The sequence below is a fragment of the Oryzias latipes genome, chromosome 19 (genome assembly GCF_002234675.1).
Source record: "Oryzias latipes chromosome 19, ASM223467v1".
Classification (NCBI taxonomy): domain Eukaryota; kingdom Metazoa; phylum Chordata; class Actinopteri; order Beloniformes; family Adrianichthyidae; genus Oryzias; species Oryzias latipes.
Window position 1 is genome coordinate 7,082,402 of NC_019877.2, and position 144,179 is coordinate 7,226,580.

General features: G+C 40.5%; 5 protein-coding genes, 4 long non-coding RNA genes and 1 pseudogene across 20 annotated transcripts; 4 read left to right on the top strand and 6 right to left on the bottom strand.

Annotated features, from left to right (window-relative positions):
• Positions 1–1,982: 1,982 nt before the first annotated feature.
• LOC105356541 lies at positions 1,983–8,790 on the top strand. The gene is made up of 12 exons (XM_023949788.1): positions 1,983–2,726; positions 2,838–2,952; positions 3,046–3,135; positions 3,450–3,498; positions 4,371–4,492; positions 6,459–6,491; positions 6,633–6,751; positions 7,274–7,385; positions 7,478–7,564; positions 8,311–8,343; positions 8,454–8,578; positions 8,742–8,790. Exons 1-12 carry the CDS (start codon positions 2,686–2,688, stop codon positions 8,788–8,790), a joined length of 975 nt encoding a protein of 324 aa, XP_023805556.1. The 5' UTR covers positions 1,983–2,685.
• LOC111946378 lies at positions 8,556–18,342 on the top strand. 6 transcript variants are annotated; one of them, XM_023949214.1, is made up of 15 exons: positions 8,556–8,912; positions 9,024–9,138; positions 9,232–9,321; positions 9,636–9,684; positions 10,558–10,679; positions 10,765–10,797; positions 14,817–14,987; positions 15,073–15,105; positions 15,247–15,365; positions 15,888–15,999; positions 16,092–16,178; positions 16,925–16,957; positions 17,068–17,175; positions 17,356–17,526; positions 17,638–18,342. In XM_023949214.1, the coding sequence occupies exons 1-15, from the start codon at positions 8,872–8,874 to the stop codon at positions 17,698–17,700; spliced, it is 1,347 nt and encodes a 448-aa protein (XP_023804982.1). In that variant the 5' UTR covers positions 8,556–8,871; the 3' UTR covers positions 17,701–18,342. The 6 variants fall into 6 exon arrangements, 3 of the variants coding, with proteins under 3 accessions (XP_023804982.1, XP_023804983.1, XP_023804984.1); XR_002872061.1 differs by lacking the exons at positions 14,817–14,987; positions 15,073–15,105; positions 15,247–15,365; ... (4 more) ...; positions 17,356–17,526; positions 17,638–18,342 and adding exons at positions 10,939–11,057; positions 11,580–11,691; positions 11,784–11,870; ... (3 more) ...; positions 13,330–13,627; positions 13,942–14,323; XR_002872062.1 differs by lacking the exons at positions 14,817–14,987; positions 15,073–15,105; positions 15,247–15,365; ... (4 more) ...; positions 17,356–17,526; positions 17,638–18,342 and adding exons at positions 10,939–11,057; positions 11,580–11,691; positions 11,784–11,870; ... (3 more) ...; positions 13,330–14,109; positions 14,184–14,322.
• A 4,465-nt stretch (positions 18,343–22,807) lies between these two features.
• Positions 22,808–42,423, bottom strand: LOC101156623 (annotated as a pseudogene).
• A 6,104-nt stretch (positions 42,424–48,527) lies between these two features.
• LOC110013780 lies at positions 48,528–52,841 on the top strand. Its single transcript, XR_002872073.1, has 3 exons — positions 48,528–48,798; positions 48,871–49,362; positions 52,754–52,841. It is a non-coding gene; the product is annotated as an uncharacterized LOC110013780 (long non-coding RNA).
• Positions 49,493–56,514, bottom strand: LOC110013779. Of its 6 annotated transcripts, none has more exons than XR_002872068.1 (10): positions 55,405–56,513; positions 54,025–54,103; positions 53,057–53,804; positions 52,878–52,964; positions 52,125–52,157; positions 51,894–52,014; positions 51,588–51,753; positions 51,470–51,502; positions 51,135–51,181; positions 50,467–50,758 (listed from the first exon to the last, which is right to left on the bottom strand). It is a non-coding gene; the product is annotated as an uncharacterized LOC110013779 (long non-coding RNA). The 6 variants fall into 6 exon arrangements; XR_002872067.1 differs by having other exon boundaries at positions 51,079–51,181; XR_002872066.1 differs by lacking the exons at positions 50,467–50,758; positions 51,135–51,181 and adding an exon at positions 49,493–49,822 and having other exon boundaries at positions 55,405–56,511.
• Positions 56,515–57,033: 519 nt separating this feature from the next.
• On the bottom strand, positions 57,034–59,145 carry LOC101168091 (uromodulin-like). The gene is made up of 5 exons (XM_020700298.2): positions 58,642–59,145; positions 58,010–58,556; positions 57,768–57,927; positions 57,594–57,696; positions 57,034–57,511 (listed from the first exon to the last, which is right to left on the bottom strand). The coding sequence occupies exons 2-5, from the start codon at positions 58,204–58,206 to the stop codon at positions 57,480–57,482; spliced, it is 492 nt and encodes a 163-aa protein (XP_020555957.2). The 5' UTR covers positions 58,207–58,556; positions 58,642–59,145; the 3' UTR covers positions 57,034–57,479.
• Positions 59,146–63,836: 4,691 nt separating this feature from the next.
• On the top strand, positions 63,837–65,555 carry LOC111946380. 2 transcript variants are annotated; one of them, XR_002872070.1, is made up of 3 exons: positions 63,837–64,118; positions 64,215–64,350; positions 64,444–64,753. It is a non-coding gene; the product is annotated as an uncharacterized LOC111946380 (long non-coding RNA). The 2 variants fall into 2 exon arrangements; XR_002872071.1 differs by adding an exon at positions 65,449–65,555 and having other exon boundaries at positions 63,846–64,118; positions 64,215–64,541.
• LOC111946379 lies at positions 63,994–70,215 on the bottom strand. Its single transcript, XR_002872069.1, has 6 exons — positions 70,122–70,215; positions 68,720–68,796; positions 68,470–68,603; positions 68,309–68,395; positions 67,991–68,208; positions 63,994–65,737 (listed from the first exon to the last, which is right to left on the bottom strand). It is a non-coding gene; the product is annotated as an uncharacterized LOC111946379 (long non-coding RNA).
• An 11,024-nt stretch (positions 70,216–81,239) lies between these two features.
• LOC105358267 (alpha-tectorin-like) lies at positions 81,240–84,366 on the bottom strand. Its single transcript, XM_023949213.1, has 9 exons — positions 84,137–84,366; positions 83,780–84,051; positions 83,593–83,712; positions 82,608–82,792; positions 82,365–82,525; positions 81,936–82,187; positions 81,685–81,844; positions 81,511–81,613; positions 81,240–81,443 (listed from the first exon to the last, which is right to left on the bottom strand). Exons 1-9 carry the CDS (start codon positions 84,283–84,285, stop codon positions 81,412–81,414), a joined length of 1,434 nt encoding a protein of 477 aa, XP_023804981.1. The 5' UTR covers positions 84,286–84,366; the 3' UTR covers positions 81,240–81,411.
• A 40,003-nt stretch (positions 84,367–124,369) lies between these two features.
• Positions 124,370–131,766, bottom strand: LOC105358102 (pancreatic secretory granule membrane major glycoprotein GP2-like). The gene is made up of 9 exons (XM_023949217.1): positions 131,360–131,766; positions 129,689–129,955; positions 129,502–129,621; positions 126,346–126,530; positions 126,103–126,263; positions 125,674–125,925; positions 125,422–125,581; positions 125,248–125,350; positions 124,370–125,180 (listed from the first exon to the last, which is right to left on the bottom strand). The coding sequence occupies exons 2-9, from the start codon at positions 129,930–129,932 to the stop codon at positions 125,089–125,091; spliced, it is 1,317 nt and encodes a 438-aa protein (XP_023804985.1). The 5' UTR covers positions 129,933–129,955; positions 131,360–131,766; the 3' UTR covers positions 124,370–125,088.
• Positions 131,767–144,179: the final 12,413 nt, after the last annotated feature.

Below are 144,179 nucleotides of genomic sequence, written 5' to 3' on the forward strand. Positions count from 1 at the left end.
TAAAGTTTAAGTCCCATTAGCCGCCACACACCTAGTTCTCCTAGTTTTCATGGGCTCACCTAAGTTTTTGTGTGTGTGTAATTCTGGTATACACATTTATTTAGCCATTCTACACATGTTTAAAAAAGTGTCTATTTGGAACCAAAAATATGTCACTTTAAATGTTTTCTTTATCGCTACAGATAAGCGTTTGAGAATAGAGACTGTCAGTCTGCGTCATTTATGCGCCCCCCCCCCGCCGCCCTTGTGTCAAACTCATGCAAGTTCCAGTGTGTAGAAAGGGGGATCAAGGGCGTGGCTTATCAGCTCAGCATCCATAACTATGGTCGTTAGAAATAATAGTTTGGGCGATACATCGCAATAGTTCATTTTGCAATATTTGCATTGATTCACAACGCTGTCAGGACGATATTTATGTAATTATGTATGAGCGTCCTTCAGTATCTGACTCGTTATCCAATTTAACCTACAACCGCTAGATGCCAGCATCGCCCACTGAGCCTCTTTGAGCAGCTCTAAACCACACAAGACCACTACAAGGTCTCAGCGAGAACCAGCTTGTTCTGTTGTAATGAGACATGAACTACTCAGTTTTTACTTGGGATTGTACCGAACCAAAACTCTGTGCCATGTTGCTGCCAGTTACATATAAAAACGCGGATTGCGGTGCTTCGCAGATAAAACGAGTGAAGCAGTGCAGCTGCACAGTGTCTAATCCACGTAGCATGCATTAGACACACATGCAAGTCTGCCAAAATGGAGACTTGCATGTAAACAAAACATCTTAGCTAGATTTAAGAAACTCTCCTGCTTCCTCTTATGCTACCTCATCATCACTTTATTGTTTCTGGAAAGAAATGTTTTCTCACCCTTTTTTTTTGAAGCACCATTCAGACTCCTGAACCGCTTAAAAGTACTGGAGAAGTTGGAGAAGTTACATTAAGCAATGTTGAAAATGAACAGCACTTTATTTCCCCAATCATACTTTTAGAACCTTATTGGTTGAGGCACATTCATTCCATTTTTTTCTTGTACTGAAATATATTTTGTTGTGGAAATCAGATAATGTTGACTGTTCCCTTTCTATGTTTTAACTTACCAAAATAAAAGCCCTATAAAATTGCTTGGGTAAAAGCAACTTAGAATGAGATTCTGTCGCATTGCTTAACATTGTGATCATTAAATAAACTGAATTTGACAATGTTATTAAAATTGAAGACATATTGAAATTCAGGTAGAGCTTTTTTCAAGTCATCTTTAAAAAAAGAAAATGAGTTCCGGTACAATATCGGTATACGCATCGTATTGCCAGACTTACCAATACACACCCCTAGTTTTTAATGTTTCTGCGTAAATCTAAAGTTAAAGTTTGGGAAAAGTCTGATCAGGATAAAACCGAGTGAAAAGTAGTATATACAAATAGTATAGTCACTAGGAGGTAGGTGAAGTGCTGCACAGGTTCAGGCCTTGTCATCTCAGATGATAGAGATGTGATTATCTGCACCCATGTTGTCAAGGGGAGCTGCAGAGTGCAGCTGAGTGACAGCAATGTTGTTTACTAAAATGTCAATTCGTCCTGACATGTTTGTCTCTGCTGATCATCTGGCCTTTACTGAGGGAGTGGGCGCTTTATATAAATCAAGGAGAGATCTTCTCTGATGTAGTAGATGGTGACAAGAATCTGCTCAAATCTGCGTCGTCTTCATCGCCATCTTGGTGAGGTCGTTGGCGCCCACATGACAATGATTTCTATAGCCTTTGGTGGCAACCAAGTAGCTTTTATTTTATCTATTTATATTTATACAGAGATATAATTATTAACATAATATATTATATATACATAATTTGTTGTTAAATAAGAGAAACAGTCAGACTTAAAAGCTTAAACTTTAATGAAAAATGCATAGTTGCAGGACTTCTTACAAATAAAGATGTTTTACAAAGAATATTTAAAAATAATGTATAAACATTTAGAAGTTTTAGATCTCTTTGACATGTAATTTAAATGATGTAGAAAAGCCCAACAATAGCTCAATAATAAGTCAATAATATTATTAATCACAAGTAAATCAACAGCAAGTGAACAATAATATATAACAACAAATACATAATATATCAATAATCATACATAATGATAATAATAAATCAATAATAAATAATAAAATCATAGATATTCATCCCCCCCAGTCAAGGTAGCTCCTTCCTCCTTTTTAGAAGTAGTGATATAATAGCACAGGATTCATAATCACGGATGACGGTGATATAATCAATAATGCTCTCATAGATTGTCATCCCCCCCGCCCCGTTAGCCCTTGATATGCTGGAACAAGGATGTTACAGACATTGTGGATGGCATAATGCCAGCAGTGGTGTTTGTACGTGTGTTCCAGAGGTTACTAGAATGTCAATTCGTCCTAACATGTTTGTCTCTGCTGATGTTCTGGCCTTTAATGAGGGAGTGGGAGCTGTAGATGTCAAGCAGAGATCTTCTCTGATGTAGTAGGTGGTGTCAAGAATCTGCTCAAATCTGCATTGTCTTCATCCCCCTCCCACAGATTCCCCTGCCCATCTTCCACTTTGGCAGCTCTGCTGCTGTGCGGCTAGGGGAGACTGTCCTGGCCTTCGGGAACCCTCCACCCTACATATGGACCAGAACAATGTGGATGGTGAGCGGGAGAAGATTGCATGGAAGCATCAGTGTCATCGTGCACAGCGCCTTCACTACCGTGAGCTCCCACTGTGGTTTGGTCAGGATCGTTCAGAACTTGCTCACTGCAGCTTGAAAATGCAGTGAGTAAATTGTTCTTAGGTCTGCTGTCCCGTGTGTCTCTCTTTAGATCTCTATTCTTAAGGAGGAAGGTGCTTTGGACAACAAGGACTGGGTTCATCATAACAGATGACGGTGATATAATCACCAATGCCCAAGTCGTCCAGGGGGGCTGCAGAGTGCAGGTGAGCGACAGCAACGTAGTTTTACTAAAACTTCCATTTGTCATAGTTTGAAGAACAGGAAATAGGTCTGATTGTGTCCTCACTGATTTCCAGGTGGAGCTGAAGAGTGGAGATAGATTTGATGCCACCATCAGACGTGTGGATGAGGAGGTCAACATCGCCCTAATCCACATTAATTCATCGGTGAGAATGTGTGCCCCTCCTGTTTGGAATGCAAGGGGAGGGGTCACGAAGTCCAGTTCTCTTATACAGTCATGGGCTAAGACCACTCTGGGGAAGAAAGCCGTCTCTTTATTCCTGTTTGAAAAGGATCTGTGTCGCCACCTAGAGGGCAGTAGAGGTGATGTCCTAGGTGGAAGTTGTCTCTTGTGATGTTCTGGCCTTTACTGAGGGAGTGGGAGCTGTAGATGTCAGGCAGAGATCTTCTCTGATGTAGTAGGTGGTGTAAAAAAAACTGCTCAAATCTGCACCGTCTTTGTCTTCATCATCTCCCACAGATGAAGCTGCCCATCCTGCGACTCTGCACCTCCACAGCTGTGCGGTCAGGCCAATCGGTCCTAGCTTTCGGCAACTCTCCCTCCATGAATGGGACCGTCACTATGGGGATAGTGAGTGGAAGACGGTCCCTAAGAGGAAACATGATACAGCACAGCGCCGTGATCACTGTGAGCCCCCACTGTGGTGTCCGTGAAGATCGTTCAGAACTTACTGACTGAAGCTTCTGCCTCTTTTCTTTTAGGGAGGATTCTTGGGGGGGCACTTGTTACTATGGTGAGTGATTCTCATCTGAACAGAAGCTGGATTCTGACATTCAGATTATAATAAGATAATATTAACTATAACAAATAAGTGTAGTAATAGATATCCATTTTGAACAACAGGAAAATGGATTTGTGTCCGATGCTCTCATAGATTATCTCACACCCCCCCCCCCAGTCAAGGGAGCTCCTTCCTCCTTTTTAGAAGTGGGAATATAATCCTAGATATCGTGGATGCCACAACACCAGCAGTGGTGTCCATATTTGGTTTCCGGAGGTAAATGCCTGAACAGCAACAGGAAAATGGATTTGTTTCCACTGCTCTCATAGATTGTCATCCCCCCCCCCCCCCCCCCGTCAACCCTTGATATGCTGGAACAGGGATGTTACAGACATTGTGGATGGCATAATGCCAGCAGTGGTGTTTGTACGTGTGATCCAGAGGTTACTGAAAAAAATGTCAATTCGTCATGACATGTTTGTCTCTGCTGATGTTCTGGCCTTTAATGAGGGAGTGGGAGCTGTAGATGTCAAGCAGAGATCTTCTCTGATGTAGTAGGTGGTGTCAAGGATCTGCTCAAATCTGCATTGTCTTCATCGCCCTCCCACAGATTCCCCTGCCCATCCTGCGACTCTGCAGCTCCACAGCTGTGCGGCCAGGCCAGACGTTCATCGCTGTTGGCAATCCTCCAGCATTCAAATACACTGTTACACCGGGCATTGTAAGCCACAGAAGGCTGTATGGGGACTACGATATCATCGTCCACAGCGCCTTCACTACTGTGAGCTCCCACTGTGGTTTGGTCAGTGTGTCTGTGAGGATCGTTCAGAACTTACTGACTGCAGCTTCTCCCTCTTCTCTTCTAGGGAGGATTCTCGGGGGGCGGGGCGGCGCTTGTCAATATGGTTGTCATACATATGCAAAACTGCAGCTGTGAAAAATAACTAATTTTTTTATTTCAATATTTGTTCTTAGGTCTGCTGTCCCGTGTGTCTCTCTTGAGATCTCTATTCTTAAGGAGGAAGGTGCTTTGGACAACAAGGACTGGGTTCATCATAACAGATGATGGTGATATAATCACCAATGCCCAAGTCGTCCAGGGGAGCTGCAGAGTGCAGGTGAGCGACAGCAACGTAGTTTTACTAAAACTTCCATTTGTCATAGTTTGAAGAACAGGAAATAGGTCTGATTGTGTCCTCACTGATTTCCAGGTGGAGCTGAAAAGTGGAGATAGATTTGATGCCACCATCAGACGTGTGGATGAGGAGGTCAACATCGCCCTAATCCACATTAATTCATCGGTGAGAATGTGTGCCCCTCCTGTTTGGAATGCAAGGGGAGGGGTCACGAAGTCCAGTTCTCTTATACAGTCATGGGCTAAGACCACTCTGGGGAAGAAAGCCGTCTCTTTATTCCTGTTTGAAAAGGATCTGTGTCGCCACCTAGAGGGCAGTAGAGGTGATGTCCTAGGTGGAAGTTGTCTCTTGTGATGTTCTGGCCTTTACTGAGGGAGTGGGAGCTGTAGATGTCAGGCAGAGATCTTCTCTGATGTAGTAGGTGGTGTAAAAAAAACTGCTCAAATCTGCACCGTCTTTGTCTTCATCATCTCCCACAGATGAAGCTGCCCATCCTGCGACTCTGCACCTCCACAGCTGTGCGGTCAGGCCAATCGGTCCTAGCTTTCGGCAACTCTCCCTCCATGAATGGGACCGTCACTATGGGGATAGTGAGTGGAAGACGGTCCCTAAGAGGAAACATGATACAGCACAGCGCCGTGATCACTGTGAGCCCCCACTGTGGTGTCCGTGAAGATCGTTCAGAACTTACTGACTGAAGCTTCTGCCTCTTTTCTTTTAGGGAGGATTCTTGGGGGGGCACTTGTTACTATGGTGAGTGATTCTCATCTGAACAGAAGCTGGATTCTGACATTCAGATTATAATAAGATAATATTAACTATAACAAATAAGTGTAGTAATAGATATCCATTTTGAACAACAGGAAAATGGATTTGTGTCCATTGCTCTCATAGATTAACTCACCCCCCCCCCCCCCCCCCCCCAGTCAAGGGAGCTCCTTCCTCCTTTTTAGAAGTGGGAATATAATCCTAGATATCGACGATGCCACAACACCAGCAGTGGTGTCCATATTTGGTTTCCGGAGGTAAATGCCTGAACAGCAACAGGAAAATGGATTTGTTTCCACTGCTCTCATAGATTGTCATCCCCCCCCCCCCCCCGTCAACCCTTGATATGCTGGAACAGGGATGTTACAGACATTGTGGATGGCATAATGCCAGCAGTGGTGTTTGTACGTGTGATCCAGAGGTTACTGAAAAAATGTCAATTCGTCATGACATGTTTGTCTCTGCTGATGTTCTGGCCTTTAATGAGGGAGTGGGAGCTGTAGATGTCAAGCAGAGATCTTCTCTGATGTAGTAGGTGGTGTCAAGGATCTGCTCAAATCTGCATTGTCTTCATCGCCCTCCCACAGATTCCCCTGCCCATCCTGCGACTCTGCAGCTCCACAGCTGTGCGGCCAGGCCAGACGTTCATCGCTGTTGGCAATCCTCCAGCATTCAAATACACTGTTACACTGGGCATTGTAAGCCACAGAAGGCTGTATGGGGACTACGATATCATCGTCCACAGCGCCTTCACTACTGTGAGCTCCCACTGTGGTTTGGTCAGTGTGTCTGTGAGGATCGTTCAGAACTTACTGACTGCAGCTTCTCCCTGTTTTCTTTTAGGAAGAATTCTCGGGGGGACCGCTGATAAATCTGGTGAGTGATGTTTATCTGAGCAGAAGCTGGATTCTGACATTCAGATTATAATAAGATAATATTAACTATAATAAATAAGTTTAATAATAGCTATCCATTATGAACAATAGGAAAATGGATTTGTGTCCTTTGCTCTCATAGATTATCATCCCCCCCACCAGTCAAGGGAGCTCCTTCCTCCTTTTTAGAAGTAGGAATATAATCCCAGATATCGTGGATGCCACAACACCAGCAGTGGTGTCCATATTATGTTTCTGGAAGTAAGTGCCTGAACCTCTGTTCACTGAGCTGAAGGCTGGCTGTAGTGATGGGATGTTGAAGCCTCAGCTGCGTTTACCTGGACAAAAGTAATCGCAATGAAGATCAGAATAAAAATGCGTCATGTAAACATTGATTTTAAATGATTGATCTTTATGCTAAGTCTCTGATGATGTGTTAACAGAAGTATACTAGTACTTTCAGAGACACAGATGAGCTCCTTATGGAGCCTTTATAATTTGAAATCAACTTTGAGTGTAACATCATGTTAATTCCTCTTCAAAAACAGCCCCAAGTCGGTATTTTGATCCATTCAAGCATTTCTGAGTATTCCTCTAAAACCTGTTCTCTGAGCGGATTGACACACATATGCAAAAATGGAGCTGCGGAAATAACTAACTTTTTATTTTCAAAATCGTTCTTTAGTGTAACAAAGGAAATATATTCTCATATATATGCATGTAGGCTTAAGAATTGCATGCTATATGCCCCTTAAATATGTTGTCACCTCTGTCTCTCTTTAGATCTCTATTCTTCAGGAGGGAGGCTTGGCTGACACGGACTGGGTTCATAGTCACGGATGATGGTGATATAATCACCAATGCCCACATTGTCTGGGAGAGCTGCAGAGTGCAGGTGAGCACAGCAACGTAGTTTTACTAGAACTTCAAGTCGTCATATTTTGAAGAACAGGAAATAGGTCTGATTGTGTCCTCACCGTTTTCCAGGTGGAGCTGAGAAGTGGAGATAGATTTGATGCCACCATCAAACCTATGGATGAGGCCGATATCGCCCTAATCCACATTAATTCATCGGTGAGAATGTGCTTCCTCTTTGTCCTCTTCCTCTCCTTCCTCATTCTCCAGTTTTCTTTCTTTTCCTCTTCCTCTCCCTTTTCCCCTTTCCTTCTTTTTAACCCACCACTTTATTTAGAGTCAGTTCACAGCTTTGGTTGTCTGAAGGCACTACCCAAAACACGAGAAAAATCAAATCAACTTTGCTCATTGCAGTTGTCATATTCAAAGTATTTAGTCAGCCCCCAAAAGTTCTCCCACTTCAAAGATGAGAGAGGCATGAGAACAAAATAAGGATCATAAAGAACATTATAGAACAAAAAAGACATCAGAGTAAGAATGGTTAGTTATTCAGACCAATAGAACAACTGAATAACAGCTGTTTATTTCCTTTTAAAAATCTATGGGGTTTTGGCTTGCTGTGACCAACAGGTACTTCCTGTTTGGAATGCAAAGGGAGGGGTCACTAAGTCCAATTCTCTCATACAGTCATGGGCTGAGTAGTGATCAGAAGAAAGTGGGTAAGAGCCAACGTCATTCAGCACAGCGCCTTGCAGCTGCTGCTGCACGGCCAGGGGAGTCGGTCCTGGCCGTTGGGAACCCTACGCGTTTAAAGGGAACTGTAACACATGGCATCGTTAATATTAAGACCGATGTGATACAGCACAGCGCCATCACTACTGTGAGCTCCCACTGTGGTTTGGTCAGCGTGTCTGTGAGGATCGTTCAGAACTTACTGACTGCAGCTTCTCCCTGTTTTCTTTTAGGGAGGATTCTCGGGGGAGCCGCTGATAAATCTGGTGAGTGATGTTCATCTGAGCAGAAGCTGGATTCTGACATTCAGAGTATAATTAGATAATATTAACTATAATAAATAAGTCTAATAATAGCTATCCATTTTGATCAACAGGGAAATGGATTTGTTTCCACTGCTCTCATAGATTGTCAACCCCCACCCCAATGTTGGAACAGGAATGTTACAGACATTGTGGATGTCATAATGCCAGCAGTGGTGTTTGTACGTGTGTTCCAGAGGTTACTAGAATGTCAATTCGTCCTAACATGTTTGTCTCTGCTGATGTTCTGGCCTTTAATGAGGGAGTGGGAGCTGTAGATGTCAAGCAGAGATCTTCTCTGATGTAGTAGGTGGTGTCAAGAATCTGCTCAAATCTGCATTGTCTTCATCCCCCTCCCACAGATTCCCCTGCCCATCTTCCACTTTGGCAGCTCTGCTGCTGTGCGGCTAGGGGAGACTGTCCTGGCCTTCGGGAACCCTCCACCCTACATATGGACCAGAACAATGTGGATGGTGAGCGGGAGAAGATTGCATGGAAGCATCAGTGTCATCGTGCACAGCGCCTTCACTACCGTGAGCTCCCACTGTGGTTTGGTCAGGATCGTTCAGAACTTGCTCACTGCAGCTTGAAAATGCAGTGAGTAAATTGTTCTTAGGTCTGCTGTCCCGTGTGTCTCTCTTTAGATCTCTATTCTTAAGGAGGAAGGTGCTTTGGACAACAAGGACTGGGTTCATCATAACAGATGACGGTGATATAATCACCAATGCCCAAGTCGTCCAGGGGGGCTGCAGAGTGCAGGTGAGCGACAGCAACGTAGTTTTACTAAAACTTCCATTTGTCATAGTTTGAAGAACAGGAAATAGGTCTGATTGTGTCCTCACTGATTTCCAGGTGGAGCTGAAGAGTGGAGATAGATTTGATGCCACCATCAGACGTGTGGATGAGGAGGTCAACATCGCCCTAATCCACATTAATTCATCGGTGAGAATGTGTGCCCCTCCTGTTTGGAATGCAAGGGGAGGGGTCACGAAGTCCAGTTCTCTTATACAGTCATGGGCTAAGACCACTCTGGGGAAGAAAGCCGTCTCTTTATTCCTGTTTGAAAAGGATCTGTGTCGCCACCTAGAGGGCAGTAGAGGTGATGTCCTAGGTGGAAGTTGTCTCTTGTGATGTTCTGGCCTTTACTGAGGGAGTGGGAGCTGTAGATGTCAGGCAGAGATCTTCTCTGATGTAGTAGGTGGTGTAAAAAAAACTGCTCAAATCTGCACCGTCTTTGTCTTCATCATCTCCCACAGATGAAGCTGCCCATCCTGCGACTCTGCACCTCCACAGCTGTGCGGTCAGGCCAATCGGTCCTAGCTTTCGGCAACTCTCCCTCCATGAATGGGACCGTCACTATGGGGATAGTGAGTGGAAGACGGTCCCTAAGAGGAAACATGATACAGCACAGCGCCGTGATCACTGTGAGCCCCCACTGTGGTGTCCGTGAAGATCGTTCAGAACTTACTGACTGAAGCTTCTGCCTCTTTTCTTTTAGGGAGGATTCTTGGGGGGGCACTTGTTACTATGGTGAGTGATTCTCATCTGAACAGAAGCTGGATTCTGACATTCAGATTATAATAAGATAATATTAACTATAACAAATAAGTGTAGTAATAGATATCCATTTTGAACAACAGGAAAATGGATTTGTGTCCATTGCTCTCATAGATTAACTCACCCCCCCCCCCCCCCCCCAGTCAAGGGAGCTCCTTCCTCCTTTTTAGAAGTGGGAATATAATCCTAGATATCGACGATGCCACAACACCAGCAGTGGTGTCCATATTTGGTTTCCGGAGGTAAATGCCTGAACAGCAACAGGAAAATGGATTTGTTTCCACTGCTCTCATAGATTGTCATCCCCCCCCCCCCCCCGTCAACCCTTGATATGCTGGAACAGGGATGTTACAGACATTGTGGATGGCATAATGCCAGCAGTGGTGTTTGTACGTGTGATCCAGAGGTTACTGAAAAAATGTCAATTCGTCATGACATGTTTGTCTCTGCTGATGTTCTGGCCTTTAATGAGGGAGTGGGAGCTGTAGATGTCAAGCAGAGATCTTCTCTGATGTAGTAGGTGGTGTCAAGGATCTGCTCAAATCTGCATTGTCTTCATCGCCCTCCCACAGATTCCCCTGCCCATCCTGCGACTCTGCAGCTCCACAGCTGTGCGGCCAGGCCAGACGTTCATCGCTGTTGGCAATCCTCCAGCATTCAAATACACTGTTACACTGGGCATTGTAAGCCACAGAAGGCTGTATGGGGACTACGATATCATCGTCCACAGCGCCTTCACTACTGTGAGCTCCCACTGTGGTTTGGTCAGTGTGTCTGTGAGGATCGTTCAGAACTTACTGACTGCAGCTTCTCCCTGTTTTCTTTTAGGAAGAATTCTCGGGGGGACCGCTGATAAATCTGGTGAGTGATGTTTATCTGAGCAGAAGCTGGATTCTGACATTCAGATTATAATAAGATAATATTAACTATAATAAATAAGTTTAATAATAGCTATCCATTATGAACAATAGGAAAATGGATTTGTGTCCTTTGCTCTCATAGATTATCATCCCCCCCACCAGTCAAGGGAGCTCCTTCCTCCTTTTTAGAAGTAGGAATATAATCCCAGATATCGTGGATGCCACAACACCAGCAGTGGTGTCCATATTATGTTTCTGGAAGTAAGTGCCTGAACCTCTGTTCACTGAGCTGAAGGCTGGCTGTAGTGATGGGATGTTGAAGCCTCAGCTGCGTTTACCTGGACAAAAGTAATCGCAATGAAGATCAGAATAAAAATGCGTCATGTAAACATTGATTTTAAATGATTGATCTTTATGCTAAGTCTCTGATGATGTGTTAACAGAAGTATACTAGTACTTTCAGAGACACAGATGAGCTCCTTATGGAGCCTTTATAATTTGAAATCAACTTTGAGTGTAACATCATGTTAATTCCTCTTCAAAAACAGCCCCAAGTCGGTATTTTGATCCATTCAAGCATTTCTGAGTATTCCTCTAAAACCTGTTCTCTGAGCGGATTGACACACATATGCAAAAATGGAGCTGCGGAAATAACTAACTTTTTATTTTCAAAATCGTTCTTTAGTGTAACAAAGGAAATATATTCTCATATATATGCATGTAGGCTTAAGAATTGCATGCTATATGCCCCTTAAATATGTTGTCACCTCTGTCTCTCTTTAGATCTCTATTCTTCAGGAGGGAGGCTTGGCTGACACGGACTGGGTTCATAGTCACGGATGATGGTGATATAATCACCAATGCCCACATTGTCTGGGAGAGCTGCAGAGTGCAGGTGAGCACAGCAACGTAGTTTTACTAGAACTTCAAGTCGTCATATTTTGAAGAACAGGAAATAGGTCTGATTGTGTCCTCACCGTTTTCCAGGTGGAGCTGAGAAGTGGAGATAGATTTGATGCCACCATCAAACCTATGGATGAGGCCGATATCGCCCTAATCCACATTAATTCATCGGTGAGAATGTGCTTCCTCTTTGTCCTCTTCCTCTCCTTCCTCATTCTCCAGTTTTCTTTCTTTTCCTCTTCCTCTCCCTTTTCCCCTTTCCTTCTTTTTAACCCACCACTTTATTTAGAGTCAGTTCACAGCTTTGGTTGTCTGAAGGCACTACCCAAAACACGAGAAAAATCAAATCAACTTTGCTCATTGCAGTTGTCATATTCAAAGTATTTAGTCAGCCCCCAAAAGTTCTCCCACTTCAAAGATGAGAGAGGCATGAGAACAAAATAAGGATCATAAAGAACATTATAGAACAAAAAAGACATCAGAGTAAGAATGGTTAGTTATTCAGACCAATAGAACAACTGAATAACAGCTGTTTATTTCCTTTTAAAAATCTATGGGGTTTTGGCTTGCTGTGACCAACAGGTACTTCCTGTTTGGAATGCAAAGGGAGGGGTCACTAAGTCCAATTCTCTCATACAGTCATGGGCTGAGTAGTGATCAGAAGAAAGTGGGTAAGAGCCAACGTCATTCAGCACAGCGCCTTGCAGCTGCTGCTGCACGGCCAGGGGAGTCGGTCCTGGCCGTTGGGAACCCTACGCGTTTAAAGGGAACTGTAACACATGGCATCGTTAATATTAAGACCGATGTGATACAGCACAGCGCCATCACTACTGTGAGCTCCCACTGTGGTTTGGTCAGCGTGTCTGTGAGGATCGTTCAGAACTTACTGACTGCAGCTTCTCCCTGTTTTCTTTTAGGGAGGATTCTCGGGGGAGCCGCTGATAAATCTGGTGAGTGATGTTCATCTGAGCAGAAGCTGGATTCTGACATTCAGAGTATAATTAGATAATATTAACTATAATAAATAAGTCTAATAATAGCTATCCATTTTGATCAACAGGGAAATGGATTTGTTTCCACTGCTCTCATAGATTGTCAACCCCCACCCCAATGTTGGAACAGGAATGTTACAGACATTGTGGATGTCATAATGCCAGCAGTGGTGTTTGTACGTGTGTTCCAGAGGTTACTAGAATGTCAATTCGTCCTAACATGTTTGTCTCTGCTGATGTTCTGGCCTTTAATGAGGGAGTGGGAGCTGTAGATGTCAAGCAGAGATCTTCTCTGATGTAGTAGGTGGTGTCAAGAATCTGCTCAAATCTGCATTGTCTTCATCCCCCTCCCACAGATTCCCCTGCCCATCTTCCACTTTGGCAGCTCTGCTGCTGTGCGGCTAGGGGAGACTGTCCTGGCCTTCGGGAACCCTCCACCCTACATATGGACCAGAACAATGTGGATGGTGAGCGGGAGAAGATTGCATGGAAGCATCAGTGTCATCGTGCACAGCGCCTTCACTACCGTGAGCTCCCACTGTGGTTTGGTCAGGATCGTTCAGAACTTGCTCACTGCAGCTTGAAAATGCAGTGAGTAAATTGTTCTTAGGTCTGCTGTCCCGTGTGTCTCTCTTTAGATCTCTATTCTTAAGGAGGAAGGTGCTTTGGACAACAAGGACTGGGTTCATCATAACAGATGACGGTGATATAATCACCAATGCCCAAGTCGTCCAGGGGGGCTGCAGAGTGCAGGTGAGCGACAGCAACGTAGTTTTACTAAAACTTCCATTTGTCATAGTTTGAAGAACAGGAAATAGGTCTGATTGTGTCCTCACTGATTTCCAGGTGGAGCTGAAGAGTGGAGATAGATTTGATGCCACCATCAGACGTGTGGATGAGGAGGTCAACATCGCCCTAATCCACATTAATTCATCGGTGAGAATGTGTGCCCCTCCTGTTTGGAATGCAAGGGGAGGGGTCACGAAGTCCAGTTCTCTTATACAGTCATGGGCTAAGACCACTCTGGGGAAGAAAGCCGTCTCTTTATTCCTGTTTGAAAAGGATCTGTGTCGCCACCTAGAGGGCAGTAGAGGTGATGTCCTAGGTGGAAGTTGTCTCTTGTGATGTTCTGGCCTTTACTGAGGGAGTGGGAGCTGTAGATGTCAGGCAGAGATCTTCTCTGATGTAGTAGGTGGTGTAAAAAAAACTGCTCAAATCTGCACCGTCTTTGTCTTCATCATCTCCCACAGATGAAGCTGCCCATCCTGCGACTCTGCACCTCCACAGCTGTGCGGTCAGGCCAATCGGTCCTAGCTTTCGGCAACTCTCCCTCCATGAATGGGACCGTCACTATGGGGATAGTGAGTGGAAGACGGTCCCTAAGAGGAAACATGATACAGCACAGCGCCGTGATCACTGTGAGCCCCCACTGTGGTGTCCGTGAAGATCGTTCAGAACTTACTGACTGAAGCTTCTGCCTCTTTTCTTTTAGGGAGGATTCTTGGGGGGGCACTTGTTACTATGGTGAGTGATTCTCATCTGAACAGAAGCTGGATTCTGACATTCAGATTATAATAAGATAATATTAACTATAACAAATAAGTGTAGTAATAGATATCCATTTTGAACAACAGGAAAATGGATTTGTGTCCATTGCTCTCATAGATTAACTCACCCCCCCCCCCCCCCCCCCCAGTCAAGGGAGCTCCTTCCTCCTTTTTAGAAGTGGGAATATAATCCTAGATATCGACGATGCCACAACACCAGCAGTGGTGTCCATATTTGGTTTCCGGAGGTAAATGCCTGAACAGCAACAGGAAAATGGATTTGTTTCCACTGCTCTCATAGATTGTCATCCCCCCCCCCCCCCCGTCAACCCTTGATATGCTGGAACAGGGATGTTACAGACATTGTGGATGGCATAATGCCAGCAGTGGTGTTTGTACGTGTGATCCAGAGGTTACTGAAAAAATGTCAATTCGTCATGACATGTTTGTCTCTGCTGATGTTCTGGCCTTTAATGAGGGAGTGGGAGCTGTAGATGTCAAGCAGAGATCTTCTCTGATGTAGTAGGTGGTGTCAAGGATCTGCTCAAATCTGCATTGTCTTCATCGCCCTCCCACAGATTCCCCTGCCCATCCTGCGACTCTGCAGCTCCACAGCTGTGCGGCCAGGCCAGACGTTCATCGCTGTTGGCAATCCTCCAGCATTCAAATACACTGTTACACTGGGCATTGTAAGCCACAGAAGGCTGTATGGGGACTACGATATCATCGTCCACAGCGCCTTCACTACTGTGAGCTCCCACTGTGGTTTGGTCAGTGTGTCTGTGAGGATCGTTCAGAACTTACTGACTGCAGCTTCTCCCTGTTTTCTTTTAGGAAGAATTCTCGGGGGGACCGCTGATAAATCTGGTGAGTGATGTTTATCTGAGCAGAAGCTGGATTCTGACATTCAGATTATAATAAGATAATATTAACTATAATAAATAAGTTTAATAATAGCTATCCATTATGAACAATAGGAAAATGGATTTGTGTCCTTTGCTCTCATAGATTATCATCCCCCCCACCAGTCAAGGGAGCTCCTTCCTCCTTTTTAGAAGTAGGAATATAATCCCAGATATCGTGGATGCCACAACACCAGCAGTGGTGTCCATATTATGTTTCTGGAAGTAAGTGCCTGAACCTCTGTTCACTGAGCTGAAGGCTGGCTGTAGTGATGGGATGTTGAAGCCTCAGCTGCGTTTACCTGGACAAAAGTAATCGCAATGAAGATCAGAATAAAAATGCGTCATGTAAACATTGATTTTAAATGATTGATCTTTATGCTAAGTCTCTGATGATGTGTTAACAGAAGTATACTAGTACTTTCAGAGACACAGATGAGCTCCTTATGGAGCCTTTATAATTTGAAATCAACTTTGAGTGTAACATCATGTTAATTCCTCTTCAAAAACAGCCCCAAGTCGGTATTTTGATCCATTCAAGCATTTCTGAGTATTCCTCTAAAACCTGTTCTCTGAGCGGATTGACACACATATGCAAAAATGGAGCTGCGGAAATAACTAACTTTTTATTTTCAAAATCGTTCTTTAGTGTAACAAAAGAAATATATTCTCATATATATGCATGTAGGCTTAAGAATTGCATGCTATATGCCCCTTAAATATGTTGTCACCTCTGTCTCTCTTTAGATCTCTATTCTTCAGGAGGGAGGCTTGGCTGACACGGACTGGGTTCATAGTCACGGATGATGGTGATATAATCACCAATGCCCACATTGTCTGGGAGAGCTGCAGAGTGCAGGTGAGCACAGCAACGTAGTTTTACTAGAACTTCAAGTCGTCATATTTTGAAGAACAGGAAATAGGTCTGATTGTGTCCTCACCGTTTTCCAGGTGGAGCTGAGAAGTGGAGATAGATTTGATGCCACCATCAAACCTATGGATGAGGCCGATATCGCCCTAATCCACATTAATTCATCGGTGAGAATGTGCTTCCTCTTTGTCCTCTTCCTCTCCTTCCTCATTCTCCAGTTTTCTTTCTTTTCCTCTTCCTCTCCCTTTTCCCCTTTCCTTCTTTTTAACCCACCACTTTATTTAGAGTCAGTTCACAGCTTTGGTTGTCTGAAGGCACTACCCAAAACACGAGAAAAATCAAATCAACTTTGCTCATTGCAGTTGTCATATTCAAAGTATTTAGTCAGCCCCCAAAAGTTCTCCCACTTCAAAGATGAGAGAGGCATGAGAACAAAATAAGGATCATAAAGAACATTATAGAACAAAAAAGACATCAGAGTAAGAATGGTTAGTTATTCAGACCAATAGAACAACTGAATAACAGCTGTTTATTTCCTTTTAAAAATCTATGGGGTTTTGGCTTGCTGTGACCAACAGGTACTTCCTGTTTGGAATGCAAAGGGAGGGGTCACTAAGTCCAATTCTCTCATACAGTCATGGGCTGAGTAGTGATCAGAAGAAAGTGGGTAAGAGCCAACGTCATTCAGCACAGCGCCTTGCAGCTGCTGCTGCACGGCCAGGGGAGTCGGTCCTGGCCGTTGGGAACCCTACGCGTTTAAAGGGAACTGTAACACATGGCATCGTTAATATTAAGACCGATGTGATACAGCACAGCGCCATCACTACTGTGAGCTCCCACTGTGGTTTGGTCAGCGTGTCTGTGAGGATCGTTCAGAACTTACTGACTGCAGCTTCTCCCTGTTTTCTTTTAGGGAGGATTCTCGGGGGAGCCGCTGATAAATCTGGTGAGTGATGTTCATCTGAGCAGAAGCTGGATTCTGACATTCAGAGTATAATTAGATAATATTAACTATAATAAATAAGTCTAATAATAGCTATCCATTTTGATCAACAGGGAAATGGATTTGTTTCCACTGCTCTCATAGATTGTCAACCCCCACCCCAATGTTGGAACAGGAATGTTACAGACATTGTGGATGTCATAATGCCAGCAGTGGTGTTTGTACGTGTGTTCCAGAGGTTACTAGAATGTCAATTCGTCCTAACATGTTTGTCTCTGCTGATGTTCTGGCCTTTAATGAGGGAGTGGGAGCTGTAGATGTCAAGCAGAGATCTTCTCTGATGTAGTAGGTGGTGTCAAGAATCTGCTCAAATCTGCATTGTCTTCATCCCCCTCCCACAGATTCCCCTGCCCATCTTCCACTTTGGCAGCTCTGCTGCTGTGCGGCTAGGGGAGACTGTCCTGGCCTTCGGGAACCCTCCACCCTACATATGGACCAGAACAATGTGGATGGTGAGCGGGAGAAGATTGCATGGAAGCATCAGTGTCATCGTGCACAGCGCCTTCACTACCGTGAGCTCCCACTGTGGTTTGGTCAGGATCGTTCAGAACTTGCTCACTGCAGCTTGAAAATGCAGTGAGTAAATTGTTCTTAGGTCTGCTGTCCCGTGTGTCTCTCTTTAGATCTCTATTCTTAAGGAGGAAGGTGCTTTGGACAACAAGGACTGGGTTCATCATAACAGATGACGGTGATATAATCACCAATGCCCAAGTCGTCCAGGGGGGCTGCAGAGTGCAGGTGAGCGACAGCAACGTAGTTTTACTAAAACTTCCATTTGTCATAGTTTGAAGAACAGGAAATAGGTCTGATTGTGTCCTCACTGATTTCCAGGTGGAGCTGAAGAGTGGAGATAGATTTGATGCCACCATCAGACGTGTGGATGAGGAGGTCAACATCGCCCTAATCCACATTAATTCATCGGTGAGAATGTGTGCCCCTCCTGTTTGGAATGCAAGGGGAGGGGTCACGAAGTCCAGTTCTCTTATACAGTCATGGGCTAAGACCACTCTGGGGAAGAAAGCCGTCTCTTTATTCCTGTTTGAAAAGGATCTGTGTCGCCACCTAGAGGGCAGTAGAGGTGATGTCCTAGGTGGAAGTTGTCTCTTGTGATGTTCTGGCCTTTACTGAGGGAGTGGGAGCTGTAGATGTCAGGCAGAGATCTTCTCTGATGTAGTAGGTGGTGTAAAAAAAACTGCTCAAATCTGCACCGTCTTTGTCTTCATCATCTCCCACAGATGAAGCTGCCCATCCTGCGACTCTGCACCTCCACAGCTGTGCGGTCAGGCCAATCGGTCCTAGCTTTCGGCAACTCTCCCTCCATGAATGGGACCGTCACTATGGGGATAGTGAGTGGAAGACGGTCCCTAAGAGGAAACATGATACAGCACAGCGCCGTGATCACTGTGAGCCCCCACTGTGGTGTCCGTGAAGATCGTTCAGAACTTACTGACTGAAGCTTCTGCCTCTTTTCTTTTAGGGAGGATTCTTGGGGGGGCACTTGTTACTATGGTGAGTGATTCTCATCTGAACAGAAGCTGGATTCTGACATTCAGATTATAATAAGATAATATTAACTATAATAAATAAGTGTAGTAATAGATATCCATTTTGAACAACAGGAAAATGGATTTGTGTCCATTGCTCTCATAGATTATCTCACACACCCCCCCCCAGTCAAGGGAGCTCCTTCCTCCTTTTTAGAAGTGGGAATATAATCCTAGATGTCGTGGATGCCACAACACCAGCAGTGGTGTCCATATTTGGTTTCCGGAGGTAAATGCCTGAACAGCAACAGGAAAATGGATTTGTTTCCACTGCTCTCATAGATTGTCATCCCCCCCCCCCCCCCCCCCCCCGTCAACCCTTGATATGCTGGAACAGGGATGTTACAGACATTGTGGATGGCATAATGCCAGCAGTGGTGTTTGTACGTGTGATCCAGAGGTTACTGAAAAAATGTCCAATCGTCATGACATGTTTGTCTCTGCTGATGTTCTGGCCTTTAATGAGGAAGTGGGAGCTGTAGATGTCAAGCAGAGATCTTCTCTGATGTAGTAGGTGGTGTCAAGGATCTGCTCAAATCTGCATTGTCTTCATCGCCCTCCCACAGATTCCCCTGCCCATCCTGCGACTCTGCAGCTCCACAGCTGTGCGGCCAGGCCAGACGTTCATCGCTGTTGGCAATCCTCCAGCATTCAAATACACTGTTACACCGGGCATTGTAAGCCACAGAAGGCTGTATGGGGACTACGATATCATCGTCCACAGCGCCTTCACTACTGTGAGCTCCCACTGTGGTTTGGTCAGTGTGTCTGTGAGGATCGTTCAGAACTTACTGACTGCAGCTTCTCCCTCTTCTCTTCTAGGGAGGATTCTCGGGGGGCGGGGCGGCGCTTGTCAATATGGTTGTCATACATATGCAAAACTGCAGCTGTGAAAAATAACTAATTTTTTTATTTCAATATTTGTTCTTAGGTCTGCTGTCCCGTGTGTCTCTCTTGAGATCTCTATTCTTAAGGAGGAAGGTGCTTTGGACAACAAGGACTGGGTTCATCATAACAGATGATGGTGATATAATCACCAATGCCCAAGTCGTCCAGGGGAGCTGCAGAGTGCAGGTGAGCGACAGCAACGTAGTTTTACTAAAACTTCCATTTGTCATAGTTTGAAGAACAGGAAATAGGTCTGATTGTGTCTTCACTGATTTCCAGGTGGAGCTGAAAAGTGGAGATAGATTTGATGCCACCATCAGACGTGTGGATGAGGAGGTCAACATCGCCCTAATCCACATTAATTCATCGGTGAGAATGTGTGCCCCTCCTGTTTGGAATGCAAGGGGAGGGGTCACGAAGTCCAGTTCTCTTATACAGTCATGGGCTAAGACCACTCTGGGGAAGAAAGCCGTCTCTTTATTCCTGTTTGAAAAGGATCTGTGTCGCCACCTAGAGGGCAGTAGAGGTGATGTCCTAGGTGGAAGTTGTCTCTTGTGATGTTCTGGCCTTTACTGAGGGAGTGGGAGCTGTAGATGTCAGGCAGAGATCTTCTCTGCAGTGATGAAAGTCAGGCAAGGAAAAAATCCCTGAACTTTTCTTTGAGCGATATGGCGGGCACAGAGCGAAATTTTGGAAAAATACGTGGTCTTAGATGCATTCTGGTGCATTCTGGCAACTAGTTATTCACTTCTTTATCAAGAAACTAAGACTAATTGGAGCATCATGATTTGTCATTCAAACCCCTAGTTTGACTCTCCATTAAGGACTTGCTGGTACTAAAAAAGAATTTGGAAAATTGCTCAAAGTAACACAATCCTACAATCTACGCTTTTCCTTAAAGCTGCAAAACATACAATTGCTAAAATATAGTAACATCAAAGCCCCAAATGGCAAAAAGAACACCAGTAACTATGATATTCTATGAAAATACCTCAGTTATTTATACATTATTTCTGCTTTAGAAATGACTGATGTACAACATCCACTTGCACTGTTTTCTCAAAATATAATTACATCAAAATATGGGATCTGCTTTAAACTATAATTCTATAACATAATACATCAATTCTTTAACACCAATACTAAGTAATCTGGGAAATATCAAAACAAACATACAAACTAAACTAAACATTGTAAACATTATTTTTTAAGGGAGTGCGGGTCCAAACCATCAAATACTTATAATTAATGTCAACTATACTGAACTAAATCATGGTAATTAGGAAATACAAATAAATTAGATAAAGAAATGTATTCAAAATAAAAACTGAAACTCAAAACTAAAATTGAAATTATTTCAAAATGTGGTTTTGAGATTATTTTAAACAAAAAAGTATTTGACCTACACTACCTTAAAAATCTTTTTTTTCCAGCCAAGACCACTTCAATTTGTTTTTTATCGTCTTCTCACAACTGAGGTCGTGACCACGCTCAATAATGACGATGCCTGCCATTATTTTAACACAAATTTGATCGCAAACTCTTCAGATGTGTTTGTGAAAGTTTAGCGTGGGTCCGCCAGTTTTGGTCTCTAGGGAATCAAGTCACGCTGACCACGTGGTGCAGACAGAGCCAATCAGACCCGTCGACGCATCCGAAAGCAACTAAAACGTCCCGTCATTGGTCAATTAGGCCGGGAAGACGAGAGATGGCCACGACCATAGAGGAAGCGATCTGCGGAGAAATATAGAAAATAAAGCTAAAAGTAGCTGATTTCAGACCATTTTTTAATCCGGAAAGCGATTTGTCCGTAGAGATCAGGTCTTTATTTCCCGGAAAGTACGTTCGGTTTGCTCAAAAACCCGGATTTCCGGGAATTCCCGGAAGACTTTCATCACTGTCTCTGATGTAGTAGGTGGTGTAAAAAAAACTGCTCAAATCTGCACCGTCTTTGTCTTCATCATCTCCCACAGATGAAGCTGCCCATCCTGCGACTCTGCACCTCCACAGCTGTGCGGTCAGGCCAATCGGTCCTAGCTTTCGGCAACTCTCCCTCCATGAATGGGACCGTCACTATGGGGATAGTGAGTGGAAGACGGTCCCTAAGAGGAAACATGATACAGCACAGCGCCGTGATCACTGTGAGCCCCCACTGTGGTGTCCGTGAAGATCGTTCAGAACTTACTGACTGAAGCTTCTGCCTCTTTTCTTTTAGGGAGGATTCTTGGGGGGGCACTTGTTACTATGGTGAGTGATTCTCATCTGAACAGAAGCTGGATTCTGACATTCAGATTATAATAAGATAATATTAACTATAACAAATAAGTGTAGTAATAGATATCCATTTTGAACAACAGGAAAATGGATTTGTGTCCATTGCTCTCATAGATTAACTCACCCCCCCCCCCCCCCCCCCCAGTCAAGGGAGCTCCTTCCTCCTTTTTAGAAGTGGGAATATAATCCTAGATATCGTGGATGCCACAACACCAGCAGTGGTGTCCATATTTGGTTTCCGGAGGTAAATGCCTGAACAGCAACAGGAAAATGGATTTGTTTCCACTGCTCTCATAGATTGTCATCCCCCCCCCCCGTCAACCCTTGATATGCTGGAACAGGGATGTTACAGACATTGTGGATGGCATAATGCCAGCAGTGGTGTTTGTACGTGTGATCCAGAGGTTACTGAAAAAATGTCAATTCGTCATGACATGTTTGTCTCTGCTGATGTTCTGGCCTTTAATGAGGGAGTGGGAGCTGTAGATGTCAAGCAGAGATCTTCTCTGATGTAGTAGGTGGTGTCAAGGATCTGCTCAAATCTGCATTGTCTTCATCGCCCTCCCACAGATTCCCCTGCCCATCCTGCGACTCTGCAGCTCCACAGCTGTGCGGCCAGGCCAGACGTTCATCGCTGTTGGCAATCCTCCAGCATTCAAATACACTGTTACACTGGGCATTGTAAGCCACAGAAGGCTGTATGGGGACTACGATATCATCGTCCACAGCGCCTTCACTACTGTGAGCTCCCACTGTGGTTTGGTCAGTGTGTCTGTGAGGATCGTTCAGAACTTACTGACTGCAGCTTCTCCCTGTTTTCTTTTAGGAAGAATTCTCGGGGGGACCGCTGATAAATCTGGTGAGTGATGTTTATCTGAGCAGAAGCTGGATTCTGACATTCAGATTATAATAAGATAATATTAACTATAATAAATAAGTTTAATAATAGCTATCCATTATGAACAATAGGAAAATGGATTTGTGTCCTTTGCTCTCATAGATTATCATCCCCCCCACCAGTCAAGGGAGCTCCTTCCTCCTTTTTAGAAGTAGGAATATAATCCCAGATATCGTGGATGCCACAACACCAGCAGTGGTGTCCATATTATGTTTCTGGAGGTAAGTGCCTGAACCTCTGTTCACTGAGCTGAAGGCTGGCTGTAGTGATGGGATGTTGATGCCTCAGCTGCGTTTACCTGGACAAAAGTAATCGGAATGAAGATCAGAATAAAAATGCGTCATGTAAACATTCATGTTAAATTATTGATCTCTATGTTAAGTCTCTGATGATGTGTTAACAGAAGTATACTAGTGTTTTCATAGACACAGATGAGCTCCTTGTGGAGCCTTTATCATTTGAAATCAACTTTTTGAGTGTAACATCCTCCTGAGAATCGAGGAAAGAAAGTGTCTGAATTTCTGTTTTTGTGTGATTTTTCTCAATGAGTTCTATCACTATAGGAGACATCACTTGATTCCTCATGGGAGGAGGGCACCGCCATCTTGGTGAGGTCAAGTGACTGCTGCAGTGCATGCATGTGAACACATTTTTTGCAAAATGCCAGTCCATTGTGTGGGTTTCCACTGCCAAAATCAAAGAAATTAGTCCACGAAGGAGGCAGGCATAACATTTGACAAGTAAGTATTATTTTTTTCTTTTAATGCTGCAGGGGCTTCATTCGTTTCTACATGTTCACTTTTTAATAAAGATGATTCAAATCTTTATTGTGTTGAACAACAGTACCTGGCGCGACCGCTAGAGGTCTCTAAAAACATCCATTAACAGAAGATTTAAAACACATTCATAAAACACTATAACTTTCACTCATAACAGAACAGACTGACATGAGCTGAAAAAAAACTTTTTTCATGGGATTGATATGATATTATACATTTTTACAACAGTCTTTGTATTTTATATTCTTTAAGCAAAAATTATCAAAACCAAAGAAAAAAAACCCAATATATTTAAATCTGTGTAAAAATACTAGTTATAAAGATATTTTCAAGTTTTTAATATTTAAAGAGCCTTTTAAATTTCGATCATGAGGCAGTTGATATTAGATGTATAGAAGTACTGACATCTGAGTAGGTTTCGTTGCTGTTGAATATTGGTATCGAAGGACAACTAAATATTGGGGAGGACAACCAAGTTTACTTGCCCGGACAACCGTTTTTGTCTTCCTTATTTCTAACGCTCTATATATATATATATATATATATATATATATATATATATATATATATAATTAATTATATATATATGTATAATTCTTTTAATGGTTTATAAATGTTTTTATGGTCTTGGGCCTTCTTATTTAAATGATATTCTTTTAAAGTATGAGCCCTCGCGGACCTTGAGGTCCTCCGGTGCTGGCCTCTTAGTTGTTCCCAAGGTGAGGACCAAAACTTATGGTGAGGCTTCGTTCTGCCATTACGGTCCTCGCCTGTGGAACGGCCTGCCGGAGAGCCTCAGGGCCGCAGAGACTGTAGAGGTTTTTAAGAAGAGGCTCAAGACCCACCTTTTTAATTTAGCTTTTAGTTGATTTTAAAGTGTGGATGCCATGCTTTGAACAACTTTGTCAAATAAAAAAGCCTTTTAAACGCTGATTCTATTGATACCAATAGTTAGCGTCGAAAAAAATCCAAAGCATATGAATAATAGACATCTTTCGAAGGAATCAGAGATTTGAATTTTCCGCTAAGAGCGCAGGCTGGAAGTGACCTCGATATGAACTGTGACGTCACGAAAGGCATTGACTTACGCAGTTCCACTTCGGACAGCATGTAAACAAAACAGGTAGTCTTCGTTTCTCTCGTGTTTAAATCTGTTAATCATCAACATGCCAAGTCGTTGTGTGGCAGCTGGATGTAGCAATACATCTAGTGAAAGTGTATCTGTGTATAAATTCCCAAAACAAGAAACGCTGCTGAAACAATGGACAAAACAAGTGCAGCGAACCAGGGCGAATTGGGTGCCAACTGCTTCGTCAACTTTATGCAGCAAACATTTTGAGGCAGACTGTTTTGAAGAAACACCACAGCTCATGAAAGATATGGGAATGCATGTCAGATATAAAAAAGTATTGAAACCGAACGCAATCCCCACCATTTTCAAGAGATCGCTAGTGGGAACGTCCGAAACAGAAACGCCCAGTACCAGCACTGGCAGCAGCCAGTACAAAAAGAGAAAATCTGTGACCGAAAAGCTGGCACAAAAGAGAGTGAGTTTAACGTTTATTACAAAATTTATTTATTACAAAAGAGAGTGAGTTTAACATTTAATATATATACGGTATATATATTGATATAAAAATTTCCCTATGCTATATTATACATAGGCCTAGGCCCTAGAGTAACAGATCTTTATACTGAATAATCCTTCATTTTAATTAAATGTTGCCTGTACACATTTCACACAATTAATTATAAGCTGTTCATGCTCTTCATGCTGGCTATCGTCATCGGCATCACTAGACCTACTACTTTCTGCTATATCCTCCTCACTTTCGCAAAAGGGTTCGAATCGATACGGTTGCAAAAGTGACTCATCATCATGATAATCTCCGCAACTTTCCTCTTCATCTTTCTGTTCATCTGATGATAAATCGCTAATAGACGGTAGCATCACTCTGTGCTTCGCTATCGGTGCTAGCCATGTTGTCTGCCTTTCGTTACGTCACAAACATGGCGGCGCGAAGTCGGCGGAATGCGTGAAGCCGGCGGCCGTCCTCGTTGTTTATATCGCGTTTTTCGCTATTTATTCTTTTTCGAAAAATATTAAAAACAATCGCAACATGAAATAGAGACTATTTACTATATTTTGGCTTATTAAAATAGGCCATGTCACCCACACTTTAACTGCTAATTTATTCTATTAGTTTTAGTATAGGCTATTTTATGTATTTATTTTAATTTTATTCTCAATTTTATATATTTTTTTTCTTTTACATCTTATGTTGTTAATTTTAGCATCTTGTGATTTTAGCCCCAGTGTTTCTTGAGGGGATCTTTTCCTCCAGGGATTGCCGGCTTGGTCGGTGGTTCTTGCTGCAGTTGTTGCCCTTGCTGGGGCGGCTGGGGTCTAATTTTACAGCTTCATGGCTGTGAGGGGGAACCCGGTGTTGTCCCGGTCTGGGTGGGCGCTGTGGCGATGTTCCGGTGGCCAGGCTGGCTCCTGGTATGAAAGGATTCCCAGATACTGTTTCCTCACAGCAGAGCCAAGCCATACTTGTTTGTTTATTTATTTATTTTTTACAGTTACATAGTCATAATTCATTGTACGTGGGAGCCATGGGTCATGTGCTTTAATGGAGGGGAGTGGGAAGGGTGAAGGGTGGGTTGGGGTTTTTACTGTAACGTTGTGTGTTTACTGTTTTTATTGTTAAAGCGCTTCGAGCTGCACAAAATGCATGAGAAGCGCTATTTTATAAATAAAGTTTGATTTGATTATATATATATATATATATATATATATATATATATATATATATATATATATATATATATATATATATATATATATATATATATATATATTAGGGGTGTCACGATTCTCCAAATCCTCGATTCGATTGCATTTTCGATTCTAAGGTCGCGGTTCGATTCGATTCTCGATTTTTACATTTATTAATTTTAAAGCACAGATTGTCATTTTTCAAACTAGACTTTTATGCAATGTAATATCTGACCTCTGTAATGTACCACACTACATGGTCAAATTTAAAACTTATTAACAACATAATGTAACAATAACTTATATCTTTAGTCAATTGAAAGCTTAAAATAAACTGCCATCCAGTTTCTCCTTTGTAACTCTTCTTGACAAAAGATGACATTCAAGTTTACAACAAAACAAACAAAAACAATAAAACAGACATGTCCATAGTCTCTGAACAATTAAGTGTCTTAAACTATTTCCGAACAGATGAACATATACCACACTCATAACTACTTTGTATCCCCTTAGAATGATGACTATATTTTTTCATTCTTTCATCTTCTTCCTAAAAATGGATATGTTGTTTAGAGCTTTTCTTTGAGTTGTCAAAAACAGTAACATTATTTATAATAGAACACAAGACAACTGTAACAATTTTGCAGTTTTAAGTTCTTCTTAAAGAGGAATATGGAAGGAGAACTTCAATAACTGCACGGTGGCGCAGTGGTTAGCGCTCTTGCCTCACAGCAAGAAGTCCCGGCTGGGGGACCTGAAAAACGACATCAACGGGGGACCTTTCTGTGAGGAGTTTGCATGTTCTCCCCGTGCATGCGTGGGTTCTCTCCGGGGTCTCCGGATTCTTCCCACCATCCAAAAACATGCTTCATAGGTTAATTAGCAACTAGGTGTCCTTAGGTGTGAGTGTGAATAGGTGTGTGTTTGTGGACATTCTACCCTGCGACAGACTGGCGACCTGTCCAAGTTGTCCGCTACCTCCGCCCACAAGTGGCCGGGATAGGCTACGGCAGCCCCGTGACCCCGAAAGGGAAAAACGGTTAAGAAAATGAAAAAAAAAGATGAACTTCAATAACTTTCTCTTTTACATTATTGCACATGGAGGGAATCACCGTAGGTGTGAGATGCATTATACTTGGGATTTCGTTGCGTGGCTCTAGCACGCTAATTAAGTTTTCCACCACCGAATAAGGTCGCATGTCTGCGGCTATGAATACTCCTACACGCATAATTGCATTTGCACGAGTTGTGTTGCTTGGAAGTTTAATTCCAAATGAAGACGGAAGAGTGGTTTGTGTAGTTGTTGGTTTAACGCAGTGCTTCTCAATTATTTTTTGCAAGGCCCCCCCCTAGAAAAAGAAAAGGTTTCTCGCCCCCCTTACCTTACCCCCACCACCACACACGCACAAACACTCGCCGCGGAGACAATGTATTAGGTTAGAATCTATAAAAATTGTGTAAGTATAACTAAAATTGTATCTTTCAACAATAAAAAAAGAAAAAAATACTTTCAACAAATATTACATTTATTTTGCCACACAGAAAAGCTGTTCCAGTCTAAAACAGAAGAAAAGCTTAAAATTAAAAAATCTGTCAGTCCTTATTTAAACTAGAAACATTTTGACCAACTGAACCATTTGAAGCCGATTCAATCAATAAATAATATCAAATTTATCTGAAACATGAGTACAGCAGCACCAATATATTTAACGTTTTTCGTCTGAAGAAACAGATAAAAACATTGTGCTGAAGGCTTCCAGTGCGCAGCCGCAAAGATGGCAGCTTTGAGTCTTCTCTCCTCCGACAAGCGATATCCAAAGGGATTCTAAGAGATGGAAAAGGGCAAGATGTGGACGCAAGACAAGCAGGCTAAACTTAAGCCAGTGTTTTTCAACCTTTTTTGAGCCACGGCACACTTTAACCTTGAAAGAAATCCCGCGGCACACCAGCATCCAAAAAAAAAAAAAGGAAAAAGGAAAAGCTCATAGTCTGTATTGATATACAGTCCCTCCGCAATCTCACATGCATTTTTGTGATAATTGTGGCAGAAAAAGCTGCAAGCTGCAGCTGTTTTTTTTCTCTAAAAGATGTATAAAAGTTAAGTTAAAAGATTTAAAAACCGTTTGATTTGTGTTCGTTGAGCTTTCAAGACGTTAAGAGGAGAGACTCGTTGTGCGTCGATACGTTCACGCTGTCACTTTTAACCCAATGCATCATGGGAGATGTAGTTCATTAATCCGCCGAACGCAGACAGACTAGCGTCTCTGATCTTCATTGTTTTGTTCACTTGCTCCACGGTCTGACACCGGATTCTGTGGAAAGCTACACCACTAAAGACGAGCTTTAGCTGGTATTTTTGTTAGAACTGAACGACTTTATCAGCAGAATTCAGAACAAGGAAGTGAAGACTTTAACCACTTCTGGTTGGTCAGACTGATGACATGTGATTAAGAATCCAAGAATGATTGGTGGAGACAGTTAAAGGGGCGGGATTTTTCAGAAAGCGGTACAGTCATTCTTGTCAAAATGTCTTTAATAGAATCAAATAAACACAAAGAAAAAAGTATTTTACGATCTTTTTATATTCGTTACTACTCAGTGTTTCATCAGGGCCTATTTGGATGAACAAAGAGCTGAAATCCTTGAGATGGAAAATGTTTTTAGATCAGTTACTGAGGGCAATTTCTCACGGCACACTAGTGGCACACTGGTTGAAAAACACTGACTTAAGCCAAAGAAAACCACACAAACTGCTGATTTCCATGGAATCAACAGCCCGGAGTGCCCACGTACTGGTGTTAGCAGCGCATCACCGGCTAATGCTAAAGAAGACGAGCCAGATGAAGAAATCAACCCAACAACAATACTGACAGATATAAAAAGTTTCCGCCAAGACAACAAACAACAATTGAGAGAAATTAAGGAAGAGATTAGCAAGGCAAAGATAAGGCTCGACGAGGCGGAAGAGCGGATTGTGAACGCTGAGGAGAGGCTGCAATCAATGGAAGAAGTCATGGAGGAGCTGGTGAAACTTCAGTCACAGCTAGAAACTCAATCTGACCAGGAAGGAAGGGCCAGACGAAACAACATCAGGATCTACTCTGTGGCAGAGGGCTCCGAAAATAAATCCCCATCAATGATACAATTTGTGAAGAGCTGAATAAACAAAATCTGTCATTAGCGGAAGACAGAAACCTCCAAATCGAACGAGCACACCAAGACCTGGGTCCAGCACCGCGAGAAGGGGGGCAGCCGAGATCCATTGTAGTAACGTTCCAAAGTTACAGAATAAAAGAAGAGATTCTACGAACGGTGTGCCAGAAGAAAGGATTCATCTGGAAGGGCGGACAAGTAAATTTTGACGACTATGCACCGAGCGTGCTTAACAAAAGAATATGCAGAAGCAAAGAAGGTTCTGATAGAAAAAGGGATCCAATTTCAGACCCCCTTCCCTGGCAAACTTCGAGTTTTCTTCCCGGACGGAACTCGTGTATACAACTCAGCTGAAGAAGCGACGAGAGAGATGGTAGAAAAAGGATTACCCGTGACCGTGCTGACACCAGCAGAGACGCTGTTGGAGCAGATCAGGAGGCTGATCCGGACTGTCAGCGGAGGACGAGGACAGAGACGGCGACAAGGAGGATCATCATACAAGGACAAGCTTGAAAAGTTCAGACGGGTCCCGCCGCAGGAAGACATGAATAAAGACTAAAAAACAGCGACAACAGCAGCCCAGATTAGTGCACATATTTATTTATTTAATTTTTCTCTCTGGGCAAATGCCTCCTTTCTTGAATTCTATTTACTAAAAGTGAGACAGAAACTCTTTGGTTTACTTCTGAGTAATGATTTTTATTTGAATGTTTATTTTCATTATTATAAAAAGCCGTAATGAAGGTAACGATTAGTCGGAGGGCTGAACTTTGAGCTGTATACACACCATCAAAGACAAATAACTTTGTCAGAGGGCCCTGTCTTAAAAGAGAGATTTTTCCCTCGGGATGGCTGCTTTACAACAACAGGGTTCTCAGAGGAACCCCACCTATGGAAAATCTGAGGAAAATTGGTGTTACTTGAATAAGAGCATTTTTGTTAATAGTTATCTTGTTTATCGTTTGTTGGCTGCAGTTCAGAGCAGCCTGAAAGCCGTCTTTCGCTCATCCACTAAAATCCAGACACATCACAAAAATGATGGTGGATAAAACTATAAGAATAATTTCCTATAATGTAAATAGTATGCTGAATCCTATTAAGAGAAGTAAAATATTTTCAAAGCTAAAAAGGGAACAAGTTTCCTACAGGAAACCCACCTAACAGAGGCTGAACATGAAAAACTGAGGAGAGGGGGCTTTAAACACATTTTTTACACATCCTATAAGTCAGGACACAGAAGAGGATCAGCTATTCTAATATCAAATCAGGTCCAATATGAACACATTTCAGAGACCAAAGATAAAAAGGGTCGATATGTAATGATCATAGGAAGGATTGAAGGGTCTTTGGTAACATTACTTGGTATATATGCCCCCCCAGGAAGTGATTGGCAATTTTATAAAAAAGTATTCAATATTATGTCCACAGAATCTCGCGGGATACTTATAAGTGGAGGAGATATGAACATAAGATTAACAAAGATGGACTCATCTGGTTCTAGTTTATGCCACAAAAAACCTTTAGTTAACAAAATAAACTCAGTCATCAAAGAAATTGGTATAATAGATGTTTGGAGGGAACTGAACTCAACTAGCCGGGACTACACTTATTACTCAGCACCACAATCAACTTACTCCAGAATAGACTATTTCTTTATGTTCGGAAAAGATTGATATTGAATCCAGTCATGCGACATGGGAACAATAGATATATCTGACCACGCACCAGTAAAAATGGAAATAAATATCAATGACAAGCCCATATCTACAACGTGGAACTTGAACCTAAGTGTACTAAATAATGCAAAAATAAAAGAAGAATTGGGTAAAGACAGAAATGTATTTTGAAGATAATGATAATGGGGAAGTTTCCCCAACTACAGTGTGGGATGCGTATACAGTGATCCCTTGCTATAACGCAGTTTACTTTTCACGGTTTCGCTACTTCACGGATTTGCATGGTGCATTGTGTTCTGCATTCTGATTGGCTAAAAAGTCACTCCGCTTCTTCTCTACCTGCGCGTCAATAATGTTGCAGTTTAATATGTACACGTACGTAAAACAGCTCGCCAAATTTACAACACGTACGTGCAAATTCTCTTGCAATTTCGAGTTTCTCTAAAATCCATAGAAAAAAGAGCGACAACAACTGTCAATCACTATGTTCTTCTCCCGAACAAACACACCTGCGCCGCGGGCTTCAAAAGGAGAAAACACTGCAGAGCGAAGTCAGGATGCAGCGACTCAGTCTGTAGAGCAGTGAAATACACCTGAGTCACTATTTGTCCCACTGTACTTTGTATTTTTTCATAATCATTTTACATTTTCTCCTGTTTAATCCAATTACTCGGGTCGCGGTGGGCGGGGCTAATCTCCGTGATTTGAAGCCTTCTGTTCACATCGATGATTAAAATTATTTTTATTTGACAGTACAGTACAGAATCTATTTGTTAAAAAACGTTTCTAAAGTACTTTTATTTGTGAAACAAATGCTTAAGCCTGTAAAACGCTTTGTTCTTTCTGTTCAATGTATAATAATGTATTTAATTGTATATTAATTGTAAGAAAAAACAAAGGTTTCTTCTTCACGGATTTTGCCTATCACGGGTTCTTTTTGGAACGTAACCCTCGCGAAAAACAAGGGTTTACTGTAAAGCGGTTCTAAGAGGAAAAATAATTTCGCTCTCCTCATCGTTAAAGAAGCGTAAACAAGAGAAGCTTAATCAATTAACATGTCAACTTAAAGATTTGCAAAAACAACATAAAGGTGGAGCGAAACACGACAACGGAACAAAGATAAAAAAAACTACAAAATGAGATAGATGAGATATACTCAGAAGAAGTTAAAAAGAAATTGGCTTTTCTAAAACAGGGATATTACAAAGCAGGAAGTAAAGCAATGAAACTATTAGCATACAAATTGAGAAAACAACAAAAAGATAACACGATCACTAAAATAAGACACTCCCGAACAGAGGAAATACAATATAAACCAGATAATATCCAAAATTGTTTTGAAGAATACTACAAAAATTTATGCGCACAGCAAAAACTGGATAACATAAATGAAATAGGAACTTTTCTTGAATCCCTAGATTTACCTAAGGTCACACAGGAACAAAATAAAACCTTGGTGGCAGAAATAACGGAAAACGAGGTGAAGGCTGCAATATCCAGGCTTAAACCACAGAAGACTCCAGGTCTAGATGGCTTCCCAGCAGAGTGGTACAAATGTTTTAGGGCTCAACTAACTCCTAAACTTTGCAAAATATGTAACTGGGTACTACAAAAGGGAACAATCCCCTCCTCATGGAGGGACACTATAATTTCAGTGATACCAAAAGAAGGAAAAGATAAATTAGATTGCAAACAATACAGGCCAATATCAGTGTTAAACGGAGACTATCAAATATTCATGTCAATATTGGCCAGAAGAATTGAGAAGATCTTACCTTCACTTATTCACCTTGACCAGACAGGATTTAACCCCAGCAAGAATTAAAATTAATGGTAGTCTAACGAAACCCTTCACACTGGAGTCTTCCTGCAGACAGGCCTGCCCATGCTCACCACTTTTATTTGCTTTATTTATTGAACCCCTCAGTCAATTAATTTGACAAGCCAAAGAGATAACAGGAGTGAAAATACAGTGATGAAAGTCAGGCAAGGAAAAAATCCCTGAACTTTTCTTTGAGCGATATGGCGGGCACAGAGCGAAATTTTGGAAAAATACGTGGTCTTAGATGCATTCTGGTGCATTCTGGCAGCTAGTTATTCACTTCTTTATCAAGAAACTAAGACTAATTGGAGCATCATGATTTGTCATTCAAACCCCTAGTTTGACTCTCCATTAAGGACTTGCTGGTCCTAAAAAAGAATTTGGAAAATTGCTCAAAGTAACACAATCCTACAATCTACGCTTTTCCTTAAAGCTGCAAAACATACAATTGCTAAAATATAGTAACATCAAAGCCCCAAATGGCAAAAAGAACACCAGTAACTATATTCTATGAAAATACCTCAGTTATTTATACATTATTTCTGCTTTAGAAATGACTGATGTACAACATCCACTTGCACTGTTTTCTCAAACTATAACTACATCAAAATATGGGATCTGCTTTAAACTATAATTCTATAACATAATACATCAATTCTTTAACACCAATACTAAGTAATCTGGGAAATATCAAAACAAACATACAAACTAAACTAAACATTGTAAACATTATTTTTTAAGGGAGTGCGGGTCCAAACCATCAAATACTTATAATTAATGTCAACTATACTGAACTAAATCATGGTAATTAGGAAATACAAATAAATTAGATAGAGAAATGTATTCAAAATAAAAACTGAAACTCAAAACATAAAATTGAATTTTTTCAAAATGTGGCTTTGAGATTATTTTACACAAAAAAGTATTTGACCTACACTACCTTAAAAATCTTTTTTTTCCAGCCAAGACCACTTCAATTTGTTTTTTATCGTCTTCTCACAACTGAGGTCGTGACCACGCTCAATAATGACGATGCCTGCCATTATTTTAACACAAATTTGATCGCAAACTCTTCAGATGTGTTTGTGAAAGTTTAGCGTGGGTCCGCTAGTTTTGGTCTCTAGGGAAGCGAGTCACGCTGACCACGTGGTGCAGACAGAGCCAATCAGACCCGTCGACGCATCCGAAAGCAACTAAAACGTCCCGTCATTGGTCAATTAGGCCGGGAAGACGAGAGATGGCCACGACCATAGAGGAAGCGATCTGCGGAGAAATATAGAAAATAAAGCTAAAATTAGCTGATTTCAGACCATTTTTTAATCCGGAAAGCGATTTGTCCGTAGAGATCAGGTCTTTATTTCCCGGAAAGTACGTTCGGTTTGCTCAAAAACCCGGATTTCCGGGAATTCCCGGAAGACTTTCATCACTGAAAATAAGAGGACAAGAGCACAAATTATCATTATTTGCAGATGACGTATTAATCTATTTAACACAACCCCTGAAGTCTTTATCAATATTAATGTCATCCCTAAAAGAATTTGGACAATTATCAGGCTACAGATTAAATGTCCAAAAAAAACAGATTTTAACTCTCAATTTTAATCCACCAAAACAGCTTCTGAATAAATATGACCTGATATGTACTACAAATACAATGAAGTACCTAGGAATTAACCTCACCCAGGATATTACTAAATTATTTAATGCAAATTATGCCCCTCTAAACTTAAAAATAAAATCAGACATTTCCAGATGGACTCATCTACCATTCCTTAACTTATCTTCAAGGATAGACACAATTAAAATGGTTATCCTGCCTCGCTTAATGTATCTTTTCCAGATGCTACAGATTGAAATAAAAGATCAGCAATTCATTGAATGGGACAAGATGATTTCACGTTATATTTGGAAGGGTAAGAGACCCAGAATACGTTACAAAGCAATGCAACTGTCTAAGGACAAAGGGGGTATGGCACTACCAACCCTCAAGGATTATTATTATGCGGCTCAAATAAGACCACTTGTAGGTCTCTGCGATCCGAAATTTAGGGCAAGGTGGAAGGAAATAGAAGAGGGGGAACACACAGAACCTCCCATCCAAACCAAGATAGCACATAGTAAACTGACAAATAACTGACGAAAACCCATGGCTAAAAATATCATTGAAAATATGGCGGAAAATAGTTAAAAACGACGGGGAGCATACGACACAGATTTTATACCTAACAGGACAGACTCAAGATTCAAAATATGGAGAACAACAGGAGTCACAGCATACTGCAACCTAATAAAAAAGGGGGCAGTAAAGAGTTTTGAAATGTGTAAGAAAGAATACAGTTTGGAGAACAGGGATTTTTTTTAGGTACTTACAGATACGCCATAGACTGAATGGGATCTTGGCTGAGGGATCAGGAAAATTAGACAATGACATACTGAAAGTGTTTATAACAGCCTATACTTCTGGGAGCGAACGAAGAATAATATCCAAACTGTACAAGGGCCTACAGGATTCCAGACACACAAACACTCAATATGTTAAGTGTAAATGGGAACGTGAAGGAAGATTGCATATCACTGAGGAAGAATGGGAAAATATCTGTCAATCCCAATGGAGAACCACTCATTCACATAGTTGTAGGGAATTTGGATGGAAAAGCATCAACAGATTCTTCATCACCCCCACACAAAAGAGACATCAAGGTGTTGGTACAAGCTGTTGGAGGTTATGTGGCTCATCTGAAGCCAACCACTACCATATATTCTGGGATTGTCCTGTACTCACATCCTTTTGGCAAGAAATCCATAAATGTTTGGAGACAACATTTCAAGAAACCTTTCCCCTTTAATGCATTAGCTCTATACATGGGAACAGTAACAGAACACATGCAGTCTGCAGCAGACCAATATTTAATGAGAATATTGCTGGTGAGAGGGAAGAAGGCCTTGACAAGAAAGTGGTTACAGCCTGATGTTCCAACAGTAGATGATTGGCATGAAACAATACATGACATTTATGTTATGGAAAGACTGACTTTTGCAATAAAAATGCAAACAGATAAAGGTCTGAGATGGTGGGCAAAATGGGTCAAATATATTGGACCTCTTAGACCAGACCTTTAATTCTAACCAAAAAAAAATACTTCTCTATTACAAGATAACAGATACTGTGGGTTTATTTTATTGATTCATCTTCTTTGAATAAGAGTGTGATTGACAGCTGCTCTGTTTTTTTGTTTTGTTTGTTTTTGTTTTTTCTGTTCATATAAAAAAGAGGGGAAGATGCAAAATGATCAAAAACACACATTCTGATTTACTGACTGAAAATATATTTGATGTAAAATGTGTAACTTGGAAACAATGTAACAATGAAATAAAAGTTGATATTCCCTGTCAAAAATATATTAAAAAAAACATTGTGCTGATTTTTTCTCTCTAGATGATGGATTGTTTATTTATGATCTCATAAAGAGCAACTGCTATCCTGAATTACCTGCTGTCTTTATGTCCAATACTGACACAAATAAACTACAGGCAGACAAAGAATACATTGATGGAAAATAAAGACACATCATCAAAACGTCTACAATAGTTAATAAAGAATGGTATTATTAGCATGAGCCAAGTAATCTAAAGGCACGCGATAATCCTGATCTGGGCAACTCTCCGCATGCATGTTCCAACTCTCAGCTGGATCCCACCACCCCTCCCCTTTCATTCTCTCACACAGGCCAGCCGCGTGTGACAGGAGACGCTGCAGGGATGGCAGTTCACTGTTTCAGGCTGTTACAAACTCTCTGATAGAACAGATAATAAGAAAACAACAAGGGCGCGGATTCCATTTTTTAATTTGAAGTTCGAGACTGTGACTTAATTTCGATCGATTTTGATTTAAAGTCGAAATCGTGACACTCCTAATATATATATACATTATATGAAAGCTACTTAGATGCCACCAAAGGCTATAGAAATCACTGTCATGTGGGCGCCGTCGACCTTACCAAGATGGCGTCGCCCTCTGCCACCGTCTGCCAGGCTTCCCAGGTCTCCTCTAGCGATATAACTCATTGTCTCCTCCCATGAGGAATCATGTGATGTCTCCTCTAGTGATTGAAAATATTGATTTCTCTCTTCATACTTTGGTAGAAACTCCTCTGATCTGGACTTCTTCTGTCTCTGCAGAATTCTCCCCCAGCAGCTGCACCTCCACCCTGACCTGCCGCTCTTCTTCCCTTCAGCTTTCCATCCCTCCGCCCGTATGGTCACCGTGGGGAGCCGTGCCTTCAGCCACTCTGCTCCCAAACTCTGGAACTCTCTCCCCCCAGGCCTATGTGACATTGATTCCAATTTTTAAATCCAGACTATAAACCCATCTGTTTAAATCTGCTTTCCCTGATCACAATTTTTCATCTTGTATCTGATTTTATAAATGGTTTTAACTTGTTTATTGTTATCAACATGTTGTGATTTTATTGTGTTTTCTTTCAATCTGTACAGTGTCCTTGCGTGTTCTGAAAGGCGCTTTTAAATAAAATATATTATTATTAATGTTACAAAAAATGCTTTGACATATTTTTATGCAAGAAACGGATCATTTAAATAGTTTTGAACTTTATCTTGGTGGTTTATTATTCATTTTCAGTTTAAAGAAAATATAAACAAATTGGTGCTTTCTGTTAAATAATTTTTATTTTATACATATTTCATAAGGCATTGTTATTTTTTCGTTGTTTCAAAATTATGCTATGACATATTTTTATGCAAAAACTGATCATTTCAATCATTTTGAACATTATCTTGATGGTTTTTTTTATTAATTTTCAGTTATTTTATTTTCCACTAAATTGTCATATTTGTACCTGGTCCTGCCCATCCAGTGGTAACCATGACAACCCAAAAGCAGGTAACCTACCTGCTTCTTCCTTCTTCTGCCACATCAGTACTGGGGAGACAGGCTGCGTAAGTGTTTGGGTCAAAGGTCAGACAGTGACCCTTGGTGCTGGGCAGCTTCAGCAATATCAGGTCGTGACCGCCGCTCTGCCCCTTGAACTTCCTGTCAAGCACCAGCTGCTCGGGTGTCAGCGTTTGCTCCAACGCCCCGACTCACCACATGGATGGTGGGATCGCTGCCAAACCTGCAGGACGAGGTTAAGGTTAAAAAAATAAATAAATAAGGAGCTGAGTCTGAATGAGCAGCCTTGTCCCATAACTGATATAGAAGGAAGTGTGGGATTTACCCGCCGAGGCAAAACGCAGATGTCGGCGCCCAGCAGGGGCTGATCAGCATGCCGCTGCAGAGGGGCCCCTCGCCCTCCCTCTGAGACTGAAGCCCCGCTGACACCTGCCAAGACCACGTAGTCCTGGGGGAAGAGCTATTTAGACATTCTTCTTTGGCTTTGAAAGTTAAAGACTTTAAATATTAGAAAATATGCATAATTGATTACCAAAATGCCAGTTTTTGCGTATTTGATTGCAAATTGTGCTTTCCTCTTTATGGCTCCTCCTCTGGCCCTCCACCATCTTCCTTAACCCACAGCTCAGCTCCTCAGGCTTGGTCTTCACTGCCACCTTGTGGGGTTTAGCGTCACACTTCATCCCTGCGTCTGCAGCCCTGGATGTTCTGCCCCAGAGAGGGGCCCTCCCCCAGGAACTCCTCCTTCCCTGTGCACCTCACCTGGTCCAGGTGGAGGGGTCCTTTCCCCTGACCAAAACCTCCCGCTGCTGTCGCTCTGCCACTGAGGAGGAGGCGTGGGAGACACGAGTCATTCCTTGAAATGTTTTTCCCTGAGCTCTCCATGTTTGCACAAACCTGTGTCCCAGTTGTCTGCACATCACAGCCACGTTCATGTCGTTCCAACCCGAGTGCCTCCCAGTCTCCATGGAAATAAACCTCAACTCGCCCTTCTTTCCTGCTGCTGCCACCCACCAGCTGCACCAGGGGCCCTGTCAGAAATAAACCTAATTCATATTCATGTCTGATCTGGAGTTACTTTCAGGAAAACACAGTTTACATTCAAAAATCCCATTTTTTTAAAGGGTTTTAACTAGGCCTGCACAATATACCGCAAATTTATCGTTATCGCGACATTAAGCTGTGCAATATGCATACCGCAAAAGACGGCGAAAATCGCAATAAATGGTTACCTTTAAATGTGCTAAAACAATCTCATGGCAGCTTGAAATATTGAACAAATGAAATAAATCCCTTTATGCATTTAACCAATCGGAAGGACCCGTTTACGTGTTGATCAATCAGATGAGCCCTTTTATGTTTGATGTTTGCCTCCTACGTCGACGAGGGTCATTTGGAGTATAATTTTTAAACTGTTGCAGTGAAATGGAAATGATGTTTTTGGTTGTTTTGCTGTTTGTTTATATACACAGTGATGAAAGTCAGGCAAGGAAAAAATCCCTGAACTTTTCTTTGAGCGATATGGCGGGCACAGAGCGAAATTTTGGAAAAATACGTGGTCTTAGATGCATTCTGGTGCATTCTGGCAGCTAGTTATTCACTTCTTTATCAAGAAACTAAGACTAATTGGAGCATCATGATTTGTCATTCAAACCCCTAGTTTGACTCTCCATTAAGGACTTGCTGGTCCTAAAAAAGAATTTGGAAAATTGCTCAAAGTAACACAATCCTACAATCTACGCTTTTCCTTAAAGCTGCAAAACATACAATTGCTAAAATATAGTAACATCAAAGCCCCAAATGGCAAAAAGAACACCAGTAACTATGATATTCTATGAAAATACCTCAGTTATTTATACATTATTTCTGCTTTAGAAATGACTGATGTACAACATCCACTTGCACTGTTTTCTCAAACTATAACTACATCAAAATATGGGATCTGCTTTAAACTATAATTCTATAACATAATACATCAATTCTTTAACACCAATACTAAGTAATCTGGGAAATATCAAAACAAACATACAAACTAAACTAAACATTGTAAACATTATTTTTTAAGGGAGTGCGGGTCCAAACCATCAAATACTTATAATTAATGTCAACTATACTGAACTAAATCATGGTAATTAGGAAATACAAATAAATTAGATAGAGAAATGTATTCAAAATAAAAACTGAAACTCAAAACATAAAATTGAATTTTTTCAAAATGTGGTTTTGAGATTATTTTACACAAAAAAGTATTTGACCTACACTACCTTAAAAATCTTTTTTTTCCAGCCAAGACCACTTCAATTTGTTTTTTATCGTCTTCTCACAACTGAGGTCGTGACCACGCTCAATAATGACGATGCCTGCCATTGTTTTAACACAAATTTGATCGCAAACTCTTCAGATGTGTTTGTGAAAGTTTAGCGTGGGTCCGCTAGTTTTGGTCTCTAGGGAAGCGAGTCACGCTGACCACGTGGTGCAGACAGAGCCAATCAGACCCGTCGACGCATCCGAAAGCAACTAAAACGTCCCGTCATTGGTCAATTAGGCCGGGAAGACGAGAGATGGCCACGACCATAGAGGAAGCGATCTGCGGAGAAATATAGAAAATAAAGCTAAAATTAGCTGATTTCAGACCATTTTTTAATCCGGAAAGCGATTTGTCCGTAGAGATCAGGTCTTTATTTCCCGGAAAGTACGTTCGGTTTGCTCAAAAACCCGGATTTCCGGGAATTCCCGGAAGACTTTCATCACTGATACAGCGAATTTTATCGTTATCGCAATATTAATCACCAATATCGCATATCGCGTGTTTTCCTCATATCGTGCAGCCCTAGTTTTAATCCTGAAATACACACCTGTGGAAGGTGAAATGACCGACACCTCCTTGTTCTCCTGACTGGATCTCCATCTGCAGAGAACCCCATCATCTTCACTGTGGGAGCAGTCACAAAACACAATCCCACAAAACAAGATATTTTGAGGACTAATTTTTATTTTGCCAACATTTCTAGAAAGGAATACATCATTTACTTTTAAAATATGCATTCATTTTGGACATACAGTTTGTTTGTTTCGTTCAATTTTTTCTCCAAAAGGCTCTGATACGTTGTAGAATAAGGAAGGGTTAATGGCCGACAAATTATGCATTAACCGCTTCGTGTCGGTCTGTTCAGGCTTCCACGCCGTGCTTTAAAAAGTGATAATGCATACTTCGTCGACCATTAACCCTTACTTAACGCATACCCAGTAACTAATCAGAATCGAGTATTCACCTGGACCATGGTATAACATTAAATGAACATTTCTCTAAAAACCATTAAAACTTTCTAAATCAATTTTACCATGTCATGTTACAAATTGATGGTGTTTAAGGCACAGATAGGGAAGATGTGGTATTAAAAAACGAAAATCCTTGATGTGTCTAGCTGTGATTACCAAGTTTTCCCATTGTTTTCTAGCCGCAAAACAAGGCAATCAGATAGACGTAAAATATGAATAACTTGTTCAATTTTAATTCTATTGGGCTACTTTTTATTTTCTGTGTTTATAATTGGAAACTCTTATCATTTGTGACCACCAAAATCTATCTCTGGACCTTAGAAATTTGTAGCCTGTGGTTCCTAGACTTAAACAACTTCACTTTAGCACAGATTCATTCACACATTTTTTCCTCTAATTTCTTTAAATAACCAAGTAAACCCAATAAAACCCAATCGTATAAATAAAAAATGATCATCTTTTAACTTCGAGGCAGCAATGTGTATTTTAGGGTCTGTAATCATGTGGGATGACTCTAAGCCCCTCCCCTCTGGTGCTTTTTTTATGTTTCCTCATTTTTTTTTTTAAAATTTTTTTTAAATCAACTTTATTGCACACTGTGCCATTTTACAAGGATGTACTTTTAGGTATGCAATAAAAAAACCAACTGCAACCCTCTGCTGCTTTCCCTCTCATGGTCAGACACCTGTTCACGTCATCTGCAGCTGCAAGTTGGTCACCCCCCCCCCCCCCCCCCCGCGTGCTTTCTTCCCGCGTTTTCTATACAGAGAGGGTGTAATACATGGAGTGATATTTCTGCCTCCACGTTGCACACAAAACGTTTTAAGTCACAAACAAAACGTTTTAAGTCGCACACAAGACTTTCTAAGTTTAAGTTGCAAGTGAAAATATTAAATATTTGCTTTTCAATAATATTTTATTCTGTTTTGATATTCGCTTTTCAGTTCTTTCCATACAATATATATATTTTTTTTTTGCTTTCAAAAACTTATTTTGCTTTTAAAAACTTTTTTTGCGCTTGCAAAAAATATGCGCTAGAGTGCTACCTGTCGTCGAGGGAGGGCTGCGGCCGGCAGGGGCAAATTTGGCAAACGTGGTGCGCATAGCCTTAACCTTGACTACGATAATACAAAAAAGTGAACTAAAACCCTCTTGAACGTGAAAATTAACAACATTTATCATAAATATGACGTCTCCCACTTCCCTTAATTAAGTTGTTAGAGTAAATTCAACTTACCTTTCACAAGTTCCTCCAGCCAGCAGGTGCTTGCAGCTTCTCCAAAATGGCTGACTGCAACGTTTCTCCTCCTGGAATGCTTCTCGAATAACGGGGTTTCCCAGTCCACAATTAAGGGGCAAAGGCCAAAACATAAATATTTCATTTTTTATCAACATTATTTAAATATATTACGACGGAGTTTTAGGGCCAGTTTACAAAAAATTATTCCTTTTTTCAAATTACGACTTATAAGTCGTAAATTTACTAAAGAAAGTCATAAATGTTATGAGATGTTAAGTCATAAATTTACGTGGATTAAAATTTCGTAAATATACGAGGAAAAAAAGTCATAGATTAACAAGGAAAAAAACAACGTTTTCCGTTTATCAGAGCCTAGCTTGAGGCAGAAATATGCGGAGCCTTTTGTGAAGCTTTATTTGACGACTCAAAATCAGATGAAAGTATCACGTTATTTTATTTTGTTTCACTCATGTAATGTTGTATTTATCTTATTTTTTGCTATTTCTTTTATTTTTGGACTGTTATTTTATTGCCATTTTTATTGTTGCTGCTTCTTTGCACTGTCATGCTAGTGAGAAACAACATCTTGTGTCACCTGTGTATTTCTCTGCAAATACTATGTGTGGAATGACAATAAACAGAATCTTGAATAAACATAAAGATCTTGTCTTTGGTGGAGGAAGGAAGGATTGAAGTGGAAAGCTGCAGGGACACCGATGGCTTCATCGGGATGAAGAGATCCTGCAAAACACCCATCAATACATAAAACAATAAATTATTGTAAATCAAACAAATTAACTTACAAACATTTGGAACGTTATCAATAAACATTAAGCTGACCTGGGGCCTGTTTCAGAAAGGAGGTTAAGTGTAAACTCTGAGTGCGTTAACCCTGAAATCAGGGAAACCCTGGGTTTTCTGTTTCAGAATGGGAGGTTTGTTAAACCAGAGAAAGCAGAGTAAGTCAAACCCGTTTCTGAAAGAGAGGTAACTTTTACTCGGAGTCAGTGTCCATGGTTACTTATGCTGTGAACCTAACCTGGTCGGGAGCAGGTTTTATTCTCTAAACTCAAAGTTTCTGCCGGTCCCCTCCCCTTTTTAAAGACGAAGCGGTATGTTTCGCTTTAACCTTCATTGCCCACATTTCCGTCACACAGAGACGGTCTAAGTTACAAGAATGGCTTGTTCTTTTTTGGAGGACCTAGTAGACGAGGAGGCTGCATTAATTCATAGAGAATTACATTTACGTCGTAAGAGGATTTTGAGAAGACTTGATTTTTTGTCATTTCCCCATACTTTTTTGTTTGAGCGTTACCGTTTTTCGTTGCAGTCAATTACATATACAAAATGAAAACAACATTAGGTCTTGCTATGTAGATGTTTCATATGTCAAATATTGTCAACAAAGCCTCCATGACATGCTCACATTTCACCTGATTGAATTATGTTTTTATACTTCATTTTTAGCTGCTGCCATGTTCTTTTAATTCCTGCAGGATTGCATCTACATGAAAATGAAATCAGGGACATTGAATTAGATTGATGTAACAATTACTTTTTGGAAACACAATTTGCTAGTACTGCTTACTTTCTTAACCCCATATAAACTTATACCACTCGATCAATACAAGGGTAGTGTTGCAGTGTGTGTGTGCTGAGCGGGGTGCGAGCCACGAGAGAGAAGGGGAGGGGCGAGTGCAGGTGCAGATGGGGGGGGGGGGGTGAGCACGGAGCAGAGGTGTGTGCGTGGTATATATTGTGTGTTCGGAGGACGGAGCACTTAGTTAAATAAAGAGAAGGTGTCATTCCCAGAATAACTGTTTTGGAGTCGTTCTTAATCCGCTCTGGAGGTTGAGGGTTTCGACGGGAAGTGAACCCGGAAGGAGAATTCCCTTCGGCCCTGAAGGAAATCTCCCCTGCGCTTCTGACCACGGTCGGAAAGACGAGAGAAAAGAAAGGAGAAGTCTTCGCGCAGCGAAAGGTTCAACAGTAGACAAAAGTTCACTTTTAAAAACACAATTGCATGTATTAATATTAAACTGACCAACGTTTGCAAGAGGGGGAGGTTAACAAAAAAGTCCTCTAAACATTACCGACGTTAAAGGCATTTTCCCCCAGATTGGTTCTGTACACTATGCAGCATTTCATGCATTTACACCAGGAATAACACTTCAAAAACACCTAAATATCGCCATTTTTTATTTCACACCTTACTCTATTTAGAAAGTTATGCATATGCGTATGTCAGCTGGCGACAAATACGCAGACCTCTTTCTTTTTCACGGTTGCCATGGTGACTCGTGATATCTGCGCTCCATTGATAATGGCTTCCTATAGTGGCGGTGCGCACGCTCACCTCCGAATCAGTCCACTCAGAGTTGATTGATCTAACTCGGATCAGCTTCTCTGAAACAGAAAACTCAGAGTTGTTAATCTCCCGATTGACCAACTCAGAGTTCAAGTTCAACCTCAGAGTTGGTTGAACCTCCTTTCTGAAACAGGCCCCTGTTTAATTGAGTTTAGTCGTCTGCTCTGCTGCGTGGCGTTCACTTGCTGCTCTGTATGCTCACTTTCACTTTAATCTTGTAAAAGTTTGTTTTTTTTCTCGTAAATTTACGAGTTTTTTTCTCGTAAATGTAATCTAGAATCTCATAATTTGACTTTTTTTTTGGTGGCCCTAAAACATTGTCGTAATAAATAGATGTAATACTGCTAGAAATCAAGTGTGATCTATAAGATTGTAATATGTTTGGAAGGTAAACATAATTGGTTCATATTAAACAAACAACCTCACTTTTCAAGTTTTTTCAGTGTTTAGGATTAGATTAGTTCGTATTTGAGTTTTAATCCTGAAGTACACACCTGCAGAAGCTTAACACCTCTTTGTTCTACTGACTGGATCTCCCTCTGCAGCGAACACCATCGTCTTCACTGTGGGAGCAGTCGGTCCGTCCGGGATCCCGTGATGACATCCAGAGGGGGGGGTCTCTGATCCTTCACAGTGGACGTCGTCCAGGAAAATCAGCCCGGCGCCTTTGCCAAAGAACTCATCTGTGACGACCTCTGCATGACCCCTGGAAGTGCAGAACAACTTCAAGTCTGCTTAGATATTTGTACACAGGAAAAACTTGGTCATAAGAAAGTAAAGTAATCTTATCAAGGAAGTTTTTTTATTGGCTAGAATTTTCTTCTTAAAATTTAATTCTTGGAAAGACATTTTTTCTTACCAAGTTGTCAGATTATTTTGTGGCTTTTTTCATTTTTACTTGAATAATGTTTGACTTTTTGTTGCGTATGGTTTGAAATCAGCATTCGAGGCTCCAGAAAAGTTAGGATCAGGAAAAATCATTGAAAAAGAAGTATTTGTGTACTGTATATGTTGGCATTACATTTTTTTAATTATATTTAAGAACACTAAGTTTCAACGTTTTCAGGTATTTTATAGAGTTTATTTATAAGTTTAGTATTTAAAAATGTGGTGATATAAAGATCACTTTTCATATTTTTTTTACATCTACTTTTGATTTTATGTTTATGATCATAGTTTATAGACACAAAGCTGTTATTTTTACTATTGCATATCTACAAACAAAAACATGCAGCAACATGGGATGATTATTGATGCCCAAGAGATATATTTAGAGGTTTGTCTGTGCGTACCTGTGTAAGGGCTGCAGGAGACCGCGGCGTCCTCCATGTGGTCACCGTTGTGCTGCTCCCAGTCGCCATGGGAACACTGATCCAGAAGGATCTCATTGCCGGTACTCTTCACAGCATCCAGCAGGATCGGTACTGAACCTTGACCGACATGAGCCCACGACCAGGCCTTTGCTGTACCGCTACAAGACACAAAACCTGACAAACCTCCACCGCTTCTTCCTGTGTTCAGAGAAATGAAAAACGGTCCCAGGTCAAGAGAAAAAGATACTCATTCAACAAATATTTCATCCTTTATTTACCTCAGTATTGCATGAAACAACAATACAAGCAAATCAAATATGAAACGGTTTGTGTGTACTATAAAAATAGGTACAATTATCAACCTATTTCAATGAAAGATGCCTAAATGAGTCGGTTCTGAGTCTGAGATTCAAACATCACATGACCCTTCATCTCGTTGGGAAGACAGTTCTTGCTTTACTGCACAACAGGAATCAAAATTTGAACACAAGTTTTTTACTGAAGGTCACATTATCCTGTATCTGTGTGTTATAATGCCCTGCTTTATCATCTTTAATTCTAATTAAAACACTATTTTGTTATTAAAAAGAAATTCATTCATCTTCTATTTCGTTTTTCCCTTTCGGGGTCACGGGGCTGCTGGAGCCTATCCTGGCCACTTGTGGGTGAAGGTAGGGGACACCCTGGACAGGTCGCCAGTCTGTCACAGGGTAGATTGTCCACAATCACACACCCATGCACTCTCACATTCACACCCAGGGACAATTTAGGTTGACCAATGAACCTATGAAGCATGAAACGGGGGAGGAAGCCAGAGTCCCCAGAGAAAGCCCCCGCATGCACGGGGAGAACATGCAAACTCAACACAGAAAGGTTCCCCATTGATGTTTTTTGGTCCAGGACCCCCAGGGGTGACTTGAACTGGGGGCCTTCTTGCTGTGAGGCAAGAGCGCTAACCACTGCGCCACCACAAAGCCATAAAATAAATGTTAAGGACAAAATATTATTTCACAAATGATTTCTACTCAAAAAAAATATAGAATTTTGCCTTTCATCCCATTTGTAGGGATGTTGTCGTCTTGACCAGCGCTCACAAATCCTTCTTTAATCTGACAACAAGGACAGGAAATTACACAATTAGTCTCTGGGTGATCTCTTCCTCCTTCATTAACATTTCTGATCAGATCAATTCTATTCCTTTTAAAAATATATATACTGTAACACATTAGTTCCACCTTCATGTTTTATCTGTGTAGATCATCATAAAGCAGGAAGGACTTTTTCCTTCTGTATTTTATTTAGTTTTAAATCACTAAAATAACAAACTGTTACATAGAAAAGTTGTTCAATGTGTAGAAATTGGAAATCTCTCTTTATGTCAAAGTTTTTTAATAAAAACCTGCTCTGAAAAACCCTGACATACATTTTCAATTTCATTTGAGCTTTTTGTAAAAAAGTAGCGGAGAAAAAGCAAAGTTTGTCAGATATGACATTTTAGAGGAGTCTTAATTAAACACTTAAATTGGAGATTTTACAATAAAACAGCTTCTTTCATGGTGCCTATTGTTAAGATAATAACATTTTATTTAAAATTATTAAAGACTTTTTTCCAAAAATAAGTAGCTAATTTTACAACGCGTGGTGTATTTAAAACAAGTTTAGCTTTAGTGCACATAGAAACATATATTTATTACTTTAAATATGTTAATTAATGCTTACAATTTTATTTAAAAAAGATTTATTTGCAAGACAAGATTTGGAAAGATTTTATTAAAAAGTTAATGTTAAAAATTATGCTTAAAAATAAAATATGTGCCTTAATAAAGACATTACCAAGTCTTACCAAAAATTTTATTTTAAGAAGAAAATTCTAGTCAATAAGACCAACTTTTTTAATCTATTTATATACCCAGGCATTGTCCCACCAAAGTGGGGTAGCCTAGACAGGGCACACATTCTTAACTCCCTCCTTCTCTTCCCCACACCCTCCTCCTCCAGTGTGTGTGTGTGTGTGTGTGTGACTGGTCTAAGCCACACCACACTGTCAGCTGCACACTCCAGTGTGGGCACCTCCACAGCAGGGCCTCAGCCAAGGCTGGTTTCCCCTTGCCGCTTCATTAGACCAGACCTCTGCCACACCCATCCATTCATTCATACACAAACTCTCTCCATCCATCCCTGTCCTGAGCAGCCTCTCTCCCCTGCACCACAGTCATCCCTCTAGCATTTAGCGCTCTTTTTACACCCTCTGTCCATCCCATTCGCGGTCTTCCTCTCATTCTCACTCCACTCACATCAGATTTGTTTACCTTTTTCACCAATCGCTCCCTTTCCATTCTTTCAACATGTCCAAACCATCCCAGTGCAATCCAAATCTTTTTAAACGATTATTATTTTGGTCCTGAAAAACTTCCTTGATAAGATTACTTTATTATTTTAACGTTTTTCCCGCGTACAAATATCTAAGCAGACTTGAAGTTGTTCTGCACTTCCAGGGGTCATGCAGAGGTCGTCACAGATGAGTTATCTGGCAAAGGAAACAGGCTGATTCTCCTGGACGACATCCACTGTGAAGGATCAGAGACCCCCCCTCTGGATGTCGTCACGGGATCCCGGGACGGACCGACTGCTCCCACAGTGAAGACGTTGGGATTCGCTGCAGAGGGAGGGCCCCTCTCTGGGGCAGAACATCCAGGGCTGCAGACGCAGGGGTGAAGTGTGACGCTAAACCCCACAAGGTGGCAGTGAAGACCAAGCCTGAGGAGCTGAGCTGTGGGTTAAGGAAGATGGTGGAGGGCCAGAGGAGGAGCCATGAAGAGGAAAGCACGATTTGCAATCAAATACGGAAAAACTGGCAGTTTGGTAATCAATTATGCATATTTTCTAATATTTAAAGTCTTTAACTTTCAAAGCCAAACAAGAATGTCTAAATAGCTCTTCCCCCTGGACTACGTGGTCTTGACAGGTGTCAGCGGGGCTTCAGTCTCAGAGGGAGGGCGAGGGGCCCCTCTGCAGCGGCATGCTGATCAGCCCCTGCTGGGCGCTGACATCTGCGTTCTGCCTCGGCGGGTAAATCCCACACTTCCTTCTGTATCAGTTATGGGAAAAAGCTGCTCACTCAGACTCAGCTCCTTATTTATTTATTTTTAACCCTAACCTCGTCCTGCAGGTTTGGCAGCGATCCCACCATCCATGTGGTGAGTCGGGGTGTCGGAGCAAACGCTGACACCCGAGCAGCTGGTGCTTGACAGGAAGTTCAAGGGGCAGAGCGGCGATCACGACCTGATATTGCTGAAGCTGCCCAGCACCAAGGGTCTGACCTTTGACCCCAACACCAACGCAGCCTGTCTTCCCGGTACTGATGGGGCAGAAGGGAACCTACCTGCTTATTGTGTTGTCATGGTTACACTGGATGGGCAGGACCAGGTAAGAATATGAATATTTAGTGGAAAACAACAAATTCATTTTTATTTTCATTTTCTTTAAACTGATTATTAATTAAAAAAATCACCAAGATAAAGTTCAAAACTATTGAAATGAGTTTCTTGCAGAAAAATGTCAAAAAAATTGTTTTTAATAATAAAACATTTGTCTAAAAGCGCCTTGCAGAACACGCAAGGAGACTACAAATGGCAATAAAACAATGAAATCACAACATCTTAACAATAAATACGTTAAAACCATTAATAAAATCAGATAGAAGATGAAAAAATGTGATCAGGGAAAGATTTAAACAGAATTAAAATGAACCGATTTAAAATGAACCGATTTAAAATGAATGGCTCCACCATACGGAGCAGAGGGACGGGAAGAAGAAGAGCAGCAGGTCAGGGTGGAGGTGCAGCTGCTGGGGGAGAATTCTCCAGAGTCCAGATCAGAGGAGTTTCTACCAAAGTATGAAGAGAGAAATCAATGAGTTCTAGAGCTAGAGGAGACATCACATGATTGCTCATGGGAGGAGACAATGAGTTATATCACTACAGTAGACACGGCCGCTTTGGAAGCCTGGCCGATGGTGGCCGAGCGCGACCCCATCTTGGTGAGGTCGACGGCGCCCACATGACGATGATTTCTATAGACTTTGGTGGCATCTAAGTAGCTTTTGTATAATTTATATATATTTTTGTTTATATATATATATTTATACATTTATATATACATATATTTAATATAAATGTATATCATTTATATTTATATATATATATATACATCATTTGTTGTTGTTTAATAAGAGAAACAGGCAGCCTTAAAAGCTTAAACTTTAATGAAAAATGCATAGTTGCAGGACTTTTCACAAAAAAAATGTTATACAAAGAATTTTTTAAAATAAATTTTAAACATGTAGAAGTTTTAAACCTCTTTGACATGTAATTTAAATTATTTAGAAAAGCCCAACAATAAGTCAATAGGAAGTCAATAATAATAAATAACAACAATATATACATAATTCAATAATTATAATAACGAATAAATGACCAATAATAATAAATAGTATTTCAACAATAATAATAAATGATAAGTATAAATCAATAATTAAAAATAAAGTCAACAAGTCTAAAAGTCAATAACAAATTTACCCTTAAAAAAAATAAAATTAAGAAAAACAATAGATTTACTGGTTCATGTGAGTGATTAATTTGTGTAACACAGATGGGATGGTGTCGGGTTTCAAGCAGTCTGGCCTCTTATCAAAATCTGTTTCCATAAAATGTTTTGAACATAGTCAGACTGTGTTGCTAGTTGGTACCACAGTGATCCATCTGAGTTAGCTCTGTTGATAGCTAAGATCCACTTTGTCCTAAAGTCTGAGTCCATTGGAAACCTGCAAGAAAAGTTCAGTCACTGAGTTGACTCACTATTGATTTATTTGTTATTAATATTAGTATTGACTTATTATTGAGTTATTCTTGGGCTTTTCTACATAATTTAAATTACATGTCAAAGAGATCTAAGACTTCTAAATGTTTATAAATTATTTTTAAATATTCTTTGCATAACATTTTTTTCTAAGAAGTCCTGCAACTATGCATTTTTCATTAAAGTTTAAGCTTTTAAGTCTGACTGTTTCTCTTATTTAACAACAAAAACAAATTGTATGTGTATATAAAATATATTATGTAAGTAATTATATATAAAAGCTACCTAGATGCCACCAAAGGCTATAGAAATCATTGTCATGTGGACGCCGACGGCCTCACCAAGATGTCTTTGCGCTCGGCCAGGCTTCCCAAGCGGCGTGTCTCCTCTGTTGATAGAACTCATTGAGATAAATCCACAAAAACAGAAATTGTAAGACCCTTTTTTTCCTCGGTTCTCAGGAGGATGTTACACTCAAAAAGTTGATTTCAAATGATAAAGGCTCCATAAAGAGCTCATCTGTGACAGTTTGGATTGACCTTCACTGCACATACATACAGGAAGTGACACGTCTGCACCGACAGGGTTTCCTGTTTCCTTTACGATTCTTAATGACCAATCAGTGTCATACTCTGAATGTCAGAATCCAGCTTCTGCTCAGATGAACATCACTCACCAGATTTATCAGCGGCCCCCCCGAGAATTCTTCCTAAAAGAAAACAGGGAGAAGCTGCAGTCAGTAAGTTCTGAACGATCCTCACAGACACGCTGACCAAACCACAGTGGGAGCTCACAGTAGTGAAGGCGCTGTGGACGATGGCATTGTAGTCCCCATGCGGCCTTCTGTGGCTTACAATGCCCAGTGTAACACTGTATTTGAATGCTGGAGGATTGCAAACAGCGATGATGGTCTGGCCGCACAGCTGTGGAGCTGCAGAGTTGCAGGATGGGCAGGGGAATCTGTGGAAGACGATGAAGACAATGCAGATCTGAGCAGATCCTAGACACAGCTGCCACTCCCTCAGTAAAGCCCAGAACATCACCAGAGACAAACATGTTAGGACGAATTGACATTCTAGTAACCTCTGGAACACACGTACAAACACCACTGCTGGCATTATGACATCCACAATGTCTGTAACATCCCTGTTCCAGCAGATCAAGGGCTGACTGGGGTGGGGGTTGACAATCTATGAGAGCAGTGGAAACAAATCCATTTCCCTGTTGATCAAAATGGATAGCTATTATTAGACTTATTTATTATAGTTAATATTATCTTATTATACTCTGAATGTCAGAATCCAGCTTCTGCTCAGATGAACATCACTCACCAGATTTATCAGCGGCTCCCCCGAGAATCCTCCCTAAAAGAAAACAGGGAGAAGCTGCAGTCAGTAAGTTCTGAACGATCCTCACAGACACGCTGACCAAACCACAGTGGGAGCTCGCAGTAGTGATGGCGCTGTGCTGTATCACATCGGTCTTAATATTAACGATGCCATGTGTTACAGTTCCCTTTAAACGCGTAGGGTTCCCAACGGCCAGGACCGACTCCCCTGGCCGTGCAGCAGCAGCTGCAAGGCGCTGTGCTGAATGACGTTGGCTCTTACCCACTTTCTTCTGATCACTACTCAGCCCATGACTGTATGAGAGAATTGGACTTAGTGACCCCTCCCTTTGCATTCCAAACAGGAAGTACCTGTTGGTCACAGCAAGCCAAAACCCCATAGATTTTTAAAAGGAAATAAACAGCTGTTATTCAGTTGTTCTATTGGTCTGAATAACTAACCATTCTTACTCTGATGTCTTTTTTGTTCTATAATGTTCTTTATGATCCTTATTTTGTTCTCATGCCTCTCTCATCTTTGAAGTGGGAGAACTTTTGGGGGCTGACTAAATACTTTGAATATGACAACTGCAATGAGCAAAGTTGATTTGATTTTTCTCGTGTTTTGGGTAGTGCCTTCAGACAACCAAAGCTGTGAACTGACTCTAAATAAAGTGGTGGGTTAAAAAGAAGGAAAGGGGAAAAGGGAGAGGAAGAGGAAGGAGAGGAAGAGGACAAAGAGGAAGCACATTCTCACCGATGAATTAATGTGGATTAGGGCGATATCGGCCTCATCCATAGGTTTGATGGTGGCATCAAATCTATCTCCACTTCTCAGCTCCACCTGGAAAACGGTGAGGACACAATCAGACCTATTTCCTGTTCTTCAAAATATGACGACTTGAAGTTCTAGTAAAACTACGTTGCTGTGCTCACCTGCACTCTGCAGCTCTCCCAGACAATGTGGGCATTGGTGATTATATCACCATCATCCGTGACTATGAACCCAGTCCGTGTCAGCCAAGCCTCCCTCCTGAAGAATAGAGATCTAAAGAGAGACAGAGGTGACAACATATTTAAGGGGCATATAGCATGCAATTCTTAAGCCTACATGCATATATATGAGAATATATTTCCTTTGTTACACTAAAGAACGATTTTGAAAATAAAAAGTTAGTTATTTCCGCAGCTCCATTTTTGCATATGTGTGTCAATCCGCTCAGAGAACAGGTTTTAGAGGAATACTCAGAAATGCTTGAATGGATCAAAATACCGACTTGGGGCTGTTTTTGAAGAGGAATTAACATGATGTTACACTCAAAGTTGATTTCAAATTATAAAGGCTCCATAAGGAGCTCATCTGTGTCTCTGAAAGTACTAGTATACTTCTGTTAACACATCATCAGAGACTTAGCATAGAGATCAATCATTTAAAATCAATGTTTACATGACGCATTTTTATTCTGATCTTCATTGCGATTACTTTTGTCCAGGTAAACGCAGCTGAGGCTTCAACATCCCATCACTACAGCCAGCCTTCAGCTCAGTGAACAGAGGTTCAGGCACTTACCTCCAGAAACATAATATGGACACCACTGCTGGTGTTGTGGCATCCACGATATCTGGGATTACATCTATGCATGCATGCAGCTCTGCTGACTGGTGGGTTGGGGTGTTGGGCAATCTATGAGAGCAATGGAAAGACGTCCATTTTCCTATTGTTTATAATGTATAGCTATTATTACACTTGTTTTTTACACTTCATATTATCTTATTATACTCTGAATGTCAGAATCCAGCTTCTGCTCAGATGAGCATCATCATGAACCTTGTTGTGCTCACTATTCCCTGGGTAACGGTCCCTTTCAAGGCGGGAGGGTTCCCAAAGGCCAGGACCGACTCACCTGGCCCAACAGCTGCAGAGCTGCCAAAGTGCAGGATGGGCAGCTTCATCTGTGGGAGGACGATGAAGACGATGCAGATCTGAAGAAAGCAGACACACAGCAGCCATAAACACAACTTTGTTTCTTTTTGCATATAGGTTTAATGTTATTGTTCTTACAAAGTGAATGACCCTTTATTTAATTTTTCTAGTCTCTAGCATCAGGAATGTTTAAGATTTTAATATGGTATTAACGTTTAACATATTTAGCTTATTTTGTCACAGTTTTTCGCAGTGGGGGAGGGGGTTTGAACATTTTTCCTTCCCCAAATGGGGAGAACAAGAGAAAAATTTGGGAACTGGCGTAATATTTGGCAAATGCACGGTGGGGGGGCCCACCAGACTCATTGAAGACCAGAGCATGGACCCCACCATCAGGGAGGAGCAGTTAGTGTTTGATAAGCTCTGTAGGCAGGACAGAGATTTCTGAGTTTCTGTTCAATTTGAAATTAAAAACAATAACAAGTCCACAGCTGTGTTTCATCATTGTACTAACTAAACGGATTGCATTGTTTTGAAAACAATAGCTGGAAAAAACTATTCTAAAGAAATGAGACCAACTACATTTCTCCCCCCCCCCCCCCATGATTCAAACCGCCCACTGAGAATCCCGCGAATTTGAAATGGAGACTGCAAACTAAGCTAGCAGATCGGGAGAAGCTAATCACCCCCCCCCCCCCCATATAGGGTGTTCCCTCATTTATCTCAAAATAGGTGAAATCTGTAAAGTAGGATTAGCACCGTTTTAAGACTGTAAAACTTTTTTACTACAAGCACTTTTTCCCCAAGACAGGACATGAATATTTTCTCTCTAACCTCTCAAAGTTAAAATCTCCACAGAAAAATAAGTTCAGCATTATATAGAATGAAAACACAGACATTCTTGAAATCGAAGATTTATGTAAACCTGACAAACCTAAGAAGCATTCTGTGCAGGAGACGCGGCACGGAGAATGATTGACAGCAGACTGAGACAGAGAAGTGTGCTGATCAAAGAATGCCGCCCTTTAAGCTAGGAACGGTATGGAAAAGCTAAATAATGTCAAGCTTTTCACATTTTCCTTCAATTTCGGTCTCCACACCGCGGAATTTATCTAGCAAAAAAGAAATCCACAAAGTGACGATGAATTCTCCCTGCAACGCGAATCATTGGAACTAACTGCGTTTACCGCTGAATCTGCTGCCTGCGGCCTCAAACACACCGGGCGCGCATAGACTTAACTTTGATGACCACGATAAAAGTGGACTAAAACGCTCTTCGCCGTGAAAACTAACAACATTTATAGTAAATATGACGTCTCCCACTTCCCTAAATTAAGTTCTTACAGTGAATTCAACCTACCTTTTAAAAGATCCTCCAGCCAGCAGGTGCTTGCAGCTTCTCCAAAATGGCTGACTGCAACGTTTCTCCTCCTGGAATGCTTCTAACGGGGTTTACCAGTCCAAAATTAAGGGGCAAAGGCCAAACCAGAATTGTTTCATGTTTAGTCAACATGATTTCAATTTATAAATCTAACACTGCTAGAAATTAAGTGTTATTTTCAAGATTGTAATATGTTTTGAAGGTAAACATAATTTGTTCATATTAAACAAACGTGCTTACTATTTGTAAATGAACAAGCCCACTTTTCCCATTGTTTTTAGGGCAGTCGCAGTACGTCCAGCCGATGGCACCTGAGCTCTGTTGGAAGAACCACCATGGGTTGGACTCCCGGTCCGGTTTTCTGCAGTAGCTGTGGTCCCCAGACTCTGACCCAGGTACTGCATGACGTAATGTGGAAACTCGGTCCACTTCAGACAAGGGGGTGCCTGAGTCCGTCTGAGACAGTGTGCCGTTAGTACCCCAACTCTGTGAAGCCCTCAGAGCAGGACAGGGGCACTACAGAGAGGTAGAGAAGGATGGATGGATGAATTTAGTCAGTGTGAACAGAGAAAACTGGAGTGGAACTAGTATTCCAATCGCATGATCTCCATCTTTGCTTTTAATCTGAATATAAAAACTGACAGGAGGGATTTCGATCCAACATCCAGCGGGACCCCGTCTGATGCTACAGTCCCACTCATCCACAGCCGGAATGACAGCCAACGGCTGCTAATGTAACTCTGTGGGGAGCAGATATGGAAGGTAATCTTCTCCACTGAAGGAAGAAAGTGAGGAAAGCTTACACTGACAGAGGGAAAATGCTGACATCAAAGTGTAGAAATAGGTTATAAACTGCAGGTTTAGCACAGGAGCTCTAATACAATTCAAATCAGTCATATTTTTACTTTTATTTGGCATTTAATGAACAGATTTTTAAGATGTTAAAATCACATCTATCAAAAAATATTTATCCTTTGTTGTCTTTACTCCTTTACAACTTCTAAAACCTTGTTTGGTTTGCACGAGAGTACACCAAAGCCAAATTCCTTGTATATCAATCAATCAATCAATCAATCAATCAATCAATCAATCAATCAATCAATCAATCAATCAATCAAACTTTATTTATAAAGCACTTTTCATATAAAAGTATAACACAAAGCGCTTTACATTAAAACAAAACAAAATAAATGATATAAAAACAAGCATGAAAATTAAAATAAACAAGCACTAAAATAAATAAATAACAATAAAAATAGAGCCCCCCTCCCTGTACCTACACAACCGCCCACTTCTTTCACATCTCCCACCCCCTAACTAATGGGGAAAGATAATGAGAAATGACAAATAAGAAATAGGCTGGGCACAAAAACAAGATGTCAGAAACCCTAATAATTGGAGCCTCCCCCTCTGTGAACAGCCGCATAACCAGCCAAATGCAGCATCACAGGCGGGGACCGCTCCACCACAGCTAAGCAGTGATGCAGGTCCCCATCCAGAGCTGCAGTGGCTGAACAGCAGCCGACCCAGAGGGAGAGGATCCAGCTGAGGAGGCATCGGAAAATAAAAAAATAAAATAAAAAAGGAGACTGAAAAGTAAACATTGAAAAACTGAAAATCAACAAATAAAGACAACTAATTTATATTTATTAAAGTAAAATTTTTTGATAATTAAGATAACCATAGGATGACTTCTTTGACTGACAGGCTTTTTGACTGACAGACACAGTAGTTATTGTAAATTTTCAATACATCAAAACAGTTTACACCCCACTAAAGCCATCGTATCCCATCAGCCCATTGCTTGAGTTTATTCATGAGTAGCTTCAAATTCACAGTAAGTTAATTATGACCCCAGTGTGTAGTACAAAGAGCCTACCTCCGTATGCAAGGCTATTACTACCACCTGATTGCTAACGCAAAACAAACCCAAATGAAAAACCTAAATGAACATTTAAAAAGGGAGCTGGTAAACACATCAGCTCTCTTTAAACTCATTGGATCAGAATTTTGACAGTCAGCAAAACAATGATCAGGGTGAAGACAGATGTCATCTATCCTGGAGCACTGCTGCTCTGGATCCTTCCTGTAAAAGGGAAACAGGACAACAAAGAAGTTTAGTCAAGCTCCTCCTTATCTACGATAGTAAGGTGATCAAGGTGTTCTACCTAAGCTACGTGGCTTCAGATGAAGTGGTCCAACTGAGATGGCTGAAGAGTCATGATAGGACAAGTCCCTCCTGAAACGCGTGGGGTGACCAGGATAACAATGCTGCAGGAAGAAAGTGTTTAGTTTCTCAGCAGCAGAATGCATACCGTCTCTCTTTGACAGGTTTTACTTACAGCTGTGCAGTTGTTGTGTCTCAACAGACACAAGTGGACATTACAGTGAATGAAAATGGATGAGAAGTTGGTAAACGTGAACATACTGAAGGAGAAACGAGCCACAGTGGAGATGCCATTCTGTACCAGCTCAACTGTACCGTCATCTGGATTAGGACATCTGTTAGATGAAACAGTTATAGAAGGGTCCAGAGCTATGAAGATTAGATGTTAGGAACTTGTGAACATAGAAGAGATCTTACTCATTAGTAATGAGATCCCAGCAGACAGAGTAGTCTCCAGTGTTGACTGGTGTCGCCCAACATGAGTCAAGAATGGTGGCAAGTTGGTGTTGATCCACCCCTTCAGTCTGCACCTCCACATAAAGCTTCTCATCTACTTCTATGTCTGTTTCACTTGTAAAGGGAAAGTGAAAGTCTGGATCCATATAGGAGGTCATCCTTATGTTATAAGAACTACTGCCAGCTGGAAGCTTCTTCTTCAATAGACTGTAAAAGAGACAATTAAGATCTTTGGAGTGATTAGGGAAACTCAATGGTCAAAAACATATTTCTTTTTTTAGGCAAGACATGCATTTTTATTACACATTTATAGGAAAACTGAGTGGTCCTCAATAGAATTAAAGTTCAAATTATTACAAAGCACAAAGAGAAAAACGGCTGTGGGTCAGAGTGCAGGTGACAGGCGCTGAATGGACCACTGGTGTTGGTGATGATGCTGCAGAGTTCAGAGTATTCTTGTGAAAAACGACAGTGTCCATCTTCATTTATTTCATCAGTGGATCCACATCTGGAGAAAAATTACAGATGTATAGTCTGATCCAGCACCAATAAAACACTGTATGATGGTATGATGCTTGTGCTCAGAAGCTCACCCTGGCTGACTGGTTGGTGACGTCCAGCTGTGTCCAAACTCAGTGTCATTTTGGGCGAGTGTGCCACTCGGTTTCACTTTATCATCTGAAGGATCTCCGTTGAAGTTCCCACACATCCCACTGACTTTGTTCTGATAGTGCTGACTCATTCTGACCAATAGAGTACTCTGGCCATCAAATTGGACAATAACCTCAGCTGGATTAAAGACTACAAAGCCTCCCTGTGTTGACACTTGAGCTATGGCTCCTACAGTTGTGAGAAGAGACACATCAGATCCATCTATCTGGAAGAGGAGAGTTCAACAGAGTTAAAGAAGATAAAACGAGTAAAGCAGTGCAGCTGCACAGTGGCTGAAGCGCGTAGCATCGGCCAAAATGCTCTCTGCAAAACGGGTCCAAGTTCTGCAGAACCTCACAGCAATAGATTCTGGTTAAGCGACCTGATGGACTAGACCAGGGGTCGGCAATCCAAAATGTTGAAAGAGCCAAATCGGACCAAAAAAACAAATATGTCTGGAGCCGCAAAATATTAAAAGCCCTATTTAAGCCTTATAATGAAGGCAACACATGCAATATCTAAATTAGCTATATTAGCCTACTATCAAAATGACTAAGTTGCTACAAATACATAATGAGCATTAATAATTAAATGTTTATTTGCCCTGCAGTGCATTCTGCGGAGAACGACGCGTCACGTGACTGCTTTACAAGTTTAACTTGATTACAATATTAATGAATTATGTTTCATTGCTTTGATAAAATTAACAAAAATGAAATAAAGAAATCCGATTTCTGATGTCATTTTTATTTTGAGGAACAAAAACAACAACAAAATGGAACGTGCATAACGTGCACCTCTCTGGGAACTAAACAAGAAAGTGCAATAAAATGCAGCCCGCGTTTAAGAAAAACACCAGCCTTTTGAAAAGGTAAAGTATAAAAAATCAAATTAATAAAGTTAAGTTTGATTTCTGTGCCAAGCAAGTCAGTGAAAAAACGCCAACGTTGTGGCGATGACCGTCACTAGTTTACTTCTGCGTGTGAGAGAGTGTGGCTGCAGCGGTGCAGTGAAGACTGTCATGTAAACAAAGAATCTTAGCCACATTAAAGAAACTCTCCTGCATCCTCTTATGCTACCTCATCATCACACTTTGTTTCTGGAAAGAAGGATTTTTGTTCTCTCGGCGTGGCGGGGGGGCTGCTCTCCTGGTTGGGCTGGGGCGGCGCTCTCTTTCCCTCCGTGCCTCCCTGCTCTCTGGCTCTGGGGGCCTTGCGGCGGCCCTGCTGGCCCTGGCCTGGGTGGCGGGCTTGGTCGCCCGGGCGGCGGTTGTTCCCTGCCGGTTCCCGTGTGGCGTTGGGGGGATTCCGGCTGCCGCTGCTGGTGCGGTGGGGGTCTTGGGGTGGGGATGGCTGGGCACTCTCCCTCCTTCTTTTCACGTTCCACCATCCATTTTAGAAGAACATAAACACTCACCTGAGCACAGGTGTTAGCTCACCTTTGCACTAACAGTTTGCATGACTGAATGACTGAAATATTTCACACTAGTTGGTTTTAAGGCATAAGTATGCGTGTGAACACTATCTGTTTTGTGTACATGTCGACAGGTGGACATTTTTGCAACTAGCAGGTGTGTTTATAACATTTGAGTGTGTGTGTGGACAGGCTCCGCCCGTTTTTTTTTTTTACATTTGAACCTTACCATAATGATTAACAACCAGTAAACTTACAAAAGGGGTTTATTCAGACATACCTTTGGTTTGTCTGAAGATTAATAACCCCTCTTGTTAAAGTAAAATATGTCCAACCCAAGAGGCCCTCAGCTCTCATCTGACTACCCAGCTGTTGGACAGGACAAGTTAAAAAAAAAAAAAGAAGGATTTTTTCCCCTTTATTTTTTAAGAACCATACAGACTCCAAAACCGTTTACAAGTATAGAAGTTGGAGAAGTTACATTAAGGTGAAAACAAAACAGCACTTTATTTCCCCAATCATACTTTTAGAACCTTATTGGTTGAGGCACATTCATTCCATTTTTTCTTGTACTGAAATATATAAATCAGACAATGTGGGCGGCTGTGGGGCAGCGGTAGGGCGGTCGACCCATGATCGTAAGATTGCAGGTTCGATTCCCGCCTTGTTAGGTAGAGCTTTTTTCAAGTCATCTTTAAAAAAAGAGAATGAGTTCTAGTACAATATCAGTATTCGCATCATATCGCCAGACTCTTACCAATACACACCCCTAGTTTTAAATGTTTCTGCGTGAATCTAAAGGTAAAGATGGGAAAAGTCTGATCAGAATAAAACCGAGTGAAAAGTAGTATATACAACTAGTATAGTGACTAGGAGGGAGGTGAAGTGCTGCACAGGTTCAGGCCTTGTCATCTCAGATGATAGAGATGTGATTATCTGCACCCACGTTGTCCAGGGGAGCTGCAGAGTGCAGCTGAGTGACAGCAACGTTTTTTTACAAAAATGTCAATTCGTCCTGACATGTTTGTCTCTGGTGATAATCTGGGATTTACTAAGGGAGCGGGCGCTGCATATAAATCAAACAGAGATCTTCTCTGATGTAGTAGGTGGTGTCAAGAATCTTCTCAAATCTGCATCGTCTTCATCGCCCTCCCACAGATTCCCCTGCCCATCTTGCAGTTCGGCAGCGCTGCTGCTGCACGGCCAGGGGAGTCGGTCCTGGCCTTCGGGAACCCTCCGCGTTTACCAGGAAGTGTAATCATGACCCCGCCCCAGTCCAGGGAGGTCCCTTCCCCTTTTTAGGAGGCGAGATGTGATCCAAACATTGAGGATGCCACAACACCAGTGGGGTGTCTGTAATGGGTTTCCAGAGGCAAGTGCCTGAACCTCTGAACATAATATATTATATATACAGTAAACCCTTGTTTTTCGCGGGGGTTACGTTCCAAAAAGAACCCGTGATAGGCAAAATCCGTGAAGTAGAAACGTCTGTTTTTTCTTACAATTAATATACATTTAAATACTCTATTATACATTGAACAGAAAGAACAAACCATTTTACAGGCTTAAGAATTTGTTTCACAAATAAAAGTACTTTAGCAACGTTTTTTTTTAACAAATAACTTCTGTACTGTACTGTCGAATAATAATAATTTTAATCATCGCTGTGAACAGAAGACTTCAAATCGCGGAGATTAGCCCCGCCCACCGCGACCAGAGTAACTGGATTAAACGGGAGAAAATTTAAAATGATTATGAAAAAATACAAAGTACAGTCGGACAAATAGTGATTCAGGTGTATTTCACTGCTCTTCAGACTGAGCCGCTGCATCCTGACTCCGCTCTGCAGTGTTTTCTTCTTTTGAAGCCAGCGGTGTAGGTGTGTTTGATCGGGAGAAGAACATAGTGATTGACAGTTGTCGCTCTTTTTCTATGGGTTTTTAGAGAAACTCGAAATTGCAAGATGATTTGCACGTACGTGTTGTAAATTTGGCGAGCTGATTTACGTACGTGTACATATTAAACTGCAGCGTTATTGACGCACAGGTAGAGAAGACGCGGAGTGACTTTTTAGCCAATCAGAATGCAGAACACAATGCACCATGCAAATCCGTGAAGTAGCGAAACCGTGAAAAGTAAACGGCGTTATAGCGAGGGATCACTGTACATCATTTGTTGTTGTTGTTAAGAGAAACAGTCAGACTTAAAAGCCCCAACTTTAATGAAAAATGCATAGTTGCAGGACAAAAAATGTTTTACAAAGAATTTTTTAAAATAATTTCTAAACAGAAGTTTTAGATCTGACATGTAATTTAAATTATGTAGAAAAGCCCAACAATAACTCAATATTAATAACAAGTAACATATCAATAGTAAGTCAACAATATTAATATATAATAATACATAATAAACCAATAATACATAATAATATTAATACATAATAATAATACACCAATAATAATACATGATGATAAAACATCAATAATAAGTCAATAATGAATAATAATAAAGCCAGCAGCAGAGTATTCATCCAGACCATGGTGTAATAAATACTAATTCAACAAAAAGTCCAAAGATTAAGAATAGATTTAACCTAAATAAAAAAAGATAAAAACAAAGAAAAACAATAGATTTACCCTACTGGTTCATGCGAGTGATGAATTTGGGGGGGGGGGCTTCATTTAATCACTTAGTGGATTTCTTTTTGCTAAATCCTGCGTTGTAGAGACCGAAATTGAAGGAAAATGTAAAAAGCTACTGTTATTGACATTATTTAGCTTTTACATACCTTTCCTAGCTTAAAGGGCGGCATTAATATTTGATCAGAAACTGCCATATGAATAGAAAAGACGGCAAAAAGAAACGATAATGCTGAGCCCTATTTTAATCAGGGGAGCGCATCCCACAATCCCCTGCTGCTAGCAGACCCAAAATGCACGTGACCGCAACTACAGGTGGTAATCCTACTTTACAGATTTAATCTATTTTGGTATAAATGAGGGAGCATCCTGTATGGGTGGGGTGGTTAGCTACTCCCGATCTGCTGGCTTAGTTTGCAGTCTCCATTTCAAAATTCGCGATGTTCTCAGAGGGCGGTTTGAATCCACTGCCGTCAAGCCAGCCGTCATTCAGATCTGAGGTGTCAAATGAGCCGCTCCTGAATTTTTAGTGCTCTGACATTCTCAGCTTTACGGGAACTAAGCGAACACGGCTGAAATCCCTTTCCAATTTTTCATAATAAATTCAATATAAATTTAATTTAAAAAGTCATGAGTGATTGAAAGATGAAAGGCATCCTATTCTTATATTAATGGGGGGGGGGTTAATGTAGTCGGTCTCTTAAATGCTCCTGAAGCACATCTAAAGTGAAGTGGACTTCCTTTTTTAACTAAAGCATTCGTATGCTCGGTTTGCTGATGTTCTCACCACAGATGTTTTCAATCAGCAGCAGGTTTTAGAAGTTCTACATGTTGAAGTTTGGTTCAGATGCTGTGATGCGTTCATGGTCATCGCTGGTGGTTCGGTTGAAGACCAAAGACCATTTACTGGTTTTTGTTTGGATATGCAGATTAAAATGTGTCTTGTACTTTTCCCACAACAATTGAAGATATTCAGTAAATCCAGACAGCCGTGGCTACAGTTATCTCTTCATATTTTGGTAGAAACTCCTCTGACCTGGACTTTGTCTGTCTCTGCAGAATTCTGCCTCAGCAGCTGCACCTCCACCATGACCTGATGTTCTATGACCACCGGCGTCAAGGCGGAGTTTGGAAAGCGGCGGCCAGTGTTGATTAATTTAAATTATTTTATATATATTTAATAAGACATTGTTTGAGCATTGAAACTGATCATTTTAAAAGGTGTTGAACTTTATCTTGGTGTTTTTTTTATCCATTTCATTACTGACTGAAGCTATTCCCTGCTTTCTTTCAGCACAGAAACTCGGGGGTGTCACTGGCAAAAATGCATCTCACATCTGAGCAGAAGCTGGATTCTGACATTCAGAGTATAATAAGATAATATTAACTATAATAAATAAGTGTAATAATAGCTATCCATTTTGAGCAACAGGAAAATGGATTTGTTTCCACTGCTCTCATAGATTGTCACCCCCCCACCCCAGTCAGCCCTTCTTCAGGGGGGAGGCGCTTTGGCTGACACGGACTGGATTCATCATAACGGAGGACGGTGATATTATCATCACTGCCCAAGTCGTCCGGGGGAGCTGCAGAGTGCAGGTGAGCGACAGCAACGTAGTTTTACTAAAACTTCAATTCGTCATAGTTTGAAGAACAGGAAATAGGTCTGATTGTGTCCTCACTGATTTCCAGGTGGAGCTTGAAAGTCAGCAGAAAATTGAAGCCACCATCAAACGTGTTGATGAGGAGGCAGACATCGCCCTCATTCACATTAATTCCTCCGTGAGAATGTGTGTTCTTCCTCTCCCTTTTCCCCTTTCCTTTCTTCTTTTCAACCCACTTTACTTTAGAGTCAGTTCACAGCTGTGGTTGTCTCAAGGCACTACCCAAAACGCGAGAAAAAGCAAATCAACGTTGCTCATTCCAGTTGTCATATTCAAAGTATTTAATCAGCCCCCAAAAGTTCTCCCACTTAAAAGATGAGAGAGGCATGAGAAAAAAATATGGACCACGTGGTTTGTATTTGAATAAAAACAAGAAGGTCCTCAAAGTTACGTTAGACGAGTCAAAATGGCGGCGGCAAGATAAAGTGATGCATCCTCATCGGCTTCAACAATAGGTTGGTAACCCAGTAAGATCTACAAAATTGATTCTAAAATATAAATATGCAACACTTAATTATGAGGTATCATTTCAGTGAAAAATTACGGCCCTATTTGAATGATTTTGTTCAAAGTGAAGATTTGGTAAAGTGCGCCTACTGCTAGCTTGCGAACAAACGGCTGTCTAAGGAACGTTAATGCTAATAATACATATTTTGAAGGCCATTAAACCGTTTTTATCATGGAAACGTACAAAAGAATGAAAATTTCAGCAAGTTTTAGTTCCTTTATTATTAATATTTTTGATCGCTTTTTTTCCACAAATAGCGGTTACGTAGTGGGCGCGTTACTGTGTTACCGTGACAACGCACAGCAGCCAGTTGCTGTTTTTGAGTAGAAAAAAAAGTTAAGAAACTACATCTTAAAGAACTGAAGCTTTTTTCCACCCCCTTTTGAAACCCCCTTATACCGTGATATTATGGGCTTTACTGAGGAAGTGAGAGCTGTATATAAATCAAGCAGAGATCTTCTCTGATGTAGTAAGTGGTGTCAAGAATCTGCTCAAATCTGCATTGTCTTCATCGCCCTCCCACAGCTTCCCCTGCCCATTCTGCAGTTCGGCAGCACTGCTGCTGCACGGCCAGGGGAGTCGGTCCTGGCCTTCGGGAACCCTCCACATTTACCAGGAAGTGTAATCATAGCCCCCCCTCCAGGGAGGTCCCTTCCCCTTTTTAGGGAGAGGGATATCATCCCTGACATTGTTGACGCATCAACACCAGCGGTGGTGACCATATACGGGTTCCGGAGGTAAGTGCCTGAACCTCTGTTCACTGAGCTGAAGGCTGGCTGTAGTGATGGGATGTTGAAGCCTCAGCTGCGTTTACCTGGACAAAAGTAATTGGAATGAAGATCAGAATTAAAATACGTCATGTAAACATTCATTTTAAATGATTGATCTTTATGCTAAGTCTCTGATGATGTGTTAACAGAAGTATACTAGTCTAGTATACTACGGCTAAAACATTCAGTACGGCTAATGGAAATCTGAGGAGGCGGAATTTACCTCATTTATTATTATTATTATTATCATAGTACTTTCAGAGACACAGATGAGCTCCTTAAGGAGCTTCTATCATGTAAATACACTTTGAGTGTAACATCCTCCTGAGAACCAAGAAAAAAAAGTGTCTTACAGTTTCTGTTTTTGTGGATTTATCTCAATGAGTTCTATCACCAGAGGAGACACGCCGCTTGGGAAGCCTGGCCGAGCGCAAAGCCATCTTGGTGAGGTCGTTGGCGTCCACATGACTGCTTTATAGCCTTCGGTGGCATCTAAGTAGCTTTTATTTAATTTGTATATATTTATACATAAACATAATTATTTACATAATATATTATATATACGCACATCATGTGTGTGGGTTTCGAGTGAACAGTCTGGACAGTCTTATCAAAATCTGTTTCCAGAAAATGTTTTAAACATAGTCAGACTTTATTGCTAGTTGCTACCACAGTGATCCATCTGAGTTAGCTCTGTTGATAGCAAAGGCCCACTTTTTCCATAAGTCTGAATCCATTGGAAACCTACAAGAAATGTACAGTCACTGAGTCAGAAATGTATAATTCTATATTACTATAATAGCCTAATCCTAGTATACTGTATTTAGGTTTAACAAAATAAAGTTTACATTTATGTCGACAGCAAATTATACGTACATCATGTATAATGCTAATAGCCCTGCAGCATCATGCATGTCAACATTCATTCATCTTCTTGACCGTTTATTCCCTTTCGGGGTCACGGGGTTGCCGGAGCCTATCCCGGCCACTTGGGCGTTGGCAAGGGATGCCCTGGACTGGTCGCCAGTCTGTCGCAGGGTAGAATATCTTCAAACACACACCCAATAACTCTCTCACACCTATGGACAATTTAGAGTTGCCAATTAACCTATGAAGCATGTTTTTGGACGGTGGGAGGAAGCCGAGATCCCGGAGAAAACCCACGCATGCACGGGGAGAACATGCAAACTCCACACAGAAAGGTCCCACATTGATGTTGTGTTTTTCATGTCCCCCAGCCGGGACTTGAACCGGGGCCTTCTTGCTGTGAGGCAAGAGCGCTAACCACTGGACCACATGTGTACTATTAATGAAGCATTAGAAGAAAAAAAATTGAGTACTTACCTGTCAAATGTTATGCCTTCCTCCTTCTTGAACTCATTTCTCCAATTTTGGCAGTTGAAACACGAACTATGAACTGGCATTTTGCTAAAAATGTGTTCACATGCATGCACTGCAGCAGTGACTTGACCTCACCAAGATGGCGTTGCTCTACTCCATGAGGAATCACGTGATGTCTCCTCTAACGATAGAACTCATTGGTAGAAACTCCTCTGATCTGGACTCTGCAGAATTCTCCCCCAGCAGCTGCACCTCCACCCTGACCTGCTGCTCTTCTTCCCCTCAGCTTTCCATCCCTCCGCCCGTATGGTCACCGTGGGGAGCCGTGCTTTCAGCCACTCGGCTCCCAAACTCTGGAACTCTCTCCCCCCAGACCTTTGTAACATCGACTCCAATTTTTAAATCCAGACTATAAACCCATCTGCTTAAATCCGCTTTCCCTGATTACAAATTTCAATCTGATATTATCAATGGTTTAAACTTATTATTTTCAACATGTTGTGATATTATTGTGTTATCTTCCATCTGTAGTGTCCTTGGGTGTCCTTTTAAATTAAATGTAATCTTATTAATCTTCAAAAAATTGCTTTGACATATTTTTATACAAGAAACGGATCATTTCAATAGTTTTGAACTTTATCTTTGTTTTTTTTAAATTCATTTTCAGTTTAAAGAAAGTGAAAATATAAACAAATCTGGGCTTTCTGTTCATTTATAATTTGTAGATATTTCATGAGGCATTCTTATTTTTTATGTTTCAAAAACATCCTATGACACTTATGCAAAAAAAAATTGATCATTTCAATAGCTTTGATCCTTATCTTGGTGTTTTTTTAAATTAATTTTCAGTTTAAAGAAAATAAGGGTTTGTGCTATTTTCCACTAAATTGTCATATTCACACCTGGTCCTACCCATCCAATAGTAACCATGACAACACAAGAAGCAGGTAACCTACCTTCTTCTTCTTCTTCTCCCCTATCAGTACTGGGGAGACAGGTTGTGTTAGTGTTGGGGTCAAAGGTCAGAAAGTGATCCTTGGTGCCTAGCAGCTTCAGCAAGTCGTGACCGCCGCTCAGTCCCCTGAACTTCCTGTCAAGCACCAGCCACTCAGGTGTCAGCGTTTGCTCCGACTCCTCGACAATCACCACATGGATGGTGGGATCGCTGCCAAACCTGCAGGACGAGGTTAGGGTTAAAAATAAATAAATAAGGAGCTGAGTGTGAGTGAGCAGCTTTTTCCCATAACTGATACAGAAGGAAGTGTGGGATTTACCTTCCGAGACTCCTCCTTCCCTGTGCACCTCACCTGGTCCAGGTGGAGGGGTCCTTTCCCCTGACCAAAGCTGCTGTCGCTCTGCCACTGAGGAGGAGGCGTGGGAGACACGAGTCATTCCATGAAATGTTTTTCCCTGAGCTCTCCATGTTTGCACAAACCTGTGTCCCAGTTGTCTGCACATCACAGCCACGTTCAGGTCGTTCCAACTCGAGTGCCTCCCAGTCTCCATGGAAATAAACCTCCACTCGCCCTTCTTTCCTGCTGCTGCCACCCACCAGCTGCACCAGGGGCCCTGGCAGAAATAAACCTAATTCATATTCATGTCTGATCTGGAATTCCTTTCAGGAAAACACAGTTTACATTCAAAAATCCCATTTTTTGATAGAGTTTTTATCCTGAAGTACACACCTGTGGAAGGTGAAATGACCGACACCTCCTTGTTCTCCTGAACGGATCTCCCTCTGCAGGGAACTCCAACGTCTTCACTGTGGGAGCAGTCACAAAACACAATCCCACAAAAAAAGATATTTTTAAGACTAATTTTTATTTTGGCAACATTTCTAGAAAGGAATACATCATTTACTTTTAAAATATGCATTCATTTTGGACATACAGTTTGTTTTTCTCCAAAAGGCTCTGATACGTTGTAGAATAAGTAAGGGTTAATGGCCGACAAAGTATGCATTAACCGGTTCAGGCGTCCACGCCGTGCGTTAAAAATTGATAATGCATACTTCGGCTATTAACCCTTCAGCCAATCAGAATCGAGTATTCACCTGGACCATGGTATAACATTAAATGAACATTTCTCTAAAAACCATTAAAACCTTCAGAATCACTTTACCATGTCATGTTACAAATTGATGGTGTTTAGAGCACAGATAGGGAAGATGTGGTATTAAAAGAGACAAAAATCCTTAATGTGTCTAGCTGTGATTACCAAGTTTTCCCATTATTTACTAGCCGCAAAACAAGGCGATCAGCTAGACGTAAACTATTAATAACTTGCTCAATTTTAAGTCTATTGGGCTACTTTTTTTGTTTCTGTGTTCATAATTGGAAACTTTTATCATTTGTGAAAACCAAAATGTATCTTTGGACCTTAGAAATTTGTAGCTCGTGGTTCCTAGACTTAAACAACTTCACTTTAGCACAGATTCGTTCCCATATTTTTTCCTCTAATTTCTTTAAATAACCAAGTAAACCCAATAAAACATGATCTTATAAATAAAAAACAATCATCTACTAACTTGGAGGCAGCAATGTGTATTTTAGGGTCTGTAGTCATGTGGGATGACTAAGCCCCGCCCCTCTGCTGCTTTCCCTCTCAGGGTCAGACACCTGTTCACGTCATCTGCAGCTGCAAGTTGGTCACCCCCCCCGCATACTTTCCTCCCGCGTTTTCTACACAGAGAGCGTGTAAAACATGGAGTGATATTTCTGCCACCATGTTGCACACAAAACTTTCTAAGTTGCAAGTGAAAATATTAAATATTTGCTTTTCAATAATATTTTATTCGGCTTTGACATGTAATTTTTTCTGCTTTCGAAAACTTTCTTTTTTTGCTTTCAAAAGCTTTTTTGCGTTTGCAAAAAAATATGCGCTAGGGTGCTACCTCTGTCGTCGAGGGGAGGGCTGCGGCCGGCAGGGGCAAATTTGGCGAAAGTGGTGCGCATAGCCTTAACCTTGATGACTACGATAATAAAGAAAAGTGAACTAAAACGCTCTTCCCCTTGAAAACTAACAACATTAATAAATATGACGTCTTCTACTTCCCTTACTTAAGTTGTTAGAGTCAATTCAACTTACCTTTCACAAGTTCCTCCAGCCAGCAGGTGCTTGCAGCTTCTCCAAAATGGCTGACTGCAACGTTTCTCCTCCTGGAATGCTTCTCGAATAACGGGGTTTACCAGTCCACAATTAAGGGGCAATCAATGAAAAAAAATTGTTTTTTTCAACAAACTTTAATGTACATTTTTCAATTTACAGACATTCACAGTCACTTGCACAATAAACAATTGTAAATATCAAACACACATATAAGACCGAAAAAAACAAAAACAGTAATATTTTTAACAATGTGTGTACCTCGTTGTTTTTTTATAGATATACAAACCAAGTTAGGGTGAACAAACGCTATAAATGCACATTTCGAAAAAAAAGAAATAATAGGCAAAGGCATGGCAAAAAACAATTCAAAATAATAATACTTTTGATATATTTTGATAAGTTACTAATTACTAAAATTACTAATTATTAATGACATCAGAATTTCCTGGATCCAAATTTTCCATATAGAAAAGAACATCACATAAGGAAAAAAAGGGAATATTTAAAATTTTGAGTGGCAACCTATTGTGTATATCAGACCAAAATATTTTAACCTTGTTGCAACTGTATGAAAGATGTTCTAATGTTTCAGTTTCAGATGAACAGAATATGCATGGTTCCGATTCAAATTTGAATCTTTTATGTAAAAAATCTCCAACAGGGTAAATTTTAAATATTATTTTAAAATGCGTTTCTTTCATTTTAGGTGGAAGTGGGTACTTTGTGTATAAAGAAAACGATTTGTTCATTTGGGTGGATGAAAAATAAAACTTAAGAAAGAAAAAAAAATTAAGGGGCAAAGACCAAAACATAAATATTTCATTTTTTGTCAACATGATTTAAATATATTACGACGGAGTTTTAGGGCCAATTTACAAAAAAATATTTATTTTTTCAAATTACGACTTTTAAGTTGTAAATTTACGAAAGAAAGTCATAAATGTTAATTTACGAGATATTTAGTCATAAATTTACGAGGTTTAAAATCTCATAAATTTACAAGAGAAAAAGTCATAGGTTAACAAGGAAAAAAAACAACAAAGTTTTCCGTTTATCAGAGCCTAGCTTGAGGCAGAAATATGTGGAGCCTTTTGTGAAGCTTTATTTGACGACTCAATATCAGATTATTTTCAGTGGAGCTGGCTTTCCGGGGTTCGGTGACAGTAAAGCAGAGTTTCATAAGATAAGGATCTCAGAAACACATTTGAATGTAGAGGGCCGCTGCAGCCTTTATTTTCCTTTTTTTTTTTACTTTATTGTATAAAACGGAAGTACAATACAAAATACAATTTTACAAAATAAACTTCAGATATGTCAGGGGAGCATCCATATTATAATCATCCTTTATTTTCCTTTTCATTCACATAACCTGAAGTTCATTTGTCTCATTACGTCATGAACCTGTCATCCGAACGCTAATGCGGAAGTAAACAGCATACGCCCCCTCCTCCAGAAGAAACGTCCCGTTTCAACATAAAACAATAAAGAGGAATGAAAATAGTCTGTGATTTTAGCAAAAGAACGTTGACAATGCCAGAAAGTGCCCCCCCCCAGACGGAAGCACCACAATATTTATTTTATTTTGTTTCACTCATGTAATGTTGTATTTATCTTATTTTTTTTCTATTTTTTTATTCTTGGACTGTTATTTTGTTGCTATTTTTATTATTGCTGCTTCTTTGCATTGTCATGCTAGTGAGAAACAACATCTCGTCTCACTTGTGTATTTCTCTCCAAATATTTTGTGTGGAATGACAAACAGAATCTTGAATAAACATGGAGATACCAAAAAAAAATACCGTAGGTAAAATTTTTAACCTATTTCAATAAAAGATTCCAAAAATAGTTGGATCTGAATCTGAGATTCAAACATCACATGACCCTTTATCTCATTGGGAAGACATTTCTTACTTCACTGCACAACAGGAATCAAAATTTGGAAAAAGAACACAAGTTTTTTTACTGAAGGTCACACTATCTTGTATCTGTGTGTTATAATGCCCTGCTTTACCATTTCTAATTCAAATTAAAACAGTTTTTTTTTATTAAAAAGAAATGTTAACAACAAAATGTTATTGCACAAATGATTTTTACTCATAAAAAATATAGAATTTTGCCTTTCATCCTATTTGTAGGGATGTTGTCGTCTTGACCAGCGCTCACAAATCCTTTAATCGGACAACAAGAACAGGAAATTACACAATTAGTCTCTGGGTGATCTCTTCCTCCTCCATTAACATTTCTGATCAGATCAATTCTATTCCTTTTAAAAATATATATACTGTAACACATTACTTCCACCTTCATGTTTTATCTCTGTAGATCATCATAAAGCAGGAAGGACTTTTTCCTTCTGTATTTTATTTAGTTTTAAATCACTAAAATAACAAACTGTTACATAGAAAGGTTGTTCAATGTGTAGAAATTGGAAATCTCTCTTTATGTCAATGTTTTTTAATAAAAACCTGCTCTGAAAAACCCTGACATACATTTTCAATTTCATTTGAGCTTTTTGTAAAAAAGTAGCGGAGAAAAAGCAAAGTTTGTCAGATATGACATTTTAGAGGAGTCTTAATTAAACACTTAAATTGGAGATTTTACAATAAAACAGCTTCCTTCACGGTGCTTATTGTTAAGATACAACCCCTTTATTCACAATATTTAAATAAAGACTTTTTTTTCCAAAAATAAGTAGCTAATTTTACAACGTGTGGTGTATTTAAAAAAGAAATTTCTGGCTGTCAATCCGTGCAGGAGGGCGTGACCTACAAGCTTATAGGACAAGAGATGAGCACAGGTTTGTTAACTTGAGTGCACAGAGAAACATATATTAATTTATATTTATTACTTTAAATATGTTGATTAATGCTTACAATTTTATTTAAATAATATTTTTTAAGACAAAATTTGGAAAGATTTTATTAAAAGTTAACAAATAAATATTTAAAAATAATGCTTAAAAATACAACATGTACCTTAAAAAAGACATGTAGTTTGATTATTGGTTTGCCTTTTTTCCAAAACTGCATAGTTCTCATAAAAATAAAGGTGTATTTTAATTCATATATTTTTGAAAGTTTCTCCTTTTTTTTCCTGTAAAATAATTCTGGAGCTTCACAGGAAGAAAGTTGAAATAAAAACAACAAAGAAAGGGAAAATTAGAGGCCACAATGAGGTAAAAATGTTTGGAAAGCTTGGAAGTTGCACAGATTTGTGTGTCTAATGTTTTAAGAAATTGCTAAATTTATGATAAAACTTTGAAAGTGACTTTGGTTTAATTCTAATCCAAACTCCAGCTGCCAAATTGTTAAATGATAAAAAAATTGTGTCTAACAATTAAATCCTCTGGTTAGTCTTTCTGTAATAAAATGAGTCAACTATGCTAAAGTGTTGTGATTTGAACTGCTGCTTTCCCCAGAACAGTGGAATTAGATTCCACTCTTCCTCTGAGAATCGATCTGCCTCGCAGGGTAAACCTAGATTCTGTCTCTGCTGCTTGGGGATGGGGATGTCATAACCTGCATCCACGTTTTCCAGGGGAGCTGCAGAGTGCAGGTGAGAGACAGCAACGTCGTCTTAGTAAAACGGTCTCATTGTGTCCTCACCGTTTTCCAGGTGGAGCTGAAGAGTGGAGATCGGTTTGATGCCACCATCAAAAATAAGGATGAGGAGGCCAACATCGCCCTCATCCACATAAATCCATTGGTATTTCTTTATAGAAATCAATGGGGTCTTGGCTTGCTGTGACCAGCAGGTACTTCCTGTTTGGAACGCAAAGGGGAGGGGTCACTAAGCCCAGTTCTCTTATTCCTATAGGAATTCTTAAAAATAAGAAAAGAAATGTAATGCCAACATATACAGAAGACAAATAGTTCTTTTTCAACCATTTTCCCTCATCCTAACTTTTCTGGAGCCTCCAATGCTGATTTCTAACCACACGCAATAAAAAGTCAAAAAATAATTCAAGTAAAAATGAAAAAAAATCTGACAACTTGGTAAGAAAAAAAGTCTTTCCAAGATTTTTATTTTAAGAAGAACATTCTAGCCAATAAGACAAATTTTATTGAACGATTATAATTTTGCTCCTGAAAAACTTCCTTGATAAGATTACTTCTCTTTCTTATGACCAAGTTATTCCTGCTAAATATCTAAGCAGACTTGAAGTTGTTCTGCACTTCCAGGGGTCATGCAGAGGTCGTCACAGATGAGTTATCTGGCAAAGGCGCCGGGCTGATTCTCCTGGACGACGTCCACTGAAGGATCAGAGACCTCCCCTCTGGATGTCATCACGAGATCCCGGGACGGACCGACTGCTCCCACAGTGAAGACGTTGGTGTTCGCTGCAGAGGGAGATCCAGTCAGGAGAACAAGGAGGTGTCGGTCATCTCACCTTCTGCAGGTGTGTACTTCAAAGAACAAAGAAAAGCTCACCAGTGTCCTGTCTGCTATGGCAGAGCTACATTATGCCTCCCCTGTTTTCAATGTGTTTTTGTGTCCAATGTAAACCATAAATAGACGATAGACAAATAAAAACAACAGTATAAATGATATGGAAAGTAATGAAATGTAATAAAAATGTGTACAATGAACATTTGTCACAAAGGGGGTTGATGAAGTACCCAAGCGCAGAGACGAGGAGGCAGGAGGTTCCAGGTATAACAGCATCTTTAAAAAACAAAAACTAAAAACCAAAAACCCCACTGCAGAGCAGGCACGCAAACTTGAAATACTAGGGAACATCAAAATAACATCAGACTATGGACCAGCACAGGAAGAAGGGAAAAACAGGACTTAAATACATAGTAAGTAAGTAAGTAAGTTTTATTTATATAGCGCCTTTCACAGATAAAATCACAAAGCGCTGAACAATAAACAATATACAACCCAGTAAAAGCAGAAAAACAATCAATTAAATATAATGTAAGCAAAACTAAATTGAAGAAAAATAAACATAGAATAAAAGTAACAATAAAACCAGTCAGCTAAAAGCATTTTTGAATAAAAGTGTCTTCAGTTGACTTTTAAAAGAATCGACGGTGTCGGCCACACGAAGGGACAGAGGGAGGGCATTCCAGAGTCTGGGGGCTATTCCCTGGAACGACCGGTCACCTCTGGTTTTGTACTTTGTCTTAAAAATCTTTAAAAGATTTTGATCTGAGGATCGGAGGGCACGGCTGGAAGCGTAGGGACAGAGCAAGTCTGATAAGTATTTTGGGGTCTGTCCATTTAAAGCTCTATAGGTTAAAACTAGAATTTTAAAATCAATACGCCACTTGATTGGGAGCCAGTGCAAGGAGGATAAAATGGGGGTAATATGTGCCCTTTTGTCGGATCCTGTTAAAAGCCTTGCAGCAGTGTTTTGAACTAACTGAAGACGGTTAAGAACAGATTTATTAAAACAAGTAAAAAGAGAATTACAATAATCTAAACGAGAAGAAATAAAAGCATGGATAACCATCTCTAAGACTGAGTTACATAAGAACGCCCGCAATTTTGCTATGTTACGTAAATGATAAAAACAGTTTCTAATTAAAAGGCTGGAATGATGGTCCAAAGACATTGACTGGTCAAACCATACACCAAGATTTCTGATACAGGGCTGTACAGAGGAGCTCAAAGAACCAAGATGCCGGGAAATTATTGGGATTTTGTTTTCTGGGGCAACTATTAGTGTTTCTGTCTTTTCTGAGTTTAGCTGAAGACTGTTACTCGTGAGCCAAGATTTAACACAAGCAAGGCAATCTAGTAGTTCTGTAAGTTTGTGGAGTTCTGTGTCATTGAAAGAGCAGTACAGCTGAATATCATCGGCATAGAAATGGTATGACACATTTTTAAAGTTATTCATAAGCTTTCCAAGAGGGTAGATGTACATTAAAAACAAAAGAGGTCCTAAAACAGATCCCTGGGGCACACCATGTAGGAGTGGAGCGGTATCAGAAAGCATGCCATTTATGTAGACAGAGAATGTTCTATTAGTCAGGTAGGAGGTAAACCACTTTAAAACAAACCCAGCAATACCAAACTCATTTTCTAATCTGCCCAACAGTATTTTATGATCAACAGTGTCAAATGCAGAGGATAAGTCCAAAAGAACCAAAACTGTATACTTTCCAGAGTCAGCAGCCATCTGTATATCATTTGAAACTTTAAGTAAAGTGGTCTCCGTGGAATGCATCTTTCTAAAACCAGATTGGTATTTATCGAAGAGTTCATAGTTGCTTAAAAAAGATGTTAACTGTTCTGCCACTATCTTCTCCAAGACTTTTGAGAGTATAGGTAATTTTGAAATTGGCCTATAATTGGAGGATTGTGATGGATCCAGGTTGGGCTTTTTTAAGATGAGACTTATCGCTGCCTGTTTAAGGAAGTTTGGGACAGTACCAGTGGAAAGAGACAGATTAATAATTTTAACAAGAAATGGGGCAATTAGGTCGATAACTTTAAAAAACATAGATGATGGCAATATATCTAGGGGACATGAGGATGGCTTCATCTTTTTTGATACGACCATGATATTGTCTATTGAGATGGCAGAAAAGTTAGTCCAGGAGTAGTTTAAAGAGGCTACAATAGTGGTATTCTCATTGCATGATTTTAGGTTTAATTTGAGCTCATTCACCTTATTTACAAAATATTGTAAAAATCTGTTGCAATCGTCAGTGGTGTAAACAGGTACAGGTGGAGCTGAGGGTGAAACAATGTTTTGAATGGTATCAAAGACAACTTTGGGATTTCTCTTGTTCATATGTACTAGGTCAGAAAAATACTTAGATCTGGCGAGCTTAATCATATTATTTAATGTCCCAGTCATCTCCTTTAAATGCAGTCTATGTACTTCCAGGTTAGTGGACTTCCACAAGCGATCTACCTGGCGACATGTTCTTCTGAAAGCAGCAATCTCTTCATTTAACCAGGGATGAGGAGAGTTGGAAGATGTTTTAGTTTTAAGCTTCATGGGTGTCACTATATCCAAAACAGTCAGGCAATGACCATTAAAATGATTGATAAGGATTTCTACATTGTCACAATAATCAATAAGATTAAGATGAAACAGTTTTGAAAACTGTTCAACAACAGTTTGATTTATAATACGCCTTTGAGATACCACTTTATGGGAGTTATTGGACACATGACTGGATATGTTAAAATAAACACAGAAATGGTCAGTCGCATGAACATCCACCACATTCAGAGACCGTATATCTAGGCCAATGGAAAAAACAAGATCTAAGGTGTGACCTTTGTTGTGTGTGGGACTAGAAACATGTTGCTTTAGGCTAAAAGAATCAGTGAGTGTTAAAAATTCAGAAGCTACTTTACAAGATGGGTCATCAACATGCAAATTAAAATCACCAAGAATTAAAACCTTTTCAAATTTGATAAGAATAGATAAAAATTCAGAAAATTCATTTAAAAATTCTCTAGCAGAACCAGGGGGACGATAGACTAAAATACAATAAAAGAAGTCTAAATTTCCAACCTTAGTCATTTGGAGCTCAAATGAGTTGAAATGATCCGGCTTCATTTGCCTGCAATGGAAGGAATTACGGTGGATGAGCGCAAGGCCTCCTCCACGCCGTTCAACCCGAGGTGTTCCAAAAACAGAGCAGTCAGGGGGACATAGTTCATTTAAATGGAAGTAGTCCTGCTCCTGCTGCCAAGTCTCTGTGATGGCCATGAAGTCAAGATTTTCAGATGTGAACAAGTCACCCAGATAATGAGCTTTGTTCGAGATTGATCGTGCATTCAAAAGAGCAAACCGTGTTTGTTCTTTGCAAGGGACTGAAGGTTTGTGCTGTTCAGTGGTGCCACATAGGGAATCCTGAGTACTATCCACAGTAATGGTTTGCAGGGGGAGGCTGATGAGGCAGGGAAGAGAGGATCCTCTGGAAATAGGCTGGTATTGAAAGCGAGGCCTGATGATGACAGGGATCTTTTTAGAAGGGGGGGAGCTGCTGACACATTTGGAAGGTGGAGTTGATTGTAGGACTGAACAGCATAAATTATGTTTGCTGTTAAAAATTTAGTTCCCAGATGGTTTATATGGAGACCATCACGTTGGTAGAAGGAACAGCGATCCCAAAAAAGAATTGTCAATAAAACCAAAATTGTAGCAGAGGGAAGAGTGTTTAAGCCAGTTGGTGAGCGCTAAAATCCTGCTAAACCTCTCTGCTCCATGGCCTAGTGTGGGGAGAGGGCTGGAAATAAAAACTGATTTCCCACAAGAGACTAAAAATGTAAACAAATCCAAAAAATCCAACTTTGTCAGCTCTGACTGACTGTGTGAAGTGTCATTGGTTCCTATATGGATGATAATTCTGGTTATTGTAGGAGGTGCAGTTTGTAAGAGTCCAGGAAGTTTATCCAGTAAGGTGGGCACTGTAGCACCAGGAAAGCAATGCGTGGTTGCATTAAAAAATCTACAATACCTAATAATTGAGTCTCCTACCAAGAGTGTTGTTGGGGCAAACAAAGGTTGTGGATAGAAAAATGGATGCTGCTGAGAGATAGGTGCAGGTGAGGCAAAAGATGGGGGAACACACTGGGCTGGGGCCGGGGCGGATGGATGATGGCTCAATGCCAAACTGGGAGAAGGAGAGCTATCAGCGGCCGAAACACCCACAACATGCAAGCTCCGCGCCGTGCAGGTGTCCGATGAACCTCCTGGGAAGGAGGAGCCAGCGCGATCACCACTGCCGCCAGATCTGGCCGCCGAAGTAAGCGGGCCCGTCGCCGCAGGAGGACAAGCGGGAGTTGGCGATACACCTGGTGGGCGAGGAGTAGCGGCCGCTGAGGCAGGTGAGACACCAGGAAGAGGAGAGGTGACGGTGGAGGCCGCGACACCTGTCGCAGGGGGGGACGCCGCCAACCCTGGACCCGACGCCCCGATCGCAACCGCAGATGAAGAGCCCGCATTATTTGGATCCCGAGGTGACATGGATTTCGTTCTGCCCGCGGCGGGTGTCAGGGCGTCGACTCACTGCGTCTCTCAGGAGCTGTCGGCGTTTAGCGGAAGATGGGCCTCCAGATGCCGGGTGGCCTTCTTTCTCAGTCCGAGAAGCGACCGGGCGAGGGTTTTTCCCGCGGAGTGGAGGAGCCGCTTTCAGGACGTCATCAGATGTTGGACCTGACAGGACGTTGAAACGGTTGGAAAGAACGAGGTCATCGCGGTCCAAGGCTTTCTTCCGGCGGCACACCACCTCAGTCCAAAGCGGTTTAGGTGTGGAGCTCAAGGAAGGCCGCGGCGAGATGTCAGGGTCCCAGTGAACTGTATCTTCCAGGGCCGTTTTCAGTGGGGCAATATGCATGGACTGTTGATGCGCTATGTCCAGCAAAGAGTTCAACAGATCATTTTTCGACCTCAACTCATCAGAGAGTTTCTGGATATCCTTTTTGAGGTAAGTGATCTGTGTATCAGTATTTTCTGAAGCTGTCAAGGGAGACACAGACACAGTGGCAGTAGTAGCAGCAGCCATCTTGGCGAGGATGACATAGAGACAAACGAGACACAGGGGACAACAAAAAGGGCAGATGGGGACCAAAGTAAAACTGGAAACAACAACAAAACAGCAAACCTTTCGAAATAAAACAGGAAACAAACTCAAAACATGACAGAATAAAAAGAGAACAAAACACACAAGCAACTAACGTAAATAAAGAATTAGATTATTAGCATACACAGAGTAAACCAAAGTCACACATTCAGCCCATTGACTGTTTAAAGAAAATGGACTGAGGAAGTGTGACAGAACTAAAATAGTTATTCTGACAAACACAATGGCTGAGTACCATAATAGCAGTAAGCTTCAGTAGAATTCTATGGGATTTTGGCTTCTTGGTGCCACTGGGTACTTCCTATTTAGAACTCGAAGGGGAGAGCTCCCTCAGTCCAGTTTACGCATACGGTCAATGATTCAACCCAGTTTGCACAGAATTTCACAATCTGCTGTGAGGCACTGCCTCTCATTGCAGCCTGTGTTGTAAACGAATGACAAGTTAAAGCAATTTTGAAGATAAAAATAATAAACTGTATTAGAATAAGGCAAATTACATTTATAACACATTATTTTTTAACATTAGTTTACTTTTTATGGTGGCAGGTGGGGATGATGACCTCACCTGTCTTCCCTTGCTGCATGTCCCTGTGGTCTACATGGTGTGGTGGGACAGACTGCAACACCATTCTGTACATAGTACAGTAGAAATATAAAATATTCCATCATTTTATAATTGAATCAATGTATCATTAAAATCTGCACAACAGTTACAATGGGAAAATGTCAAACATATAATGGAAATGTTTTGGAGAGCATAAAAACTCTTCTGCTCTCTATAGCAGGGTTCAGTTGAAGCTAGGTGTGAGTTTTCTTGTAAAGGTATGGATGTAATTTCAATAACAAAGGCCAATGCACAACTTTGTCTCTGAACAATGTTTTATTTTGGGAACTGTTAATATTGCATGTTTGAAAACATCATTTTCAAGAGTCTCTTGCAGATGAAGCTTTAATAAATATTACACTTCCATTTTTAATAAAACAGAGAAGGTGGTTATTCTTTTTTTCACAAATTATGTCTGTTTGGATGAACAAATGTATCAGGGCTTCAATGCAGAGGTTGGACTTTTGTGCAGCATATTTATTATTATATTTTATATTGATTAACAATCCAAGTGTCATCCTCTTCCAGCCCACAATGAAAACAAAAGTCTAATAGAAGAATAGAAAAATAGTATCTTAAGCTTTAAGTATAGCTTCCAAGTTCAAAATCTGGACTAATATTATTGTAACAATACTGTTGTTATACTATTAATGATGCATTTTTATTAAACTGAAAATCTGAAAATAAAGACAAGTAATTTATATTTATTAAAGTAAAATACTTTGATAATTAAGATAACCATAGGATGATTTCTTTACTGACAGGCTTTTTGACTGACAGACACAGTAGTTATCGTAAATTTTCAATACACCAAAACAGTTTACACCCCACTAAAGCCATCGTATCCCATCAGCCCATTGCTTGAGTTTATTCATGAGTAGCTTCAAATTCACAGTAAGTTACTTATGACCCCAGTGTGTAGTACAAAGAGCCTACCTCCGTATGCAAGGCTATTACTAACACCTGATTGCTAACGCAAAACAAACCCAAATGAAAAACCTAAATGAACATTTAAGAAGGGAGCTGGTAAACACATCAGCTCTCTTTAAACTCATTGGATCAGAATTTTGACAGTCAGCAAAACAATGATCAGGGTGAAGACAGATGTCATCTATCCTGGAGCACTGCTGCTCTGGATCCTTCCTGTAAACAAAGAAGTTAAGTCAAGCTCCTCCTGATCTACAATAGGAAGGTGATCAAGGTGTTCTACCTAAGCTACGTGGGTTCAGATGAAGTGGTCCAACTGAGATGGCTGAAGAGTCATGATAGGACAAGTCCCTCCTGAAACGCGTGGGGTGACCAGGATAACAATGCTGCAGGAAGAAAGTGTTTAGTTTCTCAGCAGCAGAATGCATACTGTCTCTCTTTGACAGGTTTTACTTACAGCTGTGCAGTTGTTGTGTCTCAACAGACACAAGTGGACATTACAGTGAATGAAAATGGATGAGAAGTTGGTAAAGGTGAACATCTTGAAGGAGAAACGAGCCACTGTGGAGATGCCATTCTGTACCAGCTCAACTGTACCATCATCTGGATTGGGACACCTGTAATAAAAAAGATAGAAAAAGTAAACAAGATTGATACACAGACGAGATGTTTAAGATAGTTGGTGAAGATAAAAAAGTCATTCTTTACTCTTCAGCAATGAGATCCCAACGAACAGGGTATTTTGCAATGTTGACTGGTGTCGCCCAACATGAGTCCAGAACAGTGGAAATCTGTTGTTGATCCACACCTTCAGTCCGCACCTCAATGTAAAGCCTTTCATCTACCACCATTTCTATGTTTGTATTAGAGGTGAAGGGGAAGCGGAAGGCTGCGTCCTGATAGGGGGTCATCCTCATGTGATACACACCAACACCAACTGGAAGCTTCTTCCTCACTACACTGTAAAAGAGACGGCAAAAGAGAGCTTCAAATCAAATGACATCAAATGTTGTAGAGAATCTAAAAGTGTCTATCAAATGGCTCCAGCAACCCTGTGACCCCGAAATGGATTCAGCATGTTCTGATGATGGGTGAACAGTCTCTTAAATGGACATAAAAAGCAGACAGTACAATCACCTCTCCAGAGGGTTTATGCCCACATCCATAGACAGGGCCTGGGACAGAGGGTAAGAACAGCAGAAGAGCAAATGGACGTTCTTCTGACGGCTTATGATACTTCCATGAGTATCCACATCCCCCTGAATGGTGTTCTCATACATGAAATGGGTTCCATTGCTCTGGACATTAAAATGAAAAGGGAATTAATGAAGGCAATCCCATTTAGTCAGTTTTGATAACAGGTTAGCCAATAAGTTTTACCCTGAGAACGGTTCCACAAAGATGACCCTCATTGTCAAAGTGGAAAACAAGTCTTCCATTCTGAACAGTTCCATTGCAGGAGCTATCTTTAAGATGGAGAGCACTGGAGTGAAAGCCGGCCTCAAACAGCTGGCAGCGGGACACAGACATGGTCCCTGAGCTGTTTTCACAGGTGATGGACGAGTCTGTTTGACACCAAAAGACACAAAAAGAAATTGTTTTACCACTTCAATTTGCAAAGCCATATAGGGATTTCTGTGAGAGCATTTATTCCATGAGATCACTGAGGGCAAAAAAGAGTTTAATACAGCGTTACACATCACTGTTCCTGTGGCATTCCTGGGCAACTACAATAAAACAAAAACTCATTCCACTGTCCTGCCTCATTGGCTGAGGTGCGTTTAAACGTTTTCTTAAGTCATCGTTCCAAAGAAAACAGAGGCCGTTCAATTCTCAGAAGACAAAAACAAAGAATAAATAAAAAAATCCATTGATACATATGGATGCAGAGTTCATTGATACTGTATCTTTCTGTTTTTCATACTTTTAGATGTCTAGATCTTTTAGATCTTAATAAATCCCCTGTCACTACTCTGTTGACAATGCTCTGGCTGCACTTTTAAATTTCTATGTGCAATTATTTACTGAAAAAGAGCTGCTGAAAACAATTTTGTTGTGCACCGCATAATGATAATAAAATATTCTGATTCTGCACAGTCTGCAGGATTGCATTCTGTAGATACTGATGCTATAAAGTACCATAACTCTGAGATGTGTCATCTCTAGTATTCTTGTCATTATTTGGTGCAATCACCAGAAAAAGCTGCTCAGCATTAGATCAGGGACGCCACCTGCTGGCCTGTTAACAGTCAGAGCTGAACATTTTCATATCAGGTTTTCTGCTGTCAGATGACATTGATAGAACAATAGTGCTGGGCATTAAAGTTCAGTAAAAATTCTCCCCTGATCAACCCATTGACCTCACCGTAGCTCTCATTGTTTGGTCTATGATGGTGCTCATCGCAGAAGCAGCCGTACTCTCCATTTTTCTTCCCGCACCACTCATGTTCTGCACAGTTCAGCTGTTCACAGGGATCTGACAAGGCTGAGAAAATGATAGGTGTTATTGTCTGCATATGGTATAAGGACACATCATAATAGTAGAGCCATACCACAGTGTAAAGCAGGGCGCCACTCTGGGATGTTCAAGCCTAAAACAGTGCAAGTTTTCTCATAGGCTGAAACTGCAGAACACAGCATGCCATTGGCTGGAGAGTAGAGACAGAGATCATAGACGCAGGAAGAGAAAAATGGCTGTGGGTCAGAGTGCAGGTGACAGGCGCTGAATGGACCACTGGTGTTGGTGATGATGCTGCAGAGTTCAGAGTATTCTTGTGAAAAACGACAGTGTCCATCTTCATTTATTTCATCAGTGGATCCACATCTGGAGAAAAATTACAGATGTATAGTCTGATCCAGCACCAATAAAACACTGTATGATGGTATGATGCTTGTGTTCAGAAGCTCACCCTGGCTGACTGCTTGGTGACTTCCAGCTGTGTCCAAACTCAGTGTCATTTTGGGCGAGTGTGCCACTCGGTTTCACTTTATCATCTGAAGGATCTCCGTTGAAGTTCCCACACATCCCACTGACTTTGTTCTGATAGTGCTGACTCATTCTGACCAATAGAGTACTCTGGCCATCAAATTGGACAATAAGGTCAGCTGCATTAAAGACTACAAAGCCTCCCTGTAATAATAATAATAATAAATTTTATTTGTTAGGCGCCTTTCAAGGAACCCAAGGTCGCCGTACATAAAAGTGAAAATAAAAATAAAATAAAAGCAATCAAATGCACAATAAAATATACATATAAATAGGCCAGAAATAGGAAATCATCGGAGGGAATAGGCGAGTTGGAAAAGATGAGTTTTCAGTTTTTTGGCGAATTGTGAGATAGACCCGATGTTTCTGAGGTCCGGAGGCAGAGAGTTCCAGAGCCGGGGGTCAGAGCAGCTGAATGCTCTGCCCCCCATAGTGACAAGGCGAGCAGTGGGGACATCCAGATGAAGGGAGGAGGAGGATCTGAGGGTACGGGTGGGAATGGCCACATGAACAAGATCTGATAAATATGATGGAGCAAGGTTGTGGATGGATTTAAAAGTCAGAATAAGTATTTTGTATGTAATCCGGTGTGTGATTGGTAGCCAGTGGAGCTGCTGCAGAACAGGCGTGATGTGTTGGGAGGAAGGTGTTTGAGAGACAATTCTGGCAGCTGAGTTCTGAACATACTGTAGTTTTCGTAGAGTTTTTTGTGGTAAACCAAAAAGAAGGGAGTTTCAATAATCCAGACGGGAAGTGACAAGACTGTGCACCAGAACGGCTGTGGAATGCGGACTGAGGGAAGGGCGAAGACGACGGATGCTGCGAAGGTGGAAATAGGCAGACCGGGTGATGCTATTGATGTGAGAAGTGAAGGAGAGGGTGCTGTCCAGGAAGACACCCAGACTCTTAACCTGAGGGGAGGGGGAAATGGAGGAGGTTTCAAAGGGAATTGAGAAGTTCTGGATGCTGTTAATAACGGATTTGGTGCCGATCAGGAGAAGTTCAGTTTTATCGTTGTTTAGTTTTAAGAAATTAGTAGTGAACCAGGATTTTATTGCAAGAAGGCAGTCAGTGAGGGAAGTGGGAGGTAGAGAGGAATTTGGCTTGGTGGAGATGTAGAGCTGAGTATCGTCTGCATAACAATGGAAGTGAATCTTGTATTTACGGAGGATTTGACCAAGAGGGAGAAGGTAGATGATAAATAGCAGGGTTCCCAGGACGGAGCCCTGGGGAACACCTGTAGTGACAGGAACTGTATGGGAAGTGAACTGTTTTAATTGAATAAATTGGGTGCGACCAGAGAGGTAAGAGTGAAACCAGTTGAGAGGTATGTTTCTGATACCTATGGCGGACAGTCTGTCTAGGAGGATGGTATGGGAGATTGTATCGAAGGCTGAGCTTAAATCAAGTAGGAGAATGGAGAGTAGCCCAGAGTCAGCAGCAAGGAGGAGATCATTGGAGATTTTTAGGAGAGCCGTTTCTGTGCTGTGAAGGGGACGGAAGCCGGACTGGAATTGTTCATATAGGTTATTCTGTGATAGATGTATGCGGAGTTGTTCTGCAACAGTTTTTTCAAGTATTTTAGAGATGAATGGAAGATTAGAAATGGGGCGGAAATTGTTGTGGTTTGAGGGCTCTAATCCTGGTTTTTTGAGTATTGGGGTGAAAGGTGTTGGCATCCATTTACAAAGGATGATTAAGAATGCAAAATAAACACCTTTTATTTCTCATGCCTTACATAAGTTCAGTTTGTGTCAGAGATTTAGAACCAGATACTGGATATAGTTTCATTTTGCAAAGTTGTTAAAGTTTTGAAAACAGGAATATTTCTAAATTTGTTATTTTTTGTTACCAAATGGGATTTCTATTTACTAAATGATTGATCTTTATGTTAAGTCTCTGATGATGTGTTAACAGAAGTATACTAGTACTTTCAGAGACACAGATGAGCTCTTTATGGAGCCTTTATCATGTAAAATTAACTTTTTGTGTGTAACATCCTCCTGAGAACAGAGGAAAAAAAGTGTCTTACAATTTCTGTTTTTGTGGATTTATCTCAATGAGTTCTATCACCAGAGGAGACACGCCCGCTTGGGAAGCCTGGCCGAGAGCAAAGACATCTTGGTGAGGCCGTCGGCGTCCAAATGACAATGGTTTCTATAGCCTTTGGTGGCATCTAAGTAGCTTTTATATATATTTATACATAGATATAATTACTTAAATAATATATTATGTACACACAATTTGTTGTTGTTAAATAAGAGAAACAGTCAGACTTAAAAGCTTAAACTTTAATGAAAAATGCATAGTTGCAGGACTTCTTAAAAATAAAAATGTTATACAAAGAATTTTAAAAAATAATTTATAAACATTTAGAAGTCTTAGATCTCTTTGACATGTAATTTAAATGATGTAGCAAAGCCCAAGAATAACTCAATATGTCAATAATATTATTAATCACAAATAAATCAATAGCAAGTTAACAATAATATATAACAATAAATACATAATAAATCAATATTAATACATAATGATAATAATAAATAATAAGATCATAGATATTCATTCCCCCACCCACCCCAGTCAAGGGAGCTCCTTCCTCCTTTTTAGAAGTAGGGATATAATCGCACAGGATTCATAATCACGGATGACTGTGATATAATCAATAATGCTCTCATAGATTGTCCCCCCCACCCCAGTAAGCCCTTGATCTGCTGGAACAAGGATGTTACAGACATTGTGGATGGCATAATGCCAGCAGTGGTGTTTGTACGTGTGTTCCAGAGGTTACTAAAATGTCAATTCGTCCTGACATGTTTGTCTCTGGTGATGTTCTGGCCTTTACTGAGGGAGTGGGCGCTTTATATAAACCAAGCAGAGATCTTCTCTGATGTAGTAGGTGGTGTCAAGAATCTGCTCAAATCTGCGTTGTCTTCATCGCCCTCCCACAGATTCCCCTGCCCATCTTGCACTTTGGCAGCTCTGCTGCTGTGCGGCTAGGGGAGACGGTCCTGGCCTTCGGGAACCCTCCACCCTACATATGGACCGTAACAATGGGGATGGTGAGCGGGAGAAGATTGCATGGAAGCATCAGTGTCATCGTGCACAGCGCCTTCACTACCGTGAGCTCCCACTGTGGTTTGGTCAGGATCGTTCAGAACTTACTCACTGCAGCTTCTCCCTCTTCTCTTCTAGGGAGGATTCTCAGGGGGGCCGCTTGTCAATATGGTTGTCATACATATGCAAAACTGCAGCTGTGAAAAATAACTAATTCTTTATTTTCAAATATTGTTCTTAGGTCTGCTGTCCCCTTCGTCTCTCTTTAGACCTCTATTCTTCAGGAGGAAGGTGCTTTGGACCACAAGGACTGGGTTCATCATAACAGATGATGGTGATATTATCACCACTGCCCAAGTCGTCCGGGGGGGCTGCAGAGTGCAGGTGAGCGACAGCAACGTAGTTTTACTAAAACTTCAATTTGTCATAGTTTGAAGAGCAGGAAATAGGTCTGATTGTGTCCTCACTGATTTCCAGGTGGAGCTGAAAAGTGGATATAGATTTGATGCCACCATCAGACGTGTGGATGAGGAGGTCAACATCGCCCTAATCCACATTAATTCATCGGTGACAATGTGAGCTCTTCCTGTTTGGAACGCAAAGGGAGGGGTCACGAAGTCCAGTTCTCTCATACAGTCATGGGCTGAGACCACTCTGGGGAAGGAAAGCTGTCTCTTTGTTCTTGTTTGAAAAGGATCTGTGTCGCCACCTAGAGGGCAGTAGAGGTGATATCCGAGGTGGAAGCTGTCTCTGCTGATGTTCTGGGCTTTACTGAGGGAGTGGGAGCTGTGTCTAGGATCTGCTCAGATCTGCATTGTCTTCATCGTCTTCCACAGATGAAGCTGCCCATCCTGCAACTCTGCAGCTCCCCAGCTGTGCGGCCAGGCCAAGCAGTCCTGGCATTGGGCAATCCTCCCTGCATGCATGTCACTATGGGGATAGTGAGGGGGAGACGGTCCCTCAGACAAAACAGAATACAGCACAGCGCCTTCACTACCGTGAGCTCCCACTGTGGTTTGGTCAGTGTGTCTGTGAGGACCGTTCAGAACTTACTCACTGCAGCTTCTCCCTCTTTTCTTTTAGGAAGAATTCTCGGGGGGGCCGCTGGTAAATATGATGAGTGATGTTTATCTGAGCAGAAGCTGGATTCTGACATTCAGATTATAATAAGATAATATTAAATATATATAATAAATAAGTGTAGTAATAGCTATCAAAATTGAACAACAGGAAAATGGATTTGTGTCCATTGCTCTCATAGATTATCACCCCCCCCCCAGTCAAGGGTGCTTCTTCCTCCTTATTAGAAGTAGGAATATAATCCCAGATATTGAGGATGCCACAACACCAGCAGTGGTGTCCATATTATGTTTCTGGAGGTAAGTGCCTGACCCTCTGTTCACTGAGCTGAAGGCTGGCTGTGGTGATGGGATGTTGATGCCTCAGCTGCGTTTACCTGGACAAAAGTAATTGGAATGAAGATCAGAATAAAAATGCGTCATGTAAACATTCATTTTAAATTATTGATGTCTATGTTAAGTCTCTGATGATGTGTTAACAGGAGTATACTAGTGCTTTCAAAGACACAGATGTGCTCCTTAATGAGCCTTTATCATGTAAAATCAACTTTGTAAGTTGTAACATAAGAGTGTAACATCCTCCTGAGAACCGAGGAAAAAAAGGGTCTTACAATTTCTGTTTGTGTGATTTTTCTCAATGAGTTCTATCACTAGAGGAGACATCACATGGTTCCTCATGGGAGGAGGGCACCGCCATCTTGGTGAGGTCAAGTCACTGCCGCAGTGCATGCATGTGAACACATTTTTTGCAAAATGCCAGTCCATTGTGTGGGTTTCCACTGCCAAAAATCGAAGAAATTAGTCCACGAAGGAGGAAGGCATAAAATTTGACAAGTAATTATTATAATTTTTTCTTTTAATGCTGCAGGGGCTTCATTCGTTTCTACATGTTCACTTTTTAATAAAGATTATTCAAATCTTTATTGTGTTGATTAACAGTACCTGGCGCGACCGCTAGAGGTCTCCAAAAACGTCCATTAACAGAAGATTTAAAACACATTCATTAAACACTATAACTTTCACTCATAACAGAACAGACTGACATAAGCTGAAAAATTTTTTTTTTCCATGGGATTGATATGATATTTTACATTTTTATGACAGTCTTTGTATTTTATATTCTTTAAGCAAAAATTATCAAAACCAAAGAAAAAAAACCCCAATATATTTAAATCTGTGTAAAGATAGTAGTTATAAAGATAGCTTCAAGTTTAAAGAGTATTTTAAATTTCCATCATATGAGGCAGTTGATATTAGATGTTTAGAAGTACTGAGATCTGAGTAGGTTTCGTTGCTGTTGAATATTGGTATCGAAGGACATATATATATATATATTAGGGGTGTCACGATTCTCCAAATCCTCGATTCGATTGCATTTTCCATTCTAAGGTCGTGGTTCGATTCGATTCTCGATTTTTACATTTATTCGTTTTAAAGCCCAGATTGTCATTTTTCAAACTAGACTTTCATGCAATATAATATCTGACCTCTGTTTGCAATGTACCACACTACATGGTCAAATTTAAAACTTTTATTAACAACACAATGTAACAATAACTTATATCTTTAGTCAATTGAAAGCTTAAAATAAACTGCCATCTCTTTTAAAAGATCTCTTTTGTAAGTGCAGTCTTCTTCACAAAAGATGACATTCAAGTTTACAACAAAACAAACAAAAACAATAAAACAGACATGTCCATAGTCTCTCAACAATTAAGTGTCTTAAGCTATTTCCGAACAGATGAACATATACCACACTCATAACTACTTCTTATCCCCTGAGAATGATGACTGTATTTTTTCATTCTTTCATCTTCTTCCTAAAGATGGATATGTTGTTTAGAGCTTCTCTTTGAGTTGTCAAAAACATTAACATTTTTTATAATAAAACAACACAAGACAACTGTAACAATTTTGCAGTTTTAAGTTCTTCTTAAAGAGGAATATGGAAAGAGAACTTCAATAACTTTCTCTTTTACATTATTGCACATGGAGGGAATCACCGTAGCTGTGAGATGCGTTATACTTGGGATTTCGTTGCGTGGCTCTAGCACGCTAATTAAATGCCTAAAACCGGAGTTTTCCACCACCGAATAAGGTCGCATGTCTGCGGCTATGAATACTCCTACCGCACGCATAATTGCATTTGCACAGTTGAGTTGCTTGGAAGTTTAATTCCAAATGAAGACGGAAGAGTAGTTTGTGTAGTTGTTGGTTTAACACAGTGCTTCTCAATTATTTTTTGCAAGACCCCCCTAGGAAAAAGAAAAGGTTTCTCGCCCCCGCCCCCCCCCCCCCCTTACCTCACCCCCACCACCACACACGCACGCCGAACACACTCGCCCGGAGACAATGTATTAGGTTAGTATCTATAAAAATTGTGTAAGTATAACTAAAATTGTATCTTTTAACAATAAAAAAAATACTTTCAACAAATATAACATTTATTTTGCCACACAGAAACCCTGTTCCAGTCTAAAACAGAAGAAAAGCTTAAAATAAAAAAATCTGTCAGTTCTTATTTAAACTAGAAACATTTTGACCAACTGAACCATTTGAAGCGGAGAAAAATATTTCAATCCATAAATAATATTAAATTTAAATTTATCTGAAACATTAACACAGTAGCACCAATATATTTAAAGTTTTTCATCTGAAGAAACAGATAAAAACATTGTGCTGATTTTTTTTCTCTAAATGATGGATTGCTTATTTATGATCTCATAAAGTGCAGCTGCTTTCCTGAATTACCTGCTGTCTTTATCTGAAATACTGACACCAAATAAACTACAGGCAGGCAAGGAATACATTGATGGAAAATAAAGACATCATCAAAATGTCTACAATAGTTAATAAAGAATGGTGTTATTAGCATGAGCCAAGTAATCTAAAGGCACGCGATGATCCTGATCTGGGCAACTCTCCGCATGCGCGTTCCAACTCTCAGCCGGATCTCACCACCCCTCCCCTTTCATTCTCTCACACAGGCCAGCCGCGTGTGACAGGAGACGCTGCAGGGACGGCAGTTCACTGTTTCAGGCTGTTACAAACTCTCTGATAGAACAGATAATAAGAAAACAACAGGGGCGCGGATTTTTTTCCAAGTCACCGCCGACCCCGTTAAATTTGCGCACCTGTGCCTTAAACCGCTGCTACTGCGCGCCCCCCCCTGGCATCGCATCTGGGCGCGCCCCACTATTTGAGAAGCACTGGTTTCACAGATAAATCTATCTTTTTGTGGTGCCTGCAGAGATGCCCTAACATGTTAGTCATGCTGCCAGTGAGATAATATGCTACACGCACATAGCACAGCTTGCAAACTGTTGGGTTTTTTTTTTCAACGCGAAAGTTTTCAACATAACTCACTGGAAATCCAAAATACTTCCACACCAGCGACTTCAGTGAAAGGGGACGTGATTCGAGTTCTGTCGATGGGTCTCCTGCATCTGCAGTTGCCATGCTATCTTTTGAGCGGCTGTTAGAGGAGGTTGACTCGCAGCACTTCAACACAAGTGTTTTTTTTTCTGCTTGGCAAGTAACCGGACGCAACATGGGGGCGCGGCAGTATCGACGATTCCATTTTTTAATTGGAAGTTCGAGACTGTGACTTCATTTCGATCGATTTTGATTTAAAGTCGAAATCGTGACACCCCTAATATATATATATATATTTTATATAAAAGCTACTTAGATGCCACCAAAGGCTATAGAAATCATCGTCATGTGGGCGCCGTCGACCTTACCAAGATGGCGTCGCCCTCCGCCACCGTCGGCCAGGCTTCCCAGGTCTCCTCTAGCGATATAACTCATTGTCTCCTCCCATGAGGAATCACGTGATGTCTCCTCTAGCGATAGAAATCATTGATTTTTCTCTTCATACTTTGGTAGAAACTCCTCTGATCTGGACTTTGTCTGTCTTTGCAGAATTCTCCCCCAGCAGTCCCACCTCCACCCTGACCTGCTGCTCTCCTTCCCTTCAGCTTTCCGCCCCTCCGCCCGTATGGTCACCGTGGGGAGCCGTGCCTTCAGCCACTCTGCTCCCAAACTCTGGAACTCTCTCCCCCTCAGACCTTTGTGACATCGACTCCAATTTTTAAATCCAGACTGAAATCTGCTTTCCCTGATCACAATTTTTCATCTTGTAACTGATTTTATAAATTGTTTTAACTTGTTTATTGTCTTCAACATGTTGTGATTTTATTGTGTTTTCTTTCAATCTGTACAGTGTCCTTGGGTGTTCTGAAAGGCGCTTTTAAATAAAATATATTATTATTAATCTTTAAAAAAATGCTTTGATATATTTATGCAAAAAACTGATCATTTCAATAGTTTTGAACTTTATCTTGGTGGTTTATTATTCATTTTCAGTTAAAAGAAAATATAAACGAATTGGTGCTTTCTGTTAATTAATTTATATTTTATACATATTTCATAAGGCATTGTTATTTTTTCTTTGTTTCAAACATATGCTATGACATATTTTTATGCAAAAACTGATCATTTCAATCATTTTGAACCTTATCTTGGTGGGGTTTGTTTAAATTAATTTTCAGTTTAAAGAAAAATAAGAGTTTGTGTTATTTTTCACTAAATTGTCATATTCTTACCTGGTCCTGCCCATCCAGTGGTAACCATGACAACACAAGAAACAGGTAACCTACCTGCTTCTTCCTTCTTCTGCCCCATCAGTACTGGGGAGACAGGCTGCGTTGGTGTTGGGGTCAAAGGTCAGACAGTGACCCTTGGTGCTAGGCAGCTTCAGCAAGTCGTGAAGCAGGTCGTGACCGCCGCTCTGTCCCCTGAACTTCCTGTCAAGCACCAGCCGCTCAGGTGTCAGCATTTGCTCCAAGGCCCTGACTCTCACCACATGGATGGTGGGATCGCTGCTAAACCTGCAGGACGAGGTTCGGGTTAAAAACATAAATTAATAAGGAGCTGAGTCTGAGTGAGCAGCTTTTTCCCATAACTGATACAGAAGGAAGCGTGGGATTTACCTCCTGAAGCAGAACGCAGATGTCAGCTTCCAGCAGGGGCTGATCAGTGTGCTGCTGCAGAGGGGCCCCTCGCCCTCCCTCTGAGACTGAAGCCCCACTGACACCTGCTAAGACCTCGTGGGGTTTAGCATCACACTTCACCCCTGCCTCTGCAGCCCTGGATGTTCCGCCCCAGAGAGGGGCACTCCCCCAGGAACTCCTCCTTCCCTGTGCACCTCAGCTGGTCCAGGTGGAGGGGTCCTTTCCCCTGACCAAAGCCTCCTGCTGTAGTCCTCTGCCACTGAGGAGGAGGCATGGGAGACACGAGTCATTCTTGAAATGTTTTTCCCTGAGCTCTCCATGTTTACACAAACCTGTGTCCCAGTTGTCTGCACATCACAGCCACGTTCAGGTCGTTCCAACCAGAGTGCCTCCCAGTCTCCATGGAAATAAACCTCAACTCGCCCTTCTTTCCTGCTGCTGCCACCCACCAGCTGCAGAAATAAACCTAATTCATATTCATGTCTGATCTGGAATTCTTTTCAGTAAAAACACAGTTTACCTTCAAGAATCCCATTTTTTGATAGAGTTTTAATCCTGAAGTACACACCTGTGGAAGGTGAAATGACCGACACCTCCTTGTTCTCCTGACTGGATCTCCCTCTGCAGCGAACCCCAACGTCTTCACTGTGGGAGCAGTCACAAAACACAATCCCACAAAACAAGATATTTTGAGGACTAATTTTTATTTTGGCAACATTTCTAGAAAGGAATACATCATTTACTTTTAAAATATGCATTCATTTTGGACATACAGTTTGTTTGTTTTGTTCAATGTTTACTCCAAAAGGCTCTGATACGTTGTAGAATAACTAAGGGTTAATGGCCGACAAAGTATGCATTAACCGCTTCGCGTCGGACGGTTCAGGCTTCCACGCCGTGCGTTAAAAAGTGATAATGCATACTTCGTCGGCCATTAACCCTTACTTAAAGCATACCCAGCAGCCAATCAGAATCGAGTATTCACCTGGACCATGGTATAACATTAAATGAACATTTCTCTAAAAACTATTAAAACCTTCAGAATCACTTTTACCATGTCGTGTTACAAATTGATGGTATTTAGAGCAGTGTTTTTCAACCTTTTTTGAGCCACGGCACACTTTAACCCTGACAAAAATCCCGCGGCACACCAGCATCCCAAAAAAAAAAAAAAGCAGAAATTCATGGTCTGTATTGATCGACAGCCCCCCCTCCCCCGCAATCTCACGTGGATTTTTGTGATAATTGTGGCAGAAAAAGCAGGAAGTTGCGGCTGTTTTTTTCTAAGAGATGAACCACCAGCTAAAGACGAGCTTTAGCTGGTATTTTTGTTAGAACTGAGCGACTTTATCAGCAGAATTAAGAACAAGGAAGTGAAGACTTTAACCACTTCTGATTGGTCAGACTGATGACATGTGATTAAGTCTTGAAGAATGATTGGCAGAGACAGTTAAAGGGGCGGGACTTACACAGTTATAGCTGCAGCTAAATCGCGGTACCGTGATTCTTATCAAAATGTCTTTAATAGAATTAAATAAACACAAAGAAAAAGTAATTTTAAGATCTTTTATATTCCTAACTACTCAGGGCTTATCAGGGCCTGTTTGGATGAACAAAGAGCTGATTTCCTGGAGATGGAAAATGTTTTTAGATCAGTGAATGAGGGCAATTTCTCCATGGCGCACTTGACCATCTCCCACGGCACACTAGTGTGCCGCAGCACACTGGTTGAAAAACACTGATTTAGAGCACAGAGAGGGAAGATGTGGTATTAAAAGAGACGAAAATCCTTGATGTGTCTAGCTGTGATTACCAAGTTTTCCCATTGTTTTCTAGCCGCAAAACAAGGCAATCAGCTTGACGTAAAATATTAATAACTTGCTCAATTTTAAGTCTATTGGGCTACTTTTTTGTTTCTGTGTTCATAATTGGAAACTCTTATCATTTGTGAAAACCAAAATGTATCTCTGGACCTTAGAAATTTGTAGCTTGTGGTCCCTAGACTTAAACAACTTCACTTTAGCACAGATTCGTTCCCATATTTTTTCCTCTTATTTCTTTAAATAACCAAGTAAACCCATTAAAACACAATCTTATAAATAAAAAACAATCATCTAACTTGGAGGCAGCAATGTGTATTTTAGGGTCTGTAGTCATGTGGGATGACTAAGCCCCGCCCCTCTGCTGCTTTCCCTCTCAGGGTCAGACACCTGTTCACGTCATCTGCAGCTGCAAGTTGGTCACCCCACCCCCGCGTGCTTTCTTCGCGCGTTTACTATACAGAGAGGGTGTAAAACATGGAGTGATATTTCTGCCACCACGTTGCACACAAAACGTTTTAAGTCGCACACATACTTTCTAAGTTAAAGTTGCAAGTGAAAATATTAAATATTTGCTTTTCAATAATATTTTATTCTGCTTTGATTTTATATATAGATATAGATCTATATATAGATATATATATATTTATTTATTGCTTTCAAAAACTTTTTTTGCGCTAGCAAAAAATATGCCTAGGGTGCTACCTGTTGTCGAGCGGAGGGCTGCGGACGGCAGGGGCAAATCTGGCAAAAGTGGTGCGCATACTAGCCTTAATCTTGATGACTACGACAGAAAAAAAAAGTGAACTAAAACGCTCTTCCCCGTGAAAACTTACAACATTTTTAATAAATATGACGTCTCCCACTTCCCTAAACTAGTCGTCGAGGGGAGGGCTGCGGCCGGCAGGGGCAAATATGGTAAAAGTGGTGCGCATGGCCTTAACCTTGATGACTACGATAAAAAAAAGTGAACTAAAACGCTTTTCCCCGTGAAAACTAACAACATTAAGAAATATGACGTCTACCACTTCCCTTAATTAAGTTGTTAGAGTAAATTCAACTTACCTTTCACAAGTTCCTCCAGCCAGCAGGTGCTTGCAGCTTCTCCAAAATGGCTGACTGCAACGTTTCTCCTCCTGGAATGCTTCTCCAATAACGGGGTTTACCAGTCCAAAATTAAGGGGCAAAGGCCAAAACGTAAATCATATGAATGAAATGAATCGTATTTCATTTTTTATCAACATGATTTAAATATATTACGACGGAGTTTTAGGGCCAGTTTACGACTCTTAAGTCGTAAATTTACTAAAGAAAGTCATAAATGTTAATTTACGAGATGTTAAGTCATACATTTACGAGGATTAAAATCTCGTAAACATACGAGAAAAAAGTCATAGATTAACAAGGAAAAAAACAACGTTTTCCGTTTATCAGAGCCTAGCTTGAGGCAGAAATATTCGGAGCCTTTTGTGAAGCTTTATTTGACGACTCAAAATCATATGGAAGTTTCACATTATTTTATTTTATTTTGTTTCACTCATGTAATGTTGTATTTATCTTATTTTTTGCTATTTCTTTTATTCTTGGACTGTTATTTTATTGCCATTTTTATTGTTGCTGCTTCTTTGCTCTGTCATGCTAGTGAGAAAAAACATCTCGTCTCACTTGTGTATTTCTCTGCAAATACTATGTGTGGAATGACAATAGATAGACAATAAACAGAATTTTGAATAAACATAAAGATCTTGTCTTTGGTGGAGGAAGAAAGGATTGAAGTGGAAAGCTGCAGGGACACCGATGGCTTCATCGGGATGAAGAGATCCTGCAAAACACCCATCAATACATAAAACAATAAATTATTGTAAATCAAACAAATGAGCTGCCAAACATTTGGAACGTTATCAATAAACATTCAGCTGACCTGTTTTATTGAGTTTAGTCGGTGTGCTCTGCTGCGTGGCGTTCACTTGCTGCTCTGTATGCTCACTTTCACTTTAATCTTGTAAAAGTTTGTTTTTTTTCTCGTAAATTTACGAGTTTTTTTCTTGTAAATCTAATCTAGAATCTCATAATATGACTTTTTTTTGGTGGCCCTAAAACTTTGTCGTAATAAAAAGATGTAATACTGCTAGAAATCAAGTGTGATCTTCAAGATTGTAACATGTTTCGAAGGTAAACATAATTTGTTCATATTAAACAAACAACCTCACTTTTCCAGTTTTTTCAGTGTTTAGGATTAGATTAGTTCGCATTAGAGTTTTAATCCTGAAGTTCACACCTGCAGAAACTGAAGACCTCCTTGTTCTCCTGACTGGATCTCCCTCTGCAGCGAACCCCAACGTCTTCACTGTGGGAGCAGTCGGTCCGTCCCGGGATCCCGTGACGACATCCAGAGGGGAGGTCTCTGATCCTTTACAGTGGACGTCGTCCAGGAGAATCAGCCTTTGCCAAATAACTCATCTGTGACGACCTCTGCATGACCCCTGGAAGTGCAGAACAACTTCAAGTCTGCTTAGATATTTGGTCATAAGAAAGAAGAGTAATCTTATCAAGGAAGTTTTTTTATTGGCTAGAATTTTCTTCTTAAAATTAAATTCTTGGAAAGACCTTTTTTCTTACCAAATTGTCAGATTTTTTTGTGGCTTTTTTTCATTTTTACTTGAATAATGTTTGACTTTTTGTTGCGTATGGTTTGAAATCAGCATTGGAGGCTCCAGAAAAGTTAGGATGAGGAAAAATCGTTGAAAAAGAAGTATTCGTGTACTGTATATGTTGGCATTACATTTTTTAAATTATATTTAAGAACACTAAGTTTCAATGTTTTGAGGTATTTTATAGAGTTTATTTATAAGTTTAGTATTTAAAAATGTGGTGATATAAAGATCACTTTTCATATTTTTTTTACATCTACTTTTGATTTTATGTTTATGATCATAGTTTATAGACACAATGCTGTTATTTTTACTATTGCATATCTACAAACAAAAACATGCAGCAACATGGGATGATTATTGATGCCCAACAGATATATTTAGAGGTTTGTCTGTGCGTACCCGTGTAAGGGCTGCAGGAGACCGCGGCGTCCTCCATGTGGTCACCGTTGTGCTGCTCCCAGTCGCCATGGGAACGCTGATCCAGAAGGATGTCATTGCCGGTACTCTTCACAGCATCCAGCAGGATCGGTACTGAACCTTGACCGACATGAGCCCACGACCAGGCCTTTGCTGTACCGCTACAAGACACAAAACCTGACAAACCTCCACCGCTTCTTCCTGTGTTCAGAGAAATGAAAAACGATCCCAGGTCAAGAGAAAAAGATACTCATTCAACAAATATTTCATCCTTTATTTACCTCAGTATTGCATGAAACAACAATACAAGCAAATCAAATATGAAACGGTTTGTGTTTACTATAAAAATAGGTACAATTATCAACCTATTTCAATGAAAGATGCCTAAATGAGTCGGTTCTGAGTCTGAGATTCAAATATCACATGAAGCTTCATCTCGTTGGAAAGACAGTTCTTGCTTTACTGCACAACAGGAATCAAAATTTGAACACAAGTTTTTTACTGAAGGTCACACTATCCTGTGTCTGTGTGTTATAATGCCCTGCTTTATCATCTTTAATTCTAATTAAAACACTATTTTGTTATTAAAAAGAAATTCATTCATCTTCTAATTCGTTTTTCCCTTTCGGGGTCACGGGGCTGCTGGAGCCTATCCTGGCCACTTGTGGATGAAGGTAGGGGACACCCTGGACAGGTCGCCAGTCTGTCGCAGGGTAGAGTGTCCACAATCACACACCCATGCACTCTCACATTCAACCTAAGGACAATTTATGTTGACCAATGAACCTATGAAGCAAGAAACAGGGGAGGAAGCCAGAGTCCCCAGAGAAAGCCCCCGCATGCACGGGGAGAACATGCAAACTCCACACAGAAAGGTTCCCCGTTGATGTTTTTTGGTCCAGGACCCCCAGGGGTGACTTGAACTGGGGGCCTTCTTGCTGTGAGGCAAGAGCTCTAACCACTGCGCCACCACAAAGCCATAAAATAAATGTTAAGGACAAAATATTATTTCACAAATGATTTCTACTCAAAAAAAATATAGAATTTTGCCTTTCATCCCATTTGTAGGGATGTGGTCGTCTTGACCAGCGCTCACAAATCCTTCTTTAATCTGACAACAAGGACAGAAAATTACACAATTAGTCTCTGGGTGATCTCTTCCTCCTTCATTAACATTTCTGATCAGATCAATTCTGTTCCTTTTGAAAATATATATACGGAAACACATTACTTCCACCTTCATGTTTTATCTGTGTAGATCAACATAAAGCAGGAAGGCCTTTTTCCTTCTGTTTTTTATTTAGTTTAAATCAATAAAATAACAAACTGTTACATAGAAAGGTTGTTCAATGTGTAGAAATTGGAAATCTTTCTTTTTATGTCAATGTTGTTTTTCAATAAAAACCTGCTCTGAAAAACCCTGACATACATTTTCAATTTCATTTGAGCTTTTTTTAAAAAGTGGTGGAGATAAAACAAATTTTGTCAGATATGACATTTTAGAGGAGTCTTAATTAAACACCTAAATTGGAGATTTTACAATAAAACAGCTTCCTTCACGGTGCTTATTGTTAAGCTACAAACATTTTATTTAAAATTATTAATTAAAGATTTTTTTCCAAAAATAAGTAGCTAATTTTACAACACGTGGTGTATTTAAAAAAGATAAATTCTGGCTGTCAATCCGTGCAGGAGGGCGTGACCTAAAAGCTTATAGGTCAAGAGATGAGCACAGGTTTGTTAACTTTAGTGCACATAGAAACATATATTTATTACTTTAAATATGTTGATTAATGCTTACAATTTTGTTTAAAAAAGATTTCTTTGCAAGACAAGATTTGGAAAGATTTTATTAAAAAGTTAATGAAGAAATGTTTAAAAATTATGCTTAAAAATAAAATATGTACCTTAATAAAGACACGTAGTTTGATTATTGGTTTGCCTTTTTTCCAAACTGCATGGTTCTCATAAAAATAAAGGTGTATTTTAATTCATATATTTTAGAAATTTTCTTCTTTTTTGTTTTATGTTAAATCATTCTGGAGCTTCATAGGAAGAAAGTTTAAGTAAAAACAACAAAGAAAGGGAAAATTAGAGGCCACAATGAGGTAAAAATGTTTGGAAAGCTTGGAAGTTGCACAGATTTGTGTGTCTAATGTTTTAAGAAATTGCACAAATTTATGATAAAACTTGGAAGGGGACTTTGGTTTAATTCTAAGCCAAACACCAGCTGCAAAAATGTTAAATGAGAAAAAAGTTGTCTCAAACAATTAAATCCTCTGGTTGGTGCCTCTGTAATAAAATGAGTCAACTGATGCTAAAGTGTTGTAGTTTGAACTGCTGCTTTCCTTAAAACAGTGGAATTAGATTCCACTCTTCTTCTGAGAATCGATGTCCCTCGCAGGGTAAACAAGATTCTGTCTCTGCTGCTTGGGGATGTCCTAACCTGCATCCACGTTGTCCAGGGGAGCTGCAGAGTGCAGGTGAGCACAGCAACGTTGTTTTACTAAAGTGTCAATTCGTCCAAGTTTGAAGAACAGGAAATAGGTCCGATTGTGTCCTCACCGTTTTCCAGGTGGAGCTGATGAGTGGAGATAGATTTGATGCCACCATAAGGAGGCCGACATCGCCCTCATCCACATAAATCCATTGGTATTTCTTTATAGAAATCTATGGGCTTTTGGCTTGCTGTGACCAGCAAGTACTTCCTGTTTAGAATGCAAAAGGGAGGGGTCACTAAGTCCAGTTCTCTTCTTCTACCAATGGAAATTCTTAGTGTTCTTAAATCTTCTTTCAGAATCAGAATCAGAATCACTTTATTTGCCAAGTACAGCGCATGTACAGGGAATTTGACTTCGGTTACTTGTGCTCTCGTGCAAACTAGCAAGGTAGAAGGATAAATAATAAAGGGATAAATAATATAAAAGAAGGTAAGTGTAAGGTAGCTGTATGAATAAATAAACATAACTGAATAAGGAAATAGATTGAAATAACAAGACAAAAAGATAAAAAATAAAAAATGAAAAATGCAGCAGCAGTAATTCCAGTTGGACAGTTTATGTGATTGTACAGTGTCCTTGAGTAGTCTGGAGTCAGGTGTTCATAAGAGTGACAGCTCGGGGGAAGAAGCTGTCTTTGTGGCGAGTGGTTTTGGTTCGCAGTGTCCTAAAGCGTCGCCCTGACGGGAGGAGGCTAAAAAGGCAGTGTCCAGGATGGGAGGGGTCTTTTACGATCCTGCCAGCCCGCTTCCTGGCACGGGATCGGTACAGGTCCTGAATGGGGAGAAGGCTGGTACCAATAATCCTCTCAGCAGATCTGATGATTCTCTGAAGTCTGTTTCTGTCGTGTCTGGTAGCTGAACCAAACCAGACCGTGATGGATGTGGTCAGGACAGACTGGATTATTGCCGTGTAGAAGATGGTCAGCAGCTCCTGAGGCAGGTTGAACTTCTTGAGTTGTCGCAGGAAGTACAACCTCTGCTGAGCCTTTTTCCGGAGTGAGTCAATGTGAGCGGTCCACTTAAGGTCCCGTGAGATGGTGGACCCCAGGAACCTGTGTGAGTCTGTTGAAGGGACAGTGCTGTTGAGAATTGTGAGTGGGGGGGGAGTGGAGGGGTTCCTCCTGAAGTCCACTGTCATCTCCACTGTTTTGAGTGGGTTCAGCTCCAGGTGGTTCTGGCTGCTCCAGAGGACTAGCCGCTCCACTTCTCCTCTATATGCAGTCTCATCACCGTCCCGGATGAGCCCAATGACTGTGGTGTCGTCTGCAAACTTCAAGAGTTTCACAGAGGGGGCTCCTGATCTGCAGTCATTGGTGTAGAGGGAGAAGAGCAGAGGGGAGAGAACACACCCCTGGGGGGCGCCAGTGTTCAGGATCCGGGTGCTGGATGTGAAGCGACCCAGTTTTACCTGCTGCCTCCTGTCGGTGAGGAAACTGATGATCCACTGACAGGTGGGGAGAGGCACGGCGAGCTGGGACAACTTCTGGTGGAGGAGCTCTGGGACGATGGTATTAAATGCAGAGCTATAGTCCACTTTTGGCTTTTCCCATCAGGGGTCGCCAGAGTGAAACAACCTCTCTTTTGAGGATGAGTTGCATGGTAACTTGGCAATGTTTTACACTGGATGTTTTACACCTTCCTGATGCAACCCTCTCAACTTGTCCAGGCTTGGGACCGGCACAGAAGCAGAGAAGGGAATAGGAAGCAGCCTGGATTTGAACACTGGTTTCACAGTTGGAAGGTGCTGCAAACCTGGCTCCCCTTTTTCCTCTTTCGGCTTCTCCCATCAGGGGTTGCCACAGTGAACGAGTTGCATGGTAAACTTGGCAATGTTTTTATGCCAGATGCCCTTGCTGACGCAACCTTCTCAAACTGGGCTTGGAACTGGCACGGAGGTAGAGAAGGGAACAGGGAGCAGCCTGGAGTTGAACCCTGGTTTCGCGGACGGAAGGCGCCACAAACCAGCATGAGCTAAACCGGCTCCCCTTAGTGTTGTTAAATACAAGAAGAAAATGTAATGCCAACATATACAGTACGCAAATACAGTTTTTTTTCCCAACGTTTTTTCCTCATCCCAACTTTTCTGGAGCCTCCAATGCTGATTTTAAACCATACACAATGAAAAATCAAAAATTATTCAATTAAAAATGATAAAAAGCCACAATAAAATCTGACATTTTGGTAAGAAAAAATTTATTTTAAGAAGAAAATTCTAGCCAACAAGACTAACTTTTTTAATCTATCTATATACCCAGGCATTGTCCCACCAAAGTGGGGTAGCCTAGACAGGGCACACATTCTTAACTCCCTCCTTCTCTTCCCCACACCCTCCTCCTTCAGTGTGTGTGTGTGACTGGTCTAAGGCCTGGTCTAAGCCACACCACACTGTCAGCTGCACAGCCCAGTGTGGGCACCTCCACAGCAGGGCCTCAGCCAAGGCTGGTTTCCCCTTGCCACTTCACAAGACCAGACCTCTGCCACACCCATCCATTCATTCATACACAAACTCTCTCCATCCATCCCTGTCCTGAGCAGCCTCTCTCCCCTGCACCACAGTCATCCCTCTGTCCATCCCATTCGTGGTCTTCCTCTCATTCTCACTCCACTCACATCAGATTTGTTTACCTTTTTCACCAATCGCTCCCTTTCCATTCTTCCAACATGTCCAAACCATCCCAGTGCAATCAAAAATTTTTTAAACGATTATTATTTTGCTCCTGAAAAACTTCCTTGATAAGATTACTTTCTTATTTTTTCGTTTTTACTGTGTACAAATATCTAAGCAGACTTGAAGTTGTTCTGCACTTCCAGGGGTCATGCAGAGGTCGTCACAGATGAGTTCTTTGGAAAAGGCGCCGGGCTGATTCTCCTGGACGACGTCCACTGTGAAGGATCAGAGACCTCCCCTCTGGATGTCGTCACGGGATCCCAGGACGGACCGACTGCTCCCACAGTGAAGACGTTGGGGTTCGCTGCAGAGGGAGATCCAGTCAGGAGAACAAGGAGGTGTCGGTCATTTCACCTTCCACAAGTGTGTACTTCAGGATTAAAACTCTATCAAAAAATGGGATTCTTGAAGGTAAACTGTGTTTTTACTGAAAAGAATTCCAGATCAGACATGAATATGAATTAAGTTTATTTCTGCAGCTGGTGGGTGGCAGCAGCAGGAAAGAAGGGCGAGTTGAGGTTTATTTCCATGGAGACTGGGAGGCACTCGAGTTGGAACGACCTGAACGTGGCTGTGATGTGCAGACAACTGGGACACAGGTTTGTGTAAACATGGAGAGCTCAGGGAAAAACATTTCAAGAATGACTCGTGTCTCCCACGCCTCCTCCTCAGTGGCAGAGGACTGCAGCAGGAGGCTTTGGTCAGGGGAAAGGACCCCTCCACCTGGACCAGGTGAGGTGCACAGGGAAGGAGGAGTTCCTGGGGGAGTGCCCCTCTCTGGGGCGGAACATCCAGGGCTGCAGAGGCAGGGGTGAAGTGTGATGCTAAACCCCACCAGGCGGCAGTGAAGACCAGGCCTGAGGAGCTGAGCTGTGGGTTAAGGAAGATGGTGGAGGGCCAGAGGAGGAGCCATGAAGAGGAAAGCACAATCTGCAATCAAATACGGAAAAACTGGCAGTTTGGTAATCAATTATGCAAATTTCTTAATATTTAAAGTATTTAACTCTCAAAGCCAAACAAGAATGTCTAAATAGCTCCTCCCCCAGGACTACGTGGTCTTAGCAGGTGTCAGTGGGGCTTCAGTCTCAGAGGGAGGGCGAGGGGCCCCTCTGCAGCAGCACACTGATCAGCCCCTGCTGGAAGCTGACATCTGCGTTCTGCCTCAGGAGGTAAATCCCACGCTTCCTTCTGTATCAGTTATGGGAAAAAGCTGCTCACTCAGACTCAGATCCTTATTAATTTATGTTTTTAACCCGAACCTCGTCCTGCAGGTTTAGCAGCGATCCCACCATCCATGTGGTGAGTCGGAGCAAATGCTGACATCCGAGCTGCTGGTGCTTGACAGGAAGTTCAGGGGACAGAGTGGCGGTCACAACCTGATATTGCTGAAGCTGCCCAGCACCAAGGGTCTGACCTTTGACCCCAACACCAACGCAGCCTGTCTTCCCAGTACTGATGGGGCAGAAGGGAACCTACCTGCTTCTGGTGTTGTCATGGTTACCACTGGATGGGCAGGACCAGGTAAGAATGACAATTTAGTGGAAAACAACACAAATTCATTTTTATTTTCATTTTCTTTAAACTTTATTAATTTAAAAAACACCAAGATAAAGTTCAAAACTATTGAAATGTTCAGTTTCTTGCATAAAAATAATAATTAATAATAATAATACATTTGTTTAAAAGCGCCTTGCAGAACACGCAAGGACACTGTACAAATGGAAAGAAAACAATGAAATCACAACATGTTAACAATAAACACGTTAAAACCATTAATAAAATCAGATTGAAGATGAAAAATTGTGATCAGGGAAAGATTTAAACAGAATTAAAATAAATGGATTTAAAATGAACAGATTTAAAATGAACAGATTTAAAATGAACAGATTTAAAATGAACAGATTTAAAATGAATGGCTCCACCATACAGATCAGAGGGACGGGAAGAAGAAGAGCAGCAGGTCAGGGTGGAGGTGCAGCTGCTGGGGCAGAATTCTGCAGAGACAAAGTCTAGATCAGAGGAGTTTCTACCAAAGAATGAAGAGATAACTGTAGCCACGGCTGTCTGGATTTACTGAACATCTTCAATCGTTGTGGGAAAAGTACAATAAGTTGTTGTGCTTTGTGTTCATGACACATTTTCAATCTGCATATCCACACAAAAACCAGTAAATGGTCTTTGGTCTTCAACCGAACTACCAGCGATGACCATGAACGCATCACAGCATCTAAACCAAACTTCAACATGTAGAACTTCTAAAACCTGCTGCTGATTGAAAACATCTGTGGTGAGAACATCAGCAAACCGAGCATACGAATGCTTTAGTTAAAAAAGGAACTCCACTTCACTTTAGATGTGCTTCAGGGGCATTTAGGCACAGAGGATGAAAAGATTCATTTTTGCTTCAAACCAATATTTGACAGGCATTTTACCTAATGGATTCAGTGTGACGTGTGTGTTTGTGTGTGTGTGTGTGTGTGTGCGCTGTATGCATAAATGTACATATGTCCATTTATGATTAGGAGTAGCTATAATGCACAGAAGAAAGCATTTGTTTCTTTTGAGTTCTTTATCTTTTGAATTAATTTGTGAATTTAAAATTTAAATTCACAAATTAATATTTAAAACAATATGAAAAATATATTTTAATAATTCCTCAATTGTTTATGTTTTCATTGTTTTTTCCTTTTGTTATTGCTGAAATGGTTTAAAAAAAGCAAATCAATCACTTATGAAAGTTGCATATTATTCTGTAAAGTACTGTGAGACCACAAGTGAGGATAAAGACCCAGTCCCATGAAAATGCTGTTTAACATGGTCTCGGGGCATTTTTCTGATGGAGGACATATTAAAAGAAAATTAAGATTCAAACTGTATTTCTGAGTATTTCTTTTTCAAATTGTTGTGAATCAGGAGTAGATGAAAAAATGCCTTTTAGAAAAGCTTGTAGGTGTGACGTAGCTGCTACAACCAACGGGCCGCAGTCTTCCTGCTCCGCCCCTTTTTGTTGCACCACTACTGTTAGGTTTGGGGTTTGAGGACCTGAAAGCTGGCAGGAGAAAATGTAAACAGACAGCTCTCGCTCTCACAATAATCATAACTAACCGATGGGAACACTTTGAAAATAGATTAGAATAGGAATGCATGATGAGGAAAACTCGCGATATTAGAGATAAACATTGCGATGACAAACTGAGAGAAGGCTGTGGCTGACTAGACAAACCTACCAAAAACTGAAGAACATCTTCAGCGCAGACCGCCAAGGAGATCCCGGCTTTTTAGTTCTCCTTGTTCACTCCAACCACCTCCCCGTCCTGCATAGCCATACGACAGAAAAAAGAATGTTATTAGGCAACAGAAGAAGGGTCTCTGTGGGCTTTACGTTCACACATCCGTGTGTGGTCAATCCCTGCCATCAGTGTGCATTTGAACGTGGCCATCAATCCATGACCATGGGTCGTTCACTGTGACCAAAATTCATTTTCATCAGGTACGATGTGCGCGCTAAAACAATCTGGTCTTTCAGTCCAGAACTACAGAAGGACATAAAAAAGCAATTTGGTTCTGAAAAAAAAAATGACCTGGACCCATTTAGTTAAACCAGTGAGTAAGTAGAACCCAGTCATCTTCATTGTACAGATGACAGTTTGGATTGACCTTCACTGCACATACATACAGGAAGTGACACGTCTGCACCGACAGGGTTTCCTGTTTCCTTTACGATTCTTAATGACTAATCAGTGTCATGCTCTGAATGTCAGAATCCAGCTTCTGCTCAGATAAACATCACTCATCATATTTACCAGCGGCCCCCCCGAGAATTCTTCCTAAAAGAAAAGAGGGAGAAGCTGCAGTGAGTAAGTTCTGAACGATCCTCACAGACACACTGACCAAACCACAGTGGGAGCTCACGGTAGTGAAGGCCCTGTGCTGTAATATGTTTTGTCTGAGGGACCGTCTCCCCCTCACTATCCCCATGGTGACATCAATGCAGGGAGGGTTGCCCAATGACAGGACTGCTTGGCCTGGCCGCACAGCTGGGGAGCTGCAGAGTTGCGGGATGGGCAGCTTCATCTGTGGAAGACGATGAAGACAATGCAGATTTGAGCAGATCCTAGACACAGCTCCCACTCCCTCAGTAAAGCCCAGAACATCAGCAGAGACAGCTTCCACCTCGGATATCACCTCTACTGGACCACCTCTAGGTGGCGACACGGATCATTTTCAAACTAGAACAAAGAGACTAAGAGAAAGCTTTCTTCCCCAGCCCATGACTGTATTAGAGAACTGGACTTTGCGTTCCAAACAGGAAGTACCTGTTGGTCACAGCAAGCCAAAACCCATAGATGTTTAAGAAAGAAATAAACAGCTGTTACTCAGTTGTTCTATTGGTCTGATAACTAACCATTCTTACTGGGATGTCTTTTTTGTCCTATAATGTTCTTTATGATCCTTATTTTTCTCTAATGCCTCTCTCATTGGGTGGCTGACTAAATACTTTGAATAAGACGACTGCAATGAGCAAAGTTGATTGGATTTTTCTCGTGTTTTGGGTAGTGCCTTGAGACAACCATAGCTGTGAACTGACTCTTTCTAAATAAAGTGAAGTGGGTTGAAAAGAAGGAAGGAAAGGGGAAAAGGGAGAGGAAGAGCTCACATTCTCACAGATGTTTTAATGTGGATGAGGGCGATGTTGGCCTCCTCATCCACACGTTTGATGGTGGCTTCAATTTTCTGCTGACTTTCAAGCTCCACCTGGAAATCAGTGAGAACACAATCAGACCTAGAACAGCATCTATTGCTCAACAAGGTTTAAAAACTGAAAACATTATTTTAACTGATTATCCGTCATTTGAGCATCATTCCTTCCTGTTCAGCAACCCACCTATTTTAGCAGTGACTGTTTACAGACCACCAAGTCCTCCCTCTGGTTTTTTACAAGATTTTTCTGAACTTTTATCTGTCATTCTTCTGAGGCACAATAGGATTTTAATAACTGGAGATTTTAACATTCATATTGACAACACGAATGATCCTTTTGCCTCTGAATTTTTAAATCTTTTAAATAGTATGGATTTTACCCAGCATGTGGCACAGCCGACTCACAATAGAGGACACACCCTGGACTTGGTCATCACCTACGGCCTGTCTGCTGGTGTGTCCTCTGTTGTTGACTTGGCTGTGTCAGATCATTATTGTGTGTTTTTTAAGGTGACTGGTTTTATCCAGCAAGAGGCCTCGGTGAGAACTGTGACGAAGCGATATATAACTCCTGAAGTGGCAGAAAATTTTATTGACATTTTAAAACAAACTCCTGCTCAGATTTTACCTTTTTCCTGCGATTCTCTGACTGATGATTTTAATGACAGACTTAAGTCTGCCATTGATTCAGCCGCTCCAATGAAAACAAAAATCTTGACACATAAACCGAAGATGCCTTGGAGAAACGGTGATATTTTAAATCTGAAGAGAATTTGTAGGAGAGCAGAGAGAAAATTTAGAAAAACTAATTTAACAGTCGATTATGACTTTTTTAAGGATCAGCTAAAAACCTACAACCACGCTGTTAAACAGGCAAGGACACTTTATTTTTCAAATCTCATCACAAACAATAAACACAACCCCCGGTTTCTTTTTAAGACTATTGATTTTTTACTAAACAAAGATTTTAATAAATCCATCATGCCTCACTCACAAACTGCATGTGAGGACTTTGCTGACCACTTCAGGAGTAAAGTCAATGCTATTAGATCAAACCTTCAACCGGTACATGACAGTAATCCTAGCAGGTCGGTGGCATTGTCTTTACCTGAGGAAACACTGGAGAGTTTTGTCCTGGTTGATGCAGAGATGCTTGGTCGAGTTTTTTCCCAAGCAAACACTACAACCTGCCTTTTAGACCCTATTCCCACTTCTCTTTTTAAAGCATTTTATAAATTCTTTGAGTCCGAGATTTTAAACATAGCTAACTGCTCTCTTCAGACTGGGGTCTTCCCCTCTGCCTGTAAGACGGCGGTGGTGAGGCCCCTTCTGAAGAAGAGTAACTTGGACCCAAAGATCATGGACAATTACAGACCTGTATCCAACTTACCATTTTTAGGAAAAATTATTGAAAAACTTGTTTTTATTCAATTACATGATTTTTTAAATGAACATAATGTTCTTGAAAAGTGTCAGTCTGGTTTTAGGACAAATCACAGTACTGAGACGGCCCTTTTAAAAATTTTAAATGATCTCAGACATAATTATGACTCTCAGAAACTTTCTGTTCTGGTGCTGCTGGATCTGAGTGCCGCCTTTGATACAGTAGATCACCAGATTTTAATTGACAGACTTAGGAGTCGGGTCGGCCTCTCAGGAACTGCTCTTAACTGGTTTCACTCCTATCTCACAGATAGACACTTTTTTTTTTTTTTTTTGTTAGTATGGATACTCGTTCCTCAGGAGTCCATGAAATAGGTTGTGGGGTTCCCCAGGGTTCAATCTTGGGTCCAATACTTTTTAACTTGTATATGTTGCCTCTTGGGGATGTCATCAGGAGACACGGCGTTGACTTTCACAGCTATGCTGATGATACACAGCTTTACATCGCCGTGTCTCCTGATGACCTTGAACCTGTCAACACTCTTTTAAACTGCATTTTAGATATAAAGCTGTGGATGGCAGAAAACTTCTTGCAGCTCAACCAGGACAAAACTGAAGTTTTAATCATTGGTCCTGAAGACAAGAGAGAGATGATTTTACCCAAACTTAGGAATTTTAAATCTTCTCAGTGTGTGAGAAACCTGGGCGTTCTTTTTGACTCTGAGCTGAATTTTATCCCTCACATCAGAAACATTGTGAAAATAGGATTTTATCATCTCAAAAACATTGCCAGAGTCCGCCCGTTCCTCTCTCTTGCCAGCACAGAGATGCTAATGCATGCTTTTATTTTTAGTCGTTTAGATTACTGTAATGCCCTGCTCTCTGGTTTACCCAAAAAGTCGATCTCAAATCTACAACTTCTACAGAACTCAGCGGCGCGAGTTCTGACGAGAACCAGAGAGCGGGAACATATTACACCGGTTTTAAGATCGCTGCATTGGCTCCCTGTGCGTTTCAGGATTGATTTTAAAGTTCTTTTAATGGTTTACAAATGTTTTTATGGTCTTGGGCCCTCTTATTTAAATGATATTATTTTAAAATACGAACCCTCGCGGACCCTGAGGTCCTCTGGCACTGGCCTCTTAGTTGTCCCTAAGGTAAGGACCAAGACACATGGTGAGGCTTCATTCTGCCATTATGGTCCTCGCCTGTGGAACGGCCTGCCGGAGAGCCTCAGGGCCGCAGAGACTGTAGAGGTTTTTAAGAAGAGGCTCAAGACCCACCTTTTTAGTCTGGCTTTTATATGACTTTGATCATTCCTTATGTCTTTTATTATTCATCTATTTATTAATTGAGGTATTTATTTACATATTTATTTGTTTATTTATTTATCTATTTATTTATTTATTTTCTTGTAAGGACTATTATTATCTTTGTTTCTAATATGCAAATCTTTTTATTGTTATTTTACCAATGATGCTTAGGTTATGTTTTAATCACTGACGTTTTTTATTTTTTAATTACTAACATTCTTATATCTTATTTTATTTTTTATCTTTTTCTATTTTTATTGTTGTTATTTTATGATCATTTTTATTTTTTATTCTGATGTTTTTTACTCCAGTGTTTCCTCTGGGGGATCCATCGTTCTTGGGCACCACCAGCTTGACCTGTAGGGCGTGCCGTTGCTGTGGTGCCCGTTCTGGTTGGGCGGGCTGGGGTCCCACTCTGTGGTCTAATAGCCATGGATGGGGCCCTGGGCTGCCCTGTGTTGGCCGGGCGCTGCGGTAATGGCCCCTGTGGTCGGGCTGGGCCTTGGAATGAATGGATCCCCATGATATCGTTTCCTCACAGCAGTACCAAGCCAGACCTTCTTCAACTGCAGTTATTTGTTTCTGTTCACTGTTCTACTGGGGTAACTGGGTGGGTGGGGATGGGGGCGGGGGGTGGTGAGGGAGGGGTACCTTCTTTGTGGGATTGTCCTTTGTTTTCTGTTTTGAACAACTTTCATTTTTTATGACTGTTTTATCTGTTTTTATGTTAAGCGCTTTGTGTTTTTAACCAAAATGAAAGGCGCTATATAAATAAATAAAGTTTGAGTTTGAGTATTTCCTGTTCTTCAAACTATGACAAATTGAAGTTTTGGTAAAACTACGTTGCTGTCGCTCACCTGCACTCTGCAGGTCCCCGGACGACTTGGGCATTGGTGATTACATCACCGTCATCACTGATTATAAATCCTGTGCCAAGTGCCTTCCTCCTGAAGAATAGAGGTCTAAAGAGAGACAAATGGGACAGCAGACCAAAGAACAGTTTTTGAAAATAAAAAGTCATTTTTCACAGCTGCATTTTTGCATATGTATGACAACGCGCTTGTTTTCATGAATTGGGGGGGCTGGTACCCAGAGAACAGGTTTTAGAGGAATACTTGTTTGAATGGATCAAAATACCAGCTGTTTTTGGAGAGGACTTAACATGTTACATTCAAAAAGTTGATTTGACATGATATAGACACCTTAAGGAAGGACCTCATCTGTGTCTCTGAAAGCACTAGTATACTTCTGTTTACCTTGTACCTGTAGAGCACTAAATATTCAGGAGCGGCTCATTTGACACCTCAGATCTGAACGACGGCTGGCTTGACGGCAGTGGGTGTTCAAACCGCCCACTGAGAACACCGCGAATTTTGAAATGGAGATTGCAAACTAAACCAGCAGATCGGAAGTAGCTAATCATCCCACCCATATGGGGTGTTCCCTCATTTATACCACAATAGATTAAATCTGTAAAGTAGGATTACCACCTGTAGTTGTGGTCAGGTGCATTTTGGGTCTGCTAGCAGCAGGGGATTGTGGGATGCGCTCCCCTGATCAAAATAGGGCTTAGCATGAGCGTTTCTTTTTGCCCTCGTTTCTATTCCTATGGCAGTTGCTGATCAAATATTAATGCCACCCTTTAAGCTAGGAACGGTATGTAAAAGCTAAATAATGAAGAGTAGCTTTTCACATTTTCCTTCAATATCGGTGTCTATAACGCAGGATTTAGCAAAAAGAAATCCACTAAGTGACAATGAACAACCCCCCCCCCACCCCCCCCAATTCATCCCTCACATAAACCAGTAGGGTAAATCTGTTGTTTTTGTTTTTTATTTAGGGTAAATCTATTCTTAACCTTTGGACTTTTTGTTAAGTTATTATTTATTATCATTATTATTTATTATACCATGGTCTGGGTGAATACTCTATTCTGATTGGCTGCTGGGTTTATTGTTTATTATTGACTTATTATTGATGTTTTATCATTATGTATTATTATTATCATTATGTATTAATATTATTATTGATTTATTATGTATACATTGTTATTATATATTAATATTGTTGACCTACTATTGATATATTATTTGTTATTAATATTGAGTTATTGTTGGGCTTTTCTACATAATTTAAATTACATGTCAGATCTAAAACTTCTGATGTTTAGAAATTATTTTAAAAAATTCTTTGTAAAACATTTTTTATCCTGCAACTATGCATTTTTCATTAAAGTTTGAGCTTTTAAGTCTGACTGTTTCTCTTAACAACAACAAATAATGTATATATAATATATTATGTTCAGAGGTTCAGGCACTCACCTCTGGAAACCAATTACAGACACCCCACTGGTGTTGTGGCGTCCTCAATGTGTGGATCACATCTCGCCTCCTAAAAAGGGGAAGGGACGTCCCTGGGCTGGGGCGGGGTCATGATTACACTTCCTGTTAAACGCGGAGGGTTCCCGAAGGCCAGGACCGACTCCCCTGGCCGTGCAGCAACAGGGCTGCCAAACTGCAAGATGGGCAGGGGAATCTGTGGGAGGGCGATGAAGACAACGCAGATTTGAGCAGATTCTTGACACCACCTACTACATCAGAGAAGATCTTTGCTTGATTTATGTAAAGCGCCCACTCCCTCAGTACATCCCAGATTATCACCAGGGACAAACATGTCAGGACGTATTGACATTTTAGTAAACAACATTGCTGTCTCTCAGCTGCACTCTGCAGCTCCCCTGGACAACGTGGGTGCAGATAATCACATCTGTATCATCTGAGGTGACAAGGCCTGAAGCTGTGCAGCACTTCACCTCCCTCCTAGTGACTATACTATTTATACTACTTTCACTCGGTTTTATTCTGATCAGACTTTTCCCATCTTTACCTTTAGATTCACGCAGAAACATTTAAAACTAGGGGTGTGTATTGGTAAGAGTCTGGCGATATGATGCGTATACCGATATTGTACCGGAATATTAATAATAATAAAGGACTAAAACTTGCTGAATATTTCCTTCTTCTGTAAGTTTCCATGACATAATCGGTTTAATGGCCTTCGAAATATGTATTATTAGCATTAACGTTCCTTAAACAGCCGTTTGTTCGCAAGCTAGCTTTTTACCAAATCTTCACTTTGAACAAAATCATTCAAATAGGGCCGTAATTTTTCACTGAAATGATACTTCACAATTAAGTGTTTTGCATATTTATATTTTAGAATCAATTTTGTATATCTTACTGGGTTACCAACCTATTGTTGAAGGTAATACTTTGGATGACGATGCATCGCTGTGTCTTGCCGCCGCCATTTTGACTCGTCTAACGTAACACACTTTTATTTCAGACTCAGATGTGGTCCATAGAAAAAAGATACAAATACAGTATACATAGTAAAAAGTAAAAAGATATAAATTAAAAAGAGTATAATCGCTGTACCCAGCGTTTCCTCAGGGCAGAAGTGTAGCGGCATGAGCTTCTTTTGGGATCAGTCAGAGACATGATAATTGAGTTCTTAGATTTGTCCAGGCGTTCCATAAGGCTGTATGTAAGCTTACACAGTAGTGCTTCACAGGTGGGGATGTGAGCATCCACAAACAGCTGACTGGCTCTATACCACCTGGGCACCTGTAGCAGAAGCCTAAAAGCATCATTATAGGCCACTAAGAATTTGCGGAACGTCCCACGTCCATAGTTCCACCAAAGAGGGGCCGTATACAGAGGAGTGCAGTAAGCTCTGAATAGCGAACACTTCACTTGAAGAGAACAAGTACGGAATTTTCTCATCAGCATGTTTGCCTGAGCATAGAGTTTACAGTACTGTCTCTGAATGTCTCTATCATCCCTCCAATCATCAGTAATGAAATGTCCAAGGTATTTGATAGATGAGGTTTTTTCCAGAGGCGTTCCACAAAGCTTAAAAACAGGAAAGTTTGCATTTCTGTCGTCTTTGGTCCTTACAATCATTACTTTGCTTTTGGAGGGATTGTAGTTTATATCAAAGTCTCTGCCATAGTCAGAACAAACTTTTAAAAGTGTTTTTAACCCAGCACTGTAGGGGCTAAAAATGACAAGGTCATCAGCATACATACGATGATTAAAGGTTTGACATCCAACAACACACCCAGTTTTGCACAGATTCAGATTAGTGGATAGATCATGAATATACACATTGAATAGAAATGGAGAGAGGATCCCCCCTGTTGTACACCATTGCTTACATAAAAAGTCTCTGATAAGACATTGCCCCATTTGACTATCATTGTTTGATTAGCGTACCAGAAAGCCAGGAATCGTACAAGGTATTTGGGCACTCCTCCATTAATTAGCTTCTGAAAAAGCTTGAGGTGGTTGACCCTGTCAAAGGCCTTGGTGGCATCAATAAAACACAAAAATACAGATGTATTCAGATGCAGGTATTTCCCAACTATTTCCTGTAACGCGTAGATACACATATCAGTGCCGAGACTTTTTTTAAAACCAAATTGATTCTCACTTGTTAAAAGATGCACTTCGAGTCTAGTCAATAAAACATATTCTAAAATTTTTGAAATGTTGCTAGAAAGGGCAATCGGTCTGTAATTCAACAGACTATTTAAACTTTGAGGACCTTTTGTTTTTATTCCAATACAAACCACGTGGGCCAGTTGAGATGGATAATGCACTGTAGGCAGGGGGGGGAGCCTTCTGCCCTGCATTAAAGATAATGTTCTGTGGCTGACCATCCAAAAAAGGAATACTTATGTAAACTCTTATGTACTCTTATATAAGGTTCTATGTTGCTAATAACCAAAAAAAGGAGAATGTCTTGATATGTTTATGATGTTTCTATGACTGACCCCCAAAAGGAATGTTTAATATAAAGTTTTATCCTGTTAAGGGAGGACTCTGTAGAGCATATCCTGACAAGGTTTAGAATTGTATCCTGTTACTGACCCGTAAAAGGAGTGCTCTGTAGAAGATAGTCTGACATGTTTATGATGGTATAGGATGAGTCTACTTGCAGGGTGAGCCTGCGGGAAGGGACCGGCCCTCCTTTTCCTCACGCTCATCAAAGAATATAAAAGATAAGGAAGCCCAACTTTATTCAGAGTCTGCTGTGGGTTACGTACGAACGCCCAGCCGGAGTTTTGTTTCAAGCCACTCTATCGGGACTGTTGGCTCTCCAGTCCGTGTGTCACGGTAGGGGCAGATGAAATGTTTTCTGTTGAAACTGCATGGCTTAAACTCCTGTGTTATGTTGTGTGACTGTTTTGAAGCGGGGAATAAAAAGACACATTTTATTCTAGCTTGCAGTCTTTGAGTCATTTGTTTCTGCTCAGTGCCTACCTCCCTCGAACCTGCAAAAAATTATTTCATAAAACACCAGTTTACAAACAAATTGTTAAATTCCAACTTTTAAGGTGTAAATTTACGAGACAAAAACATCATAACTGTTAAACTATCTAGCCGTAAATTTATGAGAAAGAATCTTGTAAAATTGGAAGTGTTTTTTAAATAAAGCTTTGTGAAGTTTTATTTCCGGATTTGTTTCAAAAAGAAAGACATTTTGAACCTTTTGGTGACTCAAAATCAGATTCTTGTCATTTACCGGCAAAGCGGAGTTTCATATTGCAAGGAGCTCAGAGGCGCATTTGTGTGTGGAGGACCCCTGCGTTACTTTCATTCACATAACCGGATGTCCATGTGTCTCATTATTCTAACTGTGGGGCGTACTGTGGGGCGTATGGAGTGACCCGCATGCGGGTCTTCCCTCCCTGTGCTGCGGCTCTCTGTGTTTTAGTAAAATAACTATGATGCTCTAAGATTGTCGTGGTGCCTTAACACCGTCAGATAGCGAATAGACCTTTTTCACACTTCCGCATTTTTCGACCGGAAATACGTCAATGACGTGTAAAACAACTTCCTGTTAGCGTAGCAGCAGATATGAAGAATGGCAGAGTCGAAGAGTTGCAGTCTCTGTTGCGTTCCAGGCTGTTCGTCTTCCAACCAAAAACAGCCTTACCTTTCATTTCATTATTTTCCTGTGGATCCAAACCTGAAACCCAAATGGATATAGGCGATCCGAAGAGATGAAGGGCATAGTTTTAATGTAAACACAGGTAGCACCCTCTGCTGCCGGCACTTACTAACTTCGCTCCGGGATTGTGGTGCGGCTGCGTCGTTCGTCGCCTGAAGAGTGGTGTTGCCCCGAGTATTTTCCCTTGGAACAACTTTACTGATCCTTTGAGAAGGGAGTCAGAATATGACAGAACCTCAAACGTCAGGCTATGCAGCTAAGCTGTGAAGATACTAGCGACATGGTGGCTAAGCTAAGACAGTAAAGATGGATCACGACTACGTGACACACCCACCTGCAGGTAAGGTTGTTCATAATGTGTTTGGTTAACGTTAGTCAACTATGTGTACCGTTATTGGATACATGCATTTCTACCTGAACAAATTAATATTTATAATAAAAGATGTTCATGCTCTCACCTATTTTAATTACATGTATTTAATCACTTTTGAGCATTTTGTCATTTTGTAATTTCCTTAACAAAAATAAATGAAATGTATTTGTAATTAAATACTTAACATACTTTTCAAAACATGATTACTGTGTTGTGTTGAAAGGTAGCATTAATATATTAAGACTGATTTTTAATTTCTTTATCTTCACAGGTGCTCTGGATGAGGCTTTGGATTACATCCATGACTTAGAAGCCAAGTTCCTTTGCTGGAGCCAGGAGACGATGTCATGGCGGACAAAAGTTCCTCGTTCAAGACCTCCTAACTGACATTGGATCTAAGATCATCATTCCACCTTTTAAGCTTTCAACTCAATTCAGCAAGGAGGAAACAGAACAAACCGCAGCCATGGCCCGCCTCAGAATTATGGTGGAAAGAGTGATCAGTAGGATAAAGTCCTTTCACATCAGGAACTCTCTGTGCCGCTCACACTGATGGGCAGTGTGAATCAGATCTGGCTTAACCGCCGTGTTTTGGCAAATTATCATGGACTTTTTTGTTTTGAAGAGTGAATTAATGTTTGGTATGTAAATAATGTATAATGTGCAAATAGTATGGAAAAATTTAGTGTTTCCACATATTCTTAAAATCTAATTAAATATAATTGTTATATTCGTAATGTTTTTCTGTTGAAATGTGACTGACTACACAAAAAAATTAGATGAACAAATAAAACAATTTTGGTCAAAATTGTGCCTCGTTTAATTTTTTGGTATGCAAATAACATCAAACATTTACAATAAAAAATAACATTACAGATCAACAGTAAGACAGAAGGCTGAACTGATTGTTAAAGACAAGATAAGTGTAATTTAAGGTATGCATTCATGCATTTGCCACAATATATATCCAAGTTCTCTTTCATTCCATCTCAGAAACCCATCCAACACAACCATGAGAGGTTGGGGCTGCACCTGGCATAATCTGCTTCCAGATGCCATCATATGGATCTGGCTGTGGTCCTACACAAGAGAAACACAACACACAAAAGTTAGACATAAGTGCATAACTACATTTCAATTTAATTCATTATATCTGCTGTAACCATAATTTGGTTAGTCATAAGATTAAAAAAAAAAAAAACTTAACTTGCTCACAAAGCAACAAAAAGTTAATCACCTGTATGCCTTTTACAGTGTGGACCTCTGACCGTCCCTGCCAACTGTTTTGGGTTTTTGCACCACCAGCTCACTAACCGGTTCAGGATGGATTCCCTTATAAGTAAAAGGCAGAAAGCAATTAAAGTCTGTAGTAACTACTTGGGGTGTTTTTATAATAATTTAGAGTTGTTATGGATACACATACGTTCTTAAAAAATAATGACAATATGATCACAAACCCACCTGTGCCATCTTTGCAAGCCACTCGTGCAGGCCAGGGGGGTGGAGCAGCCTGCAGACCCAGCTGTGAATAATGTGCGGTCTGGAACAGGATGGCAACTATGTGATTGCAAAATCCTTTAGCAGCCACACAACTGCAGACGAAAGCTTTCAGGTTGGCACTTTCTGCGTCCAGTGATATCTAGACACAATAAATTATATAGGTTAAAATTAGGACATACTTATGTTGCTACATCAATGTTCAGAATGACATGAAACTATAACTGTCAATAGGGTGACCAGATTTGAGTTTGTAAAAAAGAGGAGTGAAGTGAGTTTGTGAGATATTTCATCGAGAGTAATTGGTGTTCAGAGCTGCATACATGAAGCAAATATAATTACATTTCATCTATGTTCAATGTTATTTTATTATATAAGTATCAAAAGAGAGGACATGTCCAGGAAAAGAGGACTTCTGCTCACCATACTTTCAGAAAAATAATACTAGTAAGTGAAGAAAGTGCCGCAACCGCAGCAAAATGAACACGCATACGGGCAACTTAACATTTCTTATTTACAGCTTCACCAAATTTTTGGGTGTTATGTTAATCTCATGCCTTTTCACTTAAACATACACACAACATATTCACTGCGATGCCTTATATTACAAATTAATAACACCAGGATTTACAGTTGACGTAAACACACAGAGTTACCGGTGATGCGGCTATGGCTAAAGCTAGCTGAAGCTTACCTTGGTAATGGTGGATAAACTCTTCGTGGACGAATTTATATCCCATGTCCAATTTGTTTCCTTTAGTGGACGATTGCATCTTCACACTCTTCATCACATCGGTGCTGGTGAACTTCGGAACACAACTCAGGCTCTTCGAAAACACTCTAGGCTCTGCCATTCCTCCGCCAGCGAAGCACAAACCGGAACTAGGTTTACACGTTGATGACGTACTTCCGGTTTTTGCGAAAAAGGTCTATAGGCAGGAGGAAGACAGCAGCCTGAGCGCGCGGAGGGGGCGTGTCTGCAGCTGTGAACGCCGACCAGACTGGTCTGTAGTGTTGTGGGTTGGAACGTTTGTCTTGAAAGACATTCAGCGGCGATCTCGTAGGGCGCCCCAAGAGCGCCCCCCACCAGACTATAATTAAATTTGCGTTTTATCAGGAAATTCAGTTATCTGTGGCAGCTACAACAGCATTCAGAAATAACAGCAAAAAAATGGCATCTAAAATGACATTCATATTAAATAAATAAATAAATAATAGATAAATAGAGCTGCGAAAGTGTAAAGAACATGTGATCCACTGCAAACATGTGATCAACTGTAAAAAACATGTAAAAACTTTAATACAAAAATATGTCAGTAATAAAGTAAACACCAATCAAACAACCGTTCAGGAACGAAAACAATTGAAAACAGCAACAACTGCAACAAAAGTAAATGAATAAATGAGTGACAGAAAGAAATTAGGGCGCCCCTACTATCCTGTCACCTTGCTGCTTTAATGACCGTATGTTGCGCTGTAGAACACGCTGGGGAGGGGGGGTTGCACGCGGGGGAAAACAACGAACAGGGAGAGAGGCGGGGCTTAGACTCACTGCTTATGATTCCAGACCCGTAACAAACTAACAGCTGCTTCCTACTACAAAATAATTGTCATCCATAAAATTAATATAACTTATTGTGTTTACTGGATTTAAAGATTTCATTCATTCATCTTCTAATCCATTTTTCCCTTTCGGGGTCACGGGGCTGCTGGAGCCTATCCCGGCCACTTGTAGGCGGGGGCAGGGGATGCCCTGGACAGGTCGCCAGTCTGTCGCAGGGTAAAGGGTTAAAAGAATAAAGAAAGAAATAGAAACGAGTCTGCATCAAAGTGAATGTGTTTCCATCATCTCACTTATCTTAACTCTGGTGTTTGACAGATGGAAAAGTCTATTCAAGGTTGTGGAAAATGGCAATAAGTTCTATCGCTAGAGGAAAAATAACGTGATTTCTCATGGGAGGGGAGCACCGCCATCTTGGTGAGGTCAAGTCACTGCTGCAGTGCAGCGCGCGCCACGCACACACACACCTTACATCATTAACCTGTCATGCGCACAACACCAAAGTGGAAGGTAAACATTGTTCCCTCCTCAAGATGACACCTCCTGTTTCAACATATACCAAAGATGAAAGTAGTCTCTTATATTAGCATAGGAACGTTGAAATGCCAAAAAGTGAGCCTGGGGGGGGGGGCGTGGCTTGAGCAGCAACGTGAAGACATTTAGCCTCGCTGCTCCCCAGAAATACCCATTTTTTCAGTTAAATTCTTCAATGTGTGTGATAATATTTTGTTTTTATGTTTTTTTCCTGTAGTTCTTAATATATACAGTATACCTCATCCTTGAGTGGTTGTGCACGCTTTATGAGCAGCTGAAACCAAAGTAGATACAATCTCGTCAATTTACAAGTTTGTTTCTCTTAAATTTACAAGAAAAAAACGTGTAAATTTACGACTCAATAGATGCTATTAAAAAAATGTTTGTAAACTTAGACGTCTTGGAATAGGAGCAAGTAGTGCAGGCAGCCACATATTCGTGGACAACCTTCATCACGGAGGGCCAGAAAAACTTTCCGCCGGGCGGGGGGGGGGCGTGCCCGCGAGCGCCTACTGCCCACTCATGAAGTGCAAATTCCCACGGTGGAACTACTCACCACTCTTCCTTGCGATGTGAATCATTGGAACTCACTGCCATCACCGCTGAATCTGCCTGCGGCGTCAAAGTACATTACACTCGGCACACCTCCCCCTAACTGTCCTCGAGGGCTGCGGCCGGCAGGGCAAAAGTGGCGCGCGCAGCCTTAACTTTGATGACCAAGATAAAAGTGGACTAAAACGCTCTGCGCCGTGAAAACTAACAACATTAATAATAAATGTGACGTCTCCCACTTCCCTAAATTAAGTAAATTCAACCTACCTTTTAAAAGATCCTCCAGCCAGCAGGTGCTTGCAGCTTCTCCAAAATGGCTGACTGCAACGTTTCTCCTCCTGGAATGCTTCTCGAATAACGGGGTTTACCAGTCCAAAATTAAGGGGCAAAGGCCAAACCAAAACTGTTTCATGTTTTGTCAACATGATTTAAATATAAAAATCTAACACTGCTAGAAATCAAGTGTGATCTTCAAGATTGTAATATGTTTTGAAGGTAAACATGATTGGTTCATATTAAACAAACGTGCTTAGTATTTTTTAAATTGAACAAGCCCACTTTTCCCGTTTTTTACAGTGCAGTCTCAGTACGTCCAGCCGATGGCACCTGAGCCCTGTCGGAAGAACCACCATGGGTTGGACTCCCGGTCCAGGTTTCTGCAGCAGCTGTGGTTACTGCATGGCATAATGTGGAAACTCAGTCCACTTCAGACAAGGGGGCACCTGAGTCAGTCTGAGACAGTGTGCCGTTAGTACCCCAACTCTGTGAAGCCCTCAGAGCAGGACAGGGGCACTACAGAGAGGTAGAGAAGGATGGATGGATGAATTTAGTCAGTGTGAACAGAGAAAACTGGAGTGGAACTAGTCTTCCAATCACATGATCTCCATGTTTGCTTATAATCTGAATATAAAAACGGACACAAAGGATTTCAATCCGACGTCCAGCGGGACCCCGTCTGATGCCTACAGTCCCAGTCATTATTGGTTCCAGCCTTCCCTCCATTCAGGACCGGTTCAGGGTCCAGAAGCTGGCTGGCAGAATCGCTAAAGACCCCTCTTATCCTGGACATACCTTGTCAGGCTTCTCCCATCACGGCGGCGTTTTAGGACAATGTGCACCAAAACCACTCACCAAAGTCAGCTTCTTCCCCCGAGCTGTCACTCTGATGAACTCCTGACCACTCAGAGAGCACGGAACACAAACATGAACCGTCACAGCGGACCTACTGTTGCATTTTATTTAGTTATGTTTATTTATCCTTATAGCCATCTTCATATTACTTTTTTAAATTATTCCTCCTTTTTTGTTTTTACCCCTTTACACCTTACCATGCTTGGTTTGCACGAGAGTACTAGACACCAAAGCCAAATTCCTTGTATATGCACTGTACTTGGCCAATAAAGCAGATTGTGATTCTGGTGTCTGTTAATTTTACCAAATTTAATGTGAATTAAATAATGACTGGAGTGTGGTGGATTAATTTAACCTAAATCTTGAGCTTGACTCCCACTCTATAGAGATGACCATCTATGGATTATTCTACATGGAACCAGCCTGGATGAATCTTTTTTGGATAAAAAGAAAAATTAACTGTGTGCACTCACGCACGCGCTCACATTGGCTCAGACACCCGCCCAGTTTTTATCTCAACAACTGAAGAACAAAGAAAAGCTCACAAGTGTCCTGTCTGCTATGGCAGAGCTACATCGTGCCTCCTCTGTATTTCAATGTGCTTTTGTGTCCAATCTAAACCATAAATAGACGATAGACAAATAAAAACAACAGTATAAATGATATGGAAAGTAATGCAATGTAGTAAAAATGTAATACAAATTTGTCACAAAGGGGGTTGAGGAAGTACCCAAGCACGAGGGGGGGGGGGGGGGGGGCAGGAGGTCTAACAGGTGTATTAACAAAAACTAAAAACCAAAAACACCACTGCAGAGCAGGCACACAAACTCAAAATACTAAGAACTGCAGAAACATCCGAGTAACATCAGACTATGGACCAGCACAGGAAGAAGGGAAAGACAGGACTTAAATACATATAGACAAACGAGACACAGGGGACAACAAAAAGGGTAGATGGGGACCAAAGTAAAACTGGATACAACAAAACAGGAAACCTTTTGAAATAAACAGGACACAAACTCAAAACATGACAGAATAAAAAGAGAACAAAACACACAACCAACTAACATAAATGAAGAATTAGATTATTAGCATACACAGAGTAAACTAAAGTCACACATTCAGCCCATTGACTGTTTAAAGAAAATGGACTGAGGAAGTGTGACAGAGCTAAAATAGTTATTCTGACAAACATAATGGCTGAGTACCATAATAGCAGTAAATTTCAGTAGAAGTCTATGGGATTTTGGCTTCTTGGTGCCACTGGGTACTTCCTATTTAGAACTTGAGGGGGAGAGCTCAGTCCAGTTTACGCATACGGTCAATGATTCAACCCAGTTTGCACAGAATTTTGCAATCTGCTGTGAGGCACTGCCTCTCATTGCAGCCTGTGTTGTAAACGAATGAAAATTTACAGCAATTTTGAAGATAAAAATAATAAACTGCATTAGAATAAGGCAAATTGTATTTATAGCACATTAATTTTTAACATTAGTTTACTTTTTATGGTGGCAGGTGGGGATGATGACCTCACCTGTCTTCCCTTGCTGCATGTCCCTGTGGTCTACATGGTGTGGTGGGACAGACTGCAACACCATTCTGTACATAGTACAGTAGAAACATAAATATTCCATCATTTTATAATTGAATCAATGTATCATTAAAAACTGCACAACAGTTACAATGGGAAAATGTCAAACATATAATGGAAATGTTTTGGAGAGCATAAATAATGTTCTGCTCTCCAAAACAGGGTTCAGTTGAAGGTAGGAGTGAGTTTGTAAAGGCATGGATGTAATTTCAATAACAAATGCCAATGCACAACTTTGTCTCTGAACAATGTTTTATTTTGTGAACTGTTAATATTGCATGTTTTAAAACATCATTTTCAAGAGTCTCTTGCAGATGAAGTTATAATAAATATTTACATTTAAGTTTTTAACACAGAGATGGTGGTTATTCTTTTTTTCACAAATTATGTCTGTTTGGATGAACAAATGTATCAGGGCTTCAATGCAGATGTTGGACTTCTGTGCAGCATATTTATTATTATATTTTATATTGATTAACAATCCAAGTGTCATCCTCTTCCAGCCCACAATGAAAACAAAAGTCTAATAGAAGAATAGAAAAATAGTATCTTAAGCTTTAAGTATAGCTTCCAAGTTTAAAATCTGTACTAATATTAATGTAACAATACTGTTGTTATACTATAAATGATGCATTTTTATTAAACTGAAAATCTACAAATAAAGACAAGTAATTTATATTTATTAAAGTGAAATAATTTGATAATTAAGATAACCATAGGATGACTTCTTTGACTGACAGACACAGTAGTTATTGTAAATTTTCAATACATCAAAACAGTTTACACCCCACTAAAGCCATGGTATCCCATCAGCCCATTGCTTGAGTTTATTCATGAGTAGCTTCAAATTCACAGTAAGTTAATTATGACCCCAGTGTGTAGTAAAAAGATCCTACCTCCGTATGCAAGGCTATTACTACCACCTGATTGCTAACGCAAAACAAACCCAAATGAAAAACCTAAATGAACATTTAAGAAGGGAGCTGGTAAACACATCAGCTCTCTTTAAACTCATTGGATCAGAATTTTGACTGTCAGCAAAACAATGATCAGGGTGAAGACAGATGTCATCTGTCCTGGAGCACTGCTGCTCTGGATCCTTCCTGTAAACAAAGAAGTTTAGTCAAGCTCCTCCTTATCTACAATAGGAAGGTGATCAAGGTGTTCTACCTAAGCTACGTGGGTTCAGATGAAGTGGTCCAACTGAGATGGCTGAAGAGTCATGATAGGACAAGTCCCTCCTGAAACGCGTGGGGTGACCAGGATAACAATGCTGCAGGAAGAAAGTGTTTAGTTTCTCAGCAGCAGAATGCATACTGTCTCTCTTTGACAGGTTTTACTTACAGCTGTGCAGTTGTTGTGTCTCAAAAGACACAAGTGGACATTACAGTGAATGAAAATGGATGAGAAGTTGGTAAAGGTGAACATCTTGAAGGAGAAACGAGCCACTGTGGAGATGCCATTCTGTACCAGCTCAACTGTACCATCATCTGGATTGGGACATCTGTAATAAAAAAAGATAGAAAAAGTAAACAAGACTGATACACAGACGAGATGTTTAAGATAGTTGGTGAAGATAAAAAAGTCATTCTTTACTCTTCAGCAATGAGATCCCAACGAACAGGGTAGTTTGCAATGTTGACTGGTGTCGCCCAACATGAGTCCAGAACAGTGGAAATCTGTTGTTGATCCACACCTTCAGTCCGCACCTCAATGTAAAGCCTTTCATCTACCACCATTTCTATGTTTGTATTAGAGGTGAAGGGGAAGCGGAAGGCTGCGTCCTGATAGGGGGTCATCCTCATGTGATACACACCAACACCAGCTGGAAGCTTCTTCCTCACTACACTGTAAAAGAGACGGCAAAAGTGAGCTTCAAATCAAATGACATCAAATGTTTTAGAGAATCTATAAGTGTCCATCAAATGGCTCCAGCAACCCTGTGACCCCGAAATGGATTCAGCATGTTCTGATGATGGGTGAACAGTCTCTTAAATGGACATAAAAAGCAGACAGTACAATCACCTCTCCAGAGGGTTTATGCCCACATCCATAGACAGGGCCTGGGACAGAGGGTAAGAACAGCAGAAGAGCAAATGGACGTTCTTCTGACGGCTTATGATACTTCCATGAGTATCCACATTCCCCTGAATGGTGTTCTCATACATGAAATGGGTTCCATTGCTCTGGACATTAAAATGAAAAGGGAATTAATGAAGGCAATCCCATTTAGTCAGTTTTGATAACAGGTTAGCCATTAAGTTTTACCCTGAGAACGGTTCCACAAAGATGACCCTCATTGTCAAAGTGGAAAACAAGTCTTCCATTCGGAACAGTTCCATTGCAGGAGCTATCTTTAAGATGGAGAGCACTGGAGTGAAAGCCGGCCTCAAACAGCTGGCAGCGGGACACAGACATGGTCCCTGAGCTGTTTTCACAGGTGATGGACGAGTCTATTTGACACCAAAAGACACAAAAAGAAATTGTTTTACCACTTCAATCTGCAAAGCCATTTATTCCATGAGATCACTTAGGGCAAAAAAGAGTTTAATACAGCGTTACACATCACTGTTCCTGTGGCATTCCTGGGCAAATACAATAAAACAAAAACTCATTCCACTGTCCTGCCTCATTGGCTGAGATGCGTTTTAACGTTTTCTTAAGTCATCGTTCCAAAGAAATTCTCAGAAGACAAAAATAAACAGAATAAATTAAAAAATCCATTGATATATATGGATGCAGAGTTCATTGATACTGTATCTTTCTGTTTTTCATACTTTTAGATGTCTAGATCTTTTAGATCTTAATAAATCCCCTGTCACTACTCTGTTGACAATGCTCTGGCTGCACTTTTAAATTTCTATGTGCAATTATTTACTGAAAATACGACGGAGTATTAGGGCCACCAAAAAAAAAGAAAAAAAAAGTTCAAAAAAAAAAAAGAAAAGGGCCACCAAAAAAAAAAAAAGTTAAATTATGAGATTTTAAGTCGTAAATTTAGGAGATAAAAACTCGTAAATTTACGACTTTTTATCTCATAAATTTACGAGAAAAAAGTCGTAGATTAATGAAAAAACACTGAAGTTGTCCGTTTATCGGAACCTAGCTTGAAGATTAAGTATGTGGAGCCTTTTGTGAAGCTTTATTTCCGGATTATTATAGGTCTAAAACAAAGAGATTCTGAATCTTTTGGCAACTCAAAATCAGATTTTTTCCGTGTAGCAGTCTTTCCGGGGTTCAGTGTCAGTAAAGCGGAGTTTCATCAGTAAAATAAGGAGCTCAGAGACACGTTTGGGTGCAGATGATCGCTGCAGCCTTTATTCTCCTTTTCATTCACATATCCTGAAGTTCATCTGTCTCATTACGTCATGAAGCTGTCATCCGAACACCAATGCGGAAGTAAACAGTGTTACATACAATGAGTTATATCACTAGAGGAGACATCACGTGATTCCTCATGGGAGGAGGGCACCGCCATCTTGGTGAGGTCAAGTTACTGCTGCAGTGCATGCATGTGAACACATTTTTTGCATAATGCCAGTTCATTGTGCGGGTTTCAACTGCCAAAATCAGAAAAATGAGTCCATGAAGGAGGAAGGTATATCATTTCACAGGTAAGTATTTTAATTTTTTTTCTTTTAAGGCTGCAGGGGCTTCATTAATAGAACACATGTTGACATGCATGATGCTGCAGGGCTATTATCAACATGCTGCATGATGTACATTTATTTTGCTGTCAATATAAATGTACATTTTATTTTGCTAAACCTGTATACAGCATACTAGGCTATTTATACAGATTTATACATTTCTGACTCAGTGACTGAGTCAGGTTTCCAATGGACTCAGACTTCAGGAAAAAGTGGATCTTGGCTATCAAAAGAGTTAACTCAGATGGATCACTGTGGTACCAACTAGTAATACAGTCTGGATATGTTCAGAACATTTGTGGAAACAGATTTTGATAAGAGGCCAGATTGTTTTTTTAGGGTAAATCTATTGTTCACTTTTGGACTTCTTTTGATTATTATTATTATTATTATTACTATTACTATTATTATTATTACTATTAAAGCCGAAAGAAGAAGAAGACTATTACTATTATTACTATTATTATTATTGACTTATTGTTGGGTTTTTCTAAATAATTTAAATTGCATGTCAAAGAGGTCTAAAACTTCTAAATGTTTAGAAATGAATTTTAAAAATTCTTTCTAATCATTTTTTTATTTGTAAGAAGTCCTGCAACAATGCATTTTCATTCAAGTTTGAGCTTTTAAGGCTGACTGTTTCTCTTCTTTAACAACAAATTATGTATCTATATATACATTATATACATAAAATATAATATATTTGTATATATGTATAAATATATTTAAATCTAAAAATATATACAGTTTATAAAAGCTACTTAGACACCACTTAAATCAATGGAAATCAATGTCATGTGGGCGTCGTCGACCTCACCAAGATGGCGTCGCGCTCCGCCACCGTCGGCCAGGCTTCTAAAGCGGGCGTGTCTCCTCTAGTGATATAACTCATTGGTTACATACGCCCCCTCCTGCAGATGAAATGTCCCGTTTCAGCATAAAACAATAAAGAGGAATGAAAATTGTCTTTTATATTAGCTTTAGAACATTGAAAATGCCAAAAAAGTGCTCCTCCTTTTGTGTGACGGAAGCGTCACACAGACGTAGAGTTCTTGTCTTTGGTGGAGGAAGAAAGGATTCAACAAGCGGACAGCTGCGGGGAGACCCGATGGCTTCATCGGGCTGCAGAGATCCTGGAAACCAACCATCAATAAATACAACTTTAATGAATCGTAAATCAAACAAATGAGCTTCCAGACATTTGGAACGTTATCAATAAACATTCAGCTCACCTGTTCAACAAAGTTTAGTCGGTCTGATCTGCTGCTGCACGGCATTCACCTGCTGCTATGCATATATTCACTTCCACTGTAATCTCCTAAAATTACGAGTTTTTATCTCCTAAATTTACGAGATAAAATCTCGTAATTTTACTTTTTTTTTTTTTGGTGGCCGTAATTTTTTTTTTTTGGTGGCCCTAATACTCCGTCGTACTGAAAAAGAGCTGCTGAAAACAATTTTGTTGTGCACTGCATAATAATAATAAAATATTCTGATTCTGCACAGTCTGCAGGATTGCATTCTGTAGATACTGATGCTATAAAGTACCATGACACTGAGAAGTGTCATCTCTAGTATTCTTGTCATTATTTGGTGCAATCACCAGAAAAAGCTGCTCAGCATTAGATCACGGACGCCACCTGCTGGCCTGTTAACAGTCAGAGCTGAACATTTTCATATCAGGTTTTCTGATGTCAGATGACATTGATAGAACAATAGTGCTGGGCATTAAAGTACAGTAAAAATTCACCCCTGATCAAGCCATTGACCTCACCGTAGCTCTCATTGTTTGGTCTATGATGGTGCTCATCGCAGAAGCAGCCGTACTCTCCATTTTTCTTCCCGCACCACTCATGTTCTGCACAGTTCAGCTGTTCACAGGGATCTGACAAGGCTGAGAAAGTGATAGGTGTTATTGTCTGCATATGGTATAAGGACACATCATAATAGTAGAGCCATACCACAGTGTAAAGCAGGGCGCCATTCTGGGATGTTCAAGCCTAAAACAAGTTTTCTCATAAGCTGAAACTGCAGAACACAGCATGCCATTGGCTGGAGAGTAGAGACAGAGATCATAGACGCAGGAAGAGAAAAATGGCTGTGGGTCAGAGTGCAGGTGACAGGCGCTGAATGGACCACTGGTGTTGGTGATGATGCTGCAGAGTTCAGAGTATTCTTGTGAAAAACGACAGTGTCCATCTTCATTTATTTCATCAGTGGATCCACATCTGGAGAAAAATTACAGATGTATAGTCTGATACAGCACCAATAAAACACTGTGTTAGGAGTGATTAGAAACAGAATAGTTAGAAACTCCCTTTTACATTTATACTAACTTTTACCTTTTATCACATTAATGGCTTAAACTCGATTCACTATGTATTATCATCTCAAAATTATATTACAGTGATCCCTTGATTATCGCGGGGGTTACGTTCCAAATAGAACCCGTGATAAGCAAAACCCGTGAAGTAGAAACCTTTATTTTTTTTTACAATTATTATACAATGAAATACACTATTATACATTGAAAAGAAAGAACAAACCATTTAACAGGCTAAATCAATTGTTTTTTTAAAGAATAAAAGTACTTTAGAAACGTTTTTTCAACAAATAACTTCTGTAGTGTGCTGTCAAATAATAATTTCAATCATCGATAAGAACAGAAGGCTTTAAATTGCGGAGATTAGCCCCGCCCACTGCGACCCGAGTGGATTAAACGGAGGAAAATTTAAAATGATTATGAAAAAAATAAAAAAGTACAGTGGGACAGATAGTGACTCCGGTCTTCTTTTTCACTGCTCTTCATACTGAGCCGCTGCATCCTCTGCAGCGTTTTTTCCTTTTGAAGCCCGCGGTGCAGCTGCAGGTGTGTTTGTTCGGGAGAGGAACATAGTGATAGGCAGTTGTTGTCGCTCTTTTTTCTTCTTTGCTAAAGATCCTTATACACCGACATGCCCCCATCGATTATGTTGGAGAACTGTAATGAACGGCTCATCAAAGGGTCCCATTCTTGAGCTACTCGCTGAGTGACTTTTTAGCCAATCAGAATGCAGAACACAATGCACAATCCAAATCCGTGAAGTAGCGAAACCGTGAAAAGTAAACCGTGATATAGCAAGGGATCACTGTACACTCCAGACAGAGCACAACCAAGACTATTGTCTCGCAAACATTCCTTTAACATCCTCCCTTTTCATCTTTGTGTGTTCTGGTGTATGTTTTCTGGCAAATGTCTGTGATAACCTCAGAGAGGTCTGACACTTTAGGTGCTCTGACCTTCGAACATCTAGCCTGCAACAGTCGGTGGGTGGGTTTTTCACACCATGATCCATCGAATGAGGTTCTGAATATGCAAATGCAAGGTATATATGCCAAGCCTTTTTCTGAACTCCTTTGTTCGGACTTTTGAATGCACCATGTTTATCTGTCTGTAACCCTGCGTAAAAATCTGTGGTCTTTGTGCGGAGTAAACTCACAAAAGATAAGTAACTGTCTCTGAGTCGTTATTCATTTATTTCTGTGTGCAAGAAACTGACGGGGTTACGAACTAATACAATACAGTCCTTTCTAGACAATCCAGTTTCTTCACACACTGTATGATGGTATGATGCTTGTGCTCAGAAGCTCACCCTGGCTGACTGGTTGGTGACTTCCAGCTGTGTCCAAACTCAGTGTCATTTTGGGCGAGTGTGCCACTCGGTTTCACTTTATCATCTGAAGGATCTCCGTTGAAGTTCCCACACATCCCACTGACTTTATTCTGATAGTGCTGACTCATTCTGACCAATAGAGTACTCTGGCCATCAAATTGGACAATAAGGTCAGCTGCATTAAAGACTATAAAGCCTTCCTGTGTTGACACTTGAGCTATGCACTCTCTGCATCTTTAGAGAAATGTATGTCCACTGATGACACAAAGGACACATGGTCATTGCCACGGTGATTGTTGGTGGCTACAACCTCAAACTGGGTGTGATTGTTGCCATGACTCCCAGTCTCAGTAATGATATAAGAGCATGTTCCCTGGAAATGAGCCAGGGCGCCACCGGATGCAGCGGCACAGTGCACAACATCAGAGGCAAAACATTCACATCGCTCAGAGCAACCATCTTTCAAGATGGTTTCCATCTTTCCACATCATAATAATAAAGCCATACCACAGTGGAAAGCAGGAGACACAGGTGTGACCACAGTCTGTTCCACACAGCTCATAGTGACTGTTTGCTGGACAGTAAATGCCTTGAAGGGAAAACCGATCAAATGAAAAGCATAAACCTTTACATCTAAAAAACAATGTTATTTGATTTATAGTTTTAAGGTCCCCTCAGATGAAAATCAAGTTTTTTTTTGTTTTTGACATGTACCTGTGGCATTTTTCTTATGAAAGAAAACAAATGTAATAAAATAAAACCTTAATTATTTCATTTCTGAGAATTTCTCCTTTTAAATCGCTGTCAATCACAACGGTACATGCACATTGCACAAGCTCCCTGATTTGCCCCATCCAGCGTGTAGCACATCAGCTCAGGTGTGGAGGAATAGAAGAGGTCACATTGCTGCTTTCAAGTGCGCCCAAGGCTGGATTTTATTGTTGGCGTCACGTATTTAAAATTAAACTTAAAGTTTAAGTCCTATTAGCTGCCACACACCTAGTTTTCCTAGTTTTCATGGGCTCATCAAAGTTTGTGTGTGTGTAATTCTTAACAGCTGGGTCTGGTACACACATTTGTTTTGTCATTCTGCACATTTTTCAAAAAGTTTCAATTTGGAACCAAAAATAAGTCACTTTAAATGTTTTCTTTATCGCTACAGATAAGCGTTTTAACATTTATGCCCCCCCCCCCCCTTGTGTCAAACTCATGCAAGTTCGAGTGTAGAAAGAGGGATCAAGGGCGGGGCTTATCAGCTCAGCATCCATAACTATGGTCGTTAGAAATAATAGTTTGGGCGATACATCGCAATAGTTCATTTGGAAATATTTGCATTGATTCACAACACTATCAGGACGATATTTAAGTAATTATGTATGAGCGTCCTTCAGTATCTGACTCGTTATCCAATTTAACCTACAACTGCTAGATGCCAGCATCGCCCACTGAGCCTCTTTGAGCAGCTCTAAACCACGCAAGACCACTACAAGGTCTCAGCGAGAACCAGCTTGTTCTGTTGTAATGAGACATGAACTACTTAGTTTTAACTTGGGATAGTACCGAACCAAAAGTCTGTGCCATGTTGCTGCCAGTTACATATAAAAACGCGGATTGCGGTGCTTCGCAGATAAAACGAGTGAAGCAGTGCAGCTGCACCGTGGCTAAAGCGCGTAGCATCGGCCAAAATGCAGACTGGCATGTAAACAAAACATCTTAGCTAGATTAAAGAAACTCTCCTGCATCCTCTTATGCTACCTCATCATCCCTTTATTGTTTCTGGAAAGTAATGTTTTCTCACCCCTTTTTTTTTTCTTTTGAAGCACCATTCAGACTCCTGAACCGCTTAAAAGTACTGGAGAAGTTGGAGAAGTTACATTAAGCAATGTTGAAAATGAACAGCACTTTATTTCCCCAATTAAACTTTTAGAACCTTATTGGTTGAGGCACATTCATTCCATTTTTTTCTTGTACTGAAATATATTTTGTTGTGGAAATCAGATAATGTTGACTGTTCCCTTTCCATGTTTTAACTTACCAAAATAAAAGCCCTATAAAATTGTTTGGGTAAAAGCAACTTAGAAATGAGATTCAGTCGCAGTGCTTAACATTGTGATCATGAAATTCAGATAGAGCTTTTTTCAAGTCATCTTTAAAAAAAGAAAATGAGTTCCGGTACAATATCGGTTTACGCATCATATCACCAGACTCTTACCAATACACACCCCTAATTTTTAATGTTTCTGCGTGAATCTAAAGTTAAAGTTTGGGAAAAGTCTGATCAGAATAAAACCGAGTGAAAAGTAGTATATACAACTAGTATAGTCACTAGGAGGGAGGTGAAGCGCTGCACAGGTTGAGGACTTGTCATCTCAGATGATAGAGATGTGATTACCTGCACCCATGTTGTCCAGTGGAGCTGCAGAGTGCAGCTGAGTGACAGCAACGTTGTTTTACTAAAATGTCAATTCGTCCTGACATGTTTGTCTCTGGTGATGTTCTGGCCTTTACTGAGGGAGTGGGAGCTTTATATAAATCAAGCAGAGATCTTCTCTGATGTAGTAGGTGGTGTCAAGAATCTGCTCAAATCTGCGTTGTCTTCATCGCCATCTTGGTGAGGTCGTTGGCGCCCACATGACAATGATTTCTATAGCCTTTGGTGGCAACCAAGTAGCTGTTATTTTATCTATTTATATTTATACAGAGATATAATTATTAACATAATATATTATATATACATAATTTGTTGTTAAATAAGAGAAACAGTCAGACTTAAAAGCTTAAACTTTAATGAAAAATGCACAGTTGCAGGACAAAAAGTTTTACAAATAATTTTTTAAAAATAATTTCTAAACATTAGAAGTTTTAGATCTGACATGTAATTTAAATTATGTAGAAAAGCCCAACAATAACTCAATATTAATAATAATATACCAATAGTAAGTCAACAATATGAATATATAATACATAATAAACCAATAATACATAATATTAATACATAGTGATAATAATACACCAATAATAATACATGATGATAAAACATCAATAATGAATAATAATAAACCCAGCAGCCAATCGAAATTTAATTTAAAAAGTCATATGAGTGATTGAAAGATAAAAGACCTCCTATTCTTATATTAATAAGGGGGGGGGGGGGGGGGGAGTAATGTAGTTGGTCTCTTAAATGCTCCTGAAGCACATCTAAAGTGAAGTGGAGTTCCTTTTTTAACTAAAGCATTCGTATGCTCGGTTTGCTGATGTTCTCACCACAGATGTTTTCAATCAGCAGCAGCTTTTAGAAGTTCTACATGTTGAAGTTTGGTTTAGATGCTGTGATGCGTTCATGGTCATCGCTGGTGGTTCGGTTGAAGACCAAAGACCATTTACTGGTTTTGTGTAGATATGCAGATGAAAATGTGTCATGAACACAAAGCACAACAACTTCTTGTACTTTTCCCACAACAATTGAAGATGTTCAGTAAATCCAGACAGCCGTGGCTACAGTTATCTCTTCATTCTCTGGTAGAAACTCCTCTATCTGGACTTTGTCTGTCTCTGCAGAATTCTGCCTCAGCAGCTGCACCTCTACCCTGACCTGCTGCTCTATGACCACCGGCGTCAAGGCGGAGTTTGGAAAGCGGCGGCCAGTGTTGATTAATTTAAATTATTTTGTATATATATATTTAATAAGACATTGAGCATTGAAACTGATCATTTTAAAAGGTGTTGAACTTTATCTTGGTGTTTTTTTATTCATTTTCATTACTGACTGAAGCTATTCCCTGCTTTCTTTCAGCACAGAAACTCGGGGGTGTCACTGGCAAAAATGCATCTCACATCTGAGCAGAAGCTGGATTCTGACATTCAGAGTATAATAAGATAATATTAACTATAATAAATAAGTTTAATAGCTATCCATTTTGAGCAACAAGAAAATGGATTTGTTTCCACTGCTCTCATAGATTGTCATCCCCCCACCCCAGTCAGCCCTTCTTCAGGAGGGAGGCGCTTTGGCTGACACAGACTGGGTTCATCATAACGGATGACGGTGATATTATCACCACTGCCCAAGTCGTCCGGGGGAGCTGCAGAGTGCAGGTGAGTGACAGCAACGTAGTTTTACTAAAACTTCAATTCGTCATAGTTTGAAGAACAGAAAATAGGTCTGATTGTGTCCTCACTGATTTCCAGGTGGAGCTGAAGAGTGGAGATCGGTTTCATGCCACCATCAAACATGTGGATGAGGAGGCCAACATCGCCCTCATCCACATTAATTAATCTGTGAGAATGTGTGTTCTTCCTCTCCTTTTTCCCCTTTCCTTTCTTCTTTTCAACCCACTTTACTTTAGAGTCAGTTCACAGCTGTGGTTGTCTGAAGGCACTACCCAAAACACGAGAAAAAGCAAATCAACTTTGCTCATTCCAGTTGTCATATTCAAAGTATTTAATCAGCCCCCAAAAGTTCTCCCACTTAAGATGAGAGAGGCATTAGAAAAAAATATGGACCACGTGGTTTGTATTTGAATAAAAACAAAAGGTCCTCTAAGCTACGTTAGACGAGTCAAAATGGCGGCGGCAAGACAAAGTGATGCATCGTCATCGGCTTCAACAATAGGTTGGTAACCCAGTAAGATATAAAAAATTGATTCTAAAATATACAACACACTTAATTGTGAGGTATCATTTCAGTGAAAAATTACAGCCCTATTTGAATGATTTTGTTCAAAGTGAAGATTTGGTAAAGTGCGCCTACTGCTAGCTTGCGAACAAACGGTTGTTTAAGGAACGTTAATGCTAATAATACATATTTCTAAGGCCATTAAACCGTTTATATCATGGAAACGTACAAAAGAATGAAATTTTTAGCAAGTTTTAGTCCTTTATCATTAATATTTTTGATCGCTTTTTTTCCCACAAATAGCGGTTAAGTGGTGGGCGCGTTATTGTGTTACCGTGACAACGCACAGCAGCCAGTTGCTGTTTTTGAGTAGAAAAAAAAAAGTTAAGAAACTACATCTTAAAGAACTGAAGCTTTTTTCCTCCCCCTTTTTTAACTCCCTTATATGGTGATAATATGGGCTTTACTGAGGGAGTGAGAGCTGTATATAAATCAAGCAGAGATCTTCTCTGATGTAGTAGGTGGTGTCAAGAATCTGCATTGTCTTCATCGCCCTCCCACTGCTTCCCCTGCCCATTCTGCAGTTCGGCAGCACTGCTGCTGCACGGCCAGGGGAGTCGGTCCTGGCCTTCGGTAACCCTCCACATTTACCAGGAAGTGTAATCATAGCTTCCCCCCCCACCCCCACCCTACCCCACTCCAGGGAGGACCCTTCCCCTTTTTAGGGAGAGGGATATCATCCCTGACATTGTTGACGCATCAACACCAGCGGTGGTGACCATATACGGGTTCCGGAGGTAAGTGCCTGAACCTCTGTTCACTGAGCTGAAGGCTGGCTGTAGTGATGGGATGTTGAAGCCTCAGCTGTGTTTACCTGGACAAAAGTAATCGGAATGAAGGCCTGATCAGAATAAAAATGCGTCATGTAAACATTCATTTTAAATGATTGATCTTTATGCTAAGTCTCTGATGATGTGTTAACAGAAGTATACTAGTCTAGTGTACTACGGCTAAAACATTCAGTACGGCTAATGGAAATCTGAGGAGGCGGAATTTACCTCATTTATTATTATTATTATTATAGTACTTTCAGAGGCACAGATGAGCTCCTTAAGGAGCCTCTATCATGTAAATACACTTTTTGAGTGTAACATCCTCCTGAGAACCAAGAAAAAAAAGTGTCTTACAATTTCTGTTTTTGTGTGATTATCTCAATGAGTTCTATCACCAGAGGAGACACGCCGCTTGGGAAGCCTGGCCGAGCGCAAAGCCATCTTGGTGAGGTCGTTGGCGTCCACATGACTGCTTTATAGCCTTCGGTGGCATCTAAGTAGCTTTTATTTAATTTGTATATATTTATACATAAACATAATTATTTACATAATATATTATATATACGCACATCATGTGTGTGGGTTTCGAGTGAACAGTCTGGCCTCTTATCAAAATCTGTTTCCAGAAAATGTTTTAAACATAGCCAGACTGTATTGCTAGTTGATACCACAGTGATCCATCTGAGTTAGCTCTGTTGATAGCAAAGGCCCACTTTTTCCATAAGTCTGAATCCATTGGAAACCTACAAGAAATGTTCAGTCACTGAGTCAGAAATGTATAAATCTATATTACTATAATATACTAATCCTAGTATACTGTATTTAGGTTTAACAAAATAAAGTTTACATTTATGTCGACAGCAAATTATACGTACATCATGTATCATGCTAATAGCCCTGCAGCATCATGCATGTCAACATTCATTCATCTTCTTGACCGTTTATTCCCTTTCGGGGTCACGGGGTTGCCGGAGCCTATCCCGGCCACTTGGGCGTAGGCAAGGGATGCCCTGGACTGGTCGCCAGGGTAGAATATCTTCAACCACACACCCATTCACTCTCACACTCACACCTGTGGACAATTTAGAGTTGCCAATTAACCTATGAAGCATGTTTTTGGACAGTGGGAGGAAGCCGGAGATCCCGGAGAAAACCCACGCATGCACGGGGAGAACGTGCAAACTCCACACAGAAAGGTCCCCCATTGATGTTGTGTTTTTCATGTCCCCCAGCCGGGACTTGAACCGGGGCCTTCTTGCTGTGAGGCAAGAGCGCTAACCACTGCGCCACCACTGGACCACATGTGTACTATTAATGAAGCATTAAAAGAAAAAAAATTGAGTACTTACCTGTCAAATGTTATGCCTTCCTCCTTCTTGGACTCATTTCTCCAATTTTGGCAGTTGAAACACGCACTATGAACTGGCGTTTTGCTAGAAATGTGTTCACATGCATGCACTGCAGCAGTGACTTGACCTCACCAAGATGGCGGTGCTCTACTCCCATGAGGAATCACGTGATGTCTCCTCTAACGATAGAACTCATTGATTTCTCTCTTCATACTTTGATAGAAACTCCTCTGATCTGGACTCTGCAGAATTCTCCCCCAGCAGCTGCACCTCCACCCTGACCTGCTGCTCTTCTTCCCCTCAGCTTTCCCTCCCTCCGCCCGTATGGTCACCGTGGGGGGGAGCCGTGCCTTCAGCCACTCGGCTCCCAAACTCTGGAACTCTCTCCCCCCAGACCTTTGTGACATCGACTCCAATTTTTAAATCCAGACTATAAATCCATCTGTTTAAATCTGCTTTCCCTGATCACAAATTTCAATCTGATTTTATCAACGGTTTAAACTTATTATTTTCAACATGTTGTGATATTATTGTGTTATCTTCCATCTGTACAGTGTCCTTGGGTGTCCTTTTAAATAAAATGTAATCTTATTAATCTTCAAAAAATTGCTTTGACATATTTTTATACAAGAAACGGATCATTTCAATAGTTTTGAACTTTATCTTTGTTTTTTTTAAAATTCATTTTCAGTTTAAAGAAAATGAAAATATAAACAAATCTGGGCTTTCTGTTCATTTATAATTTGTAGATATTTCATGAGGCATTCTTATTTTTTATGTTTCAAAAACATCCTATGACACGCAAAAAAATTGATCATTTCAATAGCTTTGATCCTTACCTTGGTGTTTTTAAAAAAATTAATTTTCAGTTTAAAGAAAATTAGAGTTTGTGCTATTTTCCACTAAATTGTCATATTCACACCTGGTCCTACCCATCCAATAGTAACCATGACAACACAAGAAGCAGGTAACCTACCTTCTTCTTCTTCTTCTCCCCTATCAGTACTGGGGAGACAGGTTGTGTTAGTGTTGGGGTCAAAGGTCAGAAAGTGATCCTTGGTGCCTAGCAGCTTCAGCAAGTCGTGACCGCCGCTCTGTCCCCTGAACTTCCTGTCAAGCACCACCCACTCAAGTGTCAGCGTTTGCTCCGACTCCTCGACAATCACCACATGGATGGTGGGATCGCTGCCAAACCTGCAGGACGAGGTTAGGGTTAAAAATAAATAAATAAGGAGCTGAGTCTGAGTGAGCAGCTTTTTCCCATAACTGATACAGAAGGAAGTGTGGGATTTACCCTCCGAGACTCCTCCTTCCCTGTGCACCTCACCTGGTCCAGGTGGAGGGGTCCTTTCCCCTGACCAAAGCTGCTGTCGCTCTGCCAGTGAGGAGGAGGCGTGGGAGACACGAGTCATTCCATGAAATGTTTTTCCCTGAGCTCTCCATGTTTGCACAAACCTGTGTCCCAGTTGTCTGCACATCACAGCCACGTTCAGGTCGTTCCAACCCGAGTGCCTCCCAGTCTCCATGGAAATAAACCTCCACTCGCCCTTCTTTCCTGCTGCTGCTACCCACCAGCTGCACCAGGGGACCTGGCAGAAATAAACCTAATTCATATTCATGTCTGATCTGGAATTCCTTTCAGGAAAACACAGTTTACATTCAAAAATCCCATTTTTTGATACAGTTTTGATCCTGAAGTACACACCTGTGGAAGGTGAAATGACCGACACCTCCTTGTTCTCCTGAATGGATCTCCCTCTGCAGAGAACTCCATCGTCCTCACTGTGGGAGCAGTCACAAAACACAATCCCACAAAAAAAGATATTTTTAAGACTAATTTTTATTTTGGCAACATTTCTAGAAAGGAATACATCATTTACTTTTAAAATATGCATTCATTTTGGATGTACAGTTTGTTTTTCTCCAAAAGGCTCTGATACGTTGTAGAATAAGGAAGGGTTAATGGCCGACAAAGTATGCATTAACCGGTTCAGGCGTCCACGCCGTGCGTTAAAAATTGATAATGCATACTTCGGCTATTAACCCTTCAGCCAATCAGAATCGAGTATTCACCTGGACCATGGTATAACATTAAATGAACATTTCTCTAAAAACCATTAAAACCTTCAGAATCACTTTACCATGTCATGTTACAAATTGATGGTGTTTAGAGCACAGATAGGGAAGATGTGGTATTAAAAGAGACAAAAATCCTTAATGTGTCTAGCTGTGATTACCAAGTTTTCCCATTATTTACTAGCCGCAAAACAAGGCGATCAGCTAGACGTAAACTATTAATAACTTGCTCAATTTTAAGTCTATTGGGCTACTTTTTTTGTTTCTGTGTTCATAATTGGAAACTTTTATCATTTGTGACCACCAAAATGTATCTCTGGACCTTAGAAATTTGTAGCTTGTGGTTCCTAGACTTAAACAACTTCACTTTAGCACAGATTCGTTCACACATTTTTTCCTCTTATTTCTTTAAATAACCAAGTAGACCCAATAAAACATGATCTTATAAATAAAAATGATCATTTATTAACTTGGAGGCAGCAATGTGTATTTTAGGCTCTGTAATCATATGTGATGACTCTAAGCCCCGCCCCTCTGCTGCTTTCCCTCTCAGGGTCAGACACCTGTTCACGTCATCTGCAGCTGCAAGTTGGTCACCCCACCCCCCGCATACTTTCCTCCCGCGTTTTCTACACAGAGAGCGTGTAAAACATGGAGTGATATTTCTGCCACCATGTTGCACACAAAACTTTCTAAGTTGCAAGTGAAAATATTAAATATTTGCTTTTCAATAATATTTTATTCGGCTTTGACATGTAATTTTTTCTGCTTTCGAAAACTTTTTTTTTTTGCTTTCAAAAGCTTTTTTGCGTTTGCAAAAAATATGCGCTAGGGTGCTACCTCTGTCGTCGAGGGGAGGGCTGCGGCCGGCAGGGGCAAATTTGGCGAAAGTGGTGGGCATTGCCTTAACCTTGATGACTACGATAATAAAGAAAAGTGAACTAAAACGCTCTTCCCCTTGAAAACTAACAACATTAATAAATATGACGTCTTCTACTTCCCTTACTTAAGTTGTTAGAGTCAATTCAACTTACCTTTCACAAGTTCCTCCAGCCAGCAGGTGCTTGCAGCTTCTCCAAAATGGCTGACTGCAACGTTTCTCCTCCTGGAATGCTTCTCGAATAACGGGGTTTACCAGTCCACAATTAAGGGGCAATCAATGAAAAAAATGTGTTTTTTTCAACAAACTTTAATGTACATTTTTCAATTTACAGACATTCACAGTCACTTGCACAATAAACAATTGTAAATATCAAACACACATAAGACCGAAAAAAACAAAAACAGTAATATTTTTAACAATGTGTGTACCTCGTTGTTTTTTTATAGATATACAAACCAAGTTAGGGTGAACAGACGCTATAAATGCACATTTCGAAAAAAAAGAAATAATAGGCAAAGGCATGGCAAAAAACAATTCAAAATAATAATACTTTTGATATATTTTGATAAGTTACTAATTACTAAAATTACTAATTATTAATGACATCAGAATTTCCCGGATCCAAATTTTCCATATAGAAAAGAACATCACATAAGGAAAAAAAGGGAATATTTAAAATTTTGAGTGGCAACCTATTGTGTATATCAGACCAAAATATTTTAACCTTGTTGCAACTGTATGAAAGATGTTCTAATGTTTCAGTTTCAGATGAACAGAATATGCATGGTTCCGATTCAAATTTGAATCTTTTATGTAAAAAATCTCCAACAGGGTAAATTTTAAATATTATTTTAAAATGCGTTTCTTTCATTTTAGGTGGAAGTGGGTACTTTGTGTATAAAGAAAAAGATTTGTTCATTTGGGTGGATGAAAAATAAAACTTAAGAAAGAAAAAAAAATTAAGGGGCAAAGACCAAAACATAAATATTTCATTTTTTGTCAACATGATTTAAATATATTACGACGGAGTTTTAGGGCCAGTTTACAAAAAAATATTTCTTTTTTCAAATTACGACTTTTAAGTTGTAAATTTACTAAAGAAAGTCATAAATGTTAATTTACGAGATATTAAGTCATAAATTTACGAGGTTTAAAATCTCATAAATTTACAAGAGAAAAAGTCATAGGTTAACAAGGAAAAAAAAACAACAAAGTTTTCCGTTTATCAGAGCCTAGCTTGAGGCAGAAATATGTGGAGCCTTTTGTGAAGCTTTATTTGACGACTCAATATCAGATTATTTTCAGTGGAGCTGGCTTTCCGGGGTTCGGTGACAGTAAAGCAGAGTTTCATAAGATAAGGATCTCAGAAACACATTTGAATGTAGGGGGCAGCTGCAGCCTTTATTTTCCTTTTTTTTTAACTTTATTGTATAAAACGGAAGTACAATACAAAATACAATTTTACAAAATAAACTTCAGATATGTCAGGGGAGCATCCATATTATAATCATCCTTTATTTTCCTTTTCATTCACATAACCTGAAGTTCATTTGTCTCATTACGTCATGAACCTGTCATCCGAACGCTAATGCGGAAGTAAACAGCATACGCCCCCTCCTCCAGAAGAAACGTCCCGTTTCAACATAAAACAATAAAGAGGAATGAAAATAGTCTGTGATTTTAGCAAAAGAACGTTGACAATGCCAGAAAGTGCCCCCCCCCAGACGGAAGCACCACAATATTTATTTTATTTTGTTTCACTCATGTAATGTTGTATTTATCTTATTTTTTTTCTATTTTTTTATTCTTGGACTGTTATTTTGTTGCTATTTTTATTATTGCTGCTTCTTTGACCTGTCATGCTAGTGAGAAACAACATCTCGCCTCACTTGTGTATTTCTCTCCAAATATTTTGTGTGGAATGACAAACAGAATCTTGAATAAACATGGAGATACCAAAAAAAAATACCGTAGGTAAAATTTTTAACCTATTTCAATAAAAGATGCCTAAATGAGTTGGATCTGAATCTGAGATTCAAACATCACATGACCCTTTATCTCATTGGGAAGACATTTCTTACTTCACTGCACAACAGGAATCAAAATTTGGAAAAAGAACACAAGTTTTTTTACTGAAGGTCACACTATCCTGTATCTGTGTGTTATAATGCCCTGCTTTACCATTTCTAATTCAAATTAAAACAGTTTTTTTTTTATTAAAAAGAAATGTTAACAACAAAATGTTATTGCACAAATGATTATTACTCATAAAAAATATAGAATTTTGCCTTTCATCCTATTTGTAGGGATGTTGTCGTCTTGACCAGCGCTCACAAATCCTTTAATCGGACAACAAGAACAGGAAATTACACAATTAGTCTCTGGGTGATCTCTTCCTCCTCCATTAACATTTCTGATCAGATCAATTCTATTCCTTTTAAAAATATATATACTGTAACACATTACTTCCACCTTCATGTATTATCTGTGTAGATCATCATAAAGCAGGAAGGACTTTTTCCTTCTGTATTTTATTTAGTTTTAAATCAATAAAATAACAAACTGTTACATAGAAAAGTTGTTCAATGTGTAGAAATTGGAAATCTCTCTTTATGTCAATGTTTTTTAATAAAAACCTGCTCTGAAAAACCCTGACATACATTTTCAATTTCATTTGAGCTTTTTGTAAAAAAGTAGCGGAGAAAAAGCAAAGTTTGTCAGATATGACATTTTAGAGGAGTCTTAATTAAACACTTAAATTGGAGATTTTACAATAAAACAGCTTCCTTCACGGTGCTTATTGTTAAGATACAACCCTTTTATTCACAATATTTAAATAAAGACTTTTTTTTCCAAAAATAAGTAGCTAATTTTACAACGTGTGGTGTATTTAAAAAAGAAAATTCTGGCTGTCAATCCGTGCAGGAGGGCGTGACCTACAAGCTTATAGGTCAAGAGATGAGCACAGGTTTGTTAACTTGAGTGCACAGAGAAACATATATTTATTTATATTTATTACTTTAAATATGTTGATTAATGCTTA

Bases quoted from the DNA above. Each gene is read 5' to 3' on its own strand.
- LOC105356541 (XM_023949788.1), top strand. From the start codon at position 2,686: ATGGAAGCATCAGTGTCATCGTGCACAGCGCCTTCACTACC. The intron at 2,727-2,837 runs GTGAGCTCCCAC...GTCTCTCTTTAG, and splicing joins TGCACAGCGCCTTCACTACC to ATCTCTATTCTTAAGGAGGA. The intron at 3,499-4,370 runs GCCAATCGGTCC...CTGTGCGGCCAG, and splicing joins CTCCACAGCTGTGCGGTCAG to GCCAGACGTTCATCGCTGTT.
- LOC111946378 (XM_023949214.1), top strand. From the start codon at position 8,872: ATGGAAGCATCAGTGTCATCGTGCACAGCGCCTTCACTACC. The intron at 16,000-16,091 runs GTGAGCACAGCA...ACCGTTTTCCAG, and splicing joins GGGAGAGCTGCAGAGTGCAG to GTGGAGCTGAGAAGTGGAGA. The intron at 17,176-17,355 runs GTACGTGTGTTC...CCCCTCCCACAG, and splicing joins TAATGCCAGCAGTGGTGTTT to ATTCCCCTGCCCATCTTCCA.
- LOC101168091 (XM_020700298.2), bottom strand. From the start codon at position 58,206: ATGACCTCCTATATGGATCCAGACTTTCACTTTCCCTTTACAAGTGAA. The intron at 57,928-58,009 runs GTAAGATCTCTT...TTCATCTAACAG, and splicing joins TGGGATCTCATTACTAATGA to ATGTCCTAATCCAGATGACG. The intron at 57,512-57,593 runs GTAGAACACCTT...TCCCTTTTACAG, and splicing joins TCTGAAGCCACGTAGCTTAG to GAAGGATCCAGAGCAGCAGT.
- LOC105358267 (XM_023949213.1), bottom strand. From the start codon at position 84,285: ATGAGTCAGCACTATCAGAACAAAGTCAGTGGGATGTGTGGGAACTTC. The intron at 82,526-82,607 runs GTAAAACTTATT...TTTAATGTCCAG, and splicing joins TTTGTGGAACCGTTCTCAGG to AGCAATGGAACCCATTTCAT. The intron at 82,188-82,364 runs GTGATTGTACTG...TCTCTTTTACAG, and splicing joins GGCATAAACCCTCTGGAGAG to TGTAGTGAGGAAGAAGCTTC.
- LOC105358102 (XM_023949217.1), bottom strand. From the start codon at position 129,932: ATGAAGATGGACACTGTCGTTTTTCACAAGAATACTCTGAACTCTGCA. The intron at 129,622-129,688 runs GTATGGCTCTAC...TCACTTTCTCAG, and splicing joins GCGCCCTGCTTTACACTGTG to CCTTGTCAGATCCCTGTGAA. The intron at 126,264-126,345 runs GTAAAACTTAAT...TTTAATGTCCAG, and splicing joins TTTGTGGAACCGTTCTCAGG to AGCAATGGAACCCATTTCAT.